At 37.3% G+C, this 144,179-nt stretch overlaps 8 protein-coding genes, 4 long non-coding RNA genes and 1 pseudogene across 14 annotated transcripts; 8 read left to right on the forward strand and 5 right to left on the reverse strand.

The window, feature by feature from the left end:
* Nucleotides 1-7,290: 7,290 nt before the first annotated feature.
* On the forward strand, nt 7,291-8,541 carry LOC115957072 (disease resistance protein RGA2-like). Its single transcript, XM_031075309.1, has 2 exons — nt 7,291-7,888; nt 8,272-8,541. Exons 1-2 carry the CDS (start codon nt 7,316-7,318, stop codon nt 8,539-8,541), a joined length of 843 nt encoding a protein of 280 aa, XP_030931169.1. The 5' UTR covers nt 7,291-7,315.
* Nucleotides 8,542-8,589: 48 nt separating this feature from the next.
* On the forward strand, nt 8,590-9,360 carry LOC115957073 (putative disease resistance protein RGA3). Its single transcript, XM_031075310.1, has one exon. The coding sequence runs from the start codon at nt 8,590-8,592 to the stop codon at nt 9,358-9,360; it is 771 nt and encodes a 256-aa protein (XP_030931170.1).
* Nucleotides 9,361-9,778: 418 nt separating this feature from the next.
* Nucleotides 9,779-12,467, forward strand: LOC115958213. The gene is made up of 3 exons (XR_004084481.1): nt 9,779-10,405; nt 10,807-10,917; nt 12,092-12,467. It is a non-coding gene; the product is annotated as an uncharacterized LOC115958213 (long non-coding RNA).
* Nucleotides 12,468-12,592: 125 nt separating this feature from the next.
* Nucleotides 12,593-15,467, forward strand: LOC115957802. 2 transcript variants are annotated; one of them, XR_004084400.1, is made up of 2 exons: nt 12,593-12,860; nt 15,038-15,467. It is a non-coding gene; the product is annotated as an uncharacterized LOC115957802 (long non-coding RNA). The 2 variants fall into 2 exon arrangements; XR_004084401.1 differs by lacking the exon at nt 15,038-15,467 and adding an exon at nt 13,514-13,945.
* Nucleotides 15,468-21,541: 6,074 nt separating this feature from the next.
* Nucleotides 21,542-23,023, reverse strand: LOC115958604 (putative disease resistance protein RGA3). The gene has a single exon (XM_031077031.1). It carries the CDS (start codon nt 22,911-22,913, stop codon nt 21,861-21,863), a length of 1,053 nt encoding a protein of 350 aa, XP_030932891.1. The 5' UTR covers nt 22,914-23,023; the 3' UTR covers nt 21,542-21,860.
* Nucleotides 23,024-40,419: 17,396 nt separating this feature from the next.
* LOC115958328 lies at nt 40,420-41,655 on the forward strand. The gene is made up of 2 exons (XR_004084506.1): nt 40,420-40,655; nt 41,174-41,655. It is a non-coding gene; the product is annotated as an uncharacterized LOC115958328 (long non-coding RNA).
* A 238-nt stretch (nt 41,656-41,893) lies between these two features.
* On the reverse strand, nt 41,894-43,895 carry LOC115957635. The gene is made up of 2 exons (XR_004084385.1): nt 43,604-43,895; nt 41,894-42,174 (listed from the first exon to the last, which is right to left on the reverse strand). It is a non-coding gene; the product is annotated as an uncharacterized LOC115957635 (long non-coding RNA).
* Nucleotides 43,896-62,590: 18,695 nt separating this feature from the next.
* On the reverse strand, nt 62,591-67,015 carry LOC115958066 (ACT domain-containing protein ACR10-like). The gene is made up of 6 exons (XM_031076429.1): nt 66,598-67,015; nt 65,881-66,102; nt 64,980-65,085; nt 63,631-63,967; nt 63,145-63,429; nt 62,591-63,033 (listed from the first exon to the last, which is right to left on the reverse strand). The coding sequence occupies exons 1-6, from the start codon at nt 66,749-66,751 to the stop codon at nt 62,896-62,898; spliced, it is 1,242 nt and encodes a 413-aa protein (XP_030932289.1). The 5' UTR covers nt 66,752-67,015; the 3' UTR covers nt 62,591-62,895.
* Nucleotides 67,016-90,262: 23,247 nt separating this feature from the next.
* Nucleotides 90,263-91,947, reverse strand: LOC115957074. Its single transcript, XM_031075312.1, has 3 exons — nt 91,736-91,947; nt 90,863-91,217; nt 90,263-90,757 (listed from the first exon to the last, which is right to left on the reverse strand). Exons 1-3 carry the CDS (start codon nt 91,945-91,947, stop codon nt 90,263-90,265), a joined length of 1,062 nt encoding a protein of 353 aa, XP_030931172.1.
* Nucleotides 91,948-91,950: 3 nt separating this feature from the next.
* Nucleotides 91,951-92,406, reverse strand: LOC115957075. Its single transcript, XM_031075313.1, has one exon. The coding sequence runs from the start codon at nt 92,404-92,406 to the stop codon at nt 91,951-91,953; it is 456 nt and encodes a 151-aa protein (XP_030931173.1).
* Nucleotides 92,407-108,505: 16,099 nt separating this feature from the next.
* Nucleotides 108,506-115,300, forward strand: LOC115955780 (probable cysteine protease RD19D). The gene is made up of 6 exons (XM_031074113.1): nt 108,506-109,122; nt 111,039-111,158; nt 112,322-112,565; nt 112,765-113,490; nt 113,602-113,754; nt 115,216-115,300. The coding sequence occupies exons 1-4, from the start codon at nt 108,643-108,645 to the stop codon at nt 113,034-113,036; spliced, it is 1,116 nt and encodes a 371-aa protein (XP_030929973.1). The 5' UTR covers nt 108,506-108,642; the 3' UTR covers nt 113,037-113,490; nt 113,602-113,754; nt 115,216-115,300.
* LOC115955779 lies at nt 113,914-116,297 on the forward strand (annotated as a pseudogene). The gene is made up of 2 exons (XR_004084194.1): nt 113,914-114,886; nt 115,215-116,297. The product of XR_004084194.1 is annotated as a stemmadenine O-acetyltransferase-like (transcript).
* Nucleotides 116,298-138,131: 21,834 nt separating this feature from the next.
* LOC115957076 (stemmadenine O-acetyltransferase-like) lies at nt 138,132-139,472 on the forward strand. Its single transcript, XM_031075314.1, has one exon. It carries the CDS (start codon nt 138,132-138,134, stop codon nt 139,470-139,472), a length of 1,341 nt encoding a protein of 446 aa, XP_030931174.1.
* Nucleotides 139,473-144,179: the final 4,707 nt, after the last annotated feature.

Here is a 144,179-nt window from a genome sequence, read left to right on the forward strand (position 1 = left end):
GAGACCAATTGGATGGTTAGATTGAGATAATAGAGCCATACAAGTATGCAACACATGTCCATCATGCACCATAATTAGATCTAGAATTTGATCGTTGGATTTGAAAAGTGTAATGAAAGGTTAATTCTCGCAAATTATGGTCACAATCGAACAATTGGATTTAGAGAAAGGTGCGGTCAAAGTTTAGTTAAAGTGGTCAAACTTGGTCAAACTTAATAGATGGTCCTGAGACCGTTGGAAATTTTGACGGTATTTTGGTCATTTTAGAGGTTTGGGGAACATAATTTTAATTGGATGGTTAAATTATGAGAACAAGGATAACTGAATCCTCATGGGGGCATGTGACCATCATGCTCCAATTCATATTCAAATCTTGATCAATGTATTTCAAGAGTATGGTGACATATTGGTGTTGATGAAATTTGAGAACAATTGGATGGTCAGATTAAGAGAACATAACCATACAAGTACACAACATATATCCATCACGCGCCATACTTAGATTTGAAATCTAACCGTTGGATTCGAAGAGTGCAATGAAAGGTTAATTCTAGTAAATTATGGTCACAATCAAATGGTTGGATTTAGAAAAATGTGTGGTCAAAGTTTAGTTAAAGTTTGTCAAATCTGATCAAACTAAATAGATGGTCCCGAGACCACTGGACTTAGTGAAATTCATATTCGAATCTTAATCATTGGGATTGTAGAGTATGGTGACATATTGGTGTTGGTGAAATTTGAGAACAATTAGATGGTAGATTGAGAGGTTATAGCCATATAGGTACACAACACATGTCCATCACAAGCCATCCTTAGATTGGATTAGAAAAGTGCAATGAAAGGTTAATTCTAGTAAATTATGGTCACAATCAAACAGTTGGATTTAGAGAAATGCACGATCAAAGTTTAGTTAAAGTTGGTCAAACCTGGTCAAACTTTATAGATGGTCCCGATACCACTGGATTTGGTGAAATTCATATTCGAATCTTGATCATTAGGATTGAAGAGTATGGTGACATATTGATGTTGATGAAATTTGAGAACAATTGGATGGTCAGATTGAGAGATCATAGCCATAAATGTACACAACATATGTTCATCACATGCCATCCTTAGATTTGAAATCTAACCGGTGGATTCAAAGAGTGTAATGAAAGGTTAATTCTAGTAAATTATAATCACAATCAAACGGCTAGATTTAGAGAAAGAGGCAGTCAAAATTTAGTTAAAGTTGGTCAAACCCGATTAAACTTATTAGATGGTCCTGTGACCACTGGACTTGGTGAAATTTATATTCAAATCTTGATCATTAGGATTGAAGAGTATGGTGACATATTGGTGTTGGTGAAATTTGAGACCAATTGAATGGTCAGATTGAGAGAACATAGCCATACAGATACACAATACATATCCATCTCACGCCATACTTAGATTTGAAATCTAACCGTTGGATTTGAAGAGTGTAATGAAAGGTTAATTCTAGTAAATTATGGTCACAATCAAACAGTTGGATTTAGAAAAATGTGCGGTCAAAATTTAGTTAAAGTTGGTTAAACCCAGTCAAACTAAATAGATGGTCCCGAGACCACTGGACTTAGTGAAATTCATATTCGAATCTTAATCATTGGGATTGTAGAGTATGGTGACATATTGGTGTTGGTGAAATTTGAGAACAATTAGATGGTAAATTGAGAGATTATAGCCATATAGGTACACAACACATGTCCATCACACACCATCCTTAGATTTGAAATTTAACTGTTGGATTCGAAGAGTGCAATGAAAGGTTAATTCTAGTAAATTATGGTCACAATCAAACGGTTGGATTTAGAGAAATGCACGGTCAAAGTTTAGTTAAAGTTGGTCAAACCTGGTCAAACTTAATAGATGGTTCCGATACCACTGGACTTGGTGAAATTCATATTCAAATCTTGATCATTAAGATTGAAGAGTATGGTGACATATTGATGTTGATGAAATTTGAGAATTGGATGGTCAGATTGAGAGATCATAGCCATAAATGTACACAACATATGTTCATCACACGCCATCCTTAGATTTGAAACCTAACCGTTGGATTCAAAGAGTGTAATGAAAGGTTAATTCTAGTAAATTATAATCACAATCAAACGGCTGGATTTAGAGAAAAAGGCGGTCAAAGTTTAGTTAAATTTGGTCAAACCCGGTTAAACTTAATAGATGGTCCTGTGACCACTGGACTTGGTGAAATTTATATTCAAATCTTGATCATTAGGATTGAAGAGTATGGTGACATATTGGTGTTGGTGAAATTTGAGACCAATTGAATGGTCAGATTAAGAGAACATAGTCATACAAATACACAACACATATCCATCTCACGCCATACTTAGATTTGAAATCTAACCGTTGGACTTGAAGAGTGTAATGAAAGGTTAATTCTAGTAAATTATGGTCACAATCAAACTATTAGATTTATAAAAAGGCATAGTTAAAGTTGGTCAAACCCGATCAAACTTAATAGATAGTCTCGAAACCACTAGACTTTGTGAAATTAGGTTTTCAGTGGATTATTGGGTATTGGAGTAGTTGTTAGAAAATGTTAATAAAGAGATAATTTTGAAAATGATGAACATCTTGTTAACATTGACTTAGATAAAATTGATTAGGCAAAATGATGAAAAAATTTATTATTTTGGCTCATATATCATTTATTATCACTTCTGATTTTAATTAATATGAATATGTATGTTATAAATATATTTTAATTTGATTTATTTACTTACTTTTGGTAAATATCATTACATAATTGATGATTGAATTAGTTATTAGTTGAATATATTATGAATTTATAATGAATATACCTTTCATATATTTATAATGAATTTATTAGTTTGGTAAATATTGACTAATACCTTTCTTATGACACATGATATAGAAAAATAAAAAATTGATTCACGATACGATTCACATTTTGATAACTATGAGAATTAGTTAGTATTTTGAGTGGAATCAGAACTTAATTTTTATTATTTTTATCGACTTCAAGTTTCAAATGGGCAACATTATGATTTGAGAGTATATTGAAGCAACAAGCCCTCCGTTGTCTCATATTTTCTTCTTCTTTTTTTAATAGATTTGAAAGTTTTAAATTACTTTGAAGGCTTCAAGTTTATTTTGGTCATTATATAAGTTTAGGGGTATTTTGGTCATTTTGACGAGGTTAATGGTATTTTAATCATTTCAAACATTTTAAAGGAATTTATGTCATTTTAAATATTTTAAGAGGCATTTGGAGGATTTGATTAAAAAAAAAAATCATATTATATCAAAATTGTTTTGGCCACATATTAGTGATGACAATCTTTGTCTTCATTAAAAGATCCATTATAGCGACAACCTAATTCGTTGCTAATATAAAATCTGCTTCCCTCCAATAATTCCCACCATTTTTGAGAGTGAAAATTTTACCCTCCATTATATTTAGGTAGATATATTTGCAATGACATGTTGTGTCATCACTAATAGCCTTCTAATAGTGACCACCAATGTGTCATCACTGATAAATAAAGCATATATATAACATATTTACTATGAATTTTTGGCCACATAATTGTGATGAAACATAAGGTCGTCACTAAAGATGATTATTAGCGATGATAGATGTCGTCGTTAAAATAGACCTTATTTTAGCAGCGTAAATGTCGTCACAACAAAATTTATTGTCGTTGCTAAAATTTTCCCTCCATTTTCCAAAAGTGAATAAAATTCCCTCCATGGCGTTAGCGACGACTTATTAGTGACTACCTTAGTGTTGTCGCTACAATACACTTATTAGCGATGACCATATATTTTTGTCGCTAATGTATGCCTAATAGTGACGATTTTTTGGTCGTCGCTAAAACATTGGTCGCAAAAGACCAAAATTCTTGTAGTGAGACCTGTGTGAAGAACAATAAAATTTGCAGAGTCTAACTAGCATTATAAATGCTCTTGCTTCTGCCTCTGATTTCTTCTCTTGAAGATTAAAAGGGTCTCCTTTTTTCTTTTACTTAGTTTAGAATCTGAAGAGGGTAAAAATCTAGGTTGACGGATCTTCATGAAATGGGCCTGACGGATCCACGTCCGAGGGCCGATAGAGCGCGAGCCCAACTTGTGCAAAGGCCTGTTATGGGCAGATCTTGCATAAACAGATGCGACAAGAACAGATCAAGCACCCACATCACAGCCAGAAACCCTAGATGGAAAGTACTTGCGACACACACTTAACCACCATAGAATCCCTAGGTAAATGGAATCCAAGCACGAAGAGGATTCCGAAAGATGCGCGCATTAATGAAGATCCTCTCTATAAGGAAATGTCTTGTCCATCACGTTTGGGACTATTTAAGAGGATTCCTATAAGGAAAAGACTTCTACACTAAGGAAGAGATGTCAACCTTCTACTACTATAAAAACCCCAATACCTTCACAAATCAAGGTACGCATAATTTACCCTTCTTTAGCACTCTAGAGTTGTGAGAATAGTTTTAACTTGACCTTCGGAGGGTATTCAGCCGGCACCACATCGGTGCTCTCTGTTAAGTCTTCTTTCTTTGCTATGCAGGTATCGTTACGAGCGTCCGAAAATGATGTGGCTCACTGGTGATATTTACGGCATCATCAGAATTTATTTGTTTGAGTTAATACTTGATTATTTTGGAAGTAAGAATTTTAGTTAATATCATAACACAATCCTGGCTATGCTAATTACAGATGAGCGCTCAGTCTATTTCAATCCACTCATCTATTTGGTCCAGTTCAGTCTATTTTAGTTTAGCTCGATCCAATTTGGTCTACCTCGGTCTAATTTGGTCTACTTTGGTCCATTTCAATTCAATTAGATTCATTCAATCTACTTCGGTCAATTCATTCTAATTCGGTTCATTTGGTTCACTTCGGTACATTTTGGTCCATTCAGTCTACTTCGATCTCACTCAGTCTACTTTACTCCATTCTGTCCAATTCGGTGCAATTAGGTGTATTAGGTCCAATTTGTTCCACTGTGGTCTACTTAGTTCAATTTAGTCCATTCAATCCAATTTGGTTTATTCGGTCCACTTCGAACCACTTGGTCTATTTCAAATCACTTCTACCCAATTCGGTGTACTTACCTAAGAATGGAAAAATGCAAGTTTAGGTTGAGAGTCATACTATCAATTATTTAAGTAATATCAATTGTAATTATATGATAAGTTTTGGTTATCATAATAATCTCCTTAAGAGAATGAGAAATTTGAATAATAGCTTTGAAACTTAAAAATTTTAATTGTACCAAAAAAAATAGAAAAATATAATGCATAATAAAAATAGTTAGAAGAAAATGGAACATTTCAAAAAATAATAATATCAATTAAAAACATCAAAAATGATAAAATTATATATTTGTAAAAATAGAGTGATGGAAATTACTTTTTAAAATTGTTTAATTTTTAGGGAGAACTACTTATCTATAATAAAATTTAGAGAATAAATTATACATATTCAGTATGATAACCAAAACTTAACATATAATTAGAAAATAAAATTTTGGTTATCATAATAATCTATTTTGAGAAAGTGAACAATTTGAATAATTAATTTAAATAAAAATTATACATACATACATACATACATACATACATACATATATATATATATATATATTTCTTAGAGGTATAATAAACCACATGCAATTCATTTAGAAGTAATGACTTTAAAACAAATGAGTTACTACCCTTAAGATTAAATTTGTATATCCATAGCCTTCATATTTAGAAAGACTTTCACTTAAATTTAACTAGACCAAAGTGGTGGGTCAACAAAATTATAGCGACAATAAATGTCACGCTTAAGATTTTAGATATTACGAGTTTGGGATTTATATATATTTTTTAATAAATTTAGCTTTAGAATAGGTGTTCTCAACCTAAACATGTTTTTTCCCTATATGTATGTGCACAAAAATGGACCAAAGTGGTCCGAATGGAGTGTAGTTGACACAAATGGATTGAATTGGACCAAATGAAATGAAGTGAATAGAATGGACAAAATAGGATCGAATGGGAACAGGGTGAACCAAACTGGACCAAATAGGATTGAAGCTGACTGTATAGGACCGAAGTGGACCGTATAAGACCGAAGTGGATAGAATAAAACATGGTGGACTAATGTGGACTGAAAAGGATTGAAAGGGACTGAATAAGAACAAATGGATAGATTAGGGCCAAAGTGGACATAATGGACCAAATAGGAACATATATGACCAAATAGGACTGAATAGAACCGAATAGGACCAATGTCGATAGAATAGGACCAAAGTGGACAGAATGAACCGAATAAGACCAATGTAGACCAAATTGAACTAAAGTGGACTGAGGAGAACATAATGGACTGAATAGGATGGAAGTGAACTGGATAAAACTTTTGAATATTTAATTTTTATTGCATTTTTAGGGCTCATATTTCTAATTTCTAATGTATATTTTATTTGTATTTTTTAACTCAAAACTAAAATTTTTAGCCCAAATATAAGAAAATTTCATATTTTTCAATCCAAATTTTTTTTTTAAAAAAAATGTATTTTTGAGCTAAACTTGAAAAGACAACCTACAAAAAGAATCAATTTAAGGCCCAATTATTCCAAAATGGACCAAAGAGGACCAAAATTGACCGAGTGGACCAAATTGGACCTAAATAGACCTAATTGGATTGAATGGGACTGGTGTAGATCCAATTGGACTGAATAGAAATTGATTAATTTTTAGGGTGAACAAATTATCTTCAACAAATTTTGGAGAAAAATTATAAATTATATATACAATTACAAAACAATTATTTATTCTCACACATCACATAGGTCTGCGACTAATTTTTATTACAAAAGGCCGTAGGAACGTGAAAGGGCACTAGTTAGTTTCTCCTTTCATCAACCAGTTACCGTAGACACTTTCAATCTCTTGATATATATAATATATCTGAAAATTCATGTGAGATTTAACAATTTCTTTATATTATGTTAACTAGGGTTTGCATAAGAGATGTTTGGAACACCTAACTGACCTTATACTACCAGTATATAAGTTACAATTTACATCCATATGCCTTTTCCTATGTACGTGGATATGGGCTAACGTCTCTAATCTTTATCAAGTAAGAGGCAAATCATTGGGAACAACTAATATAGGTTTTTGATACATCTTTTCGGCGAAATGGGCAAAAGTCCATTTTTGCCTCATAGGCCGAAATGGGCATTTACCTCTTTCGTCCATCTACTCTTTCAATCTCGTGTTATCCAGCGAATTCCCATTTCTGAAGTATGGCTGGTGCTCTACTTTCTGCTATCGTGGAGCGGCTTGGTTCTTTCATTTCTTCAGAGTTCAAGTTGACAGTAACTGTTAAGGAAGAAGTCCAAGAGCTTGAAACCAAATTCCGTACCATTCAGGCAGTGCTCAATGATGCTGAGAAGAGGCAGCTGAAGGAGGAAGATGTGAAGCTTTGGTTAGATAAGCTCGAAGGCGTATCGTACGAGATCGACTACATGTTGGATGAGTGGAACACTGTCATGATCAAAGCAGAGATTGAGAAACAACAAAAAGAATTCGAAGAAAAAGAAAAAGCTGAAACTAGTACTGCTAAGAAGAGGAAGGTATGGCCCCTCATCTCCTACTTCAATTTCTCAGTTCCTAATCTTTTACCGCATCGTGATATTGCTCATAAGATACAAGAACTTAACGAAAATTTAGATGAGACTTACAAAGAGAGGGAGATGTACGGGTTTGAATTGAGTAGGCCCATTCAAGAAGTAATTGAGAGACCAAAAACTACTTCTTATGTTGATGTGTCTGAAATTCTTGGTCGTGATAAGGTTAAGAATGATCTAGTGAGCGCCAGGGGCGGAGCTATAGCGATGCTTAGGGGGGCCATGGTCCCCCCAAATTTAAAAAAATTCTTTTTATATTATGTGTAAGTATTAAATTTTTTAAATATTTAGCTACAAAAATAAAATTTGGCCCCTCCAAATATTTGAGTTAGTCCAATGATGTTCATAAAAACCAATAAAATTTTTCAATCGATCTAGTAATTATAGAAATAAGGTAGTTTTTGTTTTCTCAAATTCGTTTTTTTACGTGTTTGATATCAAATTAGACAGCTTTTGTATACTCATTGGAACTTAAAAGATGATAAGTTCCCCTAAAAATTATCTTACAAAAATACATATGTGAAAGTTTTTCCAATACCGTCCATCTACTCTTTCAATCTCTAGTGAGCGCCCTATTGGGCAAGGGTACTGAAAAAGATAAACACCCCCATGTAATCTCTTTGGTGGGCATGGGCGGTATTGGAAAAACTATTCTTGCCCAATTAGCCTACAATGATCAGGAGGTGCAAGCCCTTTTTGAGATAAAAGTGTGGGTTTGTGTTTTGAATCCTTTCGATCAGTGCAAGGTTGCCAAAGAAATCCTTGAATCTATTGAACGTCGATCCTCCAACTTGACTGCATTGCAAAGTCTATTGGATAGAATTTGTGATAAAGTTGGGTGAAAGAAGTTTTTTCTTGTCTTTGATGATGTGTGGACTGAAGACTTTGTAATGTGGAAGCCATTCAGAGATGCACTCAAAAATTGTGGTTCCCAAAGTAGTAGAATTCTAGTCACCACACGTAAAGACCAAGTTGCGAAGATGATGGAAAGTGCAAATACGATCAAGTTGGAGGACTTGTCTGAGGAAGATTGTTGGTTGGTGTTTAGTAAAATAGCATTTTCTGATAAGGATCGTCAGCAATGTGAGCAACTAGAAGACTTTGGCAAACAAATATCAAAGAAGTGCAAAGGCTTGCCCCTTGCAGCAAGGACTCTAGGGAGTCTCATGCGCTTAAAGAAAAGTAAAGAAGAATGGAAGAATGTTTTGAATAGCAATTTGTGGGAATTAGAAGTTGTTGAAAAAGGTCTTTTTGCACCATTGTTATTGAGTTACTATGATTTATCATCACCACTGAAATGGTGTTTCTCATACTGTGTTGTCTTTCCAAAAACTCATGTTTTTTATGTTGATGAGTTGGTATATATGTGGACAGCACATGGATTTGTTGAGTCAAGGGAAAATATGGAGGTGGAAATCATGGCACGAGAATACTTAGAAAATTTAGTCATTCGCTCTTTCTTCCAAGAATGCAAGGAATATAAACGGTTTGGCACAAGATACAAAATGCATGATATAGTGCATGACTTTGCACAATCAATTACTGAAGCTCACCATTTGGGATATTCAAGAAGGTCCCAATTTCCTCCATCTACTAATAGATCAAAAATCTACGCACTGTCATCTTTTTTAATCATAATGATTATAATATATCCAATTTAGTCCAGAATTTTAGCCATTTACTGGTATTAACTTTGCACTGCATGATGGAACTTCCGGATACAATAGGAAATTTAATACATTTAAGGTATCTTGATTTGTTTGAGTGTAAAGAATATGTTTCTTTTCGCAAATGTGAAATGCCTGAAACTATATGTAATCTATGCAATTTACAATTTTTGAGGCTTGGTGAGTCTATGAGTTCACCCAAAATATTACCACAGGAAATAGGTAAATTAATTAACTTAAGATTTCTTATTGGATATAACTTAGTGATTCCAAGAGGGATTGGAAGATTCACTTCTCTCAGAACATTAAATATTGTCCCCATAAGTGGTGAGGATAGCAAAGGAAGTAAACTTGAAGAATTAAAAAATTTGAACCATCTTCGTGATTTGTATCTATCTTTTAATGAAGGGTTTGATCCAATTGCCTTAGCTCCGAATGATAGAAGAATTGAGAGTAATGTATTAAGTTTAAATGCGTTAGAGCCACCTCAAGACTTGGAGAAGTTACGCATTAGTTATTACCGGGGCACCACAATGTCTCCTATTTGGTTGGCATCTTTAACCAATTTGAAAGAGCTTTGTCTCTATTACGCCACAGAGTTAATGAGTTTGCCTTCTTTGGGGATGATTCCGTGCCTCGAATCATTAACTATATCGTTTGCGCAGAGATTGAAAAAAGTTGGAGTTGATTTTTTGGGAATAGAATCTGAAAACAAAAAAGAAGACATGAAAATATTCCCAAATTTGAAATATCTCGAATTCTTTGGTTTGGGCGAGTGGGAAGAATGGATTGGAGGAACGAGAGAAGGAGGAAAAGAAGACGAAGACTGTATTACTATAATGCCGCGTCTTCAAAAGTTGACAATTCACTACTGCAGAAAGTTAAAGTCGTTGCCGGATTTCCTGCGTACAACTCCATTGAAGGAATTGGAGATTGGTGACTGTCCAATTATCAAGAAACGTTGTCGAAGAGAGGACTGGCGCAACATTTCTCACATCCCAATCATCAAATTAACTGACACTCCATTCCCTACGTTGCGGTAACTAGTTCGGCTTCTTCTTTTATTTTGAAAACAAATACTGTCAATTAAATATTCTCATTTTCTAGTTAAAATTCCGACGGAAAATAAATTACTAACAACGTAGATTTATGAAATTTAACATATTCACATAAATTTGAATTAGCGCGGTTTATTGTTGTTGCTTAGATTCAGAGCTATGTATCCAAAATTGATTGATGGGTTTAATAAAATTTCACAAATAATTTTAAAAAAATAAATTAAAGTTTGGAATTTTAGATAGACTAATCAAATGAACAGGGTCACAAAATTTTGACTCATTTGCATTTAAAAGTAAACAACTAAATTCAAATGCCTACCTCTTTCTATTTCATTTGCGGTTTAATATTTTATATGGGTCTTGCTCATTTTCTTGATTTCAGGTAAACAAACAATGATCGTCCGTAATTTTATCAAATTCTGGCAAAACTCACAACGACACTGTCAGCAATGGTTTTCTGAAGGGCGTGTGAGCAAGTCTGAATCAATAAAGGGTAACTTCTTCCTCTTCTGCTACTTCTGCCATTTGGCTGAAACATCATTTTATTATTTTAATTATCTCTCAAAAACTCCCACCAAAGAAATTACTAGCAACTTTGTCAAATTTAGGCCAAACTCACAACAACCCCATCACCAATTATTCTACCTAGTAAGACCACTATTTGCAACATTACCGGAATGCATGTGTGAATATAACGAAGAATTTTTGTTTTTGTTTTTTAAAATGAACCCAAACTGAATAGTGCTGAAACTTTACTAGTAGATTTTTATTATTGGCATCTGGCCTTGTTATATAATATTCTTATTTTTACTATCTACAACTTATGCAACATTCTATCCTTAATTTTGAGGGCTTGAGTGTGTAGTTGCTAATCTTCAGGCTTTGATGTTACAACTTTAAAAGTTTGAATCTGGATGCATATAGATTTCTTGTCTTAGTGATGTGTTTCTTGTCAATGAAGATGGGGAAGAGTGGGATGTTACCACCAAGGGTTGAGGGGAGAATTTGATAAATACTTGCTATTTGTTGCAATCCATAGTTGCCCATTTTGAAAAGGACACCGTAAAAAGTGGAGAGGAGAAGATTGGACCAGTCCTAACTTGCTTGATTTAGGCACTTAAATTTTGCTTCTTGAATATGTTACTCTGTACTTTCTACTTTTTTTTTTCTCTAATTTATTTCCGCATTTGTTTTTTGTTCTATGATCAATAATTATTATTTTTTTAACCTAATAAAATACCCTAGGAATTTTTTGCTCTCCTTCAGTCTAGACATTATGTAAAATATTTCTCAATCTTAACATCATATCATAGTGCTTTTTGTAGAAAGCTCTGTTATGACTTCAAAGATGCTAGTAACATTTGTACATAATCTTTTATCTTTCTTTATCAATGCTAGAAAAATATTATTTCTTCATTCTATGAGTAATACTAGAAGGCAAACCATGGTGCAATGGTAAGTGCCCTCCACCCAAACCATGTGTAGTTAGGGCAAAGGCATGGCATTGGGTATAACAATTCTATGAGTAATACTACTATAAAGAAGAGAGAGGGGCATTCAAAGCTTAAAAATGTTATTGGTAGTTATCAAGTTTTAAAGTTATAGGGTTAGGTACTTGCTAGTTATCTATTTATAAAGTAATATTGTATTCTTATTTCTTGTCTTAGTGTTTGAAGTACTTCGTTACATGGAAGTGTGTGAAGTGCACAAAGTGACCATCAAGGATTCGGGCAAGGAGACAAAATACCTTGGATTATGTACTCTTCTACTGTAAGGCATATCTCAATATTTCTGCTTAATCATCTTTCTGTTTTTACTTATAATCTTCTCCATCTATAAAAACCTCCTGCTGAATATCTAATTCTCTTTTGGCCTTATTTCAACCAAACATCAGATTTGGGGGAGTACATTTTGTGATGAAGCAAAGTGTCACTCTTGGATGCACATTTTAATGTTTGTAAGTGGGTTTTCAACATCTAATGCATAGTAGTGAAGCCCACTGTAGGAATTGACATTCTAATGTTGGAAATAGTCTGTACAACTAGTCGCCCAAAAATTTATTAAAAAAAAAGAAGAAAGAGAAAGCATTGCTAAGTACTCTTTGGATTGCTTGTGTATGGCTCATGATGCTCATTCCTAGTTTAATGCTTAGGCTTTGAAATACGTTTGGTATTTGCAAAGAAGTCTAAAAATCAAAATTTAAATTGCTTGCTATTGTTTCAAAACATCAAAATTGATGGTGACTATGTGCATAAAGAGTTAAGGACCTTTGTTGTTTTAGTTATCTTGTCTTTCTTTTGCAGTTCAAATGCCTATACTATTTTCTGAGTTCGTGGCTTCAGCCTTCCTGCACAGTCAGCAACTTATTTTCCAAGTACATGAACCAAATAAACTCTGGGTTCTCGTAGACTGGTACTGCATATCTCATCTCAACAGGTACCTATTAAGTCTTATTTTTCTCATAATATACTTTTCTGTTAGCCTTTTCATATTATCTGAGAAGTAGAACAATATAATTATGTAATTATCATTATGAATTTTGTATCATTACTATAAATATTGCTCAATGTCATTCTGCTGTGTTTATGTGAGTTTGAATTCATTGTGAACGAATAGCAACTTACTGGGGATTAGAGGTCTAGTCCAAGCCTGCTTTGACACAATGTTCATATAAATAATTGTCTTACATAAAATGTTTCATTGAAATAATGGTCTTATATCCAGCATACTAAAGAACTTTCTTAAATTTTCAATATGTTGTACACTTTATCAAGAAATTGCTAGAAGCCTAGAATTCATGGGTGGGGAATCAAACACCGGATTGATGTTGGGATGGATGGAGGTTAGAAAAGCTTAATCATGGTGAGTATAATTGTTCTTTTCTAGAAAAGGGCAATAGAAGAGAAGTTTGCCCATTATTTTCCATTGATAAAATCATTTTGTTTTCAGAAGTAAAAAATTTCCATTTGATCGGCAATAAATAAACCTATAGTTGAAACTTTTCATTTCTCAGGCTTTACTCATAAGTATATTTTCTGTTTTCTCCCCTTCATCCTAAATCAATGACCTCATTTGTAAAACTTATGCAGTCTAAGCCTATTGGAGAAGAGTTGTCTATACTGTTGAAAATTGTTAGGCAAGGATGCACCTCAAAATAGAATGCACTGAACCTCTTTCATCAACAGTTTTATCGTGGTTTGCCATCTAAACAACTGTGGGAGTTGAGTACTTGTTTAACCATATGGCAAAGCAAAAGGCATTATATCCAACAGGAAAACCCCAGCAGAGAATTCACCATTTGCTGAAACCAATTTGTCAGTTGGTTTCTCAACTGGAAGAGATGTGCCTCTAAGAGTGTCTAGTGTATTAGATGAAGATAGAGGAAGAGTTGTAGCAGACATAGATCAATGAAGAAAATTGAGATATCCATAAGAAATGCAAGAGGTATTGCACGATTGAGATCTTTCTACTTGTTAAATATTCTTCATTATATATAATTGAAGAAGGAAATGTTCTGCCCACTTCTTAAATAATCTTTCTACTTGTTTGCCTGCCCACTAGTTTCGCACACCAAGACTTTTTATGTGATGTTTAACCAAGAAAATATAATAAAAAAATAAATGAAAAAACAAGTGAAAAGACAATGAATATAGACCAACTTCTAAATGAAGATTTAGATTGTGTATAGGTGATTCTATAATTCATGGTCAAGCTCTTGTTTCTGCATACCATTCATTATGATGGCTGATTGTATTCACATTCCAGCAAACATTTAATATTGATCTGTTGACTCGCTACATGCTTGGTGCAATTTAGACAAGCTTGAAGACATTGTTTTATATCCCAAAAATGGTAAATTTATTCAAGCAAGCATGGCATTGGAAAATTCCTCACTGGGAGGGCAAATCAGCCCAAGCAAAGCCTAGTCCAAGTACTGAGTATATATTAAACTCAATTATGGCCTTGTTTGGTGGGGGATTGGGGGCCATGTTCTCTTTATGCTGTCTGATTTATTTTTTAAAATCAATATGATGATATAATGCAGTATATATAAGTATGTGCCATTGATATGCTAAAGGCTTGAGGGATTTTTTGTTTTACGTTTTAATTGTTGAGACCATTAATGAAAATTTTGGATTCAAAGCTATAATTTCTAGAGTGTTGCTCATAATGATCACAATGGTACTATCTTATCAATTTGGGATGATGTTTCCATCAACCATAAGAAGAGTTGAAAATAAGAGGTGTTTGTATTATTATTCCTCTAATGCATGCATCTTCAATGTTTGATGACATTATTTCCAGCAAAAACATTATTGACCACTCATATATAACAGCCTTTGACGCTTTCGCCTTGAATGATCTTCTTCCTTAGTTGGTGATTAATGAAAAAGCTTGTTGGCATAAGTTACATAAATTTTCTCTAATTTTGATTTAAACCATAAATTTTCTAATACTCTTCTCACGTACCAACATTTGTGTATATGAGAAATAAATTTGAGGTTTTAGTATTTTATGATAAGATATATTCTTGTTGTGACATTTCTTCCTCATTTTTCATGACAACCCTAACTCATTTGGAAATAATAGTATATTACTTGCCAATATTACAGTCCAATATGGTTTACTAGTTCCTCCTAGTAGCAGCCGGAGGGTGATACAAGTCAAACAAGTGGAATCTCACTTGAGATAGGGAGCAACCCAAAAACCTTGGTGGGAATGGACACACACTAACGAATATCAGTTGCACAATCTAAAAGGATATGCTTTCAGATTCAGAAGCTTGGGATGCAACTCAACTTCTATAGTGACATATTGGATTCAAAGTACAAATCAATTTATTGCAGGTTCTCAAGATTTCATTTTCATGTATTGACTATTGAATATGTATTGATTTAGGGTGTGTGCATTAGTGCTCTATATTTTGGAAAAGTATCTTATGAGACTGTTTCATGAGAATTTTCTCTCAAAACACGTGTGAGTCCCATTTATCACCTAATACCATAACAAAAACAAAGACTTAGTTCATTCAAAGTTTGTTTACACTTTCTAGTTTTCATCTTGTGTTTGAGTTCCTCAAGTCTTCGATTTGAAGCCTATCAAACTATTGAATGTTGTAAGAGTTTGATTTGGACACTTTCAAATTATTGAATATGTTATTTGGACACTATCAAACAATTGAATCTCAAAAGTCATATCAAATACGTTGCTTCTTTAAAAGCAGATAATCTATATAATATCTAAAAGCAAATTTAGAATAGGTACTCTCAACCATTTATAAAGATTATGTTGCATTTTCTTTATAAATGGTTGCATTTTGTTTAATTTTGTTATGGATTGTCTCAAAATGAGCAGGTTATTATTTTTGAGTAAAAACAATTTTATCAAGGTTATAGAAAAATCCTTGCACAGGTTGAACAAATAGATATCTCATGCTCTCTGGACCTTATTCAGGTTTGGTGCATGACAATGTACCAATTGTAGCAAAAAATATATGCAAAGTGTGTGAAAAGTTGCGAGATAACATAGAAAATCTAAACAAGGTCACTCTTACCCAACATCATAACGGCTTAATGGAGACTATCACCTAAAAATTTACACTGTATAACTCCCACATCTCATAAATGTCATTTTCAATCATTTTTACATGTGCATACTTAGAGGTTTGACACTTTAAGCATAGAGCACAACTTTAAAGTTTCCTTTTATTTACCCTAATAGATGTGCAGTGCATGACCTATTACCTAGTTTTGTGGCACCAGCATTTTCTATAAGCACGGGTTTGTTTTTATTGACAAATACTAGGGGTGAGACGGTTATTTAGAAAATCACCTCACTTCCATAGAAAGTAAGCCTACTTCCACACTTATATGGATAAAATTCGTAAAGGGTACTCCTCTAATTTTGACACCCCATTCATTAGTGCTCTAAATATCATCAAGAATTTTTTAAATAACTCAACCTCCCCAACATTACAAGATAAATGCACTAACATCATATAAATACGTTGAAAAAATAAATTAGATTAGAACTTCTAACATCTATAGCCAATAAAAAAAAAAATAGTTTTTTTATAAAAATAAAAATTCACTCTTGCCCTTGGTCGTTATTTTAACACAACATTTACTTCCCAGATCTTAATCACTAGTCCCAAATACAAGATGGGTAATTATTGTCAATCTTTCAAACATTGTCCATCATTTCTAATGTCTTATATTTTTTTTTGATGAACAGAAAATTTTATTGAAGAAACAGAAAAGAAACAAAGGCTAGGCAGCGGCTACAGCTGCTAAGAGGTCAGAATTAATTACATCTAAAAAAGGTCTAGGAGCATAACCCTGACCAAAAGATCCAGATACATTTTTTCCAAGGCACCAAGAAGCTAAAACATGGGCTGCTTTGTTGGATTCTCTTGGACTCCACCTGAAAACAAACTTCTTACCATGGAATGCCAGCAAAAGAGTATCAGCTGTAATGGATGAAATTCTCCAAGGCACTTCATCAAAGGGGACTTTGAGAGCATCAATGCAGGCTTTGGCATCACTCTCAACCACAACAAACTCAAACCCGCGGTTAACAGCTACACAAGTCGCCAAATTAATGGCTTCAGCCTCTGCTTGGATGGGGATGTTGGTTTTCACCCGTTTGGACATGGAAAAAATCAAATCCCCCCTCCAATCTCTCGCCACAATGGCAATAACTGAGTGATCTAGCCCCACCACTACATCACAATTTATTTTAACAGCTCCTTGCTCAGGCCAGATCCAAGAATAAAAAGGTCTAGGCAACATTAAGGGGACATCAGTGAGCGCAACACGGTGTTCAAAAAATTTTTTTAAGACTACTTGGATTTCTTTATTTGGGGAAAATTTACTTCCTTTGTGAATAGCTTGATTTCTAGCAAACCACAGATTCTCCAACACCAAAGCCCCGAATAAAAGGAAACCCTCCTTGTCAAAAGTGCCATGGGAAGAGACTTGGGGGGATAAGAGAAATTTTATAAACTGACCTGGGCAGTCAAACTGCAATGCATCTGGTCTGCAGCCCCACTCATTGCCAGCCCACAAAAATCTAGCAGCATGACAGTAGACAAATAGATGTAAGGGGGATTCGGGTGAGGCATCACATAGGGGGCACTTAGGATCCATGGCTGGAAAGAATCTTGCCAATTTTTCCTTGGTTGGAAGAATATCTGAAGCCACTCTCCATAAAACCATCTTAAGTCTATCATGAATTTTTGATTTCCAAATTTTTGACTTCACCTGGTCAGACTCGTTGGGCTCAGAATGATCAAGAAGTTCCTTATATACCGACTTCACTGAAAGTTTACCATTATGGGATTTTACCCATACCCATTTGTCCACCCTATGACTCACTTTGACTGGAATTCTCATGATTGCCATGGCTGATTCTACAGTGAATAAATCATAGAGTTTCGACTCATCCCATCTTGATTTATCTGGTGATAGAATCTGAGACACCACCAAGCAACTAGATAGCTTATCAGGAGACAATGGAACCGGTTTATAGTTAGGAAGGTCTGGGACCCAAGGATCTTCCCACGTGAGAATGCTTTCCCCATTGTTAACTTGCTTACAAGCTCCAGCCATAAGAATATGCCTGGCTGATTCCACACTTTTCCATGTCCAAGAAGCCTTCTTGGAAGGATCTGCATCAAGCCAATTTCTTCTCACCCTGTATTTAGCAATAAGTGCTTGCACACATGGTTTATTAGACTGGATTAGAATCCACCAAGCTACTTTGGATAGGAGGGCCAAATTGGTGTCTGAAAAGTGCCTAAAACCAAGGCCACCCAAATATTTAGGCTGACATAAATTGTCCCAAGCAAGAGGAGTGAAATACCGGTTCGAATTCTTTGATGGGCTCCACCAGAATTTTTTTAGCAAACTATCCATCTCCTCACATAAGCTTTTTGGAATGAGAAAGCAAGACATAGCGTAAATCGGAGTAGCCAAGGCTATAGATTTCACTAGAGTTGCTCTACCCATCCAAGACAAGGATTTGCCCTTCCAGTTGCTTACCTTAGATTCCAAAGATTCTTTAAGATAAGTAAAGTCCTTCTTCTTGCTACTTGAGAGAAAAAGAGGGACACCCAAGTATTTAGTACCTTGGGAAAGTTTCTTTAACCCTCTTTGGTTCTTAAGCTGATTTAGGAATTGAGAGTGAACCCCTTTAGAAGCAAAGACCCCTGACTTCTCAAAATTGATTTGCTGGCCTGACCAATCACAATATTTTCCCAAGATGTTCATGATCTCATTAATCTCTGAATGTTTTGCCTTGCAGACCAATAAAACATCATCTGCAAAGAAGAGTTTGGAGATTCCAGCTATTGATGGGGCAATCTTAATGCCATTTATTAATCTTTGGGCTGAGCATCTATTAATCATTCTGGCAAGAACTTCACTTCCAATAATGAAAAGATAAGGGGATAGGGGATCCCCTTGTCTTAGGCCTCGCGAAGGCATGATTCTAGGGCCTTTTCCCCCATTTAGCAAAAGAGTGAAACTCACAGTAGAGATACATTGATATATAAGGTGAATAAACTTCTGGTGGAACCCAAAATTTTTTAAAACCTGGATTAGGAAGGGCCATTCTACTCTGTCATAAGCCTTTTGGAAGTCTAACTTCAAACCCACAAACCCCTTTTTCTTCTTGGTGGTGGAGAAGGAGTGCACTACTTCTTGAGCCAACAGAACATTTTCTGCTATGTTTCTGTTAGGGACAAAAGCTGTTTGTGCAGGGTCTATTAGCTTATCCAGCAGTGGACGTAATCTTGCCACCAAGATCCTTGAAATAACTTTGTAGCAGAAGTTGCATAAGCTAATAGGTCTGAAATGCCCAAATTTATGGGCACCTTGAACCTTTAGGATTAGGGTAATGAAGGTCTCATTCATTTCCTTTAGCATCCAACCATCTCTGAAAAAACTTTGAACCGTTCGTATGAGCTGGTTCCTAACAATATGCCAAAATTTCTTAAAAAATAATCCCGGCATACCATCAGGCCCAGGGGCTTTCAGAGGGTTCATTTCAAAAATCGTTCTTTGGATTTCTTCTTCTGAGGGAATTTTGAGTAGCATTGCATTTTCAGCTGCCGAGATACAGGGTTCAATTAGCTTCTCCAAGTCTGCTGGGAAGGATGGGTTTGAAGAGCAAAAAAGCTCACTGAAATGATCTCCAAAATACTTTTCAATATTCTCCCTACCAAAAATTTTCCCCCCGTTCTCTAATTTAATCTCAGAGATATTGTTTCTTCTTCTTCTAATCAATGTGGAGGCATGGAAAAACTTAGAGTTCCTGTCCCCCTCTTTTAGCCATAATTCACGAGACTTTTGCTTCAATCTAATCTTTTCTCTGGTTTGCCACTCTTCTAATTCCAACATAAGGCTTGCTTCCTCCTTCAAAGCTTCAAGACTAGGAGGTTTTGATTGGATTACATCAATCCGCCTTTCTATCTCCAGGATTTTAGTTCTGGTTTGACCAAAGCTAGATTTGTTCCACTTGCTCAGCAGGCAGCCTGAATGGGCTATTTTTTTCATTAGATTGAATCCATATGATCCAGAAAATTCTTTTCTCCAAGCTTGGTCTACAACTTCCTCGCATTCGGGGTCTCTGGCCCACATCGCCTCAAAGCGGAAAGGCTTGTTTATGATATTATTCTCAAAATGGGTGTCGAGTAGTATTGGTTTGTGGTCCAAAGTAGGGGCAGTCAAATGCTTTATTCCTGCTTTAGGAAACATCTCCTGCCACTCTTGGTTGCAGCATCCTTGGTCTAATCTGATTCTTACATGAACTCCACCACTTCTACGACCCACCCATGTATATTGGGGCCCATGGAAACCCAGCTCAATAGCTGCTGCATTAGATAGGAAATTACGAAAAGGCTTGGAGGAAGAATCCCCTCTGCTGCTTCCACCAGACTTATCTGACCTTGAACTATAACTATTACAATCGCCCAACAGCATCCACGGGCCTGAGAAAGATTCTATCAAGTTTGTGACTAACTCCCAAAAAGCTTCTCTATGGGCAACTTTAGGGGGTCCATAAACCAGAAGAAGAAGCCAGGCATCTGAAGGGGGGTCAGAATATACAAGACATGCAATGATATTTTTGTTATCATAGATAACTTCCAAACTAACTCCATTCACCCAATATAATGCCAAACCACCAGATTTATTTTCAGCATTCACACAGTAGCAATCTCTAAATTTCATACATTCTTTAATTTTTTCTACCCTAGGAGACTTTGCTTTTGATTCTGAGATGAAGATAATATCTGGGCTTTCTTTATGGACTAGCGCCTTGAGAGCTCTGACTGTTGGGGCACTACCAGCACCCCGACAGTTCCAGGATAGTATTTTCATACCCAATACCAGAACAGCAATTGTTATAAAAACCATCCACAAATATAAGGACACCAACATTCAGCTAACATCACCAAACTATAAGCAAAAATTGAAACCAAACTCAAAAAGCCCAACCATAAGCGCATCAGAAAAAATTACCATTTGGAAGATTCCTCACTGACGACGCAGTCATTGTCGAAGATTGGCGTTGAAATGGCTTTATCTGGGATTGATTGCAGCGAGACCCACCATCCAGAATAGGGACTTGATGCTGGCAGAGCTATCAATTAGGACAACGAACCAGACAGCTAAGGGTTTGGCCAAACCCGCTCCAAGACCCACAGACGTCAAGCCCACTGAACAGAGAAGATAACAACCGAACCCACAAATTGGTGACACTGATTTCCTCCCTGTGTAAGCACTAGAGGATGGGTATGATAATATGAGTAAATCTATAGAGATTTGGGGAAAGATTAGGGAAGATCAGAAAAAGCTGAAAAAACCCACAGTGAGAGTGGGGAGAAGAAATCCACTCAAAGAAAGTGGAGAAAGGCCACACGGAGATGGGGATAAAAAACCACGCAGTGGTAGGGAAAGATCACACAGCAGGTGATAGAGAGCCACACGGAGGTGGAGGGATGGACTCCTACTAGGGAGAGTTGGTAGTCTATTTTGCACTGATCTTTTTCTAATGTCTTATATATGTGTGGCAAGAGACGTAATTTGTATTATCGTCTATTTGTAGTCAAAGTCTTTCATCTCTACTAGGAACCATTCTTAGGAACTAAAACTTCATTGTTTTACAAATTTAAGGGGCTTGAATAATCTAATAATCTCGGCACCATCGTACCATTCAGAATGCCTACTCATCCTCATTTTCTTCTCTCCACAAATATAAATGTATACTTTAAACAAATTAAGGCACAATTGTATCTTTATTATTCAATAGGAATGCATCTTGATACAAAACCATTTTTCTCACTTAACAATAAGAGTCTTTAGTGACATTTTTGTTCTGAGTTGTGCAGTCTCAGCCCCATATTCATTTACCAAGCTTCCCTAGCAATGTACTTCAAGACTCATGTGAAGGTGCTTCGACTTGATCATCAGGCAATACACCCAAATCAATCCTGCGTGCACTTCTCATCATCTCTGCAACTTTAACTTTGCGTGTGGTGATTAGAATTCTACTGCCTTGCACACCATATTTGAGTGTAATTCTGAACGGCTCCCACATTGTGAAGTCTTCTGTCCACACATCATCTAAAACAAGAAAAAACTTTTTTCCCTTAATTTTGTCACAAATTCCATCCAATAGACCTTGCAATGTAGTCATGTTAGGTGTTTGCCGATCAATAGATTCAAGGATTGCTTTGGCAAGCTTGCATTGATCGAAAGGATCAGAAACACAAACCCATATTTTTATTTGAAAATGAGCTTGCACCTCGCGATCATTGTAGGCTACTTGGGCAAGAGCCGTTTTTCCAATACCACCCGGGCCCACTAAAGAGATGATGTGGGGGTTTCTTTCTTCTTCACTACCCCTGCCCAATAGGATGCTCACTAGATCATCCTTAACCTCACCACGACCCGGAATTTCAGACACATCAACAAAGGAAGTAGATTTTGGTCGTTCAACTTCTTCAATGCTCCTTGTCAATTCAAACCCGTACATCTCCCTCTCTTTGTTAATCTCATCTAATTTTTCGTTCAGTTCTTTTATCTTATGAGCAATATCACGATGCTGAAGAAGACTAGTAATTGAAAAATCAAAGTTGAAGAGGGGCCATACCTTCCTCCTCTTAGCAGTACCAGGTGCAGCTTCTTCTTCCTCATCTTTTTTCTCATTATCTTCTTCGATCTTGGTGGCCGTGTTCCACTCATCCAACACGTTCTTCATCTGGTTGGATACCTCTTTGAGCTTATCTAACCAAAGCTTCACAGCTTCCTCCTTCACTCGCCTTCTCTCTGCATCGTTGAGCACTGCCTGATTGGTACGGAATTTGCTTTCAAGCTTTGGGACCTCTTCCTTAACATTTGCAATCAACTTGAACTCTGAAGTAATCATTGAAAAAAGCTGTGTCTTAATTTCTGAAACTTGTTGAACCCAATCCGCCCAATCCATAATTGGAAATTGAATTTTTTTTTTTTTTTTTTTTGGAGAAGAATTGGATATTGAAGTTTGATGGATAAAACAAGAGACTGAAAGAGTTAAATGGTTGATGAAAGGAGAAATCAAATAGAAGCTGCTCATATGGTCAATGAAGTCCACGCGGTTCATGACCTGTTCACACTGATGACTTCTTTTTCATTTTCTAAAAAAAAAAAAAAAAAAGAAGGAAACTTCTCATCAACCCACGGACAACAAAATTTAAAATATGTTACGTTTGGTTTGATATCCTAATTAATTATTTTTTTAATTAAATGTTTCTACACTAGCGTGTATTTTATATTCTATTTTTATTTTGATGCATTGCAACATTTTCTTTATTAGGACACTTTTTTTTTTTTTGGGTTAAACAGGTACTTGATTAAACAGAAAAACAACTACAAAAAGGTCACAGAGGCCAAAGTGTTGGCAACATGCCTATAATAATACAGACCATTCCTATCAGCTTCAAGCAATATATTTAAATCATCAGAGGGAGATGTATCAAACACAACAAAATTCTCCAACAAGGAACAACCCCTCTTAGCCAAAAGATCGGCGCATTTATTTGCCTCTCTAAATACATGTCCCACCCGAACCTGCCTGAACTTGGCCATGAGACACCTGCAATCACACAGTAAAGTAGTATAATTTCTATTAGGACAGTTTGTGTTTTGAAGCATTTCCACAATTACCTTGGCATCAAGTTCTATTTCCAGCTGGCTTATTCCCAATTGAATGGCCAAATTCAGGCCATCACGCAGTGCCCACCACTCAGCCATGACACTAGTAGTATGCCCAATTGATCTTGAAAACCCCTTAACCTAGTCTCCATGACAATCCCTAATAACTCCTCCACCACCGGCCTTACCTGGGTTTCCACATGACGCTCCATCTGTGTTAAGCTTATGCCAACCACCTAATGGCTTAGTCCATCTGACAGGGATAGCAATTCTAGAAGCAGCTTGGCGACTTTTACTCACACAGAAAAAATACTCCCTTGCTTGAACAATACACTCTTTATCCAACCTAGGATTCGGAATGGTGTTTTCAAACACTACTTTATTCCTATTCTTCCATAGACACCAAACCGCAAAAACAAACAAAATACTCCAAGGGACAGATGTATTGTGTCTAATTGTGCTTAGACAATTTATTTTAAGCCAAGTTTCAAAGTCTTCATTGAAGGAGGTTATGTGTGAGGCAGGTACACCCAATCTATACCACAGGTCCCGAGCAACTTCACACTCTCGAAGAAGGTGAACAATGGTTTCCTCATGCCGAATACACAAGGGACAATTCTTACCACAATTTATACCTCTAGCTGCCAGCACACTTTTAACAGGAATACTACCATGAAAACATAGCCATAGAAAGCTTATGATCCTTGGAAGTGCATCAAGTTTCCAAAGCCACTGCCCTTGAAACTGATTTTCAGTTGCGCTATCTTCATTAGCTAGCAGGTAGGCCAAGTTTGTGGAAAAAACTCCATCTTTGGAGTATTTCCACATGATAAAATCAGTCCTATTTCCAAACAGCTGAACTAGAACAGCTTTAATCTTATTTTTTATTGAATTTGGCAACTCAAAGGAGAGGAGATCCCATCTCCATTCATTACCATGGCATAAGTCCGCCACTGTTAATCCTTGATCTCCTTGCCTTAAGGGTCCTTCTATCATGCCTCGGAGAGAATCACCATTAATCCAATTATCCAACCAAGCCTTGACCCCGTGGCCATTACCTATTCCCCAACAAATCTCTTTCATAAAAATGGGAAACCCCAAGCTGATAGCTTTCCAATTCGGTGATGAAGGCAGAATTTCCGGGTTCCTTGACCTCATTCTCGAAGAGGAGTAATACTTTTTAAGTAATACCTCAGCCCACGGAGCATTTTGTTCATGGTACATCCTCCAATTCAATTTTGAAAGCAAGGCTATATTTTTTGCCCTGACCGCTTGTATCCCTAAACTCCCTTCTTCTTTGGGCCTAACAATTTTGCTCCAACCCACCATGTGCATTCTCTTTTTTTCACTCGTGGAGCCCCATAGAAAATCCCGATTAACTTTATCTAATTTTTCAGATATATGGACTGGTAAAGCCACCCCTTGCATCACATAATTTGGGACGGCTGACATCACAGACTTAATCAACACCGTCCGACCAGTAAAGGAGAGGTATTTAGCCTTCCACCCCGCCAATTTGCTCATAACCTTCTCCACTATAAATTTGTAAGGATTCCTCGCAGCCCCTCTATACCTTATCGGGAAGCCCAGGTACTTCCCAATATCATGAGTCTCCCATATGCCCAATTTATCACAAACTTCCTCCTTCAAGCTTTCATTAACATTTGGAGAAAAGTATATACGGGACTTTTCCGAGCTAATTTTTTGCCCAAATTCTGCACAAAATTTCTCAAGAACTTCTAATATTGCTTCACAGGCAGCGAGGTCAACCTTGCAAAATAAAATGATATCATCCGCGAAAAGAAGGTGGGAGAAGCCCAAGTTTTCCTTGGAGGCCTTCAAAGAGGTCCAATATCCATCCACACATTTCTGCTCAATAAGGTGGCCTAAATACTCCATACACAAGATGAAGATGTACGGGGATAAGGGGTCTCCCTGTCTAATGCCCCTCGTAGGCTCAAAAGGCTCTAAGGCACCCCCATTCACCAAGATGGCTGTTTTAGGAGATGTAATGCAGCTCATTATAATCCTAAGGATTTTTGGGGGAAACTGAAAAGCTTGCAAAACCCTATGGATGAAGCTCCATTCTAATCTATCATAAGCTTTTTCTAAATCCAGCTTTATTTTCATAAAGCCTGTTCTTCCCTTTTTTTTTATCCAAGGCATGGAAAAGTTCTTGAGCAATAAGAACATTATCTGTACCTCTTCGACCAGGCACAAAAGTAGTCTGCACAAGCGAGATCAAATTACTAAGATAAGGTCTAATACGTGCCACAATGATCTTCGAAACCACTTTGTAAACTGAGTTACATAAGCTGATGGGCCTATAATTACTCAAGGATTCTGGATTTTGACATTTAGGAATCAATGAAATCAGTGTCTCATTTAGATAACTCGGCACCATTCCATGTTCAAAAATTCTTTTAATTTCCTCACAAGCAGAGCTTCTAACCTCTAACCAGAAATGTTGGTAGAACTCCGCATGAAGGCCATCAAGTCCAGGAGCCTTAAAAGGCTTAAGGGCCCAAAGTCCAGATCTGATCTCCTCCATACTGAGTTCACAATCTATCTTTGCTCTATCCTTTGGTGTAAGAAAGCAGCAAGAGAAAGTTAAGACATCCGAGGTCCTAGCTGAAAGCGTCAGCTCTGTGGTATACAAGCTTTTAAATCCATTCCTGATATACTCCTTTACCTCATTTTCCTCCGTAATCCAATTCCCTACAGTGTCCTTGATACATCTTATTTTATTTCTATGGCGTCTCACAACTGTGGATACATGAAAAAAGGACGTATTTCAGTCCCCAAACGTGGCTGTATTAAGTCTGGACTTAAGAGCCCAAAACTCCTCTTCCTGCATGAGAATTAGCGAGTACTCTGACACAAGTTGATTTTCTAGGTCCATCAAAAAATCACAAGGGTTATCAGCAAGGGCTTTCTGCACACCATTCAGTCTTGCCAACACTCTCCTTTTTCTTGCAAAGAGATTCCCAAAAACTTCCACATTCCATTTTTTTGCTTTATCTATAAAATCTGAAGTTGCTATATGTAATGCTCTATCCTCAGCCCAGGCTTGCTGCACTACTCTTGGGAAATCTGGATGAAGCATCCACATCGTTTGGAATCGAAAAGGCTTTATTAGATTATTGGCACTAGATTTACATAATTCGATAAGCACCGGACAATGATCAGAGAAAATTCTAGGTAAATGGGTTACTACAGCTTCTGGGTAAAGGATCCTCCACATTGGGTTAGCAAAGCACCTATCAATTCTTTCTAAAATAAGGCTTGAGATGGGCCTACGATTTGACCACGTGTATTTAGGTCCCGCAAAACCCAAGTCTATCATATTACACTCATCTAAGCACCCCTTGAACTCTAGAGCTCTATTATGGTTTACTTGATTTCCCCCAAACTTATCCTCTCCACACAGAATTTCGTTAAAGTCTCCCAACATGAGCCAAGGTAATTTATGGAGGTGAGCCACAATTTTTAAATTATCCCATAAAATTCTTCTTTCAGCTAACCGAGGACTAGCATAAATTGCAGACATAAGCCAGATTAGATTAGTAGAACGCACCTTAATAGAAGCATGAATCTCCTGCTGAGTAGTTGACAGGGGAGAAACATCCACATCATCCGTTCTCCAGAGTATCCACAGTCCCCCGGCATAGCCGATTGTATCCGTGGTAATGTAACCGTCAAAAGGCAAGCCTTCAATAATTTTTCCAGCTCTGTCTCCACCGACCCTCGTCTCCGTCACAATCAAAATAGAAGGGCGATGATTAACAACCATTTCAAAAATTCTTCTTTTGAAATCAACATTAAGAGCTCCTCTACAATTCCATAATAATATATTCATTTTGACAAAATGGCTTAGAGGTACCTCAATTTCAGGTGGATTAGCATTCATCATCGCTGACTCCACCATACTCCATCCCATCCTCCTCAAAAGGCTTTTGGAAGCTATCCACTCTGGCTTCCAGATTATCATGTATTTCAAAATACCCGCAATCTCCTCCTTGCAGCAAAGTAGCACGTCGCATCTCTGTATTGGGGCCATGAGTTGGATCAGTTTCAAAGTTGGGTGGTTCCCCATGTGAGCTGTAGCCATCCCCCGAAAATCCACCAGTTTCCTTTCTTGAATTAACCACCCGGATTTGTCCTAGTGGGGCACAACTGATAGCCGTCGTTGCCTGTTCAACTCCTCCGCTGCCTCCCAAGAAATCTCCGGAATGTCCATGAGGAATTTCCACCACGGGTTCGGTGTGAGATTCCACGTGTTGTGATCCAAAGGAAGATCTCCGGTTCTGATGCTTGCTGGAGTTATGGGAAAGAGATGCTTCCATGCTAGTCCCAGCTCTTCCTCTGAACATCCCAGAGTTTCTGTCGGTGTCGCTCGAATTTGGGCTATTACCTCGTCTGGAATCCTCACTGCTCTGCCCTTATACCAAATGGCCCAGCCTATTTGTGACCATGGGATCAACCCGCTCAATAACCCCTCCATTCTCAGCTTGAATTTCACTTCTCTGAGTTTCTGAATTTTGTTGAAGATCACTCTTATTCCCAAAGCTAAACAAAGGACGTTTTAGAAGCTTAGACCCCTTTAAACCTTTTGAATTTTTGACCCCCAAACCGTTACTACCTTTGGTTTTGAACTTAGGCAAATTTTTACTTTTACTCCCCTCACTCTGTCGCATCTCCTGTGGTGGTACACTGCCCAAAGTTTCTAAACCATCTTCCACCTTACACTCAGTACCCATTTCAAGATCTTTTTGCGAAAGATTAGGCTGCCACAATACGTGTGGTTTCAACTATAGGGTCTGCCGTGTCAGTAGGATGTGATATCCCACTATCTTTACCTGATCTCGCTCCCTTATCATAATGCTCTTGGGAAAAGTCCGAATTACCCTTAGTTCTGATTTGGCTCATTTGATTTGGTTTTGATTGCCCATTTGAATGTCCCTGTCGCGCACTTCTTTTCCTCGTTACAACCATCCGCGGACCATAGTTTGATTCGGACTGAACCCCTTCATTGGTATCGTTGGGTCTTGACGCAACTACCCCTTCATTGATTCTCTGTTCTTCTTGTCCATTATTCTCCTTGACAGTTTGCTGCAGTTGAAAACTACAGTTTTCCTTCTTATGGCCGAGACGACCACAACTAAAACAAAGTGAAGATACACCTTCGTACATTACACGTTGCACCATCCTACCCACTCGGATGAGGACACTTTTATGAGTCCAATTGTTACATCCTTATCTATTAGTTTAATATTACCTTTGATTTGATTTTTTTTTTTTGGTATTTTGTTTAGCATTTCTAAATTGGCATGTGTTTTGTATTTCATTTTCTTTTAATGCATTGTCAGTTGTAAAGTTTCTTTTATAACACTTTACAAGGGCAACTTTATTTATTTGAAATTAAGTGAAATATTATATATTTAATTTTTTTAATTTAAAATAAAAAATGGAAAGAAAACATAAAGGAAAAAATAAAATATGACATGGTAAATGAAGTAGTGCAACAGAAGCATAACAACATTAAATACTATGCTATATGTATTGAGAAATAGATAAGATTTGATTTTGTTTTTCCATTTTGTTAATTGATTATTTATGAATATTATCTAAAAGTAATATTCTCTGCGATTAATTAATATGTGCAATTTTAAATTTAAAGAGAAAATTTTAAATAAAAATTACGGTGACTATTATAGAAGCACTGCTTCTATACAGTAACTATAAGTAAAAGTTATGTTATGTTAATAAACTTTAATGGACATAACAAAGCTCTTGAACAAGTTTAATTTCAACTAAAGAATTTTTTAAAAAAAAATCAAGTTTGAAAATAAAAATTGAGCTTTGTGTTAAGCTTGATTTTGATAACAAAGTAAACAAATCAAATTTGAGTACTACAGGGCTGTTTGGTATATGTATTTAAAAAATGAAAATTATTGTTTAAAAATATTTGTGAAAATACGTATGGGTGAAATAGTGTGTGAAAATACGTAAAATATTGTTTAAAAACTGAAAATGATTGTTTGAAAACAAAAACCAAACACCCCATAAGTATTACTTTTCACAACTGTAGGAGCTCTAATTCCAACAAAATAAAAACGTCCTCAAAAATAATTTTCACCAAAAAGAATCTGAAACTTCCTTCCTCCAAGGAACCTCCAAGAAACCTCTAATATCTATTAGGAAGATGAGACTTAAGCGCAGTCTTGCTCCCTGTGTGAACTGTGTCCAGATACTTTTTGAAACTTCTAGGTACCATGCTTTAGATTTTTACATTGCAACAATATCATGGAAAAATAACTCTTTGAACTTTCTAAGAACCATACCGACGGTCATTGCATTACAGTCAAGCTTTTCATGTTGCAAAATCTCCAAGCTTTGCTGAAACCAAAAATGTCTTCGTCAAACTTTTAATATTTTAATTAGAAGTTAGCAAATTTGTTGTAAAAATAATAAGTTAGCTAAATGTAGAATCTTACGTTGTTGATAAGAAGAGAGACTCCTTAATTATTTATAAGTAGGCTTTTGTAAATGGGTGTTGTACAGCACCCGTTGAGTTTTACTTTAGTTTGCATGTTATACACATATAGATATTTTTCATTTGTTTCCGTCTTCACAACTACAGATCTGGGTGGGACCTTTCTTTTTCTTTTCTTTTTTTCTTTTTTTTTTTCCTTCTGGGGGGAATCCAGGGACCCAAAATTTCCCCCAACAAATCTCCAGTTTCGTTTTTTCGTCCTATTTCTGTTCCCTTTTCCCTTGTGTTCATAGAGAACCACACCAGTTACCCACTCACATTCGCCATAGTGGCTCATCCATGGAACTCAATTTACGGTGGGGTATCGGTAGTTGAGATCAGGACGAGGTTGATATGCTTGCGGAGAGCTTCGTTTCGGCCTAGTTAGACTCGCCGGAGCTGACCACTTGGCAGGCATTTCGCCGGGTCCAGTTTTATACCGTCTATTTCCTCTTTCATTCACATTGAGCCTCCCAAAGCTAGTTTGTTCAAACGAAAATTCCAAATAGCTGACCTGTCGCACCACGCTAAGCGCCAGGTTTTATGCGTTTATCGTGGGGTGGTTGGATTTATCTTTTATTTTAGTATATAACATTATAACACATTGAACCTCCCAAGGCTAGTTTGTTTATATGAAAACTCCAAATACCTGACCTGCCGCACCAAGCCAAGCGCCAGGCTTTATGCGTTGAACCGGGGTGGTTCGGTTTTATCTTTTATTTTAATACACAATACATTGAATGTCCGGCCAAAATGGCCAAATACCACAATTTTTTGAAATTTTTAGCAAAAAAAACATTGTTTCAGAAATAAATAACAAAATATCACTTTTTCTAGAACTAGAGTTTCTCTCATTAGTTTTGCCACCGTAGCACTGCTGAGTTAGATTTGTGCGATTAAAAAAATTTTTGCGGTACTCGAGCTTGGTAAACTCGAGTACCATTTACACAGTACTCGAGTATATCAGGCTCGAGTACCCTTTTTTTTAAAAAAAAAAAAATTACACAATACTCGAGCTTGGTAAACTCGAGTACTGTGTAATTTTTTTTTTTTCTTTTTCTTGTTTGGGGATAATCAACAAATAAACATAAAGATAAAAATAAGTAGCTTTTTATGTTTTTATTTATTTAAATAGAAGCATTGTAAAATATAGAGATTTTAATTTTGAAACATGAATTTAATTTCTACATTAATTAAAACTAGTGTATGCCCCGCACAATGTGCGGGTTAATTAGTTTTATTTATTTATTTTGAATTAGGATACTCTTATTTGTTATTTATGGTAAAATAAATAAAACTCTCTAATTTATAGATATGATATCTTAAAATTTTAAAGAAGCTCTATTAATATGGTATTATAATTTTCACTTATTTTATGAAGCTAACAAAATGAAAATGAAGTGACGATAATTATTTTAGAATACCTGTCATCTCTCACTTGAAGTGTCAATGCTAGGTTTGTAATGCCCTTGATAATAACAGCCTTCAATCTTCTATATGATCCAATCCTTAATACATATTGGGTTACACCTCACCCACATAAGTAATAACCACTAACCATATACTTAATAACCGCTAACCATATACAAAGTATATGGTAAACTTCATTCTCAAAAAAAAAGAAAGTAAACTTAATAAATTTAATATTGTGTTTTATTTTTAGGACCCAATATATAATGATTGTTAATTTTTTAAGTGAAAGAAAAAATAAAAAGAGTGATTAGATTCTTATTAAAAATAAAGGCAAAAAGATGCATATTGGGTATTTTGTGAAGCATGAACCTTCGAAGAATGTTCCTATTAAATTACTTTTACTATTTCCAATCCCATCCATGATTGAGATTTATCTCACCTCTACTATTCCTATAAAGTTACTTTTCCTTTCCTCCATATTCTTCTTCAATTCTTTACTTCTTCCTCGTTAGTGAGCCTCTGTGAACTCCCATCACATCTTTTTTTTTTTCCTTTTCACCGTGCTTTTCTGCTAACATTTTTAAGTTTCAGTTTTTTCTTTTTTTAATAATTATTCAGTCTCATGAAAAATAGCACATGAAAATATTCTCACCTTTCAACTGGCTATAGTAAATCCAACAACTTTCTTGCCATAGTAAATTATTCTTGCAGAGCGAACATTAATTCGAAACTTCTATCACTTTTTGTAGGGAAAAAATGGTTCAAAAGGTAAATATAAATTGAGAGAGGTTTTGAATGGAAGATGGCCGTTGTAGTTAATTTCGCAACTACTTAAGATCACGTTGTTTCCGATTTTTATTAATTGGCTAAAAGAGTTATGGGTGGTGTTTATTGATAAAAGTTGGCAGACAATAGTCCGCTTAAGCGTTTTTTAAATCTAACGATTCCTAAAGCATTTTTCTTTCAATGGCGAAGGAGTGCAATGCTTGATTTTTTAAATCCTGAAGACATGAAAGGCACAATGTTTCGCTTTTTATTCCATGCTTTTGACTGGTAGTGTGGCAGATTTTTAAGTGGGATTTTTTCCTACATGTCACAACCTCCTCCTTAATTGCAGGGCAAGGTTTCTGCTATTATATATAGTAGCTAGTCGCTAACCTGGGATTATATAACTCTACCTAGTCGTAGTTGGTTGGGCATTGAGTTCTAGGAATTTTACCATTTGAATAGAGCTAACCAAACCCTGGAGGTAAAATTTGAGTTGGTATAAGGCAAGATAATTCTTTGCCAAAAGCACATAGTTAGACAAATACCATACCATATCATAAGCTTTTTGGAATCCAGCAGACAAACCCATCATTGTTCGCTCTCTTTTTTGCATAAATTATTTTATGTTCATTGTTTTCTCATAAAACACCTAGTGAAATCGTGTTTTCTAAATTTAAACGCCAAATCTGAATGTTTTTTCATATTTAAATTTCACAATAATCGAATTTGTTTTTCTACATTGATAAAATCTGTTTCTATGTTAATAAAATTTGCTCTCTACACATTATGTTTACTGTATATTCGAATTTGCTTACTGCATTCATAAAATCTGTTTTTTGCATTAAGTAAAATTGTTCACTGTTTTCTCATAAAAATTGTTCACTGTTTTCTGCATAAACAGTTTTTAGCATTGGCGCAATTATTGCACTTAAATGGTTTTTGTGTTTTTTTAAATATGTAACCATATGAATAATGGACAAACTCCATGAAAGAAAAATGAATGATTTGTATAAATCACCTAATGGTAAATGCCTCGAAAAATTTGAATTTGTAAAAAAGTTCGAAATAGTTGAATGTAGAAATTCTAGAAAAATCGATGGAAAATCAATGAACGTAACAAATCGTGAAGGTGTACATAAGATGTACAGATAGTCTAGACTTGTTGAGAAATTTGATTTTATTGAAAGTACAAAATAATGAAAATTCAATGGAAAAGTATGTACGTCAGATGTATAAATCATATGAATTTGTTTAAAAATTTGAATTCGTTGATTGTGTAAAATTGTGAAAATTCAAATGAAAATTGAAGAACATAACAAATTGAGTAAACTTAATGGAAAATTAATTATATTAGATATACAGATCATCCAAATTTGTTTCCAAATTTGAAGTCTTCAAATGTACAAAATCATGAAAATTCAATTTAAAACTGTGTACTAATGTACTAATCACCCTAATTTGATGAAAAATATGTTTCCTTTTTTTATGTTTTTATTTATTTAAATAGAAGCATTGTAAAATATAGAGATTTTAATTTCGAAATATGAATTTAATTTCTACATTAATTAAAATTGTTCATTGTTTTCTCATAAAAATTGTTCATTGTTTTCTGTATAAAAAATTTCTACGATTTTGCATAAAATTATTTTCTGTTCAGCATTATTTTAGAAATTGTTCGCTATCATTTTTGCATAAATTATTTTCTATTCACTATTTAAAAAAATTGTTCACTGTTTTCTCATAAAACACCTAGTGAAATCCTGTTTTCTAAATTTAAACGCCAAATCTGAATGCTTTTTCATGTTTAAATTTCACAATAATCGAATATATTTTTCTGCATTGATAAAATCTGTTTCTACATTAATAAAATTTTCTCTTTGCACATCATATGTACTGTATATTCAAGTCTATTAATGAAGTTTTTGCATTAGATGATGAAAGAGATATTTCACACTTCTCAGATTCAAGTAATGATGATTTCCAAAAATTTCTACCTACGAACATTAGACGTTGTTGTTAATGTCTACACATTCTGCGCAATACAAAATGCTGTTGTTAATGTCTGACAACTAATGATTATGTACATTCAACTTTTCAAATCTAAAGATTAATTGTTCATTAACTGTTGAGTTTACACGATTTTGTTCATTCAATGATTTCGAATTTTTAACAAATTCGGATGATCAATACATTAGTACACAGTTTTCCATTTAATTTTCACGATTTTTTACATTTAACGAATTCAAACTTTTCAACAAATTCAGACTATCTATACATCTAATTTACACAATTTTATTTTGTACTTTCAAGATTTTATACAATCAACAAATTCGAACGATCTGTACATCTAAATTTTGTTTTTTTTCAAATTCGAATGATCTGTACATCTAATGTACACAATTTTCTCTTGAATTTTCACGATTTCGTACTTTCAACGAAATCAAATTTCTCAACAAGTCCAGAATATTTGTACATCTAATGTACACAACTTTCTGTTGAATTTTCACAATTTGGTACGTTCAACAATTTTGATTTTCCATTAAGATTTCACGATTTTGTATGTTCAACAATTTTTGAAATTTTCATCAAATCAGGATGATTAGTACATTAGTACATAGTTTTAAATTGAATTTTCACGATTTTGTACATTTGACGACTTCAAATTTGGAAACAAATTTGGATGATCTGTACATCTAATGTAATTAATTTTCCATTAAGTTTACTCAATTTGTTATGTTCTTCAATTTTCATTTGAATTTTCACGATTTTACACAATCAACGAATTCAAATTTTTCAACAAATTCGTACTATCTGTACATCTAATATACACAATTTTCCCTTGAGTTTTCACAGTATGTACATCTAACGTACATATTTTTCCATTGAATTTTCATTATTTTGTACTTTCAACAAAATCAAATTTCTCAACAAGTCTAGACTATCTGTACATCTTATGTACACCTTCACGATTTGGTACGTTCATTGATTTTCCATCGATTTTTCTAGAATTTCTACCTTCAACTAATTCGAACTTTTTTACAAATTCAAATTTTTTGAGGCATTTACCATTAGGTGATTTATACAAATCATTCATTTTTCTTTCATGGAGTTTGTCCATTATTCATATGGTTACATATTTAAAAAAACACAAAAACCATTTAAGTGCAATAATTGCGCCAATGCTAAAAACCATTTATGCAGAAAACAATGAACAATTTTTATGAGAAAACAGTGAACAGTTTTACTTAATACAAAACATAGATTTTATGAATACAGTAAGCAAATTCGAATATACAGTAAACATGATGTGTAAAGAGCAAATTTTATTAACGTAGAAACAGATTTTATCAATGCAGAAAAACAAATTCAATTATTGTGAAATTTAAACATGAAAAAGCATTCAGATTTGGCTTTTAAATTTAGAAAAACATGATTTCACTAAGTGTTTTATGAGAAAGCAGCGAACAATTTTTTAAATAGTGAAGAGAGAATAATTTACGAAGAAAAGAGAGTGAACAATTTTTTAAATAATGCTGAATAGAAAATAATTTTATGCAGAATACTAGAAATAGTTTATGTAGAAAATAGTGAACAATTTTCAAGAGAAAACAGTGAACAGTTTTACTTAATGCAGAAAATAGTTTTACTTAGTGAACAGTTCTACATTCAACTAATTCGAACTTTTTTACAAATTCAAATTTTTCGAGGCATTTACCATTAGGTGATTTATACGAATCATTCATTTTTCTTTCATGGAGTTTGTCAATTATTCATATGGTTACATATTTTAAAAAATACAAAAACCATTTAAGTGCAATAATTGCGCTAATGCTAAAAACAGTTTATGCAGAAAACAGTGAACAATTTTTATGAAAAAACAGTGAATAGTTTTACTTAATGCAAAAAACAGATTTTATGAATGCAGAAAGCAAATTCGAATATACAGTAAACATGATGTGTAGAGAGCAAATTTTATTAACATAGAAACAAATTTTATCAATGCAGAAAAACAAATTCGATTATTGTGAAATTTAAACATGAAAAAACATTCAGATTTGGCGTTTAAATTTAGAAAACACGATTTCATTAGGTGTTTTATGAGAAAATAGTGAACAATTTTTTAAATAGTGAACAAAAAATAATTTATGCAAAAAAGAGAGCGAACAATGATGGATTTGCCTGCTGGATTCCAAAAAGCTTATGATATGGTATGGTATTTGTCTAACTATGTGCTTTTGGCAAAGAATTATCTTGCCATATACCAACTCAAATTTTACCTCCAGGGTCTAGTTAGCTCTATTCAAATGGTAAAATTTCTAGAACTCAATGCCCAACCAACTACGACTAGATAGAGTTATATAATCCCAGGTTAGCGACTAGCTACTATATATAATAGCAGAAACCTTGCCCTGTAATTAAGGAGGTGGTTGTGACATGTAAGAAAAAATCCCACTTAAAAATCTGCCACGCTACCAGTCAAAAGCATGGAATAAAAAGCGAAACGTTGTTCCTTTCATGTCTTCAGGATTTAAAAAATTAAGCATTGCACTCCTTTGCCATTGAAAGAAAAATGCTTTAGGAACAGTTAGATTTAAAAAATGCTTAAGCGGAGTATTGTCTGCCAACTTTTATCAATAAACACCGCCCATAACTCTTTCAGCCAATTAATAGAAATCCGAAACAACGTGATCTTAGGTAGTTGCGAAATTAACTACAATGGCCATCTTCCATTCAAAACCTCTCTCAATTTATATTTACCTTTTGAGCCATTTTTTCCCTACAAAAAGTGATAGAAGTTTCGAATTAATGTTCGCTCTGCAAGAATAATTTACTATGGCAAGAAAGTTGTTGGATTTACTATAGCCAGTTGAAAGGTGAGAATATTTTCATGTGCTATTTTCATGAGATTGAATGATTATTAAAAAAAGAAAAAACTAAAACTTAAAAATGTTAGCAGAAAAGCATGGTGAAAAGGAAAAAAAAAAAAAGATGTGATGGGAGTTCACAGAGGCTCACTAAGAGCATCTCCAGCAGCCTCTCCAAATTTTTGCCTAATTTTTGCCTGTTTGGAGAATGAACAGTGACATTTAGCTTTTAGCTACCCACTTTTTCAAATACACTTTCCAACAGATTCTCTATCACATTCTCTATTTCATTTAAATATTATTTCATCATTTATTGTTTATTCTTTTTTTAATCATCATTTATTCTTTTTTTAACAACTATATTTTTCAATAAGAATTGCTATGTTCACAACATTTTACGCAATACGTTCACAACAAAATTTATGTGGAAAGTTATTACTAGTTCTAATTTGAACCCATCACTAAAATTATTTTTTTACTCACCAATATTAACTAATAAAAATCTATTACTTAAAATTTATTGAAAAAATATTGTAAAAATATTGTGGTAGTATTTTTCAATTAGGATTTTTTATTTTTCCTTTATCTCATTTTTCCTCCACACGTTTCTTTTCTTTTCTTTTCTTTTTTCCTCTTTTTTTCTCCTCCACACCTTTCCCTTATCCCTATCTTCACTTTTCTTTTTTCTTTTGTTCTCTGGCACTTCCTCTCAGCTCCTTCACTTTACCTTTTTTCTTTTCTTCTCTTCGTCTACTCCACTGGTATTCTCTTCACTTTTTTTTTTTTTTTTCTTTTCTTCTCTTCGTCTACTCTACAACATTCAAGAAGCTCTCTCTTTCTTTTCTTTTTCTTGTTTTTCTCCTCCACACAACTGTTCAGCCCATCTTCTTTTATTTTATTTTTCACCTCAAGAACATTCCAACAACCTCACATTTGCTTCACATCAGAGAAAAGAGAGAGAGAGAGAGAGGGGAGAAAGATTGGGTCAGATTGTCCGCCGCCCCGGCGGCGTTCACCATGCAGCACTACCACGTCCGCCGCCCACCGCCGCTCGTCCTCCTCCCCACCACTATGCTGGGTCAGATCGGCTTGTTCTTTTTTTTTTTTTTTCTTTTTTTTCTTCAACTTTATTTTTTGGATTTTTTTATATTTGCTTGTTCTGATTCAACTTTATTTTAAGAATTGGATTTTACATTTATTATTATGGTTTGATTAATTTTGAGATTATGTTTTTGAGTTTGTATTTTGATTATGCTTGAGTTGAGAGATGTTTGAGAGAAAGATGGATGGGTTTGTAGCCGTTGTGTTTGTAGCCGTGAGAAGAGAGATAAAGGGAGGAAAGAGAAAAAAATTATTTTTTTAATTCATCCGGTATTATTTTAATGAGAAATAATCTTTGCAAAAGCTATAGTGATTGCTACAGTACTCGCCAGACCTGGAGAGCTACTGTAGCAAATCTAAAAAAAAATTTAGAGATGGAGAGGCCGTTGGACTTCATTTTTAGTGTGAACAGTGGCTTTTCTCTCCAAAATTTGGAGATGGCCAGCCCTGTTGGAGATGCTCTAACGAGGAAGAAGTAAAGAATTGAAGAAGAATATGGAGGAAAGGAAAAGTAACTTTATAGGAATAGTTGAGGTGAGATAAATCTCAATCATGGATGGGATTGGGAATAGTAAAAGTAATTTAATAGGAACGTTCTTCGAAGGTTCATGCTTCACAAAATACCCAATATGTATCTTTATTTACACTAGGACAATTTTTTTGCCTTTATTTTTAATAAGAATCTAATCACTCTTTTTATTTTTTCTTTCACTTAAAAATTTAACAATCATTATATATTGGGTCCTAAAAATAAAACACAATATTAAATTTATTAAGTTTACTTTCTTTTTTTTGAGAATGAAGTTTACCATATACTTTGTATATGGTTAGCGGTTATTAAGTATATGGTTAGTGGTTATTACTTATGTGGGTGAGGTGTAACCCAATATGTATTAAGGATTGGATCATATAGAAGATTGAAGGTTGTTATTATCAAGGGCATTACAAACCTAGCATTGACACTTCAAGTGAGAGATGACAGGTATTCTAAAATAATTATCGTCACTTCATTTTCATTTTGTTAGCTTCATAAAATAAGTGAAAATTGTTATACCATATTAATAGAGCTTCTTTAAAATTTTAAGATACCATACCTATAAATTAGAGAGTTTTATTTATTTTACCATAAATAACAAATAAGAGTATCCTAATTCAAAATAAATAAATAAAACTAATTAACCCGCACATTGTGCGGGTCATACACTAGTTTTAATTCATGTAGAAATTAAATTCATGTTTCGAAATTAAAATCTCTATATTTTACAATGCTTCCATTTAAATAAATAAAAACATAAAAAGCTACTTATTTTTATCTTTATGTTTATTTGTTGATTATCCCCAAACAAAAAAAAAAAAAAAAAAAATTACACCGAGTTTGCCAAGCTCGAGTACTGTGTAAATTTTTTTTTTTTTTTTAAAAAAAGGTACTCGAGCCTGGTATACTCGAGTACTGTGTAAATGGTACTCGAGTTTATCAAGCTTGAGTACTGCAAAATTTTTTTTAATCGCACAAATCCAACTCAACAGTGCCACGGTGGCAAAACTAATGAGAAATTCGAGTTCTAGAAAAAGTGGTACTTTACTATTTATATCCGAAATAATTTTTTTACTAAAAATTTCCAAAAATTGTGACATTTGACCATTTTGACCTTGAATGTCCCAAGGCTAGTTGGTTTCTAGGCACCAGGTTTTATGCATCGAACGTGGGGTGGTTGGGTTTATCCTTTATTTTAATATAAAACAAATTGAACCTCCCAAGGCTAGTTTGTTTACACGAAAATTTCAAACAGCTGACCTGTCGAACCACGCTAGGCACTAGGTTTATTTCCAACAGCTGACCTGTCGCACCACGGCAAGCGCCAGGTTTTATGCATTGAACGTGGGGTGGTTACCGAGGTTGGATTCACATCCCATGCAATACCTAGGGTATTGCACGGGGTGCAATAGTTCTAATATCAACCATTGATTTAATCCAATGGTTGTAAAGGATTGCCACGTCATCGATCCGTGTCTCATTATTTTTTTTTCTCCACTTTCTCCCACTTCACTTCACTTCTCTTTCTCTTTCTCTTTCCCTTCCTCTTTCAGATTCACCAAATTTCAAAAAAATTCTCTCTTCCACCAAACCTTGCCGTACGTGGGACACTGGCGTCGAATCTCCATGATCATGGCTACAAATGGAAGCTTCTGAGGCCCACACGACCACCACCAGCGGTGCTTGCCGGCCTGACCTTCTCCTTTCCCAACGTCTCCCTGTTTTCTCCTTCTCTCAAGTCCAGCTGTGGCCAAGCTTCTGGTTGCCCCTTCTCTGGCAGTGCTTCTCAGCGGCATCACCAACGTTGGTGGCCGTCGGGTCCTCATTTTCTCCTTAATTTATTTTCTCTTCTATTTTTTTTTCTCTTTATGTTTGCTTTTGAACATGACTGAAACCCATGTTTTTTTTTTTTTTTGATTAGTTTGATATTGGGTATGGCAGAATGTTCAATTGGCAATAACCCCATGTTCTATTTTATTTTAATGTTGATCTTGGAAATGCGTAGAAGATTTTGTCAAAATGTCTATTAGAAACTTTGAAGTAATGTTTCTTGCTGAAGCTTGACCCATTTATCTCAAATTTCTTAGTTTCTTTCATTGAAACATTACTATGCTTCTTAGCTTAATAATAATTTCTGAAATTGGAATTTATCACGATGTATCAGTTTTTTCTCATTGTCTTAGTTTGTTATATTTTATAGTTTTCTCTCATTGTCTTAGTTTGTTACTATCATGTTTATTTTATTTTAAAGTTGATTTGGAAATGCACGGAAGATGTTTGTCAAAAAATCTATTTGAAACTTTGAAGTTAAGCTAATTTATATGCATATTGTGCAGTCTTGAGGGAGGTCATCAGATTGTGAAATGCACCAGGATGCTCCCCCAATAGGTTGATTCTTTTCATTTCATAGCTAACAAGAGAGGGATCTAGGCTCTAGCTAAGGTGATGAACAGAGTTAACGGTTGATTCGTTTCACTTCCTACACCAAGAAGACTGTCAAGTTCTTGTTTTTTCAATTTCAATTGGCCAATTCCATTTCCAATCTTGACCATGGGGAATCCAAGAATCAACTAATGGCTTTGTCAACAATAATGTATCTTGTATTTATCAACATGTATCTTCTGCAAACGGGGAAAAAAAATAGAATGAAATGGACTTGTTCTGGCCAGGGTGTTGTGTTTTTTTGCCTTCTGTTGTTGCTACGGAATTGAATAGCTGAACAAGTTTTTGCATCTTCATATTATATAGCTGATTTTGTGCTGCTAAGCTGATTTTGTGTTGACAAATATATGTAATGTATACAATTTTATTTGTGTTATAAGCTTTCTTAATGCATTTCGAATTTTTATCTAGACTAAATGGAGTTGTTTTTTGTGTATGAATTTGCTTGGAGCAAGTACTAATATTGACGATGACTCAAAAACACAAATTATATTGAAGTGTTTACTCGACTCTTTATTCTTTTGAAAACAAGGAATACATATCAAGAGTCTTCAAAGAATGCTTGGCCAATTTTACAATCAAAATTCAATTCAAGAGAGTTGACAAGAAATGAATTTGATCTAAAAATGAACAGAACTTTATTAGAATGTACACTTTGACCACAAGGTCATACAACAACAGTTTTGTTGAAATATACACTTTGTTAACAAGAAACAATCTTCCCATCATCATAAATTCATAATACACAATTCCCACAAAAGAAAAAAAAGAAGGTCTTGTAAGCTTCAAGATCAAGTTCTTTGACAACCGTAAGCGGCATGACCTGCTCATTAAGTTCCAGACTTCCAGCTAGTGTGCCTCCTGCCTGCTCATAAAGTTCCAACTAGTGTGCCTCCTGCTTCTTGACCGTACAATACGAATGTAATTATAAGTTTATAACTAAGCCACACATCACATGCATAGACATAAGCAAAGTAAACCTTTTAAATTTAAAGAAGCCTACATAACCTTAGTGGCTTTCAATGTTCCAATCTAAAAGCATTATTTATTTATTTTTATCTTTTACATATATTTAACAAATCTTGGAATTACAACTTCCCCCACCCCTCCATAGGTTTTGCTAGTATAAATATTTCCAGTTCTTAAAGAGATTTGTTGTTCTACTATTGACAAAGAGCCCCTTTTACTTCCACCCATGTAGTCAAAATGGAATTTCAACAAGCATGTTGTTCATTTGTATATACAATAATTTAGGGAAATAAAAATCACAATGTGACCAACAACTTTATTTTAACCATTGGAAAATCCTTTTAACACAAAAACCAAAATTTTGATTTCCATCTCTTTGTGGGTGCATTTCGCAAAAATTATCTAGAAACTCTTTGACCTATACTACATGTTCAAGAGGAAAAAAAAAAACAAAGGCCATATACGTAGCAGTAAGCTAACTGAAAATAAGTTTTTATTTCATTTCCTAGGCTATGCAGTCATGAAAAGTCTAAAATCCAAAGAAAACAAAGGAAACAAGAACAAGACAGAGGTATTAATGAAATGTTCTTGTTGCTCTCACTGTTGCACAATACAGAAAAAATAGAAAAAATTTCAAACACCTGAACATTGAAATAGTTTTTATGAGTTATTGAATCATTGAGTGGTAAAAAAGTGTCTAACATTTGACCGTGCATAAGGTGCTAGTCATCTTTAACTTTTCTCTGCAACTAAAGGAAACCCAAATGCAAGAATGTAAAGACAATATTTGTGCACGTTACAAAAAAAAAAAAAAAAAAAATTACTAGCTAATAACAGGGGAATTCAGACAGAAAAAGACCAATAGAAGATAATAGAACTCTATAAAAGAAAATAAACAAGTATGCACATATCCAACAGAAATATGAATATCTAATAAACAAATGAAGTCACATTATTAGAAGAGTAAATCTCATCCCTTTTACCCCAAAATCGGTAAGCAAACAAGAGGAAAAAAAAACCTACATACCAAAACAACAGAAATTGACAAAAACCCCCAATTATTTTTATCATCAGTGAGCTAAGTTTCTAATAGACATTTTCACAAACATCTTCTACGCATTTCCAAGATCAACGTTAAAATAAAATAGAACATGGGGGTATTGCCAATTGAACATTCTGCCATACCCAAAAAATCCAACCCAAGAAAAATCACCAGACTTTACATGCATCAAGAAAACCCAATATCAAACTAATCAAAACAAAAAAAAAAAACATGGGTTTCAGTCATGTTTAAATGCAAACATAATGAGAAAAAAAAAATAGAAGAGAAAATAAATTAAGGAGAAGATGAGGACCCGACGGCCACCAACGCTGGTGATGCCGCTGAGAAGCACTGCCAGAGAAGGGGCAACCAGAAGCTTGGCCACAGCTGGACTTGAGAGAACGAGAAAACAGGGAGACGAGAAGGTCAGGCCGGCAAGCACCGATGGTGGTGGTCGTGTGGGCCTCAGAAGCTTCCATTTGTAGCCATGATCATGGAGATTTGACGCTAGTGTCCCACGTACGGCAAGGTTTGGTGGAAGAGAGAAATTTTTTGAAATTTGGTGAATCTGAAAGAGAAAGCGAAAGAGAAAGAGAAAGAGAAGTGAAGTAGGAGAAAGTGGAGAAAAAAAATAATGAGACACGGATCGATGACGTGGCAATCCTTTACAACCATTGGATTAAATCAAAGGTTGATATTAGAACTATTGCACCCCGTGCAATACCCTAGGTATTGCATGGGATGTGAATCCACCGAGGTTGGGTTTATCTTTTATTTTAATACAAAACAAATTGAACCTCCCAAGGCTAGTTTGTTTATACGAAAATTCAAACAGCTGACCTGTCGAACCACGCTAGGCACCAGGTTTATTTCAAACAGCTGACCTGTCGCACCACGGCAAGCGCCAGGTTTTATGCATTGAACGTGGGCTGGTTGGGTTTATCTTTTATTTTAATATACAACACATTGAACCTCCCAAGGCTAGTTTGTTACGAAAATTCCAAATAGCTGACCTGTCGCACCACGCTAGGCGCCAGGTTTTATGTGTTAAATGTGGGGTGGTTGGGTTTATCTTTTGTTTTAGTATACAACACATTGACCCTCCCAATGCTAGTTTGTTAATACAAAAATTCCAAACAGCTGATTTGTCGCAGCACGCTAGGTTTTATGAATTGAATGTGACGTGGTTGGGAAGTCAGCTTTCACGTTCAAAGTGACTAAAATATTTTGCATTTAGTATATCAATGAAATACTTTATTTAATTTAAAACCTTATTTAGCAATATACTATTATACACTATATTATATCTTTTATTTTAATACTAGTATGTAGTCTCATGCTAACATACGAAAATAGATATATTATTAATCATGAATTTATTCATATTTAAAAGACTCAATTAACTCTAAATTCATATTATTAACCAAAAATTTTTATTAACAAAACTTAGCAGTATATATATTTTACACAGAAAGATGAACCTTGGTGACAATATTTATCCAAAAGATCCATTCACGTTGCTTAAAAAATTTTAAATTAAAAAAAAAAAACAAAAAAACCCTCAAAGTTGTACTCATTTTGTAGTTTTATGATGGGTCATTTTGTAACATGATGGGTATTTGTGTGAAGAAAAAACCTCTGAAGTTCCATGGCTGATAAAAGAAATTCTCTCCTATCTCTTTTTATGGAAAGATGGGTTTGTGCGTGTTTTTATACATCCTTCATAGTTGTATTATCATGAAGCATGTCCAATGGATTTAGATTGGTACTACCAATTTCCAAAGCATGAGTGTTTAATGTGTTATTAATTTCATCTCATTGGCTTTTGCACATGACAGCAAAATTAAAAATAATTAAATTGTACACGTGTATAGTAAAATTGGACTCCAATTTCAGATTCTAATTGAATAATTGGAATGATAATATATGATAGTAACAACAATAGGAAAATTCAAATAAAATTTCGAATTAAATTGTAACAATCAGAATAAAAAATTCCAGTAGAAAGACAAGGTGGAGTAATCCACTCCAAGAAGGCAACCAAACTTGCGTAAATATAGAATAATAAATCTCTCTCCAGAAAATTTACATTATTCATAACCTTTACCTTCACTGAAAATTTTAAAAACATAGTGACTCACATATGCCATCCAAACATCTACAGCCGGATCCTCTCCAATTCGCGTGAGATTCCATTGATCACTAAGTTCCTTTGCAGCCTGCAAAAAGTATCATCCATCGGTCCACAACAGTGCTTTCTTCATTGTTATAGGTGCCAAACCTAAACAAAAAGCCAAATATAAGGATAGTGAATTTTAGGCATAATGTGCATCTAATCACATATTAGCAATTTATAATAAATGTAAAAATGCAAACTTTGTAAGTGAATAGTAAACAAAACTCAGTGTCAGAACCAAGAAAAAATACTTTAATCCGAAACTCAGTGCAAATGTAAAGGTGCAAACTTTGTAAGCAATTTATAACAAAGAACTCTGGCTTTGCTATCTTTTTGGAAATTATGCAATGTATCCAAACCAAGTTCTTATCACCAATATTAATCTCTTTGGTTTTCACGTTTGACTGCAAAATTAAGAAAAAACTTAATTAGCACAGTAACTCACTTGACCCGATACATAGAAGTGGTTTTAATGAAAATGAGCCTACATACATTTAGCCACATGATGAGTTCTTATCACCGATATTAATCTCTTTGGTTTTCACGTTTGACTGCAAAATCAAGAAAAAACTTAATTAGCACAGTAACTCACTTAACCCGATACATAGAAGTGGTTTTAATGAGAATGATGCCACATATATTTAGCCACATGATGCAAAATTCAACTTCAATTTTAGATTCTAGACATATGGCACAAAATTAGAGTCCTAATTTGGAATTCAATTTCACACTCTCTCTGCTTCACCTATTATTATATATATAGACTAGTATTATGCCCGTGGGTTTGATAAAAAAATTATATCTAAATTTTAAAATTTATTTTTTTGATAACATAATCAAATCTAAGAACAAATAAAACAGTAAAAATATTTTTTTTAAATAAATTACATGAAAAATGTATATTATGTAATTTTTTTTTTGAAAAAAAGATATTAGAAAATATTTTTAAAAATTATGGCAAGTTTTAAATTTCTAAATGCTCTTAGGAGTAAAATTATAATTTAATTATATATATATGTGTGTGTGTGTGTGTGTGTGTGTGTGTGTGTGTGTGTGTGGCACTTAAAAAACTTTCCATTATACTTGCTGTAGATGCACGATTTTCCTGGCCCAAATTTTATTGATCAGGCCTTGGCCCAAAGCGCAACCCACAATGTATTGTTTGTAGAGGATGGGTCAAAGAACTTGGCCTCAGTGAGTCTATTCGGTCTGATGCATGGACAATATGGTTGCAGAAAATAAAGACACAAAAATGGATTTCTCACGTATGATTCTATTTCTTTCCTTCCTAACCAGTTTTTTTTTTCCGTCCCTTCTTTGAGGGACTCCACTACATTATATAGTTCCCCTCCTCTCATCTCAACCTTACACTTGTTGATCGTCTAACATCTACTTGAGTACCTGTCCCATCAGACGCCCTCATCTCTCCCTTTGTGAGTTGCAGAGGCCAAGGCGGTACTGTTCAGGGATCTTTTCCTCATTAATGCGGCCAAGAGGGTGGTTGGGGCGCAATTAATGTGGTGGTAGCTCCCCATAAGATATTTTGGATTTTATTCATTTTATATGTTGGGAGGATGAACTGAAATGGCTGGGGAGAGTTCCTCGTCTGGGCTTCGTGATGTCCGAGGAGGAGTTACTCCTTGGAAAGGTTTCCTTGGCGTTTTACTGGGAGTGGCTAATGCTTCATGTGTGGTCTCTCTTCGGACAGGACGCTCCTCGGACGGGCCTGAATTTGGAATAGCCCATTATTTCTGAGCCGGGCCCCACACTTGCTAACATGTATAGTAGCAAAAATGCTAATCATATATAAATTTCTTGTATATATGACCAAAAACAAATTCTATAAATTAAAAAAATTTGAGTATTTAGATTGCAATGTAAATATTTCACTTATAAATTACCGGTCAAAGCTATTTTAATGTTACCATAAGTGAATAAATAATTAATAAAAAAAATCATATAATTTAAGCAATAATTAAACTACGTTAATAGAAAAACAGATACTTATAAAAAAAAAATGAAGATAGTTCTTCTCACATAAATCTCCAAATTTCATATAGTAGTTGAGTTCCATCCCAAATAATTTAGTGATGAAATTTTGACTGTAATTAAACATAAAAAATGGATAAATAGATAATTTCAAATGTAAATTACATGTCTTGCCATTTCAATATTGCCATAAGTGAGGAAATAATTTGCAAAATCAATTAAGAACACCAAATTAAAAAAAAAAAAAAAATACATCAATAATTAAGATGAATTGCATTATGTAAAATATTTTAAAAAATCATAGAATTTAAGTAATCATTGAACTATGTTAATAGAAAAATAGAAATGCAAATTGTAGGTACTGCTAACCTCTGGATTCGACTCATTTATGAGAAGTCCTTGGAAGCCCTTCGGTTTTAGTATCCCACATCGAAAGAATTTTCCCTCACTTTCTGCTTTATAAGCTTTGAAGCGAAGGAGTAGTGTACCAGTGTACCACTAGTTAACCAACAGAAGCATAGCAACATTAAATGCTATATATATAGATATATAGATAGATAAGGTTTGATTTTGTTTTTCCATTTTGTTAATTGATTATTTGTGAATATTATTTAAAAGTAATACTTTCTGTGATTAATTAATATGTGCAATTTTAAATTTAAAGAGAAAATTTTGAATAAAAATTATGGTGACTATTATGCTAACTATAAGTAGAAGTTATGTTATGTTATGTTAATAAACTTTAATGGACGTAACAAAGCTCTTGAATAAGTTTAATTTCAACTAAGATTTAAAAAAAAAAAAAAAAAAAAATCAAGTTTGAAAAAAAAAATTGAGTTTTGTGTTAAGGTTGATTCAAGTAAACAAACCAAATTTGAGTACTATATAGTTATTACTTTTCATCACAACTCTTAGAGCTCCAATTCCAACAAAATAAAAACATCCTCAAAAATAATTTCACCGAAAAGAAACTGCCACTGCTTTCCTCCAAGAAACATCTAAGTATCTGTAAGGAAGATGAGACTTAAGCGCAGTCTTGCTCTCTGTGTGAACTGTGTCCAGATACTTTTTGAACCTTCTAGGTACCATACTTTAGTTTTTACATTGCAACAATATCAAGGGAAAACAACTCTTTGAACTTTCTAAGAACCATACTGACAGTCATTGCTTTGCGGTCAAGCTTTTCATGTTGCGAAATCTCAAAAGCTTTGCTGAAACCAAAAATGTCTTCATCAAACTTTTAATATTTTAATTAAAAGTTGGAAAATTTATTGTAAAGATAATAAGTTAGCCTAATGTAGAATCTCATATTGATAAGGAGAGAGACTCTTTAACTAGAGTTGGAGACCAGAGTTGCTGCATGCAGTTAGTAGTAGAGCTGCCCCTTAACTCTAAGTCCTAGCTTCATCCTTGGTTGCACCTCAGTCCAATTTTTTTTTTTTTTTTTTTTTTCTATATTATACATCTCCAATTATTGTTTTGTTCTAATTTTTAATTTTGTGTGATTTTATTATATTTTAGTGTATTATCACTAGCAACAATTATAATTAAAATCCATTTAGCTTTATAATTGAAATCATGTTGTGAGATAGAGTGTGTATGGCAATATATAACACAGCGTATTCAAAAATAATTAATGAATAATTTTGAGAAAAATAAGTTGTAAATAATTAATTTAAAATCATACAAATTTTCACAATTAGTGAAAAATCCTTCAAACTTTCTTTATATCTTTTTATTATATGTGAATTTTAAAAATCTAACAATTGGATTACATGTTCTTATTATATCTTCCTTACTTGCAAAATTTCAATAAAATAAAAAATTAATAACTATATTATCAGTCAAATGTTTAAATTTTTGTAAATTAAAATTGTAGGGCCCGGCCCAAAAATAATGGGCCACTCCAAATCCAGGCCCATCCGAGGAGCGTCCTTTCCGAGGAGAGGCCACACATGAAGCGTTACTCAATCCCAGCAACGCCCAGGAAGCCTGTCCGAGGAGAAACTCCTCCTCGGACATCACAAAGCCCAAACCAAGAGCCATCCCCAGCCAATTCAGTTCACCCTCCAGTTTTGAGGGAAGGATGGTCACGCCAAAAGGGCAGATCCGACTGCCCGTACAGACTGGAGCGGAGATAGTGGAGGTAAATTTTATTGTGGTTGACGCTTATTCGCCTTACACTGCGATAATGGCAAGGCCGTGGATCCATGCCCTGGAGGCCGTGACCTCCACACTTCACCAAAAAGTGAAATACCCCTCCCGAGGACAAGTAGAAGAGCTCCGAGGAGATCAAGCCGTGGCTAGGAAGTGTATGGTGGCCGCCGTTTTACATCAGCCCCTAATCAAGTCCTCGGTCCCGGAGAGCTTATAGCAACTAACTCCCTCGGCGAGCCAAGGCGAGGGGCTGGTCGAGGAGATAAGGTGCGAAGGTCTGGATAGGATTGCTGTCAATGACGACCCTGAGAAGTTCTTTCAGGTCGGCTCTGAATTACCTTCACAGGAAAAAGAGGAGTTGGTCGGATTTCTCAGGGAGAATGTCGACGTGTTCGCGTGGGACGCATACGACGCCCCGGGAGTTGATCCCAGCTTTATTTGTCACCACCTGAACGTCAACCCCTCTTCAACTCCAAAGAAACAGCCGCCTCGACGTCCTTCGAAGGAACACGCCAGTGCCGTAAGGGACGAGGTGGCGAAATTAAAAAGGGCAGGGGCTATCAAAGAGGTCTTTTACCCCGAATGGTTGGCGAACACAGTGGTGGTAAGAAAGAAGACAGGGAAGTGGAGGGTCTGTGTGGACTTCACGGACCTGAACAAGGCATGCCCGAAAGACCCATTCCCCCTACCCCGAATCGACCGATTGGTGGATGCAACCGTGGGCCACCCTCGAATGAGCTTCCTGGACGCCTTTCAAGGCTATCATCAGATACCCCTTGCGCCTGACGACCAAGAAAAAACGGCTTTCATGACGCCCATCGGGAACTTTCATTATAAGGTAATGCCGTTTGGACTGAAGAACGCAGGCTCAACATATCAAAGGATGATGACTCGGATGTTCGAGCCACAGCTGGGCAAGATCATTGAGATTTATATAGACGACATGGTTGTGAAGAGCAAAAGGGTTTCCGAGCACGTGAGTGACCTCGGAGCGATCTTCGCTATCTTAAGGAAGCACCGGTTGCGGCTGAATGCTTCCAAATGCTCATTTGGGGTCGGGTCTGGGAAATTCTTAGGGTACATGGTCACTCACAGGGGAATAGAAGTAAGTCCCGACCAGATCAAAGCCATTAACAGCCTACAGGTTCCTCGGAATCCGAAGGAAGTGCAGAAGCTCACTGGCATGATTGCGGCACTAAACCGGTTCATATCACGATCGGCGGATCGATGTCGGCCTTTTTACCTCCTGATAAACAAATGGAAAGGGTTTGAATGGTCGGAGGATTGCGCTCAGGCTTTCCAGCAGCTTAAGGACTACCTGTCTCGACCACCCATCATGTCCAGCCCTGAGGCAGATGAGGTGCTGTTTGCATATATTGCCGTAGCTCCCCATGCTGTGAGCTTGGTGCTGATACGGGATGACAATGGGGTGCAGCGGCCGGTTTACTATGTGAGCAAATCATTGCACGAAGCCGAGGTACGGTACCTTCCTTTGGAAAAGGCAATTCTGGCGATAGTGCATGCGACCCGTAAGCTCCCTCATTACTTTCAGGCGCATACGGTCATCGTTTTAACTCAGCTTCCCCTTCGAGCAGTGCTTCGCAGCGCTGACTATACAGGCAGGATCGCCATGTGGAGTGCGCTCCTGGGAGCCTTTGACATCAAATATATGCCCAGATCCTCCGTCAAGGGACAGGTCCTCGCGGACTTGGTGGCAGAGTTTGCTGAGCCCTCTTTAGAAACAATGACTGAGAAGAAAGACATGGATCAGAAGTCGGTTGGCGTGATTTCAGCAGTCGGGACCAAGCCATGGAAGGTCTACGTGGATGGAGCGGCTAACCAAAGAGGGTCAGGAGTTGGGATAGTTATAATATCCCCGGACGGTGCTGCTATTGAAAAATCTTTGAGGCTCGGGTTCTCGGCCACGAACAATGAAGCCGAATACGAAGCCTTACTTCAAGGGATGATGATGGTTCACAGATTGGGCGGCACAGTAATAGAAGCATTCTCGGACTCCAGACTAGTGGTCGGACAAGTGATGGGTGAGCTGGAAGCTCGAGATACCAGGATGCAAGAGTATCTGGGACAAGTCAAGCGGCTACAGACGAATTTTGAATCTTTCAATCTGATGCACATCTCCAGGAGTGTGAACACCCATGCAGACTCGCTGGCCACACTCGCCACGTCCTCAGCGCACAATCTGCCGCGAATGATCCTGGTTGAAGACTTAGCCCAGGCAAGCCCTATCAGCGGAAGTCCGGCCAGAGTCCATCAGATCAGAAAGAGTCACTGCTGGATGGATCCCATAAAGAACTTCCTTCAGAATGACGTCTTGCCGGAAGAAAAGCTGGAAGCCGATAAGATACGGAGGAATGCTCCTCGGTTCTGGCTATCCGAGGACCACCAATTATATCGGCGCTCCTATTCTGGACCGTACCTACTCTGTGTACATCCAGAAGAGTCCGAGTCTCTGCTTGAGGAGTTGCATGAAGGAATTTGTGGAAGTCACACCGGAGGAAGGTCGCTGGCGCATAGGGCACTCACCCAAGGATACTGGTGGCCGAACATGCAAAGGGAGGCCCAGGAGTACGCCAAGAAGTGCGATCAGTGCCAGAGATTTGCTCCGAATATTCACCAACCCGGAGGGGTTCTCAACCCCCTCTCTAGCCCGTGGCCGTTCGCGCAGTGGGGTCTTGATATTGTCGGACCTTTTCCTAAAGCCGCGGGGAACAAGCGATACATCATAGTCGGGACCGATTACTTCACTAAATGGGTGGAGGCTGAGCCTTTGGCCAACATTAGGGACGTGGATGCCCAGAAATTCATCTGGAAGAACATTATCACCCGCTTCGGAATCCCGCGTACACTCATTTCCGACAATGGTCTTCAATTCGACAGTAAAAGCTTTAGAAAGTACTGCCACGAGCTTGGAATCATTAACCGATATTCCACCCCTGCATATCCCCAGGGAAATGGGCAGGTGGAGGCCGTGAACAAGGTCATAGTGAACGGACTAAAGAAAAGGCTAGATGAGGCAAAGGGAAGATGGATAGAAGAGCTCCCGCACGTTCTATGGACCTATCGGACAACGCCACGGCGGTCAACCGGTGAGACCCCCTTTTCATTGACTTATGGGGCAGAGGCTGTACTCCCAATTGAGAACAACTTTCCTACGCTGAGATCTGCTTCGTTTACTCCGGACGGTAACGATGAGTTGTTGGAAAGAAATCTAGACTTAGCCGAGGAAAGAAGGGAAAAAGCAACGATTCATATGGCCTATTATCACCAAAAGCTGAGACAGGGATACGATGCCAATGTCAAGCTACGACCCCTCGGTCCCGGCGATCTCGTGATGAGGAAGGTCCTTGGCAGCGCAAAAAACCCCTCTTGGGGCAAGTTGGGGCCCAATTGGGAAGGACCGTACCGTATAACATCCGTAGCTGGAATAGGCGCCTACTATCTAGAAGATTTGGATGAAAAAGCTGTGCCTCGACCATGGAATGTAAATAACCTCAGAAGATATTATTATTAATGAAAATGGCTTCGCCCACATTTTGTTTATTGGCTATCCACTTCTTGCTGATCTGCATGACAATTCTTATGAGTCTTAAACAGAACCTAAGTCCTGTATGGCTCCTTGGACCACAGACTTAGGGGAAATTAACACTTAAAAAGACTTCGTAAGTCTTGGACAGAATCAAGGTCTTGCATGGTCCTCGGACTCAAGCCTATGGGAAAACCAAGTACGAAAAGAAAAATCGCGTAAGTCTTGGACAGAACCAAGGTCTTGCATGGTCCTCGGACTCAAGCCTATGGGAAAACCAAGTACGAAAAGAAAAATCGCGTAAGTCTTGGACAGAACCAAGGTCTTGCATGGTCCTCGGACTCAAGCCTATGGGGAAACCAAGTACGAAAAGTAAAATCGCGTAACTCTTGGACAGAACCAAGGTCTTGCATGGTTCCGGACTCAAGCCTATGGGGAAACCAAGTACAGAAAAGAAAATCGCGTAAGTCTTGGACAGAACCAAGGTCTTGCATGGTCCTCGGACTCAAGCCTATGGGGAAAACCAAGTACAGAAAAGTAAAATCGCGTAAGTCTTGGACAGAACCAAGTCTTGCATGGTCCTCGGACTCAGCCTATGGGGAAACCAAGTACGAAAAGAATTGGACAGAACCAAGGTCTTGCATGGTCCTCGGACTCAAGCCTATGGGGAAACCAAGTACAAAAAGAAAAATCGCGTAAGTCTTGGACAGAACCAAGGTCTTGCATGGTCCTCGGACTCAAGCCTATGGGGAAACCAAGTACGAAAAGAAAATCGCGTAAGTCTTGGACAGAACCAAGGTCTTGCATGGTCCCTCGGACTCAAGCCTAAGTGGGGAAACCAAGGTACACTCAAGCCTATGGGAAAACCAAGTAAAAATCGCGTAACTCTTGGACAGAACCAAGGTCTTGCATGGTCCTCGGACTCAAGCCTATGGGGAAACCAAGTACGAAAAGTAAAATCGCGTAACTCTTGGACAGAACCAAGGTCTTGCATGGTCCTCGGACTCAAGCCTATGGGGAAACCAAGTACAAAAAGAAAAATCGCGTAAGTCTTGGACAGAACCAAGGTCTTGCATGGTCCTCGGACTCAAGCCTATGGGGAAACCAAGTACGAAAAGTAAAATCGCGTAAGTCTTGGACAGAACCAAGGTCTTGCATGGTCCTCGGACTCAAGCCTATGGGGAAACCAAGTACGAAAAGTAAAATCGCGTAAGTCTTGGACAGAACCAAGGTCTTGCATGGTCCTCGGACTCAAGCCTATGGGGAAACCAAGTAAAGAAAAGAAAGATCGCATAAGTCTTGGACAGAACCAAGGTCTTGCATGGTCCTCGGACTCAAGCCTATGGGGAAACCAAGTACAGAAAAGAAAAATCGCGTAAGTCTTGGACAGAACCAAGGTCTTGCATGGTCCTCGGACTCAAGCCTATGGGGAAACCAAGTACGAAAAGTAAAATCGCGTAACTCTTGGACAGAACCAAGGTCTTGCATGGTCCTCGGACTCAAGCTAATGGGGAACCCAAGTACAGAAAAGAAAAGTCGCGTAAGTCTTGGACAGAACCAAGGTCTTGCATGGTCCTCGGACTCAGCCTATGGGGAAACCAAGTACAGAAAAGAAAAATCGCGTAAGTCTTGGACAGACCAAGGTCTTGCATGGTCCTCGGACTCAAGCCTATGGGAAACCAAGTACGAAAAGTAAAATCGCCGTACTTCTTGGACAGAACCAAGGTCTTGCATGGGTCCTCGGACTCAAGCCTATGGGAAAACCAAGTACAGAAAAAATAAAATCGCGTTAAGTCTTGGACAGAATCAAGGTCTTGCATGGTCCTCGGACTCAAGCCTATGGGAAAACCAAGTACGAAAAAATAAAATCGCGTAAAGTCTTGGACAGCACCAAGGTCTTGCATGGTCCTCGGACTCAAGCCTATGGGAAAACCAAGTACAGAAAAAATAAAATCGCGTTAAGTCTTGGACAGAACCAAGGTCTTGCATGGTCCTCGGACTCAAGCCTATGGGGAAACCAAGTACAAAAAGAAAAATCGCGTAAGTCTTGGACAGAACCAAGGTCTTGCATGGTCCTCGGACTCAAGCCTATGGGGAAACCAAGTACAGAAAAAATAAAATCGCGTAAGTCTTGGACAGAACCAAGGTCTTGCATGGTCCTCGGACTCAAGCCTATGGGAAAACCAAGTACGAAAAGAAAAATCGCGTAAGTCTTGGACAGAACCAAGGTCTTGCATGGTCCTCGGACTCAAGCCTATGGGGACAACCTTGCAAGCCTATGGGGAAACCAAGTACAAAAAGAAAAATCGCGTAAGTCTTGGACAGAACCAAGGTCTTGCATGGTCCTCGGACTCAAGCCTATGGGGAAACCAAGTACGAAAAGTAAAATTGCGTAACTCTTGGACAGAACCAAGGTCTTGCATGGTCCTCGGACTCAAGCCTATGGGGAAACCAAGTACGAAAAGTAAAATCGCGTAACTCTTGGATAGAACCAAGGTCTTGCATGGTCCTCGGACTCAAGCCTATGGGGAAACCAAGTACAAAAAGAAAAATCGCGTAAGTCTTGGACAGAACCAAGGTCTTGCATGGTCCTCGGACTCAAGCCTATGGGGAAACCAAGTACAAAAAAGCAGAATCGCATAAGTTCTAAACAGAACCTAAGTCCTGCATGGCACTTCGGACCACAGACTTAAGGGAAACTATTACTTGTGTCAGATCGGGAGATTATCGCTTAAAGGAAATCATTTCTATGCGCTGCACACATCCATCGAGAGCCATATCTGCATCATTGCAAGTATTTAAAGTAAAACGCTACTGGCATACATCCATAGAGAGCCAAACTAACATTCCAGATTAATATTTCGAGTACACTGGAAAGAGAGGTCCTTACAAAAAATGGAAAAACAGGACGGCTCTCATAAAAAAAAAAAAAAGAAAAAGAAAGAAAGAGTACAAAAAACAAAAGCCTAAAAGACTAAGCCTCAACAGGGGGATCTTCCTTCTGCTCGGGCTGAGGAGGAGGAGCCTCAACGACTGAGTCTACGGCGGGACTCTTCGTTATCTCAGGCACAAGGGCGGTATCAGGCGCCGCCAAATCCTGCTCTGAAGTCACTTGGGCACCATCAGGATTCGCTCGGATCTCCTGAGGGTAGAAGATGTTCTCGGGCAGTCTTAGTGCCGAATCCGCAGGAACTCCTGCAGCATCGAGAGCATGAGCCCAGGAGATACTGCAGTAATCCCTGCACACCTCGGGGACCTCCTCTGATAGCCTGGCCTCCGTCTCCTCAGCCCCAAGCTGGCGAGCAGCATTCTTCTCAGCCTCTGTAGCCTCTCGGATCAGCTGAGCCTCCTCTTTGACCCTTCTCAGTTCATCCTCGACCTTTTGCAAGGCAGTTTTGAGATCCTGCACTGCCTGCTTCTCGGTGACAAGGTTGAGCTGCATCGAGTATAGCTCCTTGCGCTGGTCCTCCGCCTGGGTCTCGGCGCTCTTCAGACCAGATTCTGCACTCTTGCGCCGGTGCTCCGACTCCTTGAACTCGTTCGTGAGTATAAGGTGATCGTGCCTGAGGGACCCCAAGGTCTTCTCCACCTCCGTCCGAGCCTGGATCTCGACCTCAGTCCGATTACGTTCACTCCGGCAGAATTCCTCAGCCACAAATACCTGCTGAGTAATCTACAGACAAAACCAAAATGCTTTAAAAATATCTAACGAGATCAAAAGAGTTAATGAAACAGTAGAAGGATCACTTACCATCGCGAGATCCCTTTTAAGGGATAAGAAGATCTCGGACTGAGAGAAACGCCTGTAAGCCTCCATGTCCCGAGGAAGGAGCAGGGGCTGCTCTAAGGCCTCAGCCACGTACCCAGCTCGGCCGCGGTTGTACTCTCTGATCGAGGCATTATAAGGGATTGCAACCCCCTCCAACTCCAATTTGGGGCTCCATACACGCGGAGTAACACGTACATCCGCAAGGCTCTCCTCGTCCCTACTCTCCGAGGAATTGCCCCTTCTGCTCCTTGGAGCCCGAGCAGTCTTCTGCTGCTTGGTGGGCTGAGCAGCCACCTCACCCTCCTCAGGGGTGTCAACCGGTCTCTTCTTCTTCAGGTCCGGATTGACCTTGAGACCAGGTTCCAAAGTTCCTTGAGGGACCACGGGAGGAAGGGCCTTGGCTTGTGGTGGAGGTGGTCCCTTCGATGATTGGCCTTTCCCTCTGGAACCCAACAGCTCCTTCAGAGATTTTCCCTTTCCTGCCATGGGCTCCGTCTCTTCGTCCGAAGTATCGTCCGAGCAGATAACAAGGGAAGGAGCACCAACTGCCGAATGTCGATCCCGCTCTCCTTCGGGATCGGAAAATTCCGCTAAGGGGGATTGCTGGACTTCCTCCTCAAAATGGAACTCGTCTATCTCTTCCTCAAGAGAGAGACGAGACGACTCAGCTTCTTCTTCAACTTGAACGGCAACGCCAGGCTCGTCTGGCGGAGGTAACTGCTCTGCCAAGTAGGGATTTCTAACACCGGGCAACACAACTGGCGGTAAATCGTGGTCGCTAGGAACCCGTCCTTGGACACGTCAATCCTGGCCAGCCTCGGACTGCCAGCCCTTATAGCGTGACCGATCGCCTGGAAAGAGCTGCTTAAAGGTTGATAGCCCAAAACTAGATGAGCCGCACGCAACTGTCCGTCCTCAGAAACGTAAATCTCCGACCTAAGAAGGTAGTTCAACGCTGGCACGTTCACAAGGCTAAGCCGAGGAGCTACGTGAGATTTATCTGCAAGCAACCAAGAAGAGTGGGGTTAGTTCAAGAAATCTACCAGTTATGAGGAAAGCAGTAAAAATAAACCCTCAACACTAATTCCTCTCCTAACAAGGACCGATCCTAAAGGACGCCGCACCTGGGTTTCCTGCCCGAGTTGGACAATGAATACCGTCGAACCACTCCCCAGAAGCAATGAGGAAGTCATTCTTCACGGTCTTATTGGATACCGGGAGACAAGAGATCAACCTAACGTCCTCGTTCCGGGATTTAAGATAATACCCCTCATCCCCGAGGCGGTGACACTCGTACAGATAGGCCACATCGTGCCAAGTAAGGCCTAGGTTCATCCGCTCATCTAGGACATCTACACAGCCTAATATCTTGAACATATTTGGGGCACACTGTTGCGGCGCCAACCTATGGTTGAACAAGTATTCCCTGGTAATCCTACGCATGGGAAGCGTCATCCCTCCCTCTATGAAAGCAATCATGGGGATGACAACTTCTCCCGGACGTTTATCTGTCACTATTCCTTCAAGAGGACAGTACCGCAGCCCAACCCCCGGGGGGATGCGGTATTTAGCCCTAAAGACCTCCATAGCGGCCGGAGTATTTACTAGTTTCTCGAACCTACCCATCTGAACTGAACTGGGAAACGAAAGTAAAGACTGAGCAGAAAAGAAGGGTCCGAGGAGAGAATTGAAACGACGAGATGAGCGAAATGTACTGGTACCTTCACAAAACGCTTGACGGGATGCCTGGAAATCACTCGTAGACGAGACGTTTCGCAGAAAATGGTCACGGCGGCGTAAAGGGCGCAAGTGCTTGTATGTCTCTGGGTTTCGCTGTAGATCTCTGGAGCCCTTTGAGGTTTATGAAACGCAGATAAAAGAAGGAACTGAACCCCCCCTGACGCCTTATATAGTCAGGAGGAGAGAGAGGAAATCACTCCTGCCTAAAAATACGCGAATGGACGATGGTCGTTCGATCCGCGCCACACCGTTGGATGAAGGGAACATAACGCCTCCGGAAATTAATGGCCACGCCTCGAAAATTGTGGCACGTCAAAGGTCACGATCTGCACACGCGCCCCAGGTCCTCCTTATCCCTATCCACTCATTAACATCAAAACCCCGCTTTTCTCCTCGGAAGGAGATAAAAACCGGAGTTTTGAGGGGCTATTGTGGGGCCCGGCCCAAAAATAATGGGCCACTCCAAATCCAGGCCCATCCGAGGAGCGTCCTTTCCGAGGAGAGGCCACACATGAAGCGTTACTCAATCCCAGCAACGCCCAGGAAGCCTGTCCGAGGAGAAACTCCTCCTCGGACATCACGAAGCCCAAACCAAGAGTCATCCCCAGCCAATTCAGTTCACCCTCCAGACATATAAAATGAATAAAATCCAAAATATCCCTCGAAAAGCTACCACCACATTAATTGCGCCCCAACCAACCTCTTGGCCGCATTAATGAGGAAAAGACCCCTGAACAGTACCGCCTTGGCCTCTGCAACTCACAAAGGGAGTGGTGAGGGTGGCTGGTGGGACAGGCGCTCAAGTGGATGCTTAGATGATCAACAGGTGTAAGGTTTAGATGAAAGAAGGAGAGCTATATAATGTAATGCAGTCCCCCAAAGAAAGGGACGGAAAAAACTGTAAGAAGACCTAAAGAGAAAAGGAATATAAGGAGACTTGAGAAATCTTTCCCGTGTCTTTATCTTCTGCAACCACCTTATCCATGCATTCGACCGAACGGGCTCACTGAAGCCAAGTTCTTTCACCCATTCTCTACGAACATTCATTGTGGGTTGCGTCTTGAGTCAAAGCCTGATCATTAGAATTTGGGCCAAGAAAATCGTGCAACTACAGGTATAATCAACTTTATGCAATTGATTTAGAAGTAATAACGTTAAAACAAATGATAACAACTTTTTAAAATTACATTTGTATATTCATAACATTCATATATAGAAAAACTTTCACTCAAATTTAGGTAGACTGGAGTGAACTGAAATGCTATGTTAATGTGTATCAACAGAAGCGTAGTAAAAATAAATTGTATACTTAAAATTTTAGATATTACAAGTTTAAGACACACACACACATATATATATATATAAATATTTTTTTTCTTTTTCTTTTTCTTTTTCTATAAATTTGGATTTAAAATAAGTGCTCTTCACCCAAACCTATCTTTTTCCCACTATGTAAGTGCACAAAAATGGATCAAATGCAACAAAGTTGTCCAAATAGACCAAATAGGAGCAAGGTGGACCGAACAGAACCAAAGTGGACCAAATAGGACCTAAGTGGACATAATGGACCGAAGTGGACTAAATAGAACCAAAGTGGACATAATGGACCAAAGCAGACCGAATTAGTCCAAAGGGGACCGAATAAGACCGAATCGACCAATGGGGGCCTAATATGACCAAAGTGGACGAATGAGATAGATAGAACCAGTGTGGACTGAGTAGGACCAAAGTAGACAATATGAGTACTTCTTTTCTTACTTTAATTCCTAAGAAGAGTAATGCTTTGAATGTTAAAGATTTTAGGATATATATATATATATTCCCTAACTACATATCTAAGATTATATGATTTTTTTTCTATTCTTTTTTAGGATACCACAGCAGCTCAAGAACAATAACGTATAATGAGACGAAATTATTGGATCATCATTTCTCTTATCTGTCAGGCGGTATTTGTTGCATGTTGGACAACAAAATATGGCAGTCGGTATTTTGCTGATAATGTTTGGAGCTCAAAAACCATTGTTTTTCTTATATTTCTTCTCCTTAGCTCTATTAACATGGTTATATAAAATGAACCAAAGTGGACCGAATTGATAGAATAGGACCAGAGTGAACCAAATAGGACCAAAGTGAAAAAAAGGACCAAAATAGACCTAATAGAACCAAAGTGGACTAAATAGGACCGAATAGGACTAGAGTGGACTAAATAGGACGAAAGTGGACTGACTACAACCAAAGTGGACCGAATAGGACCAAAGTGGACATAGTGGACTGAATTGGACCAAATAGGATCAAAGTGGACCAAATAGGATCATATCGAATAGAACCAAATTGGACCGGATAGGACCAAATAGAGGTGGGTGCTTTAAATCATATAACATGATTCATTATCAGATTTTGAAAGGAAAGTGAAGTGGTGTACAAACAAGGGAGAGAAATCTAGGTCAATACTATCGTGTGGAAGAGGAAGAAAAGCCTTGCTACATTAGGATTTGTGGAGTTTCACACACATATATATATTTAGATTAGAATTCTATCTCAGACAAAAAAACAAAAAAAAAAAAAGTCTCATTCCATCAAAAAATAAAATAATAAATTATTTTAAACAACATGACGCCATATTCAACTTAAAATTTGTGAAATACTAAATCTTCACCATCAAATAGATATCTCCATTTTGAAAGCAAATGGAAAGGATCTTAATCCATGTTTGAAGGATTTTACTATTTGTAAAAGTCTCTTCGACCAAAAAAGAAAGAAAAAAAAAATGGTCTAAAGGCCCTGGCTTAGTTAAGAACCAAAGGGCAGTAAGTAATACATCAGCATCAGTGACAACACACATTAGAAAAATAAGAGAGGATTATTTTATTGCACAAATTCAAGTTAACTTAACTAGTATCTTGTCGTCAAATAAAATATTTGATATTCAATCTCCTACTACACCAATTCTTCTTATAATAAAAAACACTATAAATTGAAACCATTTTTAAAATAAAATTTAAAAAAAATTCTCCGATGATAAAGATTGAAACTATTTCTATAAAAAAAAATTTTAAAATTTATTCCATTGCCAAATAGTGTTATTTAGCTGGTCAGCCTACACCAATTTCTCTGATAAATTGAAACTATCTCTAAAAAATAAAAATAAAAATAAAAAGGGTTTATTCCATTGCATAATAGTGTTGTTTAGCTAGTACTAGTAGTGGTCTCAGTTAGAATGCTCTTGATTGGTTGGGAGATGCAGTTGGTCAATGCTATTTATTAATTGCCGTAGTTGGAACTTGGAACCATGTTAGGTAAGAATCAATCTAATTAATCGTAGTGGTTTAAATTAGTCAGTGCCTTTGTTCCGAGAAAAGAGGCGCATTGACCATTTTGTTGATGTGTGTACCCCTTTTGTGAAACTGTCGGCACTGGCCGGATTGCATTAAATTTAATGGCTATTTTATTTGCTAATATAGTAAATGACCATTTTACTGTTGGACTAAACAAAAATTATTAAGATAAAACTTGCTTCTATCATTTCGAGTACCAATAATATACTTGTATAAATGGTTAGTTCAGATAAATATCCAATAGTTCTTTCTGGCTAACGTCAGTGATGATACAAAGAATCAATAGTTCTTTCTGGCTAACGTCAGTGATGATACAAAGAATATATTGCTTAAATATCACTTATTTTGTTAAAAATTAAAAATCTTTTGCTAAAAATACTATAACAAAATAATTTTTAAACTATGAATAATATCATGAGACCCAAGAGTTACTATTTATGCACGTTAAAACAAGTTTGGTTGGATTGTGAATAGTACCATGCGACTCAACCAAAAACACAAAATGCAAAATCATTGCTCGGCAAACACACGCAACACGCGCTTACTCTACCGCACGAGGCTTGATATAATAAGAAAGAATGCAAGGATGCAAGGGCTGGAAATGCTTTGCTTCCTATATCTGTAACTCATTTACATGATAGTGTTGTTAACTAAAATTAAACAAGTAGAGCAGAACTGTCTCTAAGTGTGCATCACAAGCCTGTAATTTACATGGACTGTAAGATACCAAACAGCTCACACCCTATGGAGTTTGGACAGGGTATTTCTTGATTTATAGTTGGACCTAGTTAGTACGTAATAGTAAAGTGTCTAAGACTTAAAAAAAAGGCTAAGAACATATGCTGTACAATGTACACTGGAGGAAAACCTTAACTGAGGTTTGTAACTGATTCTATTCCCAACCCATCAATCTATTTCTGACACCCTCTTCAACTTTTTTCCTTGGCAAGGAACAACATTCCCCTTCGTCTAGAAGGATTCTATATACTTCCCATTCCCGACCGTGGATCATATGTCTCCCTATCTCCACCTAAGAAGCACAACGTAAAAGTGAAGTTAGCATAACATGTTCAATTATTTAAGGCACCATTCTTGTAGAAAAAAAAACACTAAAAAAAATGGATTAGAGCTCAGCTAGTACCGAAAAGATGCACGTGTTCAGAATCTTGAAAGCAAGAGTAATATCATAAAATACAAGGGGACGGCCCCTGCCAGACAACTCCACAGGGTTAGCTACCAGCAGCTCAGTGTCAGGGCCCCTGCTCACAACACCCACTCTTAGAGGACGCAGTAGCTCCATTCTCAGGCGAGAGCGCAAAGCATTTTGCTTGGAGGGGTCAATAAGCTTTCTCCCATCTGCTTGCATGATGAATAATTCTAACTCACAGCTTCCTTTTGAGCTTGCATAGAATCGTCCATAAGAAACCTGACATAAATTTCACATAAAATCAGATGAAAAATCACCTAAAGGAGTGTTTCCTCTCTTTTTCTATAGATTTTAGGGGGTTTTGTTCATTGCAGAAGTTCCCAAATTGTGCCTTCCCGGTTGTCCCACCCAAAAAAATCCTAATAAAAATACATAGATTGACACAAAAATGTTTGTTCATAATATTTATTTCTAATTTACCTGAATGTTGTAATCCTTTAGGGTTCTCATGATATCATAGATGAGGCCTTTGTGATCCTGACAGAGGATTCGAACAACTGTGTGGGAGGGGCTCAGGGTATTATCCATTGTCACAGAGACAGGGTTGAAGGAAAGAAATCCACTTGGGCGTCCATTGGGCAGCTCCAAACTGAATATATCTTCAGTGATTTCAGAAGGAAGAAATGGAGCACCATGTGAACATGCGGTAAATTCTGGGCCAGCCAAATCAATCTCACAACTTATAATGATATCCCCTAAGGCAGCTGTCAAATAGTCGATTGTTTCCTCCTGTCTCCTTTTTGTATGAAGAAGTTCTCTGATGAAAAATGTGCAAGTAAATAAACTATTTTCCCAAAAAAAGAAAATCATAACAGTTCACTTCATCTCTCACTAACACTCACAAATGCAACACACACGCACATCACATGCTGGCACATACAGACACTGATACCTACATCCCACAAATCACTTGTAACCAGCACAACAATAATTTTTCTACAAGTAAAACTGTTTATTCAGATTTGAAGAATTTGGAAGGTCTGGAAAGAAATTAAAGGTGTCATGCATCAGGTATTCGCCTTCACATCTATTGCATTTCATAGGAGTTCTGTATTGTACCATATAAGTCAATCCTATCAACAGAAGTGTTCCCATTAGTGCAAGCCATAATTAATCATAGATCAATATTTGACCTCTTTTTAAAAGTAATTTGAATGAAGTATTAACTTTTTAACTTCTTTCTGCTATACCAATGAAAGAACGCTTGGTAGAAATTATTGGAAGCTATTAAGGGTGTCAAAATGGCAATGAGTGCAAGAATGAAGATTGAGGGAGCTACATGCAATATGCAATCTCATAACATGGTTGCTAGATAGAGAGAGAGAGAGGGAAAAAAAAAAAAAACCATTGCAAGATGAATCCAAATGTTGGCTTCAAGGCAAGGAAAATTCAATAATCATAGGAGTGTAAAGATTTGGAAGGCTGCTCCATTGTGTATCTTGTGGAACATTTGGAGGGAAAGGACTAGCAGGTCCTTTGATGGTGTAGAACACCCCAATTATGTAATTAAACAGATTATGTTAAGCTCTTAGTATGATTGGATAATTGCATTAGGCAACATTCCTATTGTACCTTTTCTGGATTTTTCATAATTTATACATGTCAGCTTGTAATGTTCAGATAGTTGCTTTGCTTATTATACTTTAATTATTTTTTTTAATAAATATGATTGGTTATACTTCAACACAAAAAAAAAATGATTTACGTATCAAAATGGAACCGAAAGGCAGCATCATCATTAAGAAGGGGGGAAAATCATCACGACAAACCTGGAATCTGTTATGAAAAAGAGGAACATAACTCTCCCATCTGGAGTAGTGGATACCTTCACTCTCTTTATCGTTAGTTCCAGCACAAAGAGAACCTCAGTTACATCTACAGAGGAAAGGTATAATTAGTTCAACATCAAATAAATGTAGGTAGCACTTCAAGGCTATAAACCACTTCAAGGCTCAAATACCAAGCTGCAATAGAAAATGGGCAATATCAATCAAGGAAAAACAAAGACACACATGGAGGTAGCACAATTATAAAACCACCCAAACAGATATGCACACACAGTCCATTTTAAACAAGTAATAAGAATAAAACTAATTAAACTCGAGAAAGAGGAGCTAGTATTTCATCTTCAAACAACAAGACATGGTTATATTTTTTTTCCCTTTATGCTGTACTGATTATTAGACCATTAGTAAAGAAATAGTGAAGCATTGGTAGAGTAAAATTCAGTCCAATCCAAGGAATAAGATACAAGTATACAACTATTAAATTTTGCCTATACGTGTCTCACAATTGTATCACTTCACCTTCAATTCCTACCAATTTCATTTCCCTAACTAATTTCAATGATCCCAAAGAAATGAATTGATAAATTCAAAAACGAATTTTCTCCCTTTCCTCTAAAATCATTCCAAATTCAAACCAAACTAATTCCAGCAATTTTATCCAATCAAGCTTAATTGCTACTATACATCCAAATTTGACATAGCGAATTGTGCTGCCATCACTGTTCTTTATCATTTCATAACAAGATGATCAACATCCCTTACAAACAACAGTTATCATGATTTCAATTTTAGCCGCCACTAGGTCCAGATGTGCTACATATCCATGTTTCCACTAGAGAGCTTCAAAGCTAGCATGAATTTTTGCACAAGAAAAGTTACTTACCATGCAATAGACCCTTCCTATCACAGGAACACCAGAATTTCATGAGGAAAACATCTGGTTCCTTAGGTTGCTGGTTTTCAGGCCGGTAATAGTCTATATCTGATGTTGTAAAATAAGATGGGCACACCTCCAACAGCCTCTTCTGCAACAAGTGCCACCTTGTTGTTGGCTTGTCCACCACCCAGAATACTATGTAGCACCATTTCCCATCCGTTGAAAAATCTTTACAGCAACAAAAAGCAAATATAAATACACAATCACCAACATATTCATTAACAAAGAAAAAAATTTAGGGAAAGAAAAAGGTTTCATAAGGACATGTATATTGTTTTCCTACTAGAAACTTGACAGAAATTGAAGATTAAAAAAAAGACCCTTAATTTGTTTCTCTTTGGATCTCTAATTTCAACCCCAAACATATTTAAAAATTGTAAAATCACAATAACCCATTACTTCTTTGTCAAGAAAAATCAGATCCCAAGAGCCTAACTTTCCACTAAAAAATGAGAAAAAAAAAAAAAAACAAAACAAAACAAAAAAAAAAAAAACAAACAAACAAACAAACAAACGAAAAAACAAAAACAAAAAATTCAAGATGACCCATAAATTTTTTGGCCATAAACGATAAATCCCACACGCCATAAACTAAAAACACCAAAGAAACAAAAACATACGGATTTGAAGAGCCTAAAAGGCTAATAAATAATCCTTGTTTACCTCCTCTGGAAATGCTTAGGCCAAAGAGCAATATAACTCTGCACAAATCACAGCCCAATCCAGTCTTGTCCGGGCAATTCACAGTGATCACAGTGGGATCTCCTGGCTTCTCTGCATGCCTTATGACCACCACGTCCTCATACAGAACACCCATTCTCTTCCCCCTCTTTCAAACTCTCTCTCTCTCTTTTTCCTTTTTTTAAAATTATTATTCCTTACTCCTTTGCCACTCTATTCTTTCACTGTCTAAATTTCTCAGACACAAAAACAGAACTATAGGTAGTGTCTATTACTAGCCAGTTGGCTAAGGTACGCTACTCGGTTCGGTTGGGTATTGGAGATTCCGCTAAAAAGTGTGAGAAACAAAACAAACACCACAACAGATCAGATGTCCCTCTCTTCCTCTCCTCTGCCTTTTTTTATTATTATTTTTTCCTTACTCGTTTTCTTTTGTTTCCTCCTTCTCTTTTCTTCTTCTTTTTCCCCCGAGCTTTTGAATTTCTCGTCTTTTCGCTTTACAATCCTTGCTTAGCATAGGTAGTAAAAGTTTTTTATATATACATGCATAAGTAGTAAAAGTAGTAGCATATGGAAAAAGATTGGTTGGCAAGATATTTTTAGAAACTTTTTATAAAAAAGGAAAATAATAATTAACTATTTTGATAAATTTTTATATTTTTTAGGGGAGTAATGTAAATTTTTTTTAAAGAAAATTTATTAATAATTATCTTAAGAGTATTAATTAACTAATACGTACATACATATGTTATTTAATAAAATTATTGTAATTTAATTGGTTGACATATTCTTCTAAAAAAACAAATTAGTTGGTACATTTCGGTGTTTCCATGATATTCGGGTTTAAATCTTTTTTCCTCGTTGTAACTATCAAACAAATAAATCTCTTGTTTACTATGCAAAACAAATATATTCTAAAAATATTAGTTTTCTAAAATTAACCATATGAATTATGTATTAGATAGTTCTTATGTTATACATAAATTTAACTAAATTTTTATATTTTTATCGACAGTATAATTGTTTATTTTATCGAGACTTGTCATGATATATAACTGTGGGGCCCGGCCCAAAAATAATGGGCTATTCCAAATTCAGGCCCGTCCGATGAGCGTCCTGTCCGAAGAGAAACCACATATGAAGCATTACTCAATTCCAATAACGCCAAGGAAACCTTTCCGAGGAGTAACTCCTCCTCGGACATCACGAAACCCAGACGAGGAACTCTCCCCAGCCATTTCAGTTCATCCTCCCAACATATAAAATGAATAAAATCCAAAATATCTCATGGAAAGCTGCCACCACCACATTAATTGTGCCCCAACCACCCTCTTGGCCGCATTAATGAGGAAAAGACCCCTGAACAGTACCACCTTGGTCTCTGTAACTCACAAAGGGAGTGATGAGGGCGTTTGATGGGACAGGTGCTCAAGTAGATGCTTAGATGATCAACAAGTGTAAGGTTAAGATGAGAGGAGGAGAACTATATAATGTAATGGAGTCCCTCAAAGAAGGGGACGGAAAAACTGTATTAAGAACTGAAGAAATAGAACCATACGGGAGAGATCCATTCTTATGTTTTTATTTTCTGCAACAATACTGTCCATGTATCAGACCGAATAGGCTCACTGAGGCTAAGTTTTTTGACCCATCCTCTACAAATATTTATTGTGGGTTGCGCTTTGGGCCAAGGCCTGATCAATAGAGTTTGGGCCAGGAAAATCGTGCAACCACAATAACAATTATGGTATCAAAATTAACATTTTTAGTTCCATGTTTTATTATTTATATTAAACATCAATATTTTTTCATTTTTATTATAATCTTTAAATTATGTCATCTATTATTATATTTTTAAAATTTGAATTATTAGATTTCATTGCCATATATAATTTATATATTGGATTTAAAATAAATAAAAATAAAATATTTTGAAATTTAAGATATTATGAGATAGTAAATAAATTTTTTTTTTTGGCTAAGTAAGTGCATGAAAGGTACATTAAACATCGTCTCATTCATTCACTTGTTATATATTTTACTTAAAAGCACATCTAAAATTTGAAGAAAAGTACACCATACGTACAGTACTACTGACAATGTCTCTCACTTACAAAAAATTTACAAACTATGGAAGTGGAAGTGGAAGTTGTTAACGGTAAATGTCTAAATGATAGTCAATTAGTCACCCTCATGAACTAATAAAAAAACGGCAAATTCAAATGTTTTAAACAAATTTGTATATATAACATTACTCAATCGATTGGGATAGTATTTTAACAAGTTTTAGCATTTTGATTGTTTAGCAAATTAGACTATATTTTGTTAGAATGATAGAAAAGTGAGAGAATATTAGAAAAAAGTGGAAAAATAGAATTTTTGTTTTTGTTTTTTACCATGTGTGTTTATTAGGAAGAACAAAACAAATGGTATGGTAGAACGTAAATTACTATTATGCCCTTATTGTTGATTAATATAATGGGATAGAAAAAAAATCCTTTTAAATCTAAAACACATTTTTCTTCCAATTTGGCTTGAGAGGATAAGTTTTGGTGTGTCATCCAAATTCCCAATCAACCGAACGAAAGGAAATTCTCACAATCCTCAATCCTCCTAGTTCCTTCCATAATTTTTAATTTTCCATTTTTTCCACCCAATCAAATGGATTGGAGAGTAAATAGTGATTTAAAATTCTTTTTTTATAACAAATTATAGATTTTTTTTTATATAAATAAAAGTTCTCATTTTCAAATCGTTAAAAAAAAATTAAAAGAAAAAACTTTATGAACGGTTAAAAATTACTTTGCTTGCTCAAAAACTTTTTTTTTTTTTTTTTTTTTTTGCCTTTTCAGAAAATACTTTTATCACTTTTACTAAAGCTCTTTCTCTCGATGAGCTGGAAGAGGAAAGAACTAGACCCATTGTTTTTCGTTTAACTCATTTATTTATGTATAATTTTTAAATTATTTAAAGTATAATTATATTTTAATGGATTTTCATTAAAAAAAAGTAGTAAATATCAACCTTGCTTGGTAAGTAAATCTGACACTCGGTATTAGTTGGGCCCAACCACGTGGTTTCAATAACCTAGCTTGTAAGCTATCTCCTATCTGACACTCGGTATTTGACACGTTTAGTTTCGGCACGTGCAATAGAACCTTTTTTTGTCATCCAAGGTTAATTTGTACGTAGGAGTTTGGTCGGTTCTTCTTTTTTTTTTTCTTTTTTCTTTTTTTGGGTAAGCAGGTCGGTTCTTCTTCTTCTTTTTTTCTTTTTTTCTTTTTTTTTGTGCCGAGGAGGTCGGTTCTTCAATTATATATATATATATATTTTTGATAATAACTATATATATATATATAGTTATTATAATCAGAATTGTTTATTCAGGAACTATGAACTCTGAACTATTCCTTCTCAAAAAAAAAAAAAAACTCTGAACTAGTTCATAGTATAGTTCAGATTTATTCAAATGTTTTAATGTTAAAATTCTATTATATATTCTGAATGAATTATAAAGATGATTCTGAAAAAACAAAAGAATGAATTATAAAGATTAAAATACATAAAAATATGTGGTTAGAGCACCCACACTAGATGTGGGATATGTGTCAACCAAACCCAATTTTAGCCCATTTAGTAGATGTGGTATATTGTTTTTTTTTTTTTGCAACATTGAACAGTACCGTGGCAAATTTGCCACGGTACGGAAGAGATGTGGTATATTATTTGTGGTTTGTTTATTGTGTTGATGAATAGTAAATATTATTTTAATGTATAGAATTGAATTATAAAATATCTGATGTGGGGACTGTTTGATCAATAGGCCCATAAAGCTCAGAATCGATTCAGGATTGTTGGGCCCGTGGCCCACCCGAGGATACATATTCGTCCGAGGACACCCTACTCCTCGGCAGTATGCGTCCGAGGACGAGCAGGACGTGGTCTTATTGCAACCAGACCTCAGAATTAGGTCACCGTAAAGGATAGAATAACCGACCAAGGATAAAAGAGATAAGACAACAAATATCTATAACTACAGCTGCCTCCGCATTAATGACCTCTCAACCAACTCTCTGGCCGCATTAATGTGGAGGTGATACCTGAACAGTAAGGAAGTAGCTTTACAGCTGCCCATAGGAGGTTCCAGGAGGTGCTAGATGGGACAGAAAGAAATCTTTCGGACCCAATCTACACGTGTGCGGTAAGGATGGAACGCAAAGGGAGGTATATAAACTAAAAGAAGAACTTGAAGAGGGAGATCAAAACAGAAAAAGAAAGAGGAGATAGACGTAAACAAAAGAAAGAAGAGAGCAAGAGCAGAGAAAAAGAATTGCATTGATCACTAAAGAAAACGATCGTTGTACCAACTTTAGACCTGGAACATACTTGAGAGTGAATCTTTTTAGGAGAGACCACAGTTAACCTAGTTCTTTACACCCACGCTCTACAAATCATATTGTCTGGGCCTTTTTACGTGCGAACCCAACACTGTTACGGTTCATTACAAAATCGCGCTCTTACAATTGGCGCCGTCTGTGGGAAGAGCTTGTGTTAGCTTGTACAACTTCTGGTACAACGTTTTCGATGGAAGGAGTGGAACTACCTCATCCCGCAGCGGGACCGCATCAGGATGATGTCAACCTGCATCAGGCGGAGTCAAGGGGCTCGCAGCATGTTGGTCCTCGAAGGAGTCCTGAACGGAGGGAAATCCGGGAGGGGAGTGTACATACAACTCATACCACCAGGAGCCATTCACGCGGGAAGAGTCACGTCTCCCACGCGAAGCATGGTGGGAATATGCAACATGAGATCGCAAACTTGAAGAGAGAGTTGCGCCATGCACGGCGGGAACGTTCCCCACCTTTCTCTGAACCATCATCCGGGGAATCGGATGGAACTAGCTACAGGCGGAGGTCGAGAACTCTGCAAAACGAGACTTTCTCCTATGAAGAGGAACATCGCCGTAGGCGTAGGCGTAAAAGTCCAACTAGCAGGGGCTTGGGAAACGATGCCATGAACAAAGCCCTGAGTCAAATTTCCAATTCTCCCTTTACAAGTAACATAGACGATGCTACCCACCCTCGGCGGTTCCATCAACCTACGTTCTCTCTGTATGATGGCCATTCAGATCCGGTGGAACATGTAAGCTATTACAGCCAGAAGATGGCTATTCACTCCAGGGATGATGCTTTGATGTGCAAGATTTTTCCATCGAGTTTGGGTCCAATGGCGATGAGGTGGTTCAATGGTTTAAGGGCCAATTCTGTTGGATCTTTCAAAACACTGACTCAGGCTTTTGGCGCTCGCTTTATTACATGCAACCGGACTCCTCTGCCTTTGGGATCCTTGTTGACTTTGTCTATGCGAGAGGGCGAGACTCTCAAGAGCTATTCGGATAGGTACTGGGAAATGTTTAACAAAATAGAAGGGAAGAATGATCCTGTGGCTATAACCACTTTCAAAGCCGGTCTCCCAGCTGATCACGACTTGAGGAAATCCTTGACGGGTAAACCTGTCACCAGTGTGCGCCAGTTGATGGACAGAATAGAGAAGTACAAAAGGGTAGAGGAAGATCAACTTCAGGGGAAAGGAAAGGCCAAGATGATCCCTCAGGAGAGGAGGGATTTCAGGTCGGATTGTTATAATAACAGCCGACCAAGGAGGGACTTTGTTGGGCAGTCGGGCTCGTCGGACGCCCAGGTTGTTAATGCAGTATTTCGGGAGCCTGTTCAGCAGGTCTTGGAGAAGATAAAGAATGAGCCATTCTTCAAATGGCCGAACAAGATGGCGGGAGAGCCTAGAAAATGCAACCCGAGCTTATATTGCCATTACCATTAGGACCATGGGCACACGACAGACAACTGCAGGAATTTATGGGATCACTTGGAGCAGTTGGTCCGTGAAGGGAAATTAAAGCAACTCTTGCATCACTCCAGCGGAAGGGCGAGCCAAGCAGGTTTCGAGGTGCGTGGGGATGCTTCGTCAAGGCTCCCCCTGGGTACGATTAACGTCATCTTTGTGGCCCCGGGAAGGACTGGATCTTGCCCCTCGAGAGTGTTGTCGGTCTCCCGATCCCCGACCGAGGATCATTCTCAGGCATTGAAGAGAGCCAAGAGGCGTGTCCCCTTGATTTTGGGTTTTTCAGATGAGGATCTGGTTGGGACCATACAGCCCCATGAGGATGCCTTGGTGGTAACATTGAGGATTAGCGGGTACGATGTCCGAAGAGTGATGGTTGATCAGGGAAGCGCTGTGGATGTGATGTATCCAAATTTGTACAAGGGGCTAGGTTTGAAACCAGAGGATTTAACAACTTATAATTCCCCTCTAGTGAGCTTTGAGGGAAGGTTGGTCACTCCTATGAGGCTGATCAGGCTACCCGTGTAGTCAGGCACGGATGTGGTGGAGGTGGATTTTATTGTTGTAGATGTTTTTTCTCCGTACACGGCTATTGTGGGTAGGCCTTGGCTTCACACCCTTAAAGCGGTTTCGTCCACCCTACATCAGAAGGTGAAGTACCCATCCGGAGACCGAGTGCTGGAGATCGTAGGGAGTCAGGCGGCTGCTCGGCAATGCCAAGTGGCGGCTATACAGCATCGGCCAAAGGCAGAAACCTCGGCTACCGCCGATAATGAGTTATAGCAATTAAAGCCCCCAGTATCAGGCTTAGAAGTGCCGAGCAATGGGGTAGAGTGTGAAGATCTGGAAAAGGCAGTTATTGCTGATGATCCAGAAAAATTCTTCCGGGTTGGGGCCAAGTTGCCTTCGCAAGAGAAAGCGAATTTGCCGGAGTTCCTCCGAGCCAATGTGGATGTTTTTGCATGGGACCCGTACGAGACCCTAGGGGTGGACCCGAATTTCATTTGTCACCGACTCAATGTGAACCCTGCCGTTGTCCCCAGGAGGCAACCTCCTCGGTGACCATTGAAGGAGCATGCCGAGGCAGTTAGAAGCGAAGTTGCTAAGCTCAAACAGGCTGGGGCTATCAAGAAAGTTTTTTACTCTCAATGGTTGGCCAATACGGTAGTAGTAAAAAAGAAGACTGGAAAATGGAGGGTGTGCGTGGACTTCACGGATCTTAATAATGCCTGCCCCAAAGATCCATTTCTTATGCCGAAGATTGACCAGTTGGTGGATGCGACCGTGGGTCACCCTAAGATGAGTTTCTTGGATACCTTTCAAGGGTATCACCAAATACCGTTGGCCGCCGACAATCAAGAAAAGACTGCTTTCGTGACCCCGATTGGGAACTACCATTACAAGGTGATGCCTTTCGGTTTGAAAAACGTTGGATCTACCTACCAACGCATGATGACGAAAATGTTTGAGCCACAACTGGGCAGAAATATTGAAGTTTATATCGATGATATGGTTGTAAAAAGTAAAGTAGTGTCCGAACATGTGGAGGACCTCACTAGTATCTTCGGGATACTGAGAAAACATAAGTTGCGCTTGAATGCTTCGAAGTGCTCCTTTGGTGTAGGTTCCGGGAAGTTCTTGGGGTACATGGTGACCCATAGAGGAATTGAGGTGAATCCAGACCAGATTAGGGCCATTAACGATTTGCAAGCACCTCGGAATCCAAAAGAGGTGCAGAAACTGACTGGGATGACTGCTGCGTTGAACCGGTTCATCTCCAGGTCGGCTGAGAGGTGTCGTCCTTTTTTCCGCCTGTTACATAAGTGGCAAGGATTCGAATGGACCGTGGAGTGTGCTGAAGCGTTCCAGCAGTTGAAAGATTACTTGTCCAGGCCACCTATCATGTCTAGCCCTGAGGTGGATAAGGTGTTGTATGCCTATTTGGCGATAGCCCCCACGCAGTTAGTTTCGTCTTGATACGAGAAGACAATGGCGTCCAAAGGCCAGTTTATTATGTAAGTAAATCCCTCCATGAAGCCGAGGTGAGATATCTGTCATTAGAAAAGGCCATACTGGCAGTGGTCCATGCAACACGTAAACTTCTGCACTATTTTCAAGCTCACACTGTGGTTATTTTGACACAGCTGCCTCTTAAGTCCATACTCAGAAGTGCTGACTACACCGGTAGAATTGCCAAGTGGGGCACGATTCTGGGTGCTTTTGACATCAAATACATGCCCCGCACCTCTGTGAAAGGTCAAATCCTCGCCGATCTGGTAGCTGAATTCGCTGAGTGCCTTGAAGAAATTAGTAGGAATCAAGATCACATGGATGAAAATTCGGTTGGCCTGATATCCGCACAAGGGGAGTCTATATGGAAAGTGTACGTGGATGGGGCCGCAAACCAACGGGGAGCTGGATTGGGATTGGTGCTGATATCCCCCGAAGAGGTCATCATCGAGAAGTTTCTAAGACTAGGGTTCTGGGCTACTAACAATGAATCAGAATACGAAGCCTTGATAATGGGAATGAGCATGGTCCATAAGATGGGTGGAAAGGCAGTGAAACTATTCTCAGACTCAAGGTTGGTAGTCGGCCAGGTGACCGGAGAGCTGGAGGCCAGAGACCCAAGGATGCAAGGGTATCTGGACCGGGTTAGGCGTATGCGAACGGAGTTCGAGTCTTTCGACGTATTACATATTCCATGAGGTGAAAATACCCACGCTGATTCCTTGGCGACCCTTGCCACCTCCTCAGTACGAAATTTCCCTCGGGTGATTATCGTCGAAGACTTGTGTACTCCCACTTCACTAGAAAAAGAGGTTTGCCAAATCCATTAAGTTAGTTCGTCGACAAGCTGGATGGATCCCATATTGAAATTTCTCGAAAGTGACTTATTGCCCGAAGATAAGCTGGAAGCTGAGAAAGTACGAAGGAGGGCTCCTCGGTACTGGTTATCCGAGGACAAAAAGTTATACAGACGGTCATTCTCTGGGCCATACTTGCTCTGTGTGCCTCCTGAGACAGCAGAGTCAATCCTGGAAGAATTGTATGAGGGCATTTGTGGAAGCCATACAGGAGGAAGGTCTCTATCATGCCGAGCCCTCACCCAAGGTTATTGGTGGCCAAATATGCGGAGAGAAGCGCAGGAGTATGTTAAGAAATGTGATCAGTGTCAGAGATATGCTCCGAATATCCACCAACCGGGAGGAGTTCTTAACCCTCTCTCAAGCCCATGGCCTTTTGAGCAATGGGGGCTGGACATTGTCGGCCCTTTTCCTAAAGCCATAGGAAACAAGAAGTACCTGCTGGTCGGCACAGACTACTTCACTAAATGGGTTGAAGCTGAGCCCTTGGCTAACATCAGGGACGTAGATGTGAAGAAGTTTGTCTGGAGGAACATTGTTACGCGATTTGGAATTCCCCGAACTCTTGTCTCAGATAACGGACTCCAATTCGATAGTAATGCCTTTAGGGAATATTGTTCAGAGTTGGGGATAAGAAACAGATATTCCACTCCAGCTTATCCACAAGGCAACGGGCAGGCTGAGGCTGTTTACAAGGTAATAGTCAATGGGCTTAAGAAGAGACTGGATGACGCGAAAGGAAAATGGGTGGAAGAATTGCCACATGTGCTTTGGACGTATCGCACAACACCACGACGTTCGACAGGAGAAACTCCCTTCTTCATGACCTATGAGGCAGAGGCCGTCATTCCCCTGGAAACTGAATTCCCAACGTTAAGGACCAGTACATTCTCTTCGGGTAATAATGATGCGATGTTGGAGAAAAGTTTAGACCTGATTGAAGAACGAAGGGAGAGCGCGATGGTTCAATTAGCTTACTAACAGCATAAACTCAAGCAGGGCTACGATAGCAATGTAAGGATGAGGCCGTTAGCCATAGGGGATCTGGTGCTGAGGAAAGTCCTTGGGGCCACTAAGAATCCAAATTGGGGAAAACTGGGACCTAATTGGGAGGGGCCATATCGGATCACTTCTATAGCAGGAAGAGGAGCCTACTATCTAGAGGACCTAGATGAAAAATCTGTACTCCATCCTTGGAATGTAAATAATCTCAAGAGGTATTATTATTAATAAAAGTGTTTCAATTCAAATATTTTCTTTTAAACTTACGTCAATCATACATCCTGTACTTCTGCATCTTATGATTTATATTGAATTGTTAAATAGAAACTAGGTTATGCCAGGTCCTCGGATCGCAAACTTAGTGGAAATTAACATCCTATAACTTATATTGAATTGTTAAACAGAAACTAGGTTATGCCAGGTCCTCGGATCCCAAACTTAGTGGAAATTAACATCCTATGATTTATATTGAATTGTTAAACAGAAATTAGGTTATGCCAGGTCCTCGGATCGCGAACTTAGTGGAAATTAACATCCTATGATTTATATTGAATTGTTAAACAGAAACTAAGTTATGCCAGGTCCTCGGATCGCAAACTTAGTGGAAATTAACATCCTATGATTTATATTGAATTGTTAAACAGAAACTAAGTTATGCTAGGTCCTCGGATCGCGAATTTAGTGGAAATTAACATCGTATGATTTATATTGAATTGTTAAACAGAAACTAAGTTATGCTAGGTCCTCGGATCGCGAACTTGGTGGAAATTAACATCCTATGATTTATATTGAATTGTTAAACATAAACTAAGTTATGCTAGGTCCTCGGATCGCGAACTTGGTGGAAATTAACATCCTATGATTTATATTGAATCGTTAAACAGAAACTAAGTTATGCTAGGTCCTCGGATCGCGAATTTAGTGGAAATTAACATCCTATGATTTATATTGAATTGTTAGACAGAAACTAAGTTATGTCAAGTTCTCGGATCGCAAATTTAGTGGAAATTAACATCCTACGATTTATATTAAAACGTGGAAAAGAGCCTTCTATGTTGTGTATTGAATTGTCGAAAGGTCATAGAGTTGTGATAAATCTTCTAATCATAAACTTGACGGAAATAATGCCCTATAACATTCATTGAGGAGTCGGACAGAGAGCTTTGGACGCAAGATTGGCGCACAATAAAGAAGGTGGTTAAAATGAACCCGTGCAAAATTACAACGATAAAGTGAATGACTGCAAAGATAACATAGAGCCGCCAGAACAATAAGAAAATAGCAAAAAAGTTCTCTATTAAGTGTCTACTTAAAGTTACAATATAGATTCTACTTCTTTAATTTCAACTGGATCTGTGGGGTCTGGCTGGCGGGTGGGTCTGCCTCCGAAGTTGCAATTCCATCTTTGGCTTTGGTAATGCCCCCAGTTGGTAGAACCGTGGAGTCCAATTCCTATTGAAAAATCTGGGAGGCCGTCCCTGCCTCCGAAGCGGTGGTGATCTTGTCTGGGGAAGCTCCTGGAGGGGCTAATCCCTCTTTAGTCGTTCCCGGTTGGCCGCAAGGAGGAGAATTACGAGGCAAAACCTCCTCGTTAAGGTTAATAACTGGAGAAGGAGCGTCAGCCTGATAGGGTTGAGGAGCGGAGGGGCGTATCGCCTCGGGGTAATATACGTTCTCTGGCCTACATAGCTCAGATGAGACTTCAACCCCAGCACGGTTAAGAGCCTCGCTCCAAGTTCTCGCGCAGTAGATGCGACATACCTCCGGAACCTCGGCTCTCAAAGCCTTCTCAGTTTCAACTATCCCAATTTCGTAGCCTCTCTGCTCGGCTTCGTTCATTGCTTGTTCGGCATTGATTTTCGCTTTCTCGGCTTGTTCTTTAAGCGTTTCAGCTTGCTCCCTTAGCTTTTGAGTTTCCTCTAAGTGCTTCTTAAGAACAAGAGCTTGCTCCTGAGTCTTCTTCAGCTCGGCATTCGCCTCGCGCAGAAGCCTTGCTTGTTCCTCGGCTTTCTTCTGGTAGCCTTCTGATGTCGATTCAGCACTCTTGCGAGCTTCCTCTTCTACCTGTAGTTTTTTCCTTGCGTCGACCAAATCCTGTTCAGATTTGGACAAGGTCTGTACAGCCATTACCCTTCTTTTCCTTTCGCCATCTAACTGATTGGAGCAAGCATTGAGCATCTCATCTAGCTTGAAAGTATTCTGGATGATCTGTAAAAAAAAAAAAAAAAAAAAAAAAAAAAAAAAAAGGGGAGTTAATATTATAGTCAATGAAAAGTGCGTATTAGTGAGTAACAGTCATAGAATGAAACAGGATAAAAGACAGCTTCTCACCATGCCCAAGTATCGTTTGTTGTCAAGGATGAGTTCATTCTTCCTCATATTCTTTATCTTGGCCATATCTTTGGGGAGCAATAAGGCTTCCTCTATAGCTGAGGCTACGTGACACCCAATGCCGCCGTTAAAGTCCCTTATAGAGGCATCAGCTCGCAAGGGCTCCCCACCGTGCATAGGTCCTGGCAACCATGCTTGTGGCTCAGGATGTGGGGAATCAGATTTCTCTTGGCCCCGCGTAGCTGGGTGCTTAGTTTTCTGCTGCTTTGCAGCTCGTTGGTCATCCTCCTCTCGAGTGGGACGAGACTTGCTCGTATATGCCGCCTCCATGCCCTTCTGTTCCCTGCGTTTTTTCTGTTCGGCAGCGCTAGAAAGCGCTGGTTGTGGAGATGAACGAGGAGGGTGGCGAGGAGCTGGAGGAGGAGACCTGACTGGAAGAGATGAAGCCTGGGATGGTATTGGTTTGGCAGGTGCAGACTTTCCCGGCTGACCTTCCATCAGTTCCAGCAAGCTTTTCTGGGGTTTCCTTTGTATCCTCATCTCGTCAGGGTCTTCCTCGGGGCTTGTGGGCTGATCAAAAATTCCGAAATCGTCCGAGGATTCAGATACTGCTACAACAGTTTTCTTGTCTTTTTCCTTTTTCCTTCCCCTTTTTGTTCCCTTTTTCTTGAGGGAAGGTAAGGGTGAAGAAGGTCCCGCTGAGACGCTGGCCACGAAAAGAGGCTCTGTGCGAGGTGTGTATTGGGGAAGCGGAATACCCTCTGGAACGATAAATCCTTCGTAGGCAACACTGATACGGTGAAGCCGAGGATCACGTGCTCTAATCACGCACTTCGGCGCCTGAAAGGCAAAAGAAATGGGGGTATAGCCAAGAATTAAATGTGCTGCCCAGAGCTGACCATCAGCTTCGTTTACGTATATTTCAGCTTTCAATAACTTGTCTAGGCTCGCCTTATTGACTAATCTGAGATTGGGCTTTGTGTAGCGCCTATCTGCAAAACCGTTGATTCTAAAGTTAAAGTTGTAGGATACAAAGGTAATAAAAGTAAGTAAAATGTGTTCACGAGCTAAATAGCGTAGATCTATAACTTCACACCCACCTGGTGTTCCCTCTACTGTCGGACAAGGTAAACCATCGTGCCATTCCCCAGAAAAAATAAGGAAATCCTCTTTTAGGTTCTTATTTGAAGTAGGGAGGCACTGAATTAGCCTTACTTCAGGACATCTCGACTTGAGATAATAGCCCTGGTCAGCTAGGCGGTGAAGGTTGTACACCCAATTCACGTCATGTTAGGTTAGCTTTAGATCCATTCTCTTATTCAGAACGTCTATGCTTCCCAAGACCCTAAACATATTGGGAGCACACTGGGTGGGGGATAGCCTAAAAAAGTTGAGCTAACTCCTAGTGATACTACCCATGGGGATGGTCATCCCGCCCTCAATAAAGGCGATCATGGGGATGACTACTTCCCCAGTTTGCCTGGCATCAACCCACTCCCCTTGGGCTGCGTACCTCATCCCTACCGTTGGGGGGATCTTGTACTTAGAACGAAAGTTTCTAATACCCTCCTCGGATTCAACGAGACATCGAAATGGATTCTTCTGTTTCCCCATTTTCCTAAAAAACTTAGTAGAAAAGACTTTTGGGCTTGAAACGAAAGTGGCAAAAGCTTCAAGAGGACTTACAGGTTCAAAGGAAGGGCCTCGGACAACGTATGATTATTTGTAGTCACCGGGAGAATGACGAAGACTAGAAGAAGGCAGGTTCAATGTATGAGCTCTGGAACCATGTAACCGTCGAAAGTAAAGTACGAGTTTAATTAGAGAGCGCCTTTATAGTCATGTGAGGGTTGTGAGCGGTGAAATTCCCGCTCACAAAACAAGAGAAGCCCTCTGCCGTTTGATTTAGATCTCACCGTCGAACGTGAGAGACAGTGGAGTTGTCAAAATTTAATGCTGCCAAAATCGGGATACTGAAGCGTTAGGTGCATGCCCCAAAACGTACGCAGGTACAGGCTTATGACGTCAAAATCCACCTTCTCTCCCGAGGAGTCAAAAAGTAGGATTTTGAGGGGCTATTGTGGGGACCGTTTGATCAATAGGCCCATAAAGCTCAGAATCGATTCAGGATTGTTGGGCCCGTGGCCCACCCGAGGATACATATTCGTCCGAGGACACCCTACTCCTCGGCAGTATGCGTCCGAGGACGAGCAGGACGTGATCTTATTGCAACCAGACCTCAGAATTAGGTCACCATAAAGGATAGAATAACCGACCAAGGATAAAAGAGATAAGACAACAAATATCTATAATTACAGCTGCCTCCGCATTAATGACCTCTCAACCAACTCTCTGGCCGCATTAATGTGGAGGTGATATCTGAACAGTAAGGAAGCAGCTTTACAGTTGCCCATAGGAGGTTCCAGGAGGTGTTAGATGGGACAGAAAGAAATCCTCCAGACCCAACCTACACGTGTGCGGTAAGGATGGAACGCAAAGGGAGGTATATAAACTAAAAGAAGAACATGAAGAGGGAGATCAAAACAGAAAAAGAAAGAGGAGATAGACGTAAACAAAAGAAAGAAGAGAGCAAGAGCAGAGAAAAAGAATTGCATTGATCACTAAAGAAAACGATCGTTGTACCAACTTTAGACCTGGAACATACTTGAGAGTGAATCTTTTTAGGAGAGACCACAGTTAACCTAGTTCTTTACACCCACGCTCTACAAATCATATTGTCTGGGCCTTTTTACGTGTGAACCCAACATTGTTACGGTTCGTTACAAAATCGCGCTCTTACATCTGATAAATGGGATGTTGTAAAATGATGTGGTAAAATAATAAGGTAGGCATTTGATGTGGTAAGGGAAATTTGATTTGGCAACATTTCTCAGGTTCCAGACTTTTCATATTTTTATGTGGATTTGGAAACTTATTTCTTATTTCTTTTTTCTTTTTAATCCATACTTTTAACACTGAATTTGGCTACAGTAATTGAATCATTTCTTTCAAGAAAGACAAGCATAATAACTTATTCATAAATAAATAAATAAAATAAAAACTTATAAGCATCTGTTTCAAGTTTCTACAACTTTCAAATGGGACTCGGTTCAATGCAACAATCATAACAATTTTTGTTCTAAGATGACCTTGTAAGCGATTGATGTTAACAACCATCTGCTGCATGACTTGCCTTTATTTAGTCCAAAAGCTTATCAAATATCAGTACCTTATTTGTTCTTTCTTATCCTCTCATAAGATTTTCTTTTTTACTTTGTGTACAACTTAAATAAATAAAAAAACTAATATGTGATTTCAATGTGTTGCATTTAGGAAATTGAAAGAAAAATTAAGATTATAAAGTATCAGCATATACCAAAGTTCTTGCACTTATGTAACCTTTTTTAGGACTAAATCATAAACTAAACAATCAAAATTTGACCTGGTTTCATTTTCATCCTTATAGTTTCAATTTTTTTTTTTTGGTTTTAATTTCAAATTTTAAGTATTAACTGTCATTCCATTTTCCATGTGGTCGTTTTGTCCACTTTGAATCTTTGATCCAATAAGTTGCTGTTAAGGTCATGAAACAACGAAATCTCTATTACTCATTCAATATAATACAAATTCACATATGTGAAACTGTTTTACTAGTTTAATATTTGTCAAACTCAAAATTTAGTCGTGTGTGTATATATATAGCCATTTTAAGAATAACAAAAAATACAAGAAAAGGAAACGAGTGAGAAGATGTTCCCTCGGCTTTTATTGTACGAAGTTCTACGAACTATTGATGCTCAACTGGGTCCTCCTATAAGAGATATTTTCCTGATCATGGATATTATTCTTCTTTGTATGATAAGCAACGTACATATATCTACTATACAAGTCATGTCAATGATATTTTTCCCGATAGGACTATATTTTGCTCGATAGCTTCATCATTGCACGTTGGTCCTTTCTAACGACGGCACACCTATCTCTTTTACTTTAATTTTTATATATAACACCTTAATGTGAATTTTTTTTTTTTTTTTATGGACCATATACCTGTAGGGTGTAATATATTATTGTTTTTTTTTTTAGGTAAAATTTTTAATTACTTGTCTGGGCTTCATACATGCTCTTACGGAATATTTTGGCCTCGGAAATTGGAAGGGTACTCATGTGAGGAATACAACAAAAATTTATAATATTCTTAAATTAGTGTACCATATCATACATGGGTCATTAAAAAAAATAATTGTAGACCATGGTGCGCTCATGTGTGAGGTGGACTAATTTAGGAATGTAGCTAGTGTATCTTTATTTTTTTTTAATTTGAATATATACCACCATGCACCCTTGACGTGACGATCACTGCATAATTAGAAGTTCTTGTAGGATTAAGGGATAATGGTTGAGATTCAAGTCTTAAGAAAGAAACTTCACATACATATACACTTAGATTAAGTTAGAGTAAGATTTATATCTCATATATAATTATGCTCGCCAAAAATGAGGCTGATGGGCTGGGTCTCACTTGGACTCACAATCTATTTGTGATGAGGACTTTGGATTTCCTAATTTGAGTAGTTCCCAACATAGAACGAAGCAACTTCTCCTTAGGAGTTCCCCTACTCCCACTGCTGTTATTCTCCTGTTGCTCTCTTGCTCCTATTCTCAGTTTTTTCTGGAACCTTTCAACAACCCCCTCTTCTCCCTTATCTTCTCATATTTATAGCCCAATAGTTAGTGGGGAGTTATGATTACTCTTGCGGTTAGTGGTAGGGGAGGTCCAATGTCATTATTGCTAAATTAATGTTTAGTTGGGAATGGGGTGTGGTGAGAGTGGCATTCGAACTGGCTCCCCACTTTAGAAGGGATGTTCGGCAGAGGTTTTTCCCAAGGCGATATCGGTGTAACCGAAGTATAGTGTCCCCGAGCAATCATGATCCAGTCCGAGGTGTACCTTGTCAGGCAGATCCTAGGTTATGAGCTACTATGAACATGCATTATAGCGGTTCACTCAACGGGTTTTGGGCCTAGCGTAATGTCATAAGGCCCAGGCGTAATGTCATAAGGCTCGGGCCCATGACCTTGGCAGGCCCAGGGTCCAGTTTTGGGCAAGAGGGTTGGGCCCGTGGGCCGTACCGTAAAGTTAGAGTTCAAGGCCCAAATGGGTCTGGGGGTCCCGTGCCGTACATTAGCCCCCCCTTGATTCGTGCTCAGTCCTCGGGGATGAATCAAGGAATTCAAGAGGCAATAACTATCCAGGAAGCTCAACGGGTAGATATTGGACGGTTGAGAAACCCATTAATGCGCCCTCAAAAGGTGCGTTGCGCCTGACTATTGGTTCAGTCGTCATCATTGTTTGATGGTTCGTGAACGAAGGCGACACGCGTGTGGTAGTTAAGATGGGGATTCGTAGGGTTTCCCGCTTCCCAATTATTAAATGCAATTTATTCCTCCTTTGGCCCCTATAAATGGCCATCTCTGAGTCTCTCCTTCACTTTTGCATTCCTCATTCTTCAAACTTTCACTCTACCGAGCATACACTCTTTGTGCGTTCATCTTCTAGCTCAGAACATCCTTCCTCCTTAGAGCCCGTAGTAAGTTCCCTCTTCCTTTCCTTCTATTCGTTCTATTTCTTTCCGTTCTTTTGTAATCATAGCTCTAGGAATCCTAGCTTAGAGAATGGGCTACTCTTATCTCCTTTCCTCAGAAGCCACTTTGACTACCTTTAGGGCTACCTACAACGTCCTTGAGGATGTTGATATCACCTACTGTCATGAGGGCGATATTGACATCCAAAGGCACCTTGGTGTAAATACAGTTTTCTTTCCCTTGATGGCAATTATTGAGGGTGGGATTAGGTTCCCCGTTGACCCCCTCGTCATAGGTACCCTTAGATTTTACGGTCTATGTCCCGACCAACTCCCCCCTAACTTTTATCGAGTAGTGAGTTGCGTCAGTAGATTAAACCAGTTGTTCGGGTTGCAACTGAATTACCATAACATTAATTTCATGTATAGTTTGTGCGGCAATATCGATTCGGATTATTACTTAAAAACCAGAGACATGAGGGTACGGCTCATTTCATGCCTGCCTGACTTAAATAGGAACTTAGCTGGAGAGTTTGTACGGATGAGCAGCAACTGGTTTGCCGAGGAGCTCCTCTACGCGTTCTCACCTCACTATGTTGGTCAGTTCCGGACATACTTTATTAACTTGATTTTATTAATTTATTAATTTTGATTTGATCATGTAATTACTAACTAGTTTTTGTGCTGCTTCCATGCAAAGAGCAAAAGGTTTAAGAAGGATCTTAGAGTAGTGCATGTTCGAGATCTAAATTTTGTGCTTAGGTCAGAAATTTTTGTACATTGGGACGGACAACTCCGAGTGTCCCATTTAATCCTCGGCGTTGATCCTGTGTATTCCACTTGGCAAGCATTCAGCCAAGCTTTGTTAGTTGACAATCCCCTCCTTTCATACATCGATGTACGGCATGCGAATTTCCTTCCTCCAAGGTTTACAGTAGGCGAAGCTCGTGACCTTGGTCTACGGTACACTTGTTCGGACGAACTTGCACTCATATGGGACAAGTCGGCTAAACGCATGTCTCGATGCTGCCAGGAACAGGCACACATGCCAGTTCAGCTGGAAGCCCCCACTCAGCCCGAGGCTCCTTTTGAACCTGAGGCTCCCGATCAGGCAGTCGAGGAAGCAGCCGTTAAATCAGTTAGCTCTTTAGAAATCGAATCTGACATAATGACGAGAAGGAAGATGACGATCAACCGTTTTATGCCTGGCGCCCGACCAACCGCGCAGTAGCAAGAACCCCAAGGTCAGGGCCAAACTCCCCCTCCTCCTCCCCCTCCTTTCGGCCGCTCCCAGAAGAGACAACGTATGACCGAACAAACTCCTGCTGACTCGGGTGACAAACCGACTGAGACTCCCCCCCTCCCCCCCCCGACCATCAGGGGGTATCCCCCTCTAGGAGCCCACGGCTCCAATTGGGATGAACGTGGTGTCCACCTCCCGAGTCATGCTGGGATGGTAGCCTTCGTTCCAGTTGGACGGCAAACCTCTTCTTGCGATTGCGAGTGTACAAGTGTGGGAAAATGGTGAAGGGGGTCGTGTTGCCCAAAATTTGGTGCGCGGTCTCTTGTTGCCCGAGGACGTGCACACTTTCGAGGACAGGACGGACAAGTCACTAGGCAGGCGGTTGCAATGGCACACCATTGCGGTAATCTCTTGTCCCCTGGTTCTCTACTGGCTTTTACACACATTGTTTTTTTGTACTTATCATTGTTTATTTTTGTTGTACTTATCATTGTTTGTTTCATCAGGCCGCTCAACTGACTCACGTCCTCAATAGGCGGCTGATGGAGCTGGCCGAGCGGGAAAAGGCTCTTAAAGAGGTGGCCGAGGCAATTGCTAAAGAGAAAACGAAAGCTGCCGCGACCACGGAAAAGAAAGTTGATGCGTTCGAGAAGGCCTAGGTTTCAGTGGAGAAGAAGTCCTCGGAGCTAGAGGCTAAGCTGGGCGAAACCGAGTTAAAACTAGCAGAGGCTGCGAGCTTAAACACTGCGCAAGCCGAGGAGTTGGTTGACTTGAAGGTAGGTTTGGAGGCCTGTGAAAATAAATGGTATAATGAGGGATTCGCTGATGCAAAAAACTCAGTAGAGCCGGTCATCCAGGAAGCTCGAAAGCTCGCCTTTAAGGAGGGTTGGTTGGTTGCCCTGTAAGCTTTTGGGGTCCCCGAGGACTCTTCTTTAAGAAACCCAAACCAAATCCCTTTCCCAGGCCCTTCTACTGCTGCACAGAACCCTCCTGGTGCCATTAATGAGGAAGAGACTACTAGAATGAGGGAGTTGGTGGAGGCAATTGACTCCCACGTGGAGTCGATTGACCTGGAAGTCACTAGCAACCACCATGCTGGTGATCAGCCCGGTAGGAATGTTTAGCCGCCTCTTGTAGCCCAGCAGCCTCCTGAGGACGTTGCCTAATTCCAGTCCACAGACCCTTCAACTTGATTCTCGAACTCAGTTTCTACTTTTTATTCTTCTTTAGCTGAAGTAACTTCTTTATTCAGCTCACCTACATCACTAGGTTATGGTGATGGAACAATTATTTTTCCGGGTTTAATTTTCCTACCGTCACCGGGCTGTGGTGACAAAACATTGTTTTAACCTTTATTTGCTTGCTTTAGTCACGTTTACAAATGTTTGTTGCTATATTTCTTGTCGTGTTCTTCGATTGTCTTTCTGTTTTATAAATATGCACGTGTTCCAAATGACCGGGTGGTTTAACCCCGTGATTGAAACTACTTTCTCAACTCGTTAAAGGTCAGGTAATTGTCGGTCATTCATGGTGGCCTGGACCAGCATAGACGAGATCACTTGTATCTAGAAAGAATTGGCTCCTTGGCGGTAATAATCTAATTTGATATACGTTGATAGTTTTTGAGAAAAGGTTCCTACCTGCTCGGTGATGAAAATCGAACCGAGGGCAGGTTTATGTCCTTAGAATAATTTTAGCGCAAGGTTTCCACCTGCTCAGTAGTGAAAATCGAACCAATGACAGGTTTCTGTTAGAATAATTTTAGTACAAGCTTTCCACCTGCTCGGTGATAAAAATCGAACCGAGGATAGGTTTCTATCCTTAGAATAATTTTAGTACAAGGTTTCCACCTGCTCAGTGATGAAAATCAAATCGAGGACGGGTTTCTATCAGAATAATTTTAGTACAAGGTTTCCGCCTGCTCGATGATGAAAATCGAACCGAGGATAGGTTTCTGTCCTTGGGAGAATTTAATACTAGATTTCCCACATGCATCCATCGGAATTTACTGAGTTAACAATGATAAAATCATAAGTAATGATGCACCTGCACGGATAAATATCATCATCGTATTAGCTAACAAAATGTATATTTAAGATCTTATTGAATTCACACCCCTATGTACAAATGATCAGTGATAGAACTTTTTCAGATTATGAACATTCTATGGTTGGGGAAGCGGTCTCTCATTTAAGTCCTCCAAATAGTATGCTCTTGCACCCGCAATGGCAATAACCCTGTAGGGCCCTTCCCAGGCCGGGGCCAGTTTCCCGGCATTCGTATTCCGCATATTTCCTACTGCTTTCCATAACACCAAGTCCCCAGCACTGAATTCCCCTGTCTTTACACCCTGGTTATGTCGCCGGGCAAGTTTTTGTTGATACTCCACTAGCCATATAGTCGCGGCTTCTCGGTATTTTTCCAGCAAATCCAAACATTCTACCAGTAATCTATCATTCTGGAAGGGGACAAATCCGCCAACCCGTGCACTGCATAAATTTACCTCGGCTGATAATACAACTTCTGCTCCATGCGTGAGAGAGAACGGAGTTTCCCCAGTAGACCTTCTAGGAGTTGTCCGATATCCCCACAAAACATAGGGCAATTCCTTGGCCCACCTACCTTTTGCACCATCTAACATTTTCTTCAATCCGTTCACAATTGCATTGTTGGTGGCTTCTGCTTAGCCATTGCTCTAAGGATATACCAGGGTGGAGTACTTGTTCTTGATGCTGAAACCGCTGCAAAACTCACGAAAGGCTTTGTTATCGAACTGCAATCCATTATCAGACATAAGAGAGTCTAGCACCCCAAACCTCGTGACTATATTCTTCCACACGAACTTTCTAACATCCACATCCTGAATATTGGCTAATGCCTCAACCTCCGCCCACTTGGTGAAGTAATCAACAACAACTAATACAAACCTCCTATTGCTCGTGGCCTGGGAAAACGGGCCAAGAATATCCAGTCCCCACTGTGCAAAAAGCCAAGCACTGCTTACTGAGTTCAGATGGCTTGCCGTTGGTGGATCAAGGGGGCATGTTTTTGGCACCGTTCACATTTCCGTACATACTAGGCCGCATCCTTTTGCATCTGAGGCCACCAAAACCCCTGAGTCATTGCTCGGTGTGCTAATAAGTGTCCCCCCACATGACTGCCACACACCCCATCATGTAACTCGGCCAAGAACTCATTAACTTTCACTGGGTGCAAGCACAAAAGGTACAGTTGCCCGAAAGACCTCCGGTACATCTTACAATCTGCCGACAACCAGTACCGAACAACTACTCGGCGAACCCTGCTAGCTTCCTTCTTATCATCTGAGACCCGATAGGAAGTCAATGATCGGGTCCATCCAACATGGCTCAGTTGTCGAAATCATATCCACCCCTACACCAAACGTTGCATTGATGCTTGGCTCCGCAATAAGCTCCACCTTGATTAACTGAGGTACGTCCTCTGTCATTGATGATGCCAACGTGACTAGAGAGTCAGTATGTCTATTCTATCCCCGGGGCACTTAGGCTAACTCTGCCGTACAAAACTTATTCATGACTTGCTTTACCACTTGTAAGTACCCTTTCATTTGAGAGTCCTGGGCTTCAAAACTGCCCTGCACTTGGCTAACCACCAATCGAGAATCTGAATAAATCTCTACATCTCGGGCAGCCCATACCCAAAACGGTTCTTAATCCGGCAAGCAAGGCCTCTTACTCAGCCTCGTTGTTAGAGGCCCTGAACCCTAACCTAAAAGAATGCCCCAGCCATATTCCTTCTGGGGTGATAATGACAATCCCGGCACTAGCTCCCATAACACTTGAGGCACCGACCACAAATACCTTCCACGGGCGACATTCCACTTGACAAACCATCTCCCTTTCGTTCTTAGGAGAAAAATCTGCAACGAAGTCAGCAAGAACTTGGCCCTTCACCGAACTTCTTGGTCTGTACCTTATGTCGAAGGATCCTAACCAGGTTCCCCATTTAGCTATCCGGCTCGTAAAGTTGGATCTTTTCAACAACGACTGCAATGGGTACTCGGTCAGGACATAGATGGTATGAGCTTGAAAATAGTGAGGCAACTTCCTCGTAGCGTGCACTAGCGCTAGCACCAACTTCTCTAAGGGTAAATATCTTGTCTCGGCATCAACCAAGGTCTTACCGATGTAATATACAGGCTGTTGAACTCCTTGATCCCTTAAAAGCATGGCACTCACAGCATGATTGGACCGAGAGGTACATGAATAGGTCTTCCCCAACCTTCGGTGCCGTTAACATGGGTGCCTGCATTAAATACTCCTTCAAATCTTGAAAGGCTTTTTCACATTTCTCATTCCACCTGAACCCTTTCCACTTCTTCAAAAGTTGGTAGAATGGACAACAACTTGAGATGAACCGATTAAGGGCAGCCAACATTCCGATCAACACTTGCACTTCCTTTAGATTACCCAGCGACTTGAGGCACTGTACAGCTTTAATCTGATCAGGGTTGACCTCTATCCCACAGTTAGTGATCAGGTAACCTAGGAACTTGCCAGCCTCCACCCCAAAAGCACACTTGTCCACGTTCAGGCGCAACTTATGTTGTCGAAGCACTTCAAATACTCCCTGGAGATCCTCTATATACCAAGTATCTTGTTTACTTTTTACCACCATGTTGTCAATATACACCTCAACCGTGCGCCTAATCTTGTCCTAAAACATCCTGGTCATCATTCGTTGATACGTTGCCCTGGCATTCTTTAACCCGAAAGGCATCACGATGTAATGGTAGTTCGCATCAGGGGAGATGAAGCTAGGGTGATCTGATGGTAACCCTGAAAGATGTCCAGGAAACTTATCCTCGGGTGCCCATATGTGGCATCGACCAATTGATCTATCTTCGGCATAGGGAACAGGTCCTTCGGGCATGCTCGGTTTAAATCCTTAAAATCTACACAAACTCTCCATTTGCCATTCTTCTTTTTGACCACCACGGTGTTCGCCAACCATTTCGGGAAGAAGATTTCCTTTATCACCCCGGCCTCTTTTAACCGCCCGGCCTCCTGTCTCACTGCCTTAACATGTTCCTTAGAAGACCTTCTCGACTTCTGCTTCTTTGGAGGAAATGCTTGGTCTACATTAAGCTTGTGAACGATGAACCCAGGATCTGCCCCGGGCACCTCATACGGGCTCCAAGAAAACACATCCATGTTTTGTATAAGAAATAACAATGTTTCTACCTTATCCCCCTCCCTCATGCTTGCCCCTATCTAAAAATACCAGTCAACATCTGGTAGTATCTTTACCCTAATTAATTCCTCGGCACAACTAGCCCTCATTCCCTCTCGGGGCTCCTGTGATTGCTATAAAGGGACCTTCTTGGTGGTTTCCATCTGCTTAGCCTGCTTGTGCTTCCAATCGATCGCAACTACCAAGCATTGTCTGGCCGCTTGTTGACTTCCCCTTACTACGGCAATGCCTTGCTCTGTGCGGAATTTAACCTTCACATGCAGGGTGGAGGAGACTGCCCCCATCGCATGGATCCAAGGCATACCCAGAATGGCCATATATGGAGAAAACGAAGCGATAACTATAAAAACTACTGTTACCTCCTTTCCTTCCATGTTCACTGGAAGTGATATTTGCCCCTCGGGAATCACCCTTTGGCCATCAAACCTGACCAGGGGCGTATCGTATCTTGAGAGGTCCTCATTCTTCAGTCCGAGCCCTCTGAACAGATTCAGATACATCACCTTGACCCCATTTCCCTAGTCTACCATTACCCTCTTCACTATGAAACCGTTTATCTGGGCCGTTACCACCAACGCATCATGGTGTGGCCGAATTGTTCCTTCCAAATCATTGTCATTGAAAACGATAGGCTCTCGAACAACCTTCATCTTCTTCTAGGGTGGTTGTTCACCCGAGCAATTTCCTACGAGTGCTACAGACAATACTCTTTTGTTCCCGGCCATTGTAGTATCCTTCGGGGCGGCATGGATGACTTCAATCACTCCTAATGGAGGGGGGAGAGGGTTCCCTCTTTGCTAAGCCCCTTGCTCGGTGCCCCGGTTCCTTGAATCCATCACGAACTCCTTCAGATATCCCGCCTTCACCAACTGCCCTAAATGGTCCTTTACACCCGGCTTTTCTAGGCGGTATGCCCCTTATCCCTGTGATAGGTACAATATAGATTCTAGTTTCTCCTAAACGGGTCACCCCCCGTCTCGTTCGGCCATCTAAAATACGGCTTGTTCTTGATCTGATCTACAATTCTGTGTACTGGCTCCTTAAACATCACGTTCACCTCCCCCAGTTTCAACTTAGCCCCTTGTATCCTTAAATCTCTTCGAGGCCTTAGCTGAAACCCGCTCTGCCGAGAACGATTCAGTACCGGGGCCTTACCCTTACTCTGCAGCCAATCATCCTCCAGGCGCTTGTACTCCTTAATACGCCTCATGAGCTATCTTATATCATCGGGAGGCTTCCTTGTCAGTGACTCCCGTAGCTCGGAGTCCTCAAGTAGCCCCATCCTAAAGGTGCTCGCAGCGATCTTCTCGTTGTCCCCACCGATCTCATTGTAAAGCTCCCAATACCGACTGACATAATTGCAAAGGGTTTTTCTAACCCTCATCTTCATAGATAGTAATGCATCCACTGGTTGTGGTACCCGGTTACAAGTCACAAACCGGACACCAAATTCTTGGATCAACTGGGCAAAACTGTGAATCAAACCCTTTCGTAACCCATTAAACCATCTCAAAGCAGTGGGCCTGAGGCTCGAGGGAAATACCTTGCACATCAACGCGTCATTGTGAGTATGCAGAGACATCATCTGGATATAATGACTGACGTGCTCTACTGGATCCGTTTTTCCATCGTAGGAATTGTACGGTGGGCGCGTAAATCTACTCGGCATTTAGGCCCGTTCAATGTCGTCCAAGAACGACGACCGAGCAGCTTTGCGTAAGGTGTGGCTTATAGCATCCATGGTAGCATTACGGGGCCGTCGTTTTTCTGGGGAATCTGAACTCCGGTTTGCATACTCCCGTGAACGTGAACGGTTGCGACGTTGACGGGATTCCCGTGAATGTGAACGGTCTTGATGTCGACGGGATTCCCGTGAATGCAAACGATCTCGACGTCAACGGGAACCAGACCGACTAGACCCCGCCCCATGATGATTTTCCCCATTATCAAATCTCCCTTCTAGGTTATCTTGGTCCCTTTTCGGTGCCCACCCCCTACTTCTAACTCTAGGCCTCTCACCAATCTACGTAACCGCTTAAGTTCCTCATCTCTCTCGTCAAATTGCTCGTACCTTGAAGCACTCGAAATTGTCCGATGGGTTTGGTACGACCCTTCTTCGAGGCCAGACCGCTCTTCTTCTTGTTCATGATTCCTATCTTTACGCTTTTTATGCCTCTGCTCTCGCTAGGTGGATCCCCAAGAAGATCCCACTGAACTACTTTTGAAGTAACTCCCTGAGTGTCTTTCAGACATTTTCCCAAGCGTGAGTCTCAGTTGATCCACGGCTTTGTAGGAGATTTCTACAGACGGCACCAATTGTGCACGCCAAATATGAGGCTGATGGGCTGGGCCTCACAATCTATTTGTGATGTGGGTTTTAGATTTCCTAACTTGGGTAGTTCTCAACACAGAGACCCAACGAAGCAACTTCACCTTAGGAATTCCCCTACTCCTGCTTCTGTTATTCTCCTGTTGCTCTCTTGCTCCTATTCTCAATTTTCTCTGGAACCTTTCAACAACCTCCTCTTCTCCCTTATCTTCTCATATTTATAGTCCAATAGTTAGTGGGGAGTTATGATTACTCTTGTGGTTAGTGGTAGGGGAGGTCTAATGTTGTTATTGCTAAGTGGATGTTTAGTTGGGAGTGGGGTGTGATGAGAGTGGCATTGGAACTGGCTCCCCACTTCAGAATGGATGTTCGGCAGAGGTTTTTCCCAGGGCGATACCGGTGTAACCGAGGTATAGTGTCCCTAAGCAATCATGCTCTGGTCCGAGGTGTACCTTGCTGGGTAGATCCTAGGTTACGAGCTATTATGAACATGCATTATAGCGGTTTGTTCAACGGGTTTTGGGCCGGGCATAATGTCATAAAGCCCGAGCCTATGGCCTTGGCAGGCCTAGGGTCCAGTTTTAGGCAAGAAGGTTGGGCCTGTGGGTCGTACCGTAAAGTTGGAGTTCAAGGTCCAAGACCTAAATGGGTCTGAGGGTCCCGTGCCGTACAGTAATAATAAAAAATGAATCTATAACTTTCAACAAAGATGGTTATTGGATTAAATTTGAATAAGTTATAAATAAACATCATTCTACCTAATTAACTTAAATCATATAATTTCAATTTTCAACCACAATTAAATTTTTAACCATTCATATAAATTTGTAAATAAGTAAAAAAAAAAAAATTGTCGTAATATTTACTATATATGATGAAAGAATAAATTAATTCAATAACTTGTGAATAAGTTAAAAGTTTATTCGCAAAAAGAAAAAGCATCAAGTTTGATAATGAATTCAAGTTGGAAATAAATTTAAATAAATCAATCTTGGATTTTTAATATTCAGTTTAACTCAGATTTGGTTCCAACCCTATTCAAAACATTAGTTTTTTTTTTTTTTTAATTACAATTTATAAAAAATCTTTTCTTATTTAGATATTTTAAAAACCATGAAGTTAAAAAAACAAAAAAAAATCTCAAAAAAAATTATTCCAGACAGGTGATACCGCGTTGTGTCCTGTTAGCTGGTCCTACGAAGTACAATGCATCCGGGAAAGACAACGATGTAATTAAAGTTTTTAACTTCGAACATCACAAAACAATATCATTAAATTCTCGGTTCCCGATAAGATGAAAGAAGATAAGATAAAAACTCCAAATTAATGTATTGTCCCAAACACTAATATATATTGACGCTATAATTGGTGCGTCACTGATCACGAAACCAAGGAACACCCATCATCTAACTCTACCTTATCCGTTACAAATTCAGCTCGTGGGTTTTCCTATATCTGCTTTCCTTCAACGTGCTCTTATTTGTTGGCCTTGTAATTTTTGGATTTGGGCCTGCACTGCTGTTTCGTAAAATAAAATTACAAAAACTTTATGAGGTGTACCATAAACTGTTGTTGGTGCGTAACAGAGCTTTCCTATCGAAGATCTTTCTCGGTGCATAAGCGAGGCTAAGTTTTTAAGAGTATGTTTGGATATCGTTTGGAGCATTTATAGTAAATGTTGTAAAAAAAATGCTATTTTGCCACACCAAAGATCTACTTTATTATTTTACCACATCATTTTACAACATCTCATTTATCAGATGTTTTATCATTCAATTCTATACATTAAAATAATATTTACTACACATTAAAATAATATATTATCTCTTCTCCCATTATGATCAACAACACCGATAGCCACCACCGGCCATCACCCCCACAGCCCACCACCACTGCCACTGTCACCGCCCATAGCACACAGTCCACCATCATCCAGATCAACTGAACCACCACCTGCCACCACAGCCCACAACCCAAATTACAGCCAAAAAAAAAAACCCACAACCAGAGAGAGGCAGAGTGAAAGGCGGACAGAGAGGAGAGGGAAGAGGGTGAGATCGATGGCGGCCTCGGGGTGAGATCGGCGAGATCGAGCGTGGCTGAGCATGGGTGAGATCGAGCGTGGCTGATTGAGCGTGGTGGAGCGTGTTGTTGTCGTCGAAGCTATGCCGTCGTCGCTGCTGGTGAACATCCCGGACTGGTCGAAGAGAGAGGGAACCGGTACAGGGAGAAGAGAGAGGGAACCGATGAGTGAGAGAGAAGAGAAAAGAAAAAATGAAGAGAGAGGAGAGAGAAAAGAGAATATAAAACAATAAAAATTTTTACAACATCTGTCTGTACTGTCTCATATTTGAGACGGTACTATAGTGGTGTTGTATAATTTTTGGAATTTGAAACAACTGATAAAGCTTCATTTTTGTGTTTGGTGTGGCAAATGTGCCAAATATTTGGCATTTGGCACATTTGCCACATCTGATGTGGACACTCTTATTTGCTAAAAATTGAAAACTTATTACTGAAAAAACTATAGCAAAATAATTTTTAAAGATGTGAATAGTACTGTGGAATCCAAAAATGCATTGGAATATGTGTTTTGCTGAGTTTAATGGAAAAATGAACAATACCCATGAGACCCACTAAAAAACGCAGAACACACGGATTGGGCAAAACGCCCAATCCAAACTTACGCCAAATCCACTACCCAGTTTCATTATTGAATTTATATAGTAATATTTTTTACAATTACACCCATGGTTAAAAACCGGACATGAGCAAAACTAGACTTGCCTATAGTTCCCAGTTTTTCCTGATTTTTGATTGTTTTGGACATTTTTATCAGACCGGATTGGTACTTGGTTTTTGGTTGAATTAGCTGTACTGGCCAGTCCGATTTTTAAAACTATGATTATACCTACTTTCTAATTTTGTGCTAAGAAATTGATAGTCTATAGTCTACACCTTTACCTAATCAATAATTTAATTAAAACTTTAAGTTACCTTTATTAGAGGATAAAGGTTGCCCTCCAATTTGGTCGTGATACTTTTCTCATTTGCCGATTAGACAAGAATCCAGCAAACTTAACTTCTGATAAGATAATAATAATGCATTTAAGCCAACTTGCATTTAATTTATAAAATAAGATCATAAAGTTTTGGTTTCGTAATGGGAAACATAAGAATGAAATGAGATTTTTTTTTTTGTTAAGGATGCGCCCTATTAGTGAGCAAGGATACAAAGGTAAGATCCTATTCAAGTAATGTTGTAAATAAAGGATGCTCCCTGTTAGAATTTTTGGAAAAAGAGAACGTGGATTCATAAAAGGTTAGTGAGATATACACATAGTGCAAAAATTAAAAATATCATTAAATGCTTTTACTAAGATGCCTGGAAACACTTGCAATTTCTCTCAAAACTTATTAAAATGCAATAATAATTGTTATCTGTGCTTGTGTGGATGAATAAATAATTAAATTTTGGTTCTAGATTTTCTATCTAAATAGCATTAAAAGGTAGATGTGTTGTACTCCTATCACTCATCTATAATGCATAAACTAAGAGTTTCATAGCTTAATTGGTTGGTAATATCTCTAATGGAGGTGTAGGGTCACGATTCGTGGCGGACCGTAACGGTGTCGGGTTCGCACGTAAAACGGCCCTAACAATATCATTTGTAGAGCGTGGGTTTGAAAGGCTAGGCCTTGATCGATAGGCGATGGGTTTTTCATGGCGTTCATACAAGGTTAAACGATCGTCACCCCTAGAGTACTTCTCATGGAGGTGGGCTGGGAGGCTCTCGTTTTTTGGCCATTTTTCCCAGCCCCCCTTTTTGGCGCACCTTCCTTTTTATTATATAGTCCGGCCTGGTTGATCCTGACCCTTCACTTGTAGGTCAGGCGGGAGCTTATCTCTGTATCCGTCCCGTCAGCCGTCCCATCTAACTTTCTATTAGTTGCATGGATCAAGGTTCACACTGTCCAAACGTCTTTTCTTTTCAACCATCTCTGGGTATTGGCAGGTGCATTTACTGAAGAAAGGACGCGTTTTCTTTAGTCCAACTTTCACACCCTGCTTCCCTATGGGCCCCATTTCGTTCACATCCCCTGGAGGGGGCTGTTTGGGGATTGCCTACATCGCAGTGTGGGCCTTTCTATTACAGCTCCGGAATGCCGAGGACAGGGTAAGTCCTCGGCCGTTCCCTTCGCCATGTCGGCCACTGACCATTCGTCCTCGGCAAGATACCCCTTCGGCACGGGTTTTGGGCCCAGGTAGAGTTTGGGCTGGGTTGCAGACCTCTCGGGCCCACAGGAGGTATTTAGGATTTAAATTCCTCATTTTTATTGAAACTATTGGATTAAAAAAAAAAATCTAATGTATGGAGTATTTAAGGGGATTTTTATTAGTCCGAATTTAGTAAGAACGAGGTATAAAACTTATGTTTTACAATATCCAATAAGAGATTGTCACATCAGAGTTTTACTTAAAATTTAATATATTCTACCACACCTAATATAACATCTCAATAAATTCCCAATTAGGTTGGATTTTCAAATAAATATTAGAATTGAATGAGTGTAGCTGTACTTATTAATATGTGATAAGATAATATGGAATGTTGGAATTGGGGGTATAAAATTTGGGTTTTACACCACATCCTTATAAAATTTAATCTCATTTTTTAAAAAAAGTTACCTTATATTTTTGTTAATATCATCTATGTGATAATTTTTATAGGATAAAATAATATAAGTGTTTGTAAAATAGGATGACTAAGGTTTAATTCAATAAACCTTAAGGAGGTTTTAATTAAATTTTCCCATATTTTAACTTTTGTATTTGTAAATACCAACAAAAAGAGTGGGGTGTTTTATTTTTTGACTTAATCAATTTTTTTTTATCTTGTCATCAAGTATAAGCAGCAAGGACAATAAGTCTTGTTAATCCCCATTTTTAACTTTAATAAAAATAAATTATACCAAAAAAATCATGTAAGTAATAAAACTAGTTTTAGGTGTACGGTTTAAACTTATATAATTTAATAAATTTATAATAAAAAATATATATATATTAAAAGACTATAGTCATAATAAAATACATTGGGGGGGTTCAAATAATATATTTTGTACAAACCAAATAGAAAATCAAACAATCCGTAAAAAAGTGTCTCTATCTTTGAGAGGGCTCCCCCACTATGCTTTAGCTTCGTCCCCTCCCACTCATTGATCCCCACATCATTGCTAGGTGAATAATGTTTTTATTTTTGTTTTTATATATATTCATAATATATGACTTAGTCAAAGACTCAAAAGACTAGGATCAATGCATGAACTGGGTGGATAGAGACAGAAAAATTGTACATAGTACTCTTTTATACAAAGCTTTATTCCATGCTTCTTAGCTCTAATAGACATTATCCACTTGGTACGTATTTTAATTTATTATATCATTATTTTGAAAGTTTATTTATATGGTATATTAATCAAAAGGTGCGAATCTATATACCTTTTCCAGCCTCTTTAGGAAGTATTACCTAGAATATACGACTAAAGCATATACTTTTTTTTCCCATGCTTTGGAAAGAAATTTCCACGAAGTGGGAGATCTAGTGGAAAGAAAAAGGATCTTGTACCAATTAAGTGCAAACACACATAAAAAAAACACGCATCAAATGAGGTCATGATCCATTGATAACATGACGCAAGGCTCATGCATACATATACTTCCAACAAAGAATGTAAAATATTGACTTTTTTTGTTAGGGACGTTTGTAACCAAATATTGGCCTGACCTTTGTCTTGTTTAAATTTTGATTTTTTAAAAATTATACAAGTTCCATCTAACATTGAATTGTTTCGATATTTTTGATGACACGCACTTCTTTGATAACTATGGGATGTTAAAAATACTTATTTCAAAAGAATAAATAAATGAAACTCGAACGTGCGGACCAAGTTCATGTATTTTTCTTCTTGGAAAGATTTATGATTTGTGGTTTGGAGAGGTGTCACGCCCCAAACCCAATTATAAAGACAGGAATATGACAACGGTCGCATGCTTATAAAGTAATCACTCTATAAGTATATAAGGCCTTCTTAGTAACTAAAATTTATCCTAAAAAATTAAATCAAATAAATCCAAAATACTTCAACATGTTAATTCAAAAGGAACAAAATCCAAACCTCATGTACATAATGCCAATTGACCAATAGATATAAGACTATTAAAAAACCATCTAATCCCAAAATCACTAAACTTCTTTCATGCTCACAATATAACAACAAAACTTCCAAAACTTGCTATTCTTCACAATCTGAAATTGGAGGGGAAAAAATGGGGGTGAGTTGACAACTCAATAAGTAACCAGAGTTCTAATAAGTTCTATCAAGCAAATAGATATGTAAAATAATAAGTTGTACACATAGTTGTCAAAACGTGAATCGTATCGTGAATCAATTTTTGATTTTTCCATATCATGTATCGTATCGTATTGTGTGATACACAAACACTTAATAAAAATTATAAAAAATTATAGATATACATTTATAAATGGAATATTCATTATAAATTTTAAATATATTCAACTAATGACTAATTTATTTATCACTTGTATAATAATATTTAACAAGCTAACTAAATAAATCAAACTAGCAACTATTTTTAACATATACATTCAAATTGCTTAAATTTAAAAGTGATAATATATTACAAATGACCCAAAAATAATAATTTACTTTCATCATATTGCCTAATAAACCCCATCTAACTCAATGTTATTATCATGTTTATCATTTTGCAAACTTATTTCTTCATTAAAATTTTCTTCATCGTCATTAACATTTACTATCTCTTCTTGTTCTTTTTTTTAATAATTAAAAAAAATATTTCTTCTTGGCATTCTAGTTTCTTGGACTTATAACAATAATGACTAAAATAAAAAATAATTATATTGCCAATTAATATCTTATTCATAGTATAGAAAATAAATTTGCAAATATTAAAGTGAAGTGTAAGTGTGTATTAGGCCAAATTAAGTAACCTAATAATTTTGTGTTAAAAACAAGTCTAACAACTTGTTAAATTCAAATAAAAGTACAAATTTTAATAAAAAATCTCATTTTAATAAAAAATCTCATTTTAAAGTATTTGTCTATATATCGTACGATACGATACGATTCATACGATACGATACGATTCATACGATACGCATACTATATCATATGATTTATGAACACTTACGATACGGTGATACGATACAGAACTTTTTATACATGATACGTATCATGTATTGTGCAATACCAACAACTATGGTTATACATAGATCGAATATTTTAATCTTACAAATATATCATAGATGGATTATAAAATAATCAGTTTTCCATATATCAAAGGCTGTAATTTACAATAAGTCCCAAAAACACATAAGCAGTTTCAAGGACTTAAAACAGTTCTAATACTCAAATATAATTCATATTCTTAACAATCTTTATGACTATGATCACGTTATATCCCTATGATTGGGCATTAGATTCAGATGAAACTAGTTTCGTGCTAATGTATATCTCCTTTTAGCCGAGTCCAGAAACACGATAGACTTGTGATGCCTCAAATAGAACTAGTTTCAGAGTCAAAATATAGTCAGATTGTCCAAAATCATATATATTAAATCAGAGTTCAAACAAAAATATATCTCATCCAAATACATATATAAAATCATATATTCAATAATCAAATATATTTGTGATAATTCTTTATTCTTTACTTTAAATCAATAATACTGTGGGGCCAGAGAATCTGCGACCCTGTCCCACTTTACATTAAGGCCCAAAACCTAAGTCGAGGAGAGCAATTGCCAAGGACGCATAATGAAAATCCAAAAAAGGGGCTAAAGATCTGGCCGAGGACAATCTTATGCTCGGCACCCCACAGAACGCCTGAAGGAAAGGGCGAGCTTAGTGCAGGGGTAGGACAAGTGAAAAAGCTGTCAATACTGTAATAAAGAACTCTGCGTCTGACAGGCCCATACTCTTCACCATGCTATTCAACTTTTTACGTCTACTCCCAACCACTCTAGGTATGGGCTGATAGGACAAGTCTCCATCCCAAAAAGTGAAACTTATACGTGGACATTGAAAGGAAAGTAACTACTAGTATAAAAGGGAAGAAGAACCAAGGGGGAGGGAGAAGTCCTAAAAAAGGGAGAATGAGAAGAACACTAAGCTCCTCGGACGGGGTCCGAGGACAAAAACCCCACAGGTCGCACCGAAAGAAGGTTTTGTCAGTCACGCCAGGTCCACCCTCATATAAACTTCCATAGAAACCATGACTAGACCGCTGTCCAGTGACCAAGGTCAAACCTTTCAAGCCCACACTCTACAAATTATATTGTTCGGGCCCTTTACGTACGAGCCCAATGTCATTCTTGGGTCGTTATTAATCGTGTCCTTACAATTGGCGCCGTCTGTGGGAAGGCTTGCGCGTTGGCATAGGTGGTGGCGGAATCAAGCCTTTGTCAAACAAGGGTCTGCGAAAGCTCCTTCATTTCCAACAACACGCTGTTGTTGCCCTGACATAAATTTCCGCTAGGGGCTACACCCCGCAGTGTCAATGGCACAGGCAGTTCTAGGGGCTTCCAACATCAAGTTAACGCCCCACACCTTGGTCGAGGGGCTAATCCTCGAAAATAAAAAATAATATAAAAGAAAAATTACAAGTTTTGGACAGAATCAAGGCCTTGTATGGTCCTCGGACTCAAGCCTATGGGGAAACCAACTATTTAAAAGAAAAATTACAAGTTTTGGACAGAACCAAGGCCTTGTACGGTCCTCGGACTCAAGCTTATGGGGAAACCAACTACTTAAGAGAAAAATTACAAGTTTTGGACAAAACCAAGGCCTTGTATGGTCCTCGGACTCAAGTCTATGAGGAAACCAACTACTTAAAAGAAAATTTACAAGTTTTGGACAGAATCAAGGCCTTGTACGGTCCTCGGAGTCAAGCCTATGGGGAAACCAACTACTTAAGAGAAAAATTACAAACAAGTTTTGGACAGAACCAATGCCTTGTATGGTCTTCGGACTCAAGCTTATGGGGAAACCAACTACTTAGGAGAAAAATTACAAGTTTTGGACAGAACCAAGGCCTTGTATGGTCCTCGGACTCAAGCCTATGGGGAAACCAACTACTTAAGAGAAAAATTACAAGTTTTGGACACAACCCGGGACTCTATCCCATGGAGAGGTTAAGTCCTAGACCGAATGGAATTCCCGGTCTATCCTCAGATCTTCAATTCTAAGGCCAGGTGTTATCAACAACGCTGCCAAAGTCCCTCACCACTCGGCAACTCTCTCGGGTGGTTTATTTTTGGTTAATCATTCTCGGATGACTGCCTTACGCGCATTACAGAGCACTCAGCTGTTACCTCGTTTAGTCTCGTAAGTTTAATCTACTGTAGGTTGGTATTATTACGCTTGATAGTCTCAATAAGTTCAAAATAATAGCTTTTTGTTACAAAGTTTTTCTGCCCTGAGTATCGTTAAAGAAAAATACACATAAAATACATCCATTCACAAAGTAATTACTGCAGAAAAGAAAAATATTTGGAATGAAATAAAATCATCTTTTATTAAGACAAAGAAATAGTACAATGCACAACGTACAATGAAGGGGCTTAAGTAAACCTATACTAAAAGCTAACTGCATAAGCAAAAAGAAAAGATACAAGGGAGAAAAGAAGAAGCAGAGGATGAAGAAGCAGAAGAAGAAGAAACAGAAGCAGAAGAAGAAGAAACAGAAGAAGAAGAAGTAGAAACACCAAGATGGCTTCGGTGATGGGAAAGAAGAAGAAGGGGAGGCAGAAAGAGACACCAATGAAGGAAGAGAGGAAGAAGCAGGGATACTTAATCCCCGCATCAACCCTGACTCCTAACACGAAGGTGCTATATTAGCAGCTTTCACGATAGAGCGGATGATGCTGACAACGAGAAATCCCACTGCTATCGCACCAAAAATCTGACGCGACCAGCACCTGCTTCGGATTTTGGCTAAAAGAGGTAGAAGAACCGCTCCCACCTTGTGAAAGCGGAAGGCTGTCTTGAGTCTCTGTCTTCCCTGCCCTGACCGCACCATCCTAAGTCTCGGAAGGACCCAATGCTTCTGGAGCGGGAGTGGTTCCTTCATCCTCATTCGTGCCTCAAACATCACTCTAAGGTTTAATTGCACTGGCAATGAAAACCTTAAGCACAGCTGAAGGATTAGGAATTTGAAGGGGGTGAAGTGTTTGTACATAAAGGGAGTAACCTCCTATCCTGCTTCTTATATAGAGGGCAAGTTGGCGGCATTTAATCTACGCAGATTTCTAAGAAATGCTATAGACCAGACCGTTTTTACTCAACTTCCAACACCATCTGCAACCATAGGATTTGGGTAGCCTCGTAAAGGGGACATATTAAAGATGCAGCTCGAACAACGAAGCGGCATGAGCGCATCGTGAGTAAATTTAGAAGAATGTCTCGTAATCCGGCGCAGCTCCCAGGCAAATGAAGAGACACTGATATTAATGAAGGATAAAAGCGGGGCAAGCCATGATGTAAGTCCGACGTCACCAAAATCCTCCTCCCCAACGAAGAGGTCGGGCAGCAGGATTTTAAGAGGCTATTGTGGGTTTAAAGAATCTGCGACCCTGGCCCACTTTACATTAAGGCCTAAAGTCTAAGCCGAGGAGAGAAATTGCCAAGGACGCATAATGAAAATCCAAAAAAGGGGCTAAAGATCTGGCCGAGGACGATCTTATGCTCGGCACCCCACAGAACGCCTGAAGGAAAGGGCGAGCTCAGTGCAGGGGCAGGACAAGTGAAAAAGCTGCCAATACTGTAATAAAGAACTTTGCGTCTGACAGGCCCATGCTCTTCACTATGTTATTCAATTTTTTACGTCTACTCCCAACCACTCTAGGTATGGGCTGATAGGACAAGTTTCCATCCCAGAAAGTGAAAGTTACATGTGGATATTGAAAGGAAAGTAATTACTAGTATAAAAGGGAAGAAGAACCAAGGGGGAGGGAGAAGTCCTAAAAAAGGGAGAATGAGAAGAACACTAAGCTCCCCACAGGTCGCACCGAAAGAAGGCTTTGTCAATCACGCCAGGTCTACTCTCATATAAACTTCCATAGAAACCATGACTAGACCGCTGTCCAGTGACCAAGGTCAAGCCTTTCAAGTCCACACTCTACAAATTATATTGTTCGGGCCCTTTACGTACGAGCCCAATGTCATTCTTGGGTCGTTATTAATCGTGTCCTTACAAATACAATTGAAATAAAATTGTAACAATTATAAACAATTTTCAGTAGTTAAAATATAATAGTATAAGTAAAATAAAGCAATTTAGGATAAGGTTACTTACTTTTAAAAGCCATATTAAAAGAAATTTCTTTATCACTTCTTCTAAAATCTTTAAAAATCACCTAAAACAATTTTTTAGATACCATTTACTTAATAATCAAATAATTTAAGAAACCTCATAATGGTACCCACCAGAAGATAAATAGCTAAAAATATCTAATAATTTTCTACTATTATCTCATAGTTAAAATCCACGTATTCATAATATATATTCTTTTACTTTCTGCCGCTAATAGTTCCCTAAGATAAGGCCAATAGATTACATGTAGGATCAAAAGTCACTTTGTAAAAAAAAGAGTACCGCCTGGACTCATCTTCATGTATAGGAATTCACCCTTTTTTTTTTTTTCTACCACCTGCCACCCTTAGTTCACTTTTGAGATGAGGACAAAACTAGACACATGACTATATGATCCAATTCAAAGCCCCTGACACTAGCTTGCCAGAACTCAAAGCCTAGACTGCTAGACCTTTTGTTTTCATCAAGTCCAAAACTTCGGGTACTATTACTTAAAGAAAATCTGTGCAGAAACTTGACACCTAGCAGAACAAATATTGACACAACGTAAAAATCTGGAAAGAATCGGTAGTTTAGTAGACCAAAACGATAATTTTTTTTTTTTTTTTTTGATAAAAGGGAAATATTATTAAACACAAAAGAAGTAACTACACATCAACAGAAGCCATACTGGCAGCAACAAGTATACAATAGTAGTACCCAAATGTATACCTTGTGCCACAACTCGTTTATATGGTGAGTTGTGGTTGGTGGAGGAGTGTCCCTACATGAACCCATCATCACCCTTCTACAAACCAGAACTTGCCATATGGGCAAATTGTAGTACTAGCAATGCTCCGTACCAAAAATATAATTTAATCCCTTCTTCGTTCATATCATAAATTCATTGGGTATTTAGGGCCCGTTTGATACATGTGTTTAAACAATAGTTTTCAGTTTTTTTTGAAAATATGTGTAAGTGAAAGAGTGTGTGAAAATACGTGTAATGTTGTTTAAAAATTAAAAACACATGTAGCAAACGGGCCCTTAAATAATTGACCAAAAATGCCCTAAATATATATATATATATATTTTAATTTCATATAAAGCTTAGATTTGACAAAGGATAAGATTTCTTAGGCTCTTACCTCAAGTGTGCCGTCAATCCTTATCTACTTAAATATTTTGGGAAGTTTCTTCTCTCAAAATATCTATAATTATATACTAACTTAATTAGCTTATAAATAGTTAAAGTTTCAACCTTATTTTCTAAGAACTCCCTTTATAATATTTGTAGAGACACGGAATTTGGCCCCCGACGTGCTCACCTCAGAGCTCTACTATAACAGTTAACACAACTTAAATACAGATAAACAATAAGGAATAAACACTCCACAATGGGAAACACAAGCAGTGAATTTCTTTGACCATTCAAATAACGATTACAATTACAGACGTTAACATAGGAAACTCTCTTGTTCCCGTGGTGACACCCTTAGTGTTACCCTCTCTCTCTTTTTCTAGTTCTCCCCCTAAATAGATTTTTCTGATCCCCCTTGTCTTTACTTCTCCTCCCCCTTTTATAGTTTCAAACATTGCTCTTATTACCACAGCTATCTTGTTGCCTACCAGAGCCTCAAGGATATTTTTTTCAACTTTATCGGATTCCTCCCCTCCCTTATCCTAGAGCCCTGACTTTTGGGGGTTGTTGTTACTGTTCAGGCTGTCTAACTTGCATTTAATGTGGCAGGGGTGAGGTAAGATCCTTATCACCGATGCAGAGGTAAAGACCTTCAATCTTCTTGTATGTTCCTGAACCTTCTCGTGGTTTCAGGAATCTTCTGGTAATCATACGTGGACCGCTTACGCCCCATACCTCGGATAAAGTGGCACCTTGCCATTTCCACGGGAACTAATCTTTTGTGTCACTCATTTTTTCCGTGATGCTTGGGATGATCCTTCTATTCTTCTTGCATGGTGCGTTATCCACTGAGCTTTCCTTCAAAACATAGGTCAGGCCCAACTCTTTCCCGTGGCCTAATTGCTCCTCGGGCTTCAGATCCGGGATGTGATTGTTCCACTCCCTACAATATTAATTCTAAAAATGGCCCCACAAAAGATTTACCTAAATATCCCACCTTTAAAGTCTCTCTCCTTCTTTTCTTTTCTTTTTTTTAAAATTTTTTTTTCTGGGTATTATATTTGTGATGCTCCAATTTGATTGATTGTGTGATATGTGTGGGTGTGTGATAAGTTACACATCGGGCATTTACTGGGTAGATATGAGATTTATTAACAACTATAAGGAGTCTCAATTGTAATTAGTCATTTTGAAGTATAGCGCAGATATGACTAGAATACTTGCAAGCTAATGAGAATCCACGAGAAGTACGAAGTGTACACGCTAAGGTACACAAAAGGTCTCACTAATCTTCTAAATAAAACAGATTTTTCTCATCTATCTCATACATCTTTGAAACACTTGAAAATGGGTTTGGAGAAATCCCAAAACCTATAAGCCCTTGAATAACACACTGTACTTTAGCCTAAACATGAACATGAACATGAACTTTCTTGTATATGTTGGGTTTGTGTATATCCTTATTAAACTGCAAATCTTCAAAAAATGTTAGCTCGATCATAAGCAATGCTTACTTTTTTATTTCTCAAATTTAGTAGATCTAAAAATTGCGGCTCATCACTTTATATAAACAAATCGAACCAGACTAGATCAAACAGATTACCTTGTTCAATGCAAAACCAAATTTGGTGAATCTCCCAAAAACCCATTACTATTTCCAAAATCCACTACCTAACTGGAATACATATGCCACACACTGCCTAACACTTGGGTTGTTGTGGCTTCTAAAGCTAACCTTCCTTACAAAGCTACCATTTGGGATGCATTTTTTTTGGCTAAAAAACAAGAGAACAAAAAACAATCTGTAACTCTCTTATAGCAGAAAACACCAACATTTTACTACTAAAGCAATTTCGATTTTTATTATACTCAAAAATTTCTACACTCTATATCTCTAATTCAACACGTGCAAAAGTGATTCCCCTACATTCTACACTCTTATCTCTAATTTGGTGTATATCTATTTCTAGTATCTTTTTTTTTTTGTACATCACTAATGTGATGGTGGACTTAAAGGCCCACATGTAGCTATTGCCAATTGCACTTGTTGGTGAGAAACTGAGAATTCTTGGGCTTGAGTTCTTGCATGTGCTTTATATTTATTTTGGCAAAGAGACAAATATGAGTTACTCTTCATCTTCGTCGACGCGTGCGATTGAGTTAAGTTTCTATCCCATTTAATTTTACTCTCATTTATTGATAAATACATTTATTGGGTAGGATTTTGTGGTAAATATATATTTAATTGGGCGTTGAGCCGTTGAGAAATATATTTATTCAATCTCACAAAATATATTTGTTTGCCCAACTTATTTTTTTCACCTCTATTTGTGCTTTGAACTTTGAAGCCTAATTAGTTTCATCAAAGAATGATCTTTTTCTCTTCATTTTTCTATTGCACTCACTCATTACATTATTTTTTTGTCTACGAGAAAAAACAATGGTAGTGTCCAATAGATGACCCATCGACATAAATACCTTGCTCTATTATTTCAAAGAATTCAAGTCTAATAAGTAACTCATCAAAATAAGGCCCCAAAAAATTGTAATACTTGTGTTGAGTTTGTGAGTGGTTTGATGAGCCCATAAACTTTGTAAAAATTTGTAACATACCAAAATATACTGGCATGATATATATAGTCCACGGCCCAAGTGTAAGGATCCAACATTTGACAACGGGCCTAGTTTTGTTTATGATTACGTTCCAAGGAACACTTAAGGATATACACCAGAAAGAAAGTGTACACGTGTAGAGGTTGATGCCACGCTATATACACAATAGTTCCACGTGTTGAATAGCTTAACATAAAGTCTGCATGCAACCGCTATCTCATGCTCATGACAATTTACAATGATACCCTTCACACTTCCCCATAATAGAATTGTAGAACCCCACCACATTGATGGCAAAACAGACAATATAACATAATCAGAGCACCTTCATATTCTCCTCTTGCTCTTGGCAGAGACACTAAAAACTCTTAGTAACAAAGAGCAAAAACAGGCTAAGCACCAGTCGAAGAAGAAGAAGAAGAAGAAGATGATAGGACAAGGACCAACTCTAACATGCACGGTGGGTGTTGCATTCTTAACCTGCGCACTCACAACACTCTCTGCAGCTGTTCATGAAGACACATCAAACATATTCCAAGTGACCAGTGGGGACAGGAAATTCTTGGACAATGATGTGGTGGGTGCTGAGAAACACTTCAAGGTTTTCATGGAAAAGTACGAGAAGAAGTATGATACGAGAGAGGAGTACCTGCACCGACTTGGGATATTCGCGAAGAACATGATAAGGGCGGCCAAGCACCAAGTGCTGGACCCCATGGCGGTCCACGGAGTCACTCCTTTCTCTGATCTGTCGGAGGAGGAGTTTGAGGAGTTGTACACAGGTGTGAGAGGTGGGAATACTGATATGGATGTGGTTAAGGAAACTGGTCCGTTGCTGGAGGTTGGTGGGTTGCCTGAGAGCTTTGATTGGAGAGAGAAAGGAGCTGTTACTGAGGTTAAGATGCAGGTCAATTCGCTACCCTTAACACTTCTTAGTTCTTACTACTTTTATATATATTTAAGAATAATATTAATTACACACCCAATTTTCATAACTTCTTGTGAGTTGCTAGTGAACACATTTTTTTTTTCTTTCCATGACTGATTATATGAACTCACAACTTTTCTTTGAACATTTATAATTGTACGTATAAATTAGCAACTATCACTTCCACACAATATCTACGGTATTAAAAATTTTAGCTTTTGGCACTACAAAAAATTACTTTATTTATTTTACTATCTCACTCTACAAAACACTTGACATTATTTTATTTTAGTATTCAACATATTAAAATAATATAAACAGCACAATAAAATAATATATCCATTACAATAAACAATAATCACAATCACAAATAAAATATATAATAATTTGTGCTACAGTAGAGGACAAATAAAATATAGTTTTTTTATTTTTATTTTAACATCTAAGCTATAGTACACTGCCAAAGATGGATGTGCACAATTGTAGCTCAACAGCCAGAAAATTTAGATTTACCTCCACTGATGCAGCTCACTTTTGTTATATTTGGCTGTCAAATTTAGCAATTTGGCACCATTAATATTAATGCTCTTAACAAAATTCAAATACCTTGTTGAATAGCTGATTTGTCAAAAAAATAAAAACAAAAAAGAAATTTATAATATTGAAAACTTATTTTATAATCTAATATCTTTAAAAAAAATCTAATAGTTGGATTTAAGTTTATATGCAATGGTTGATGACACCCTTTTTCAGAGAATGTACATTAAGGTTTGATTAGTTGTTTACTTATTTGTACATGATCTCTCTTATGATATCATTATTAAGAGTTTTATTTTAGATTGATGTGCAATGTTTGACACTTATTTTAATTTGGGAATATACATTAAAGTTTGTTTTTGCTTAATTATTTATATATGATATCTTTTATGAATATTACGTCATTCTTAGATAATACACTCAAAGAAATATCATCTTTTATTTTGAGAAGCCATAGATGGTTAAAAAATAGGTCTAAGCATACATAATTCATGCCGATTTCATTTTTATACTTTTGCTACACTGAAATGGAATTATCCAAAAATATTATTAAAATATAATTTTAAAATAAAAATGATAACGGTGTGGCACTAATGCCGCACTATCATTATAATTGTCAATTAATTGATTTTGAGTTTGATTTTTTTATAAACCAGCCAAGTCTTAATTTAGTTTATTTTTTTTATAACAAAAACAATTTTAAAAAACAGTTGGGTTCTGTCATGTGTCAACCCATTAATTTGTATCTATTTTTACTCTAAGGTAAAAAATTCAAGTTACAATTTGGGTCTAATTTTGCCATGTTTGCTTTTAACTCAATTGACACATGTTTACAATAGAGACCAAGCAAGAAATAGCATAGTTGAAATAGAGAAAAAAAGTTATAAACACTAAAGAAATATAATACAATGTGGCATAAAGGGGAACAATCGTGGAACGGTACTTTTCTATCCAAATAGTGAACACCCTCATTTGGAGGTTGAACTATTTTTTTGTTTTCTTTTGTTTTTAATAAATGGCACCAATATGATGATCACAAAGCTACTTAGCATTTTTAGCTTAACTCAATTTAATGTCATTATTATTATTTTAAGCCATCTCTGGCCAGAAATTTATGCCTTGCCTTTGTTAAACATTTTGGGAAAAAGATTAAAAAAAAAAAAAAAAATCAAGCTTTGCGTTGTTGATTGGGCTGGGCTTAATTTTTTTGAATAAAGAGTCCATTACAAAAATCACTTATACAAGCTCAGAGCAGCCCGGTTTCAAATTCTCCACTCATTAGTGTGAGAATGGCTTGGGAGTTGGGACACAACATTTTTTGACCATATGTTTATGGCACACTATTTTTGTTGATGCAGGGTCAATGTGGATCATGTTGGGCTTTTAGCACTACAGGAGCTGTCGAAGGAGCCAATTTTATTGCAACTGGGAAACTTGTCAATCTTAGTGAACAACAGCTTGTTGATTGTGATAACACGGTTGGCTACATAATTCTAACTTCTAAGTTCTACCCTGGTTTTGATTCATTCTCTAGTTATAAGCCTTCTGGTGTTTTCTTTAACCATCCTTAAAAAAAAAAAAAATTTGCAAGCATTGCATTTATTCCCTTAATGACTCAGATAAGTTGAATATATATATATAATTTTTTTTCCCCAAAGGAATTTTAGATATATATATATATATTTTTTTTGGATAGGATTTAGATAGCTATTATCTTATCTAAAACGGCACAATCTCGTTAAGGTCTAACTTGAATTATTATAATACCCATAATATATAATGATTTCAACTAAGTCAAACTCTTACATAGGATATTGTATTAACTTAAGAAGCTCAACATCCCCAATGTCTACATTGAATTTTTATGATATCCTTAATGATTTCAAATAAGTTAAATTTTTAGTTATGGGAATAACTCTACTTGAAAGTAAGTAGAATCATTATAACATCTAGATATGAAATAGCAACAACCACCACAAAATTGGAACCACAAAAGTTTAATGATTCTATTTAATCATTACTAAATAAATTACCTTTAAATACAATGACAATATATACTTTATGAAAATATTTTTATATTATTTATAAATAATAAATATAGCTTGAAATAGTTTAACGTGATCAAGTGAGAGGTATGTGCTATGGGTCTCTCAAACAATATTATATTCTTCCTTATTTTCTCTCATCAGTCCCCTTCTTATATTTTTTATTATTGCAACTTCAAAAAAAAAAAAAAATTATATATATATACACACAAAGTAGAATTTAAACCTAAAGTGTCGACTACTCCATAATGATTACTCTAATAAATTAAAAATAAAATTTATTTTATTTTATTTTACACACGGGTATGTAAATACATTTATGTTTATATGTGTATGTATGTCACTTGACTTTTGTCCAAATTGATGTCCCAAAAGTGATAATTTAACATTCCAAACAAAAATTCCTAACTCTATAAAACCCAAAAAAAAAAAAAAAAAAAAAAAAAAAAAAAGAAGGTGTTGGCTTGCCATTATTAAGAGTATTGTTAATATATATATATATATATATATATATTTGTATTTTAATGCAATTAAAGTATATGAAATAAATTGCATTGTATTTTATTGACTCTTTCTCTCTCCTTAACTTTTTGCAGTGCGACATAAAGGACAAAACTGCATGTGACAATGGATGCGGAGGAGGCCTTATGACAAATGCGTACAAATATTTGCTCGAGGCAGGAGGGTTAGAGGAGGAGAGTTCATACCCTTACACTGGGAAGCGAGGTCAATGCATGTTTAAGCTGGAAAATGTAGCCGTAAGAGTTGTCAATTTTACCAATATCCCTAATGATGAGAACCAAATTGCATCGTATTTAGTCAACTATGGTCCTCTTGCAGGTAATCTTTTAAATAAAAGAATATCAATATGTGCTCATTTTATGCTCTACTTTTTGAAATTATTTGAGTATGTGCAACATAAAATTCAGAAATTAAACTTAATTAACATTAAATTCACAAATTAAATTTAATTACTCTTCCATTGTTGCTACCTCGTAATTAGTGACACTAATATCAAATGTTGATCTTCGAAATTCAGTTGGGTTAAATGCGGTGTTCATGCAAACTTACATTGGTGGTGTCTCATGCCCTCTTATTTGTGGCAAGAAATGGATTAACCATGGAGTATTGCTCGTGGGATATGGTGAAAAGGGGTATTCCATTTTGAGATTTGGCTACAAGCCCTATTGGATCATCAAGAATTCATGGGGCACGAGATGGGGTGAAAAGGGCTATTACCGCCTTTGTCAGGGGTATGGAATGTGTGGAATGACCAGAATGGTCTCTGCAGTGGTGACTCAAGCCTCCTAAACAAGCATTCTGCCAAATAGTTCCTTTCCTTATTGAAAGGCTAGTAATAAATATAAAGATGTTGTATTACGGAAGTATATGGTCTTAGGAATTTGCCTGTACGGTACTTGCATAACAATTAGATCAAACCATATAATTCATAATATATGGATGCTATTTTGAGTTATAACATATGGCTAAAAGAGTAAAGAAATGTCAGTTTTCAATGGCACTTTTGAGTTGTGTACACGTTTAAGGTTCTCATGAGATGATCCATTTTCCTTCTATAATTCATCATTATAGTGTGTTTAGCTTTTTGCCAAAAAATAAAATCATCATTATAGCGTGTTTAGCTTTTTGCTAAAAAGTTTATTTATTGATAGTTGAAAAAAAGTAGAGTCTGTCTTTTAAAAAAAGCAAGACTTGTGCACGTACATCCTCAGGCATGCTGTACATAAACCAATAAAATAATAAGGTAACATCAAAATTAATCCTCCAAATACATGCCTACCTGAGTTTATCTATTGATATAAAATGGGGTATGTATAATCCCACTTATGTCCGATTTGCGCTCCTACATCCTCAGGCACGGTGCATTGGTGCATGAGTTAATTGGCTAAATGATGTTAACTTTGGCTAAATAATGAAGAAATGAGACGGGAGAGGGCATTGGAAGTGCTGAAATCACGATGAATTTGGCACTGTCAATGCCAAATTTATGTTGATTTCAATACTGAAAGTAAGTGGGTTTTAGTTAGATTAATTGAGAAAATCTCTTATTATCGAATAAAAAATTTAGAGTTAGATCAATGTTTATATTAAAAATCAATTGATATTTTAGCTTGATGATGGTACTCCAAATGCCAAATTTATGTTGATTTCAATACTGAAACTAGGTGGGTTTTAGTTAGATTAACTAAGAAAATCTCTTCTTATTATCGAACAAAAAATTTAGAGTTATATTAATGTTTACATTAAAAATCAATTGGTGCTTTGACTTGATGTGCTTGACGCATGATTGATAGAATAACAATTATCATTGTGTTGAAATATATATAAAAATATTATTTAATAAAGACTTTAATGCACCTTAACTGCCTTAGGCATTAGTTAACAAAAGCCTAATAGCAATAACCATTATCATCCTCAATCTTTTATTGATTGCTTGAACTATCGTCTGATCGTCTTTAACAAGTAGCGTCACTTAAGAAAGTTCCTTGAACAAGCCCTTCCTGAATAGCGCACATTTCTTCTCAGTGCTTGCTCTTTTAATTTTTGACACTTCAGGGAGAGTTGGTGTTGCCTATTGTACCCGAAATATATTTGGATCCCATCATCACGCCAGCCACTAGTCTTGCTTATAAAAGAAAACATTTGCCAAACACACCTAGGACCAGTGACTACAGAGGCAAAGTCTTTAGCGAAAAAAGAAAAAAAGAAAAAAAAGGAAAAAGAGAGAGACTACTAAGGCAAAGTAATTTCGTGTGGCAAAATGGTGAAAGTTGAGGTCACTATCATTTCAAAAGAAACAATCAAACCATCTACACCAATATTGAATCATCTGAAACCCTACAAACTCACCCTCCTTGATCAAGTCACTCCGGCAACTTACGTTCCCATGGTCTTATTTTATCCCATGACTGATCTCAATCTTGACGTGTCCCAAATTATTGCACAGCTTAAAAATTCCCTTTCAGACACCCTCAATATATTTTACCCACTTTCTGGGAGCATAAAAGACAACCTTTTTATTCACGATTTCAACATGGGTGCTCCCTTTCTGGAAGCTCATGTTAATTATTCGATGTCTGAGTTCCTTAAGCACCAAGAAACTGACTTACTGAGTTTGTTTCTTCCATACCGTGCCTTTTTCCAGTGTTAAAGATATATTAGCCCATTAGTATAGGCCCAAGCCTAATTCTACTTTGTGTGCAAGCCAAGTCTCCTACTTGTACTAGAAGTCTATTAGTCTAGGGTTTAGTCTACTATATATACACATGTTATGATTCATTGTAACACAGGATTTGTACTACATTCTAATATATTATTGATGTAACCCTTTAGGGTTTCCTCCGTGGATGTAGGCCGTTAGGCTGAACCACGTAACTCTCGTGTGTTACTGTGTTTTATACTTTATACTTTTACTTCCGCATCTATACTAGCATATTCAACATGGTGTATCAATGCTAATATTTAACAGCCAGGAATCAGATATTACTACAAGTCAAATAGCTGTTCAACTGAACGTCTTTGTTTGTGGTGGAATAGCAATCGGATTGTGCTGCTCACATAAGATTGGAGATGCAGCAACAATGAGTGCTTTCCTACATTCTTGGGCTGCCACCTTTATTGGGTCTCCGGAAAAAGTCAGAAGTCTGAATTTCTCAGAGGGATCAACCATGTTTCCACCTAGAGATTCACTTCCACCAAAGTATATAGCTACAATGGATAACTTGTGGTTCAAAGAAGGTGATTATGTTACGAGAAGGTTTGTGTTCCATGACAAAGCAATAACCACTTTAAGGGCCAAAGCGAAAAGCGATCTTGTTCCTAATCCAACACGCATTGAGGCACTGACATGTTTCATTTGGAAACATTGCATGGCAGCTTCTAAAGCCAAATCACCAGGTTCGGAAAAGACATCCATAATGGTTCAAGCAGTGAACTTGAGGACACGAATGAAGCCACACTTGTCAGATGCTTCTATTGGAAATATATTTTGGTGGGCACCGGCAGGAGCTGATTTGGCTATGGAAGAGAGAGAGTTGGTGGACCTTGTAAATGAATCCATCGCAGGGTTTGATACTGTTTGTGCGGAAAGTTTGCAAGGGGATGAAGGGTTTTCGACTTTCTCTAATTACTTTGGCCACTTACAAGATATGTTTTTTGCAGAAGTAAAACCAGATGTTTGTGCGTTTACATGCTGGCTTAGGTTTTTTAACGATATTGATTTTGGTTGGGGGAAGCCATTTTGGATTGGTATCATGGGGAAAGTTGGCCTAAGTTTAGAAATTTAATAATTTTCAGTGAAACCCCACAGGGTATTGGGATTGAGGCATGGGTGACCATAGATGAGAAAGAAATGGTCATATTGGAGAATGATCCAGAATTTCTTACATTTGCTTCCCTAAATCCTAGCATTTCAGTATCTCTTTAAAATCTTTGGATTTGTTTTTGTTTGATGCCAAAGGTAAGTAAAATAGAAATGGTTTATGGTACGCATGTAAGTTTGTGTATGGCAATAAATCATTAATAAATTGCGTTTTGTGTCTTGGTCTTGAACTTTACCTTCAATAGCGTTCACACGTTTTTACTTAGAGTACGTTTGGTATGCTGTAATAGCTCATGTAATGGAATAGTTATTCATGTGTAATAATAATTCGGTCATTTGGTTGTATCTTTATTATATGAATTAGTTATTACATTGGAATGACTATTCTTTAAATTGAAGAATAGTTATTCCTCTTTAAAATGGATGTAATAGCTATTCCTTAGTATATATAATAGGTTTTAAAATTAATATATTTCCAAAAATATAAAATTTCCTTATACATTATCTTTTACAAGCTTTCCATATGTAACAATCAAACTAATGAATAGTAATAGTTATTCCATTACAACGTCATCTATTCCCAGTAATAAAGATTACTATTCCTAATGTAATCTACATTCAATGTACCAAACGTACCCTTAGTGTAAAATGTGTGAAATGGTGCGTACACGAATGAATGTGAAGTAATAAATAGCCCCGAAATTATAGGAGTACTTGCAATTTAAGGAATTCTCACATGCATTGAATTTTTTTTTTTTCATTTTTATATCTGTTCAGTATCGAATGTAATGAAGTCATAAAGTTGTAATACAAATTTATATTAGTGCAGAGAAGCAATAAAATTTTCATTCATATGTATTTTGGCACAGATCTTTTTGATTGATTTATTTATTTTTTTGGAGAAACATCTTTTTGAATGTTTTGATGTTATAAAGTTGGACCAACACCATTTGCGTTCAAAGAATTAAAATATGATAGCATTAGTAGTTATGAAATCTAAAAGAAAAATGATAATTTGGTAATTGCATCAACACAAGAAGAAAGTTGATGAGCACAAACAAAGGTTCAACTCTTAAACGAGCTGTACTCAAATATAATAATGTGTTCGTGAATGATCTCATTGCTCTAAAAAAGCTCTGCAACCAGATAAAATTCCTTTCAGAAATTGAAAAGGTTCGTAGTAAACTCAAAGACAGTTGTAAAAGGAAAGACTTGCAAATAAAGTGCTATGAGAAAAACTGTGACTGTTCAACAAAAATAAGAAATCATTTCAAGAGGTATCATTTGAAAAGGAGACATCATGCAGAACCAAAGAAGAAATTTTTAGGGAAGAAAAAGTGGAAGTTTTTTGGAAGAAAGTAATTTAAAGGAAAAACTTCAAAAGTCTGTTTCGTGTGTAGAAAACCAGGCCATTTTGCAAAAAATTGTCCAAAAAAAGAGAAAGCAGCAAAACTTCTTGAAGAAGCACAAATCCATGCAGAAGACACTCCCTTCTCAGATGTAGAATCACTTTTTTCTCTTGATGATGACTACCCTCTTCAAGCTCTAGTGGTCATGGTTTATTCCACATCAGAAGAAGATTCAAACTCGGATAGCTATGATGCCTCAAACCCAGAAATCCAAACAATTTATACATCCCAGCCTATTATAGCTCCCTTAACTAGCCCCACTCCTATAGCCCAAGTACATATCCTCCTAAAAACTTACTCTAGACCCATTTCAGTTATAGCCCTTTTTGATATTGGAGCTGTAGCAACAATTTTCCATCCTAAGATTTTACCTGCAAAATTCTGGTTACCCCATAACCAGATGTTTCATGCAGCAAATGGAGAAACATTCTTGATTACCCAGAAAAGTAAGCCTATCATTATTAGAATTTTCCTAACCCTTACCATTAGACACCAAGTCCTTGGATTCCCTCTTACTGACAGAGACCTCGTTATAAGTTTTGATCTCCTTCACCAAATACCTAGCCTTAGATGGTCTTCAAAAGGACTTTTGCACAAACAACATCTTCTCAATTGGACTTAGGTTCCTTATCTATTTACAGTTGACCCCTTTGACTTTTTGAGAACTCAGATCATCAACGATTGTTGTGCAAATGCCATTCCGATTTCCTTTTTAAAAATCCAAATCCCTTATGGAAGAACCCAAACTTTTTCATACACCTTCCCTTCAAAAAGAATGAAGATGTAAACCCCACAAAAGCCAGCCATAGAGGAATGAATCTAGAACATTTAGCCTTAGCCAAACAAGAGTTATCTACCCTCCTCTTAGAAGGCCTTATTGAACCCACAGCCTCCTCGTGGGCATGTGCTACTTTTATGTCAACAAGCATGCTAAGCAAATTCGAGGAAAACTCAGATTGGTAATTAATTACCAAGATCTCAACCATTTTCTTGAAGAAGATATGTTCCCTTTGCCAAACAAGAGTGCTCTTTTCCAGCATCTTTCAAATGCAAAAGTGTTTTCAAAATTTGACCTTAAAGCAGGATTTTGACAATTAGGAATCCACCTAGAAGAAAGGTACAAGACGGCATTTTGCATCTCGGATCACCATTACCAATGGACAGTCATGTCCTTTAGCCTAAAAAATGCCCCATCCCAGATCCAAAAAGCAATGGTAATGTTGTTCCAGACAACTCTTGGCCAATGCATTAATCTATGTGGATGACATCCTCCTGTTCTCAAAAGATGCAGATTCTCATGAAAGGTTGCTCATTGAATTTTGTAATTTTGTGAAATCTTAAGGAATAATGCTTTCAGAAAAGAAAATGGTCATTGGATAGTGTTCTATAGAGTTTTTGGGAGTAAGTATCTCAGATGAGAAATATACTTTGCAGCTACACATTGCTACCTCTCTTGGCAAATTTCCAGATAAGCTCACAAGTGCCAAAAAAATACAACAGTTTCTTAGAATTGTTAATTACATGTCCGACTTCATCTCGAAGATTTCCAAATATAGGAATTGTTTAGCTCAACTCTTGAAGACAACCCCTCTAGAGGGAATTCTGTTAACATAGAAGTAGTCCAACAATTGAAAAAGTTAGCAGAAAAGCTTCCCCTGCTATAGATTCTTGGACTAGGCAAATGAATTTTGCAAACAGATCCAAGTGATGAGTACTGGGCAATAGCCCTTTTTGAAGAAATTGATGGAAAAAGAAACATTTGTGGATATAAAAGTGGTGCATTCAAGCTTTCAAAACTTCCTTATTATTCCACTTTCAAGGAGATACTTGCAGTAAAACATGGAATTGAAAAATTCCAGTTTCATCTCCTCAGACATAATTTTCTAGTAGAAATGGACATGTCTTCTTTTCCAAAAATGCTTCAGTTCAAACGGAAAATGCTCCCTCATCCTTAGTTACTCAAATGATTAAATTGGTTTTCACAATGGTCCTTCCAAGTCAAGCATATCAAAGGAAAAGATAACCTGATCACTGACTACCTTTTTAGAAAGCCTCCAGCCATTAACACCACAGTTATTCCTTCACCCTTGTGTGTATATCCTATTACAGATCCATTCTCATCCTCAGGCTCGTCCTCTTCAGCCCTTGATGATATCCTTAATATGATAGAAATCCTTCCTTTAGATCTAAAAGACCAAATAATGACCTTGACCCTCGAAGCCAAATCCAAAAAAAATCATCAAAGTCCTATATAATTACCTTATGGAATATCACAATCACTTTCTTGCTATTTATCTTGACCTAGACCAACCATGGAGAACCCCTTTCACCTTTTGGATAACTAACTGGACTGTCATACATTATCTTTACATGAGGTATTTACTCAATGAGTATTACTTGTGCCTTCATTTTGAACCAGGATTTTATAGACTTGTTTTCCCCCGCGAAAATAGATATTTTCAAAAATTTTGGTTTGAAATCCTGAAGAATGATGCTTATAATGGAGATTGGAAAAAGTATCCTGTCACAGTCCATCCAAGATTTGGTCATAAAATTACTACAAGATCCCTGATTGCTAAGCTCAATTCAAAAAAGGACATCTGAGCAGAAGGAATCTTTCACCCACCAGAAATTCATTGGCTTACTAACCCAGATGACTCCCTCCATTTACACATGGACACAACATGGGCATGTTGTCAGAATGCTCTTAATAGGACAGAATCTCTTAATTTGGGAACCTCATTTGAAATAGGGCCAAGCACTCTAGAAGCTTACAGACAACAGTGGCCATATGAAAGTAACCTCTCAAGAGAAATGATTAATCCTTTACTTGGCTACGATGACCCCTATTATGATTACCATGATCCAGTAATTTATTTTGTTTGATTATATTTTATTTGTTTCCTTTTATATTGTGATCTTTAATATGTTGTGTGTATTATTTCCTTAAGTTGATGATGTATTTTTAAGTTAAGGATTAGAGCTCTCCTAATAAACTCTTTAATTAAATATGACCTAGCAACACATAATGGAGGCTGGCCCACAAGCTGGGCGATCTTGGGTACCTAACATCTTCCCAAGCCATACCCAAACTCCAAACCCATAATATGGTATGTTGGCCCATGTATGTAAGTGATTGACCCAAAAGACTCAATATGGTTCCTAGACCTAATCTAAGTGGCGACTTTACTTTTCTCTGTCATGGTCCACTTAGCCAGGGCATACTCTCCTTTGCGCCCACAACTACTAGTGTTCTGCTTTCATTTTTTGGGTATTTATATTTTTGGTCCAAGATTCTATTATAATACATTTTTAGTAAGTAATAAGATGATTGATTGATAGTTAATAAAGCTTTAGAGATTTAGTCAAGGTCTTATTGTGTTGTGACTTAATCTTGGTGAGCAAGAAGAGCATTTAATACTCTACTCAAGCAATTGGTAGGAGAATATTTGGTCCGATTATGACAGATGGCAGCTGGGTATTAAAGGTATCATGTGTTGGGGTTTATGCCCTAAAATCCAATTTATTGGCATGTCATAAATAATTAAGTTGTTTAAATATATGAGACTATTTATGAACTAATGGGACATTATCATAGTCTTGAGATGCATTGTATGTGGTTTATATGATTTAGTCACAGAAGATATAAATTACAAGTTCCTTGTAAACTCAAAATATAAGTTGGTGATGAAATTGGACATTTCATTTGCGAAGACTATAACACATCAACTAAGATGGTTTGTCTTGATCATGGAAGTGGAGACTTCTAGTTAATCTGTTGATGTGTTTTAAGAGTTAAGACATATTGAACTAGACCATTGTGAGATTTATTATTTCCTAACGACTGTCAAATGAATAATAAATCTCACGACTTCTATTTACATCAACTCCAAATCCTGAGAGAATAATAGACCTGATTATGAGGTGTAGGTTGCTTTGATATATTAGGAGTGAGATCTATAAGACACGATCAAAACTTCAGTATGTTGGGCAGCCGTATTTAGTGTTGATGGAACATATATTCTCAACACAGAATTCATAATCTTTTAATAGAGATATAAAATATTCCCTTAAGATAAGTTTAATGGGTTTGGTTATTCAGAGTGTTGGACTTAACCACTTTAGCAAAAAGTTATTAAAGTATATATTTATGAAATTAGATTTCATAAATATATGATGAATAACATAAAAGATTAAATCAGGTACTCAAGGATTAAAATGTAGTAATCTTCAAAGTAGCAGTCAACATTTATGACTTTGTATTACTACGAATATTTTAATGAAGGGGTTGCATATATAATAAAGTCTTGGGATATAATTTATTAATAAGGCCTAGAGTGCAATTATATTCTTTTAGTGGTATTGAATATAATTAATGGTAATTTTGAACTTGTCAAGAGTTGATAGAAAAGCCCAAGGCCCATTGGAGCTAGAGTCTTATTTGTTCCTTTTTGGTCCCATTCCAAGCCACATACTAGAGCCCAATTGGAATGACCCAAAAGGCTAACCCAGTTAGATAGTCAATTATATATAAGGAGAGAAACATACAGAATTTTATAAGTGGTTTTTTAAGATCATATCAGGAATGAAATGGTGTATGTGAGTGTTGGACATTCTTTTATTCTCTCCTTGGAAATTGATTGAGAGACCACACTTCTTGGGCATTAAGTGGAATTGGAGTAAAGATTAAAAGTGTTCCCAAATACTTCTAATTTTGGTTTTGAATTTCACCGCACCAAGGTATGCTTTCTATTTTTTGTTCTATAATTCAAGGTTACATGTTATCTTTCATGAATGAAATAGATTCGTGATTGTTACTTCCGCTGTGTGTTTTATATGGGATAGAAAACCAGTTTTTCCAAAATCATGAATATTTTATATTTGAAGATTGAAGATAGCAAATCAGATTTAGCCATGTGTTTGAGTTGGATTTTAGTTGAAAATAGTAATTAAATTTATGTGAAATAATATGATTAGATTTCCAAATTTGTATAGCAACAGCTGGAGATTGAATGAATAGTTATTTTGTTAGAATTTAGATGACTGGCGTTTTTAAGTATTTGTCATATGATGAATATTAAGTTTTAGGAAAAGAGCAACTAGGAGTTTTATAATTTTAAGTGCTATGTGATAAGAGAGGCTTACCATATGTTACCCGTTACATATTGACTCGTCAGATTTCAGGGAGTTGGAGAAGCACGCTAAGCAACATGTTTCTTTTATCAACTTTAAATCGCTGGAGCTTTATTGAACATACCTTTTGACCCTACAAACCACAACTCCCAAAGTTTCCCCAAAGAGGCTCATGAGCTTGGATCATAAGCCGAAGATGAGATGACATACCTTGGGCTTTGTTGTCTTTTTTTGTAAATATGGGCTTTTGGGCTTTGTTGCCATTTTTTGTAAATATGAGCTTTTGTTGGAGAAGCCACTTTCCATAAATATGAGAGAGGTAATATGGGTCGTGAGTTTAGATTCATTACTTGAACCCAATCCATATATTGATGTTGAAGATGTTGTGGGCCATGTGAGCCCAATTCATTTAGTTGAATGAGATATAAGTTTTTTTTGGGTTTTAAAGAGATTTACCCAAAAAATCAATAATATATTGATCGGTGTGGCGTGAGTTGGCAATGAAGTAATGCCATGTGGGGTGAAAAAAGAGTCCTCAACAAAGGGTGGTTTGGGTTTTGCTCACCAAATTATCAAAGACCGTTGGACACACGTATACTTCTTTTTGGTTAATGGGGTGGTTGAAAAATGGATATAGGTGCTTAAGTAGTAATGGACATAGCAAGCCCTTCACTTATTATGTAAAGAACTTATACGGTTGAATATCAAAGATTCATATAATTTTTTTTTGTATGTTTTATTTTGTGATTCAATAGTCTTTACATCAAAATAAATACGCTCACACTTGGTGAATAATGATTCCGATTATATTTTTGGTATGTTTTATTAAAAAAAAAAAAAAAAAAATTTGTGGTTGTAAGCAACCACTACAAAAAAACGGGCCTAAAGCTGTGTTTGAAAAACGCAGCTTAAGACCCCAAAAACGCGGCTATAGGCTTTGAGCCGCGTTTCCATGGCCGCGTTTATAAACGCAGCCTAAAGACCGCAGCTCAAAGCCTATAGTCGCGTTTTCTAACTGCGGCTATAGGATTCGGCCTATAGCTGCGTTTTTGGAAACGCGGCTATAGACTAGCTTTAAGCCGCGTCTGAAAACGCGGCTATAGGTTTTTTAAAAAACAAAAAAAAAAAAAATTGGGTTTTTTTTTTCCCCAGAAAATTCAAAATTGAAAATTCAAATATAAAAAATTCAAAATTAAACACAAATACAAAAAATTCAAAATCAAATACAAATCCAGAAAATTCAAAATCAAATACAACATACTCACGATACAAACACACCCAGAAAATTTTAAATTAAACACAATATACTCACAATACAAACACATGCACCCAGAAAATTAAAAATCAAACATAAACCCAAAAAATTCAAAATCAAACACAAACCCAGAAAATTAAAAATCAAACACAACATACTCACAATACAAACACAGCGAAAAAATTCAAAATCAAACAAAACGTGTTCCAAAATATAACACAAACCCATGAATCTCCTCTCATTCAACAAAACCAACCAAATCTAACACTAATTCCATTCAATAAAACAAAAGCACAAGCTGAGAAACAAAAAAGAACACAAACCTGTGAAGAAGGAAGAAAGAAAAAGGAACAAAAAAAAAAAAAAGGTACCCAGATGTGAAGGAAGAAAGAAAAAAGGAAAAAAAAAAAAAAAAAAAAAAAAAAAAGAGAAAAGAGTTACCTGGATGTGGAGAAGGAAGAAAAAAAAAAAAAAAAAAAGAAGAAGACTTACCCAAATGTGAAGAAGGAAGAAAGAAAAAGAAAAAAAAAAAAAAAAGAAAGAACGAACCACCTAAAGAATGAAGAAAGAAAGGGAAAAGAAAGAAAAGAGAGTAAGTGGGGGTAGGTGGGAAAGTGGGGGTGTAGGTGTGAAAGGTAGTGTACGTGGGAAGTTTCAGGAAATTTTTTTCGTTTTTTAAGCGCTACCTATAGCCGCGTTTTTAAAAAGAAAAAACACAGCTATAGGTCGGCCCTTAAAAAATTTTTACGGGACCTATAGCTGTGTTTTTTCTAAGTAAAAACGCGGCTAAAGGTGACCCGTAGCCGCGTTTTTAAATCAGAAAAACACAGCTACAGGTTACCTATAGCTGCGTTTTATGAAAAACGCGGCTATAAGTCCACCTTAAAAAATTATTCGGTTGGACCTATAGCTGCGTTTTTTAAAACACGGCTACAGCTTATCTTTAGCTGCGTTTTAAGTTAGCTATAGTGGCGTTTTTAGAAAACGCGGCTATAGCATGTAGCTTTAGCCGCGTTTCTATAGATCCCTTATAGCTGCATTTTTTTGTAAACGCGGCTATAGCCCGCGTTTTTTGTAGTGAACCAAAAAACTTACCAACCGTTGCTTTGAATAATGGTATATCAAAATAAAGGTGATTGATTTTTGTGTTAAACCATTCCCATCCCCGTTTAGAAATGCAAAACGTATGCATTTTGCATCCTAAAACACATCTCATCACTCTCCCATGTTTTTCAATGAATGAAAAAATGTAGCAATTCCAAATTAAGATTAAAAAAAAAGTATTGGCCTTTAAAAAAAAACAATAAAAAAACTAGCCTCTATGCACACGCTCGCGCACATGCTTAGAGGCTCTTCTATTCTTTTTTCTAAAGGTTAATAATTTTTATTCATCATAATTTACAATTGTTCCATTCTTCAATCACAAAAATATCTAGAGGTGTGATGAGATTTATGTGTTTGTGGATAAAATAATTTTTTTGCATAAATCTCATCACACTTGTAGGTATTTTTGTGATTGAGGAATGAAACAATCACAGATTATGATGAATGAAAATTATCCTTTAGAAAAAAAAAAAAAAAAAAAAAAAAAAAAAAAAAAAGAGAGCCTTTAAACACATGTGTAAGCGCGTACGTAGAGGCTAGTTATTAGTTAATTGTTAAGGATTTTTTTTCCACCAACCAAAATAGTACCATTAATAACTCAAATTTTAACTTATTTGCAGGTTGATTAAGTAGATTAAGAAGGGTGGCGTGGGTTTTGCTCCACTAAATGATCAAAGACCGTCTAACACACATCTTCTTTTCTTCTTTTTGGTTAATGGGGTGGTTGAAAAATGGATATAGGTGCTTGAGCAGTAATGCACGTAGCAAGTCCTTCACTTATTATGTAAAAAACCTATACAGTAGAATATCAAAAATTCATATAATTTTGTTTGTTTGTTTTATTTTGTGATTCAATAGTCTTTACATCACAATAAATATGCTCAACCTTGGTGAATAATGATTATGATTATATTTTTGGTATGTATTATTACAAAACAAACTTGTGGTTGTAAGCAACCAAAAAACTTACCAACCGCTGCTTTGAATAATGGAGGATCAAAATAAAGGAGATTAATTTTTGCGTTAAAGCATTCCCATCTCCGTTCAGAAATGCAAAATGTATGCATTTTGCATCCTAAAACACCGCATCTCATCACTCTCCTATGTTTTTTAATGAATGAAAAAAATGCAGCAATTCCAAATTAAAATTAAAAAGAAAAAAAGTATTAAAAAAAAAAAAAAAAAAAAAAAAAAAAAAAAACTAGTTTCTAAGTATGCGCATGCTTAGAGGCTCTTCTATTTTTTTCCCCTGTTTATTAATTTTCATTCATCATAATTTGCGATTTTTCATTTTTCAATCACAGAAATATCTAGAGGTGTGATGAGATTTATGTGTTTGTGTGTGAAATAATTTTTTTGTATAAATCTCATCATACCTCTAAGTATTTTTGTGATTGAAGAATGGAACAATCACAAATTATAATGAATAAAAATTATTAACCTTTAGAAAAAATAAAAATAAAAGAGCCTTAGTGTGCTTAGAGGTTAGTGGTATATTATGAATATATTTATAAGGAATGGGTTAAAAACACAGCCGCCATAGTTGCTGCCAAATAGCTGTTTTCAAGATTGATGAGAGCGCCTTCTACGTATGTCACTAATATATATATGGGCTACTTTACTGCATTTGATTTGCAAGAATAGTTAAAGAAAAAAAATCATTTATAATTCCCCTTAAATATGAGTTTAAAATGAAATAGATTTTTCACATTTTAGATATATTGGGCTTCATGTCTGGCCAAGCAAGGGGTAAGAAAGGAAAAAAAAATAAACAAATAAAAAATAAAAGAAAGGAGGGGGGGGGGGGTTAAGAGAGAGAAAAAAAAGTAATTGTTTTTTTTTTCTTCTCATCCTTTCATTTGTAGCGACAGAATTTCTAAATAATTTTGCTAATTTTTCTAAACACTAATTACTCGGTCAAGTTCTTATTTCTTCTTTGGAAATTTTTTTTCCTACTATATTTTATATTTTTGGATAAAAAAAAATTATTAATCTACTACGTCATAAAATTTCATATAGATGGATCAATCTAGTCCGAAGCTCTAATCTATGGTCACCTCTTATTGCTAATTTTATTGGGTGCAAATAACAAGAAGTTTCAAGTAATATTTATCCTTCGCTAATTTGTAAATTACACCCTTAAAGTTTGAGAGTGTTTAGATTTTACACCTTGAAATTTCAGAATTTGAATTTTACTCTCATAAAGTTTAGGAGTGTTTGAATTTTACACATTAACTTTTCAAAATTTAAATTTTATCCCATAAATTTTAGAGGTGTTTGGATTTTACTCCCTAAAGTTTGAGGCTATTTGGATTTTTTACACTGAAATTTCAAAATTTGAGGATGTAAAATCCAAATACCCCTAAATTTTAAGAGGTAAAATCCAAATTCTAAAATATCAGGATGTAAATCCAAACATTCCAAAACTTCAGGGATAAAATCCAAATTCTAAAATTTTAGGATGTAAAATCCAGACACTCCAAAATTTTAAGGGTGTAATTTACAATTTACCCTTCTCCTTTTTAATGTTACATGACAACAATTGGAGCTTGCTACCATTGCCTTTTCTTTTGGATATAAGTGTGACATATGAGCTAGTTTTATTTCAAGCGGGATGCTTCTCAATCTTGGTGACAATTGACGGCCAAAATGACCAAATACTATCTTTGATAGAAATATTTGAAGATCTACCATTGTTTGCAAAACAATTAAGGATTTATCACTTTTTTAAAACTCAAGTTTGCCATGTAACTCGAGTTTCGTGAAAAATAGCAAGACAAACTTGAAGGCTATTTTTTGAAAGAACTCGAGTTCCTGGAATTCAAGTTACACAACAAACTCAAGTTCCAAAAGAATGATACATTCATATATATATGTTCAAAACAGTAGTAGATCGTCAAATATTTTGCCCAACAGTGGTATTTGACCATTTTAGCCGACAATTGACAACAGCTAGAGATTGTTACCATTGGTTTTTCTTTTGGATAAGTGTGTTCACTTAACTACCAGATTTGACCTTGATTTATTAGGCAACAATAATTCAACAAAGATGTTGCATGAACCAATTTTATGAGGGAAAAAATTAACAATGCCTTGGAGCACTTGTAACAATGGTGCTAAAAAGTTATTTTTAGCACCACTACACATAAAAAAGAGGCTTAGAGCATCCACATCCGGATCTTAAATCCCATCTTATTTTACCATCTCAAAAACCTACTTTATCAATTATACAATACCATTTTACAATACACCCAACATCCCAACTTTTACTTTTCTATTCTACTCATTAAAATAATATTTTTATACAATAAAATAATATATCTCACAATTACCATCATTTACAATAAAATACATTATTTATTTTTTCTCCCTCTTTATTTTTTTCAACAACCACAATCACCACCACCGACTAACTACACACCTGACACCGCCACTGCCACCACCAGCAACAACCCATAATTTACCGTCAACACCCAAAAAAAAACCTGGGCAGCAAACCCACCCTGCCACCCACTGACCCAAAAAAACCACAATCACCACCACCGACGCACTACACACCTGACACCGCCACCGTCACCACCAGTAACAACCAATAATTTACCGTCAACACCCAAAAAAAAAAAAAAAAAAAAAAAAAAAAAAAAAAAAAGGCAGCAAACCCACCCTACCACCCACTGACCCAAAACCCACTCCAACGGAGCCATAGACATCCACTCCACCGTCGACCCACCAGCCACAACTACTTCCACCACCTCCGCCGTCGGCCCACCAGCCATAACCACAAACCCAGTAGCTGAACCAAAAAAAAAAACACAATCCAATGGCAACACAGCACAGCCAAATCCAGCCAAATCAAAATCAAAATCCTAAATCAAAATCCTAAATCAAAATCAAAATCCAAAATCCAAAATCCAAAATCAAAAATCAAACCCATCTATTCTCACAAAACCCAAACCTCTGTTCTCACTGGCAGCGATGGCGAGAGAGAGAGGGTCGCCCGTCGCCGTCTGGATTCATCCCAAACCCGTCATCATCATCATCATCTTCGACCTAAACGCCAAACGCCAAACGCCAAACGCCAAACGCCGGCAGCGATGGCGAGAGAGAGAGGGTCGCCCGTCGCCGTCTGGATTCATCCCAAACCCATCATCATCATCATCATCTTCGACCCAAACGCCAAACACCAAACACCACCCAAACGCCACCCAATCGCCACCTAAATTCGACCCTCATGCCGGAAACCCACGACCTCCACGCCTCCACCACAGCTTTTCTGATCGAGCCTCCACGCCGTTGCCTCCATTCCGTTGAAGAAGAGAGAGCAGGAAGAAAGACAGAGAAGGCAGAGAGAGAAAAGAAACAGAAAAAATGAGAGAGGAGAGAGGAATTTACCGAGATAAATGAGAGAGGAGAGAGAAATGAGAGTATTAAAAAATTATTTTTTTTATAACATTCAGCTACAGTACCATCTTACATTTGAGATGGTACTGTAGCTAAATCCCAAATTTGGAATTGGCATATTGCATTTGGCCTTCCTATTGTTGAGTAGTTTTGGGGCTTAAATGCCAAATGTTTCTAACATTTGGCATATACAAGCCCCACTGCTGATGCTCTTATAGCAATGGAGTTAAAGGTAAAATTTTTACCTTCATTACTACAGTGCACAATTATATATGTCTGTGCATGGTAGCCGGGAGATAAAAAAAAAAAAAATTATTAAACTTCTCTCTCCTCTCTCATTAAATAAATGTTTTCCCTTTTCCTCATCCACCTGATCTTGTCCACCTGATCTCTGTGGAAAATGTGCTTACAATTCCTCAACCACCTAATCTCGTCCTTTCCATCAAACTCATAGACAGTCAGCACAACTTTCCAGTGCCGGGACCACCACGATGTCCTGGACCTTCATCACTGACAAGAATTCTCAGATCAGGTGCTTGGAGAAATAGATTTGGGAAAGTGAGAAAATGAGGTTGGGGAAAGTGAGAAAATGAGGTTTTTGATGAAACCCAGAAGGGAAAGTAGAGACAATCACAAAGAATCGGCAATGGAAGCAAGAGCAATTCTTCCACCACAACATTACTTCTTTCAAGATTGGGTTTTTGCATATTATCAAAAACATAAACAAAAAAAAAAAAGATTACAATCCATCAATTAAAAATTAAGGAAAACCACAAAGCCTCCAAATGAAAAATCAATGGATCCAAGCCTCCAAATGTCTATGAAGCACCCTAACCCATCAGTTAGAAGAAACAAATAACACCGACCAAAAAACAAAAAACCCAATTGTAATCCAACCCTTTCTATTGGTTTTGATCAAGTGGGCAAGGACTTGGATTTGTATATATATATAATTTGGAGTTAAAACAAAATATTATTTTTACTCTAGTTTCTTATTTGCTATGATGATTGAGAAATTGTTTTAGTAAAAAAAAAATATATATATATATAATTATAATTTGGGGTTAAAAAAATTACTTGTTAATATTAAAGAATTATTTGCTATCATGTGGAGGCAGTGGCAATGGCGGTGGAAGAGTTGGTGGTAGCGGCGGTAGTGGCAGCGGTTGTGGTGGTTGTAATTGTTGTTTATTGTAGTAGATATATTATTTTATTGTATTAGATATATTATTTTATTGTGATGTTTATATTATTTTATTGTATTAAAAGTTAAAATAGATTCACTGCTGTAGTATGTGAGTAGGTAAAATAGATAAAATAATTTTTTGTGATTTCAAATAACTAAATTTTTAACTCCATTACTGTAGTTGGTCTTAAAAGCATTAGTTTGGGGTATATTTTTTAAAATTTTGTATGAAAATATTAAAATATAATTTAAAATAATTTCTTAAAATAACTTATTAATAATTGCTGCATTTATTATAGTACAATGACTCTCTGAGCATGTTGCTCATGCTTTGGATTCCTCGCCGTACTTTTTTGGGGTTATCACTGTCAGTGTACCTGTACAGACTGATGGTTTTCGTGTTAATTGGTGATGGATGGTATTGAATATTTTTTGAAAATTTAATTAGGTTATACTTGGTAATGCCACCGCAAATGGATATTGAATTTGTTATATAATAAATTCTGGAAAAAAAAAAAAGAAGAAGTAATTTTAGCATAATACATTCTTTTGAGAAATAAAAGTAAAATTTTTAAAATAAAAAATTGGGGATAAAAGCAAAAATCTAAGGAGATTTAATGGTAATTTGTTAACAAATGGATGGAAGCACTAATGATAGCAAGAAATGTTAATTTGTAAGATTAAAATGACAAGAATAAAAGATAAAGGTCTAAAATGACTATTACCCAAACTTTTAAAAGAGCTTTTATAGCCTTTTTGCATAATATACAAAGAGAACAAAAGAAAAATCATCTGAAACCAATGGCCTCCTTGGAAAAATTCAAACCGTCCTCAATCTATGAGATTATGGCTGGGTTATTGATTGCTTCAACTACCATCATTTAAGAAAGTTCCTTGAACAAGTAAACCCCTTCTCAAAGTCTTTGGTTTCTATCATGACTAATGCTAAAAATACAATTATTATTATTATAAAAAAAATTTATTATATTATTGATAAATAAAAAAGTGATATTAATATTTTGTAGTAGATTTAGGTGAAAATCAATAAGAAGTTATATGATCACATCAATATTTTATAAAAATATTATAAAATAGTTTGTAACAATAATATTACTATTCCGTACTAACTTCGTTTAGTAAGATGCTTGTTGAAATCAAGAATCCAAGCTCGAAGAAGGATCAACAATGGAGGAAAGCATGCAGAGACGTGAAGGAAAGCATGGAGAGAGAGTGAATCTTCTAGAGCTTCTGTGTGAAATGATTTCGTATATTAAAATAACTGACTCTGTTCCTTTTATATAGTAGAAACAGAGGACCAAGTCAAGCTCTACAATCAGCCAATACAAAATGACAAGTGGCCTAACTAACTAAGTATAAAACTACTAAACTAATGTCTACAAGATAATATCTACAAGATATTCTATGTGACAAATATCTACAAGACTAGATATTTACAATATATTCAACAATGTCATGCTAGTCTAAAATATCTAGTTGTACGTTGTTGCATGGGCAGTAGACATTTTAATACTCCCCCTCAAGATGAACCATATATATTCATCAGGTTCATCTTGGAAAGAAGATAAAAGAACTACCTTTGTCCAAGAGCTTTAGTGAAGCAATCTGCTATCTGGTGCTTTGTTGGAATGTGGAAAGTCTTGATAACACCAGCTTGGATTTTCTCTCTAATGAAATGACAATCTACTTCCACATGCTTTGTTCTCTCATGATATACCGAATTGACAGCAATGTACAGAACAGCTTTGATATCACAATACAGGTAATCAGCTTGTGTATGATGCACCCCAAAGGTTTTGAACAAAGTAACTAACCATACAATTTCACTAGTTACTGTGGCCATAACTCTGTACTTAGACTCGGCTGAGGATCTTGAGACAACTTGTTGTTTCTTGCATTTCCAGGAAATTAGAGAATCCCCTAGAAAAACACAAAAACTTGAAACAAATCTTCTTGTATCAATGCAAGCTGCCTAGTCAGCATCACAGTAAGCCTTTAGTTGTATACTTGAATCTGCAGAGAGAAACAAACCCTGCCCTGGTGTTTTCTTCAAGCATTTGATGATTCTATATACTGCTTGTAAATGAGGGACTTTAGGAGAGCTAAGAAATTGGCTCAATTTATGCACTGAATAGCATATATCAAGTCTAGTCAAAGTTAAGTAAAGAAGTTTGCCAATTAGTCTTCTATACTGTGACACATAGGGGTGTCCACGGGTCGGGCCGGGTCGGGTTTGTGCCCAACTCGGACTCGACCCGACCTTCACGGGTGGGGAAGATTTCAACCCGCAACCGACCCGTCAGCAGTTCCAGATCAATCGGGTCGGGTCATATTGGATATCGGGTGTGAATCGGTCGGTTTCGGGTTTTCCGATTTCGCCGGATTTTGGCCGAAATCTGGCCGGATCTCGTCAGATCTGGCCGGATCTAACGAGATTTGGCCGATGTTCCTTCGTATCTATGGAAATATGGCCGAGATTTGGTTGAGATCTAACTAGATTTGGCCGAGTTAGAGTCGAGCTCACCGGAGTTTGGCCGAGTTTAAGTCGATCTGGGCTAGATTCGCCGGATTTAAGCTTATCGGAGTGAGGATTTGAGCGAATCTGCGTAAAGGAAGGCCAACCGTGACCGGATTGGAGCTGAGAAGCCCAAATGTCGCCGGATTTTGGCCTTCTTTTGAGGTTTTGTCGTGCGGGTCGGGTAGATCGGGTTTTTGAGGATGGAAACCGCCACTCGACCCACCGGGGTCGGGTTCTGAAGATTGGGACCCGTCACCGACTCGTCGGAGGTGTCAGCCCGGCCGTGACGAGTCGGTTCCGGTCGGGTTGGTCGGTTCCGGCGGGTCATCGGGTACTCTGGACAGCCCTAGTAACACATCTGAAACGGATTGACCAACAGAGTTGCTGAATTTTGCAGATGGCTCCATAGGTGTGCTTGCAGGTTTACTAGCCAACAAACCTGTATCAACAAGAAGATCCAAGGTATATTTTCTCTAACATAAAGAGATACCTTTGGTAGTCCTAGCCACCTCAAGTCCAAGGAAATACTTCAATGTACCAAGATCCTTAAACTTGAACTTACTATCCAAAAACTGTTTGAAAGAATTCACTGCATCCACATCATTGCTTGCAATCAAGATGTCATCAACATATACCAAAATGATAATGATAAAGCATCCCTGAACTCTAGTGAAGACTGAATAGTTAGATTTGGATTGTACAAACCCATGATCAACAATTGTTGTAGACAATTTAGCAAACCATTGTCTACTAGCTTGTTTAAGTCCATACAATGACTTGAGCAATTTACAAACCTCCCCCTTGCTGCCAAAACCAGGTGGTGGATGCATGTAGACCTCCTCATGAAGATCACCATGGAGGAAAGCATTATTGACATCAAGTTGTGTCAAATGCCAACCAGAAATTGCAGCAAGAGCAAGTAAGGTCCTGACTGTGACAAACTTAACCATAGGAGAAAAGATCTCAAAAAAAATCAATGCCCTCAGTTTGAGTAAACCCCTTAGCCCCCAAACGAGCCTTATACCTCTCCACAGAACCATCAGCTTTCAACTTCACTTTGTAAACCCATTTACACCCAATGGGAACCTTACCAGGAGGAAGGGGACACATAACCTAAGTGTTGTTAGCCTTAAGAGCATCAAACTCAGCTTGCATTGCCTCTTGCCATCTAGGATCCAAGATGGCTTCAGCATAAGAATCAGGCTCTTTAGAAACAGAAAGGGAAATGGCAAAAGCTCTATGACAGGTAGAAAGTTTATCATAAGTCAAAGTGGATGAAATGGGGTAGAGAATACCTGAAGGAGCAGAAGTACTGGAATCAAGAGGTTGAGTAAGTGAAGATGAAGCCAACACATGTGAAGAAGCTAGATTGCAATGATAATCAAGGAGATAAGAGGGTGCTTTGTGAGGTCTAGAAGACTTTCTTTGAGGCTGAGGTAAATGAGGAGAAACAGAAGTGGGAAGCACAGGTAAAGTAGAATCGGAATGAGGTTGCTCTAAGGTAGAAGGAGGAGACACAAGATCTGGAAACTCATCAGGAGGGTTGCAATGTCTGTGGTAAAAGCAGAGTGAATTTTGCAGAAACAGGAAGAGTGAAAGATTCTGCAGAAACAGGTTGGGATGGAAAGACTGAATCAGAGGGTGTTAAAGAAGGAATGAGGTTGGATTTAGAAGTCCAATGTTTAAAAGGAAAACAGGACTCTTTGAAGACAACATCCCTGGAGACAAAACGAGTCCTAGAAGCCAAATCATAAAGCTTGTATCCTTTGGTACTAAAAGGATAACCAAGAAAAATACAAGCCTTGGCCCTGGGATCAAATTTGGACCTGTCTCTAGCCAAGGTAGAAGCATAACAAAGGCATCCAAAAGATTTAAGATGAATATATGAAGGAGGCTTACCTAGCAATATTTGAAATGGAGTGAGATCATGCAAAATAGGACTAGGAATTCTATTAATCAGGTAAGTTGCAGTGAGAACACAATCACCCCAAAACTTCAAAGGAAGATTAGCTTGAAATCTCAAAGCTCTAGCAACAGCAAGAAGATGCTGATGCTTCCTTTCAACCACTGAGTTTTGCTGTGGTGTTTCTACACAACTAAGCTGGTGTATGATGCCTTTAGAAGCATAAAAGAGTTTAAAGTAAACTCAGGTCCATTATCAGATCTAAGCATCTTAATAGGAACCTTAAATTGTGTAAAAATCATATTATAAAAGGTTTGAATTAAGCATGAAGTCTCAGACTTGTGTTTCATTAAGTAGACCTAAGTACACCTACTATGATCATCTACCAAAGTATGGAAATACTTGGAGCCATTTAAAGAAGGAGTAGAATAGGGGCCCCAATTGTCAGCATGAATTATATCAAAACAAGAAGAAGAAGAAGAAATAGATGCAGGAAAAGGCAACCTTTTTTGCTTGGCTAGAGGACAAACAGAACAGTCAAAAGTTTTATTGATATTGCAATTAATGACATCTGGTACAAGAGAATGCAACAAGACTAATCTTTGTGGGGAAGGGTGACCTAACCTACAATGCCATAGACTAGTGTTGTCAACATCAGATGTACAAGAATTGAAACAAAAGGAAGAAATTTTAGAAAGTTTAGCAAGTACAGTAGACACGGATTCAGGTAATGAAGCAGTAGACTGACTTCTTTGTAATGTGTAGAGCCCACCTTACTTTTTACCCAACCCAATCATCTTCCAGTGCTATAAGTCCTGAATTAGACAAAATTGTGAGAGGAAGATGCAACAACAAGAAGAGGATTGAGTCAGTTTACTAATGGAGATTAAATTGAAAGAGAATGTGGGAATGCAAAGCACATTTTCTAATAGCAAAGTGGAAGAAACTTGAACAGTTCGAATATGTGAAACCTTAGCCATGTCACCATTGGACAATCTAACAGAGATGTGAACTATGGAGGTAATGGAAGTAAAGAATTGGATGGAATGAATCATATGGTTTGTAGCACCACTATCTAAAATCCAGTCATTGGAACTAATGTAAGTTGTGACTGTACTGAAAGAAAAAACAGAATATTCTAAAGAAGGAGTTGACCAAATACCTGAAACCTCATGTCCCTGAAGAGCAAAGGAAGACTGAGTAGGCTGAGTGATGATGTTGGCAACTTGGTGTGTGTCAGAACCTCCTCCTAGTGTTGCTTGTGTACCAAAGTGACTGTGAGAATTCAGCAAGCCAAGTAATTGTTAATACTCGGATTGGGTTAAGTTGACACTTTCATTAAGAGAAGCATCAGTTGTTACAACATTATTGGCAAAGGAAGCTGCTTGTGGAGCCTTGTTTTTGAACTTGTAACCAAGGGGGTATCCGTGAAGCCTTGTTTTTGCCAACCTTTCTTTGTTTCTCATCTTGAATCAAGAGAGAAAACACCTTGCCCATGGGAGGAATGGGATCCATCAGTAGAATTTGCCCTCTAACTGTGGTATAAGTTTCATTAAGCCCCATCAAAAAAGACATAACACAATCTTCAGCCTAATGACCACAAGAGCAAGTCCTATAATCTGAAAGTTCTTGCCACAATGACTTAAACTTGGTGTAATAGCTACTGATGCTCAAATCGTCTTGTGCCAAGGAGCAAATTTCTTGTCTTAACTCAAAGATGCGTGGTCCATTGCCTTGAGAGAATCTGTGTTGCAAGTTCAACCAAACTTCCCTAGCTGTTTTGAAATAAACCACACTTGGTTGAAGATCCTTAGACACATAATTGAATAGCCACGCTAGAACAGTGCTGTTGCATTTGCACCAAACAGTGTAAAGAGGATGATCCACAGATTGAGGCTTCAACAGAGAATCATCAATGAAACCTATTTTGGATTTGACATCCAAAGCTATGAGAACAGCCCTACTCCAGGTGCTGTAGTTCTCCTCAGTGAGATGTTGCACAACCAATGATACATCAGGATTGTCATTGTTTGACAAGAAATATGGGCTGGAAGAGTTCTCCCATAGCTGAATGGTTGGAACTGTGGCTGTGGTTCTTGGAGTGCTATCACTCATTTCTTTAGATCAAAGATCAAGAATTGATGAACTACAAACAAGGCCAGGAACAAATGCTCCACAGCTAATAATGATGAATTCTAAATCAGAATTCAACAAGAACAACAACGAAGGCCTCAAAAATCCCAGAATTCAATAAGAACAGTAACGAAAGATTCAAGATTCTCAGAATGAGAATTGAACCAAGAATTGTATGTAAATCTTTGAAGAATTGAAGATTTAGACAATGAATTCAATCATAGAAACTCTAGGTCTCTATTATAAGAATTGAGAATTGAATTTTCAACGATCAAATCAAGATCCAAGTGAAATTCAATTATTGAAACCCTAATTTCTGATTTTAATTTGCTAAGAATTGCAAAGAAAATCAAAACATAGGGGAAAGAAAATTGTGCGCAAATCAAGAGAAAATACAAAGAAATTTCTACTCAATCTGAAAAAATGCACAAAGAAGAGAAAGAATTGAACGAGAAATTGAACTAGCAAATACAGAGTGTACTAAGAATGAAGACTTTGATCTAGTTCGGCGCTGATACCATGTTGAAATCAAGAATCCAAGCTCGAAGAAGGATCAACAATGGAGGAAAGCATGCAGAGACGTGAAGGAAAGCATGTAGAGAGAAAGTGAATCTTCTAGAGCTTCTGTGTAAAATGATTTCGTATATTAAAATAACTGACTCTGTTCCTTTTATATAGTAGAAACAGAGGACCAAGTCAAGCTCTACAATCAGCCAATACAAAATCACAAGTAGCCTAACTAACTAAGTATAAAACTACTAAACTAATATCTACAAGATATTCTATGTGACAAATATCTACAAGACTAGATATTTACAGTATATTCAACAATGTCATGTTAGTCTAAAATATCTAGTTGTACATTGTTGCATAGGCAGTAGGCATTTTAATAATGCTTATAAAAGAAAAGCTCTTAGCAACACATTTAGGACCACGAACTACTGAGGCAACTTGATCTTTTGCAAATAAGAAAAGAGATTACTCAAAGTAATTCGTGTGCCAATATGATGAAGGTTGAGGTCACTATCATTTCAAAAGAAACAATCAAACCATCTTCACTAACATTGCACCATCTGAAACCCTACAAACTCACCCTCTTGGATCAGGTCACTCCTGCAACTTATGTTCCCACAGTCTTCTTCTACCCCATGACCAATCTCAATCTCGACATGTCCCAAATTATTGCACAGCTTAAAACTTCCTTGTCAGACACCCTCAATATCTTTTACCCATTTTCTGGGAACATAAAAGACAACCTTTTCATCCATGAATTTGACACGGGTGTTCCCTTTCTGGAAGCTCGTGTTAATTGTTCCATGTCTGAGTTCCTTAAGCACCTAGAAACAGACTCATTGAGTCTATTTGTTCCGTACCATGCCTTTTGCAAGGAAACAAATACTACTATAGGTCAAATGGCTGTTCAGTTGAGCCTCTTTGATTGTGGTGGAATAGCAATCGGGTTGAGCTGCTCACATAAGGTTGCAGATGCATCAACTGCGAGTATTTTCCTTCATTCTTGGGCTGCCACCTTTACTAGGTCTCCAGAAAAAGTTACACATCCAAATTTTTCTGAGGGATCAATCATGTTTCCACCAAGAGATTCACTTCCACAAAAGTATATAGCTACAATGGAAAGCTTGTGGTTCAAAGAAGGTGATTATGTTACGAGAAGGTTTGTGTTCCATGAAAAAGCAATAGCCACTCTGAGGTCCAAAGCGAAAAGCGAACTAGTTCCAAAACCAACACGCACGGAGGTATTGACATGTTTCATTTGGAAACACTGCATGGCAGCTTCTAAAGCCAAATCAGTTGGGCCGAAAAATAAATCCATGACCATACTGGTCCAAGCAGTGAACTTGAGGACACGAATGAAGCCACACTTGTCAGATGCTTCTACCGGAAATATATTTTGGTGGGCACCCGCTGCAGCTGATTTGGCTATGGAAGAGAAAGAGTTGCATGAATTGGTGGGCCTTGTAAACGAATCCATCGAAGGGTTTGATAGCGATAGTGCGGAAAGTTTGCAAGGAGACGAAGGTTTTTTGGCTTTCTCCGATTTCTTTAACCAATTAGAAGATATGTTTTCTGCAGAACCAAAACCAGATGTTTGTGCGGTTACATGCTGGCTTAGGTTTTTTAACGATATTGATTTTGGTTGGGGGAAGCCATTTTGGGTTGGTATCATGGGGAAAGTTGGTCCTGCATTTAGAAATTTAATAATATTCAGTGAAACCCCATGGGGTGATGGGATTGAGGCATGGGTGACCCTGGAAGAGAAAGAAATGACTATATTGGAGAATGATCCTGAATTTCTTACATGTGCTTCCCTAAATCCTAGCATCTAATCTCCCTTTAAAATCTTTGGATGTGTTTCTGTTTGACGCCAAAGATAAATTAAGGTGTCCGTTTAGATTCACGTTATTGCCCTTCTTCGTTTCACAATTCACGTTATTGCGCGTCTGTACTTTTTACGGGGTCTACCATCCTCTTTTTTCAGTAATTTTTTTATTAAAAATAAGGCTAGTAGTATTATTTATCTATTTAAAAATTATTTTATTTTCAATAAAATAAATTATATTCAAACAGACTCAAAAGAATAGTGATAGCTAATACATAAGTTTGAGAATTACAATAAATCATTAATAAATTGGTCTATGTGTCATGGTCTTGAACTTTACATCGAATCATAAGGTTTCACTTCAAGTGTAAAATGTGAAAGGTTTAAAAATAAATTTTAAAAAAAAAAAAAAACACAGAAAAAGAAAAGAAGTGAAGTAATAAAAAAATCGGAAATTATTGGAGTACTAGTAAGGCACATTACTGCTAAATATATAAGTTTAAAAGGAATTCTCATGGGTATTGATTTTTTTTTTCCCCTTTTTATTCCTTTCCTGAATCAAATGTAATGAAGTTATTAAGTTGTAACAAAAATTTATATAAGTGCAGAAAAGCAATATAGTTTTCATACACATGTATTGTGACATAGATATTTTTGAATGTTTCAATCTTATAAAGTTGGACCAATGTCATATTATGACAGTGACAGTGTTATGAAGTTTAGAATAATTTTATCATCACACTCTTGATATATGTTGAAATGATTGGAATATTTTTATAAAGATTCCAATATTATTTTTAAATGTTGATTTAGTGTGTTAATAGAAATCAGTTTCTTTTTTTGAAGTCTTTCCTATTTTGAGTTGACCAAATTAATGCATAATGATTAGCAAACATTTACAAAAGTTGGTGCACTTGTTGTAATTCCTTATTAAGTATTTTCTTTTAAAACTCAAACGTTTTCTAAATTGCTAATTTGATGTGTTTCTTTCGGGTAATTATTGGGTACTCTGGGAGTACTATAAATGTACACTCCTTCCTCTCATGTAACTGTGGATTCCACTAATTAAATTTATGGTAGGACCCACAATTCATGTGAGCGGAGGTAGTACGCATTTATGATACTTTTCGAGTATTTAATAATTTTCCGTTTCTTTCTTACAATAGCCGAACAATCAAAGTAATAAACATGAGAATTTATTTCTAACATTTATCTCGTTAAATGTATTTTAATTTGGCATGGATTCTTTACTTTTAAATAGTATTCTATATCCGGCCATATGGGGGAGAGAAAACCATTATTCTCATGGGCATTATTTTCATGTAAAAGATAAAACTCTTAAATATTTGCTAAGTCAAAATCCTAGTTTTATGAAAATAATATATCCTTGTATATACTATATTTTTGGGCAAAAGAAATGTACTATTGAGAGCTACAGATCCTTTAAGCGATGTATACTTATAAGGATAATCAACGAAGGTGGCTGGGTTGTTGTATTTCGGGTGCGGCATGCACAATGTTTTAGTCTACTACTCCAGAAACCCCGTAGATGAGTGTATTATCTCAAGACAGTTGCATGGTCCACGCTTCAACTCCGCCATCTAAAAACATATATGAATTGACGGTAATTGCTTCTATTGTTAAGTTATTAATTTGAAGTATCATCAAGGAAATATCTCTTTATTGTTCTCTAATTTTATGGTAAATTCCAATTTATGTGAATTTTAATAATTTATATGATATGTTGAATGTTATGAAATTCAATCTATTTTATTAATTATTGTTCTTAGGAACAACAATTTGAGACGAACCAATGTTTATGGTACATATGATGTGAGTATATATATTCTTGTTATATATATAAATTTGATAAATTGGAGAACTCACTATATATATATTTCTTGTCTATGAATAATTAAATAAAAATGCTTCCAGATTTTTATTTGAATTCGCATGATATATATATTTATATATATATTGAGTATTTGACCAATATATTGCCGATGAGCATAAGATACGAAGTATTAAGTCTAATATATGAAATGAATTATATATGTCAATATGTTCCTTTTTTTGCTAATCCTATGTCAATATGTTCCTATTATGCTCATGTGTGCGTAACTGCATATTGATTGGGATGCTATAGAATTTAAGGTGCAATTGCAATAATTTTTAATTTTAGAAAATTGCTCTACCGTTTTGGGATTGCACAATTGCTTCTCTGTATTGTTAGTTTTTATGACCGTACAATGAGGTGTAAGAGCAATATTGATCTGTGTGTGAAGTGGACAATTTAATAGTATTGTTAAAGAGGTGGAAAAAATGGTATGCAATGAATGACATATCATTCTTTGGCCTAATTTACGTCAATTTTTAATTCAGTGAAGGTTACTGTTTCAATCTGATATTTGTGTAAGATTTTGAGTCGGATTTAATAGGTAGAGACACCAATATAATTACGTAGACTCAAAATTATCAGTGAGGATAACTATTTTGGCATCAACTTTTTGCCTAAAACATGCCCTTCTTATATAGGTTGATTATACAGATTTTGTGTTGATGTTATTCTCATTCTCATGTGCTGGCCTTAACAAATGGTACACAAGCAGGCAGTGAGATCAGGATCACGCAGAGTGTTTTAATCAGGGCCAGCTCAACATCACCTTTAGAAGCTTTAAGCGAAAAATTTTAAGTAAAATTTTTTTATATTTAAAAAGTAATTAAATAATATTAATTGATTTTTTTATTTAAAATTTATTTTTTATTTTTATTTATTATATCATTTAATAAATTAGTATTACTAAAAGGATTTTACTAATGTGTGCCCTTAGGGCACATATTAATTTTCATTTTTGGAAAAAAATTTCTCGAGAATTGAAAAAGTAATGACAGCTTTTTCAATTCCCGAAAAAATATTTCCAAAAATAGAAAGTTTAATATGTGCCCTAAGGACACACATTAACCGGACCCTTACTAAATTATAAATGAGTTAATATAGTATATATTAAATTATTAATTAGTATAATAATTAATAAAGTAAAAATTTGTATAAAAAATATATATATTAATTTAAGTGGGTATACAGTGGGTGTGGCCCGTGGGTGGGTTAGGGAGTTCGTAGCTGTATTGGTGGAAGCCTAAAATTGTTTTCCACTTTTTTAGATTATAAAATATTATATAGTGAACAACTGCACTGTGTCTGTGCAGTGCCAAGTCCTGTCACTCTATCAAGTATCAAGCTTTGTGCAGTGTATTGTCACTGTGCAGTGGCATCAGTGCTGTGGAGTGAGCAGGTTGTGCAAGTGTATGGGCAAGCTCAGCGTGTTGTACTTGTCCTTTTGATGAAGTAGATCAAATAATGTAACTTAAAATGAATGACGGAGCTTATCGAAAAAGATCCAGAATCAAGATTCAGCGTATTGTCCTTATACTCTCAATCAATTAAGTAGATTTAAATGAATGACTGAGCTTAAAAAAAAAAAAAGAAGAAAAGAAAAGAAGAAGGCCAAAATGTACTTTTGTTTTTTACTTTTTGACCGTCTGAAGTGGTAAACGAAGTACATAAATGACCTATTAAATGCTAACGCAACCAAAAAATAATAATGAAAAATACAACGTCGGCATTCATGTCGGCATCTAATTTTTTTTTTAAAATATCAATTTTAACAAAATAAATAAACATAAAAACAAAATTTAAAACGTAAAAATACATCAATTCAGATTTGAATAAAAATAAACAAAAACATGAACAAAGATCACAATAACACAAGAACATGAACCCAGATAACAATAACAGTACTCAGAATTTCTATTCCAAAATTTGTATGCATTCTTCCACCAAAAATCAATTATAAATTCAATAAAAAATGGTGTTGTGTGTTCTTCCACAAAAATCAAAACCTAAACCATCAAACCCAATGACCACCACCACAATCTGCCACACTAACCCATATCCACCAGTACCAAACCCGAATGACCTCCAGCAACACCACTACCAGATCCATCACCACCAAACCCTAAAATCAAATTTCAACCATAACTCAAACATATTTTGAACCATTAAACAACCCAAACCCCCCACACCATCACGGATCAAAGAAAGAGGCATCGAGTGGGTGAGTCCAAGAAAAGAAGAGATAGAAGGAGAGATCAAGGAGACTATCTTGACGGTGGCTGGTGGCGGTGAATGGCGAGGAAGGAAACCACGGCCACTACCACCGATCTGAGTTTCACAACACACACAAGGGGGAGAAGCTGTGTTGCCCATCAAGCACCGAAGCCTCCATGATCAAAACCCCAAAGAAAGATAAGCAGATCTGCTCATCGTTGGTCGACGAGGGAGAAGCCGAACCACCGCCGGCCACATCTCAGCCTCTCTCTCTCTAAACCCATATTGTTCTCTCTCTCAACCCAGATATATCTTTACATGATAAAAAATCATACTCCAAAAATAGTTTTAAAAGTTTTTTTTTTTTTTTTTTTGAAGAATCAAAACTTGTGAGTTGTGACACTTTTTACCATAATTTTAGATTTAAGATTAAAAAAAATTAATTTAATTAAAAAATAGAAATTCAGAAATTTGTTTTTAATTAAACGTTTGTTGTTTTTTTTAATAATATAATTAAATTATTTATTTTTATTAGATTAATGTTTATTTTTATTTTTCTGAACTGACTTTTTTTACTAATTTAAATGATGACGTGGCTTTTTAAAT

The sequence above is a fragment of the Quercus lobata genome, chromosome 8 (assembly GCF_001633185.2).
Source record: "Quercus lobata isolate SW786 chromosome 8, ValleyOak3.0 Primary Assembly, whole genome shotgun sequence".
In the NCBI taxonomy this organism is placed as follows: domain Eukaryota; kingdom Viridiplantae; phylum Streptophyta; class Magnoliopsida; order Fagales; family Fagaceae; genus Quercus; species Quercus lobata.

Coding starts and splice junctions, on each gene's coding strand:
- LOC115957074 (XM_031075312.1), bottom strand. CDS start 91,947: ATGAGGCGTATTAAGGAGTACAAGCGCCTGGAGGATGATTGGCTGCAG. Junction 91,218..91,735: donor GATCAGATCAAGAACAAGCC/GTATTTTAGATG, acceptor GAATCTGTTCAG/AGGGCTCGGACTGAAGAATG. Junction 90,758..90,862: donor AGATGGAAACCACCAAGAAG/GTCCCTTTATAG, acceptor TGGTATTTTTAG/ATAGGGGCAAGCATGAGGGA.
- LOC115955780 (XM_031074113.1), top strand. CDS start 108,643: ATGATAGGACAAGGACCAACTCTAACATGCACGGTGGGTGTTGCATTC. Junction 109,123..111,038: donor TTACTGAGGTTAAGATGCAG/GTCAATTCGCTA, acceptor TTGTTGATGCAG/GGTCAATGTGGATCATGTTG. Junction 111,159..112,321: donor TTGTTGATTGTGATAACACG/GTTGGCTACATA, acceptor AACTTTTTGCAG/TGCGACATAAAGGACAAAAC.
- LOC115957073 (XM_031075310.1), top strand. CDS start 8,590: ATGTGGAAGCCATTCAGAGATGCACTCAAAAATTGTGGTTCCCAAAGT.
- LOC115958066 (XM_031076429.1), bottom strand. CDS start 66,751: ATGGGTGTTCTGTATGAGGACGTGGTGGTCATAAGGCATGCAGAGAAG. Junction 63,968..64,979: donor TTTTTCATAACAGATTCCAG/GTTTGTCGTGAT, acceptor ATTTTTCATCAG/AGAACTTCTTCATACAAAAA. Junction 63,034..63,144: donor TGAACACGTGCATCTTTTCG/GTACTAGCTGAG, acceptor TGTGCTTCTTAG/GTGGAGATAGGGAGACATAT.
- LOC115957072 (XM_031075309.1), top strand. CDS start 7,316: ATGGCTGGTGCTCTACTTTCTGCTATCGTGGAGCGGCTTGGTTCTTTC. Junction 7,889..8,271: donor AGAATGATCTAGTGAGCGCC/AGGGGCGGAGCT, acceptor CTAGTGAGCGCC/CTATTGGGCAAGGGTACTGA.
- LOC115958604 (XM_031077031.1), bottom strand. CDS start 22,913: ATGGATTGGGCGGATTGGGTTCAACAAGTTTCAGAAATTAAGACACAG.
- LOC115957075 (XM_031075313.1), bottom strand. CDS start 92,406: ATGCCGAGTAGATTTACGCGCCCACCGTACAATTCCTACGATGGAAAA.
- LOC115957076 (XM_031075314.1), top strand. CDS start 138,132: ATGATGAAGGTTGAGGTCACTATCATTTCAAAAGAAACAATCAAACCA.